The sequence below is a fragment of the Herpailurus yagouaroundi genome, unplaced genomic scaffold (assembly GCF_014898765.1).
Source record: "Herpailurus yagouaroundi ecotype Mexico unplaced genomic scaffold, PumYag 67700, whole genome shotgun sequence".
Lineage (NCBI taxonomy): Eukaryota > Metazoa > Chordata > Mammalia > Carnivora > Felidae > Herpailurus > Herpailurus yagouaroundi.
In genome coordinates, this window is record NW_024420499.1 from 3,389,575 (window position 1) to 3,533,753 (window position 144,179).

A 144,179-nucleotide genomic window follows, 5' to 3' on the forward strand; every position below is an offset into this window, starting at 1 on the left:
AAAAAAAAAAAAAACAGCTATAGGGATGCTGGGTGGCTCAGTCGGTAAGCATCCGACTTTGGCTCAGGTCATGATCTCACGGTTCAGGAGTTGGGAGTCCCGGGAGTTGGGAGTCCCGTGTGGGGCCCTGTGCTGACAGCTCGGAGCATGGAGCCTGCTTCAGATTCTGTGTCTCTCTCTGCCCCTCCCACGGTCACATATTTTTTTTCTCTCTCAGAAATAAATTATTAAAAAAAATTTTTTAAATAAAAATAATGATACAAGCAGTGCCTGGGTGGCTCTGTCGGTTAAGGAGTTAAGTCGGACTTCGTTTAGGTCATGATCTTGCTGTTCTTGAGTTCAAGCCCTGCGTCAGGCTCTGTGCTGACAGCTCAGAGCCTGGAGCCTGCTTTGGATTCTGTGTCTCCCTCTCTCCTCTGCTCCTACCTACCTCTAGCGCGCACACACTCTCCTTCTCTCTCAAAAATAAACACTAACAAAAAACTTTAAAAAGTAGCTATACAGTATCTGCCTTGTCCAAACATAAGGTTATCACTATTCCATAGTCGACTGTCTACCTCTTAGCCCTCATTTTGTCTTCATTCTTTAGGTAATTATACGTTTAATACTTCCCATCAGGTCTTATTGTTGATATCCTTAACTTGTTTTGGTAGTCTAAAAGTCAACTCCTCTGGCACACTGAAGTCCATCTAATACAACTTTCAGTGATGGTAGAAATATTCTGGATCTCTGCTGTCCAATACGCTAGCCACTGGCCACATGTGGCTTTGAGCACTTGGCATGTGGTTGGTGCAAGTGAGGAACTGAAGATTTATTTAATTGCAATTAACTAAAACTTAAATTTTTACATGTGGCCAGTAATTACCCTGGTTGACAGCATAGCTTTAGTAGATTGTTCAGGAAGGGCTCATGCAAATAATATCCTCTGAATTCTTACTCTCTTCTAAATTAAGTTTGGTTGCACATAAAACCTTTGGTTTATACGTTGCTTATTTTAAACGTTACTCCATTTTCTTCTAGCATAAAGCACTTCTGTGAAAGTTTGATGCTTATATTTTACTTCTTTTATATTCCATAGACTCTTTTATCTGGACAAAGGACTTTCTCTTTAAAGACCACTCATTTTACTAGAATACCTTGGTAGGCTGTTTTGAGTCATTATTCTCAAATATGCAGAGTGTTGCTTCAGTATATAGTTTTAAAGATTTTTAATTTCAGGAAAAGTTTTCTGAATTATAGTTTTCAGTATTTGTTCTTTTCCCTTACTTTGGTTTTCTTCTTCAGAGACTTCTATCACTGATCTCCTTTGCCTAATGTTTAACATGTCACTTTTGAATCTTTATCTTCCTTTTCTTCATTTTCAATTCCCCCTCCCCTTCTTCCATCTTTCTTTTAAAGTGTCGTCGGGGGGCGCCTGGGCGGCTCAGTTGGTTAAGCATCCAATTTTGGCTCAGGTCATGATCTCACAGCCCGTGATGAGCCCCACGTCGGGCTCTGTGCTGACAGCTGAGTCTGGAGCCTGCTTTGGATTCTGTCTCTCCCTCTCTGCCCCTCCCCTATTCATGCTCTGTCTCTCTCTCAAAAATAAATTAAAACATTGAAAAAAATTACAAAAAAATAAAGCATCATCTTTGTATATACCTGATCATGTCCTTTATAGTTCAGTCTTCAGTACTGAAATGACTTTCTGCCATTTCTAATGCTTTCCTATGTTGTCACCTAATTTGAGTTTTTTTTAATTCTGATTGGTTATTTTTTTAAGTTTTTATTCTAATTCCAGCTAGTTATACTCCAATGTTTTAGATTATCTGATCTTTAGCTCATTCTGAAATAGGTGTTTGTTTAGTTGCATTAGTGAGCACATTTCTTGACATGTTTTTACTGCCTATACACAGGTTATTTTTTTGTTCTTAAAACATCTTAGTATAGGATCTGACCTTACTGCTTTGTTACGTGAAATTATTTTTCACGAACTTTAGAATGAGGTGGATACAGGATCGTTCTGTTTTTTGGTAGTGTTCAAACCCAGGACTGCTTTCTAGGATTCCTTGGCTCTGTTCTCATCTTCAGTCTGGATAGGCTCTTTTCCCTGTCCTGATCAATTCTGATTTCACTCCCAGCAGTTTCTCCCCAGTGAGGAGTACTATCTTAAAAGGGAGCCCTGGCAGGTCAGTTTTGAGAGTTCTTAGGAGCCAGATTGCTCCAAGCCCTTCATTTCCTTTACCATGTACCCAAAGCACTCACCTAGTACTGGAGAGATCAAATCCCTTCCCAGTCTTAGGTGCTCCTTCCGAATTGGCTGCCCCACTTTCCAGTGAATTCTTTTTAGCTCTTTTGGGGTTCTCCTGTTCCCAGGTCCATCAGACAACATCCCTGATGCTTCCTTCCATCTTCTTGCTCCCACATAGAAACTGATAGCATGCAGTCCTGGGACTGGTGGTTTGTTCTACCTGCTTAAGTTTTGGGGTGTGTGGGGATACCTTGTCACCTAATTTTATTATAAATGTTGTCCACGGGTTTTGGTTTTGCTATTTCCATTTTTATTTGAAGCCTCAGATTAAATAGCTATCCTGTTTTTGCCACCACCTTCTCAGAATTCTGAGAGCATTAAATTGTATTAACTCATTAGAATTTCACAACCACTTCATAAATTGGTACTATCAGTACCCCCAAGCTACAAAAAGGCTCGATAACTTGTCCAAAATTACATAGCTAGTGAGTTGCAAAACCAAGAATCTAACCTAAATTTCTTAAATTCTACAGCCTATATTCTTTCATGAGAAAATGATTATATAAAAATATATTTCACAGCAAACTTTTCAGGAATTCTGTGAAGTATGAAACACCTCTACTTTCATTCCTGTATAATAAAACTGAAAGTTTAAGAAATTAGTAAAGTCCTCGAAGTTTCCAGCTACAAAATCGTATCAAAGCCAAGATAAATATTGAAATCCTGGCTCTCAAATTTCAAGGATTCCTCAACTACAGAACATACGTTATTAAGTAGGTTAAACTAATTTAATACGAGAAATTAAAGTAGCCCTATCTAATCACTATAATTGTCATTCTATGCGTGTTCACGAATAGGAAAAGAGGCTTCCCCAAGTCAGCAACCACTAACAACCTACCTGGCCTGCTTTGCATAGATGGAGACACGAGTAGAGGCGGTACAGCATTCTGTGAGGAGGCTGAAGCGGTACTACTAGCTTCATTAGCTGCTGCACAGCTAGGTAAGACTGGAGCTGGAACATTATTGGCACAGGAAGCTGCACCTGCTGCAGAATTTGCCATCACCTGTAAGTGTAGAAAAAAGTTTTAAAGTTTAGGGATTTCTCAAACACCAGGAGGCTCTTTTCTGATCCTCTATTTCAGGATACAGTGTATTTTGATAACGACAACACTGAGAAATTAATCTTTATGTAAACCCTATATAAATAAGATTATTTCTTTTAGGAGACCACAATTACCTTTAAGATACGTAAATTTTTAATTTATTATTTTTCTGAAAAGGTGATACATTAATAAGATTCAAAAATCAAGTATGAAATTATATACAATGGGATGTTTCCTTCCAACCCCTATCCTCCATCTGCCTAGTTCCCCTCTCCCCAAACAGGTGACCTCTGCATTTCCTACGTGTTATCCAGATACTGTTACATTTATTTTTACATGTGTGTCCATTTCCCCCATGCTAATGCACTGTTTTTAATTTTTTTTTTAATAGAAAAGGTACTTTGCTTTTTTGCGTGTAAGCTTCATGTGACTGCAATTGATTTGTCTGATTAGGCCACAACACTCAATACAGTGCTGTGCACAGAGATATACTCAACAAATAACAACAGACCCTTCTTGAACACACTGTTCTCAATGCAGTCTCCATTTTCTTACCACCCATCGCTGTGTGGCTGCTACCCGTTCTGGTCCTCAGAAACCGAATTCAAAGTCACCAGTGGTCTTCATTGCAACATATCCTAGTAGAATCTTGCTAGTCCTTATGTTGCCTGACCTTTTGGCAGCAACTGACACTTGACTGCTCCTTGAAACATTCTCTTACTAGGGCTTCCAGAATAATACACTCTCCTCTCCCCACCCCCTCCTTGGCTATTCCTTCTCTACCTATCTGCTAAAATTTGGTGATCTACAGGCTCTGTTCTGGATGCTCTTCTCAATCTCTTCCTTTTCCCAGGATGATCTTATTCACTCCTATGGTTTCAGCTACCTTTTTGATGCCAAGTCTGTATTCTTTACATTTAAAAGTTTCATCAAATGACCAAATTGACAGTGAATTCATATTAATTTGCTTATTATATAAGAGGTTCGGTATAAAGAGACTATGAGTAGTCAAACGTCAACACACAGAATGTGTCTAGAACACAGGAGATTATCAATTTGTTGAATGAATTTACTAAGCACTGTGCCAGGCACCACAAAGTACAATAATAGTTAAGATAAGGATATATATATAAACAACTTCTTTTAGGGGAGCCTGGGTGGCTCAGTGGGTTAAGCATCCAACCTCGGTTCAGGTCATGACCTCATGGTTCGTGGGTTCAAACCCCACACTGGGCTCTGTGCTGACAGCTCAGAGCCTGGAGCCTGCTTCGGATTCTGTCTCTCTCTCTCTGCCCCTCTCCCCTACTCACACTCACTCTCTCTCTCAAAAATAAACAAACATTTAAAAAGTTTTTTATTTTTTTTTTATTTTTTATTTTTTTTTTAATTTTTTTTTCAACGTTTATTTATTTTTGGGACAGAGAGAGACAGAGCATGAACGGGGGAGGGACAGAGAGAGAGGGAGACACAGAATCGGAAACAGGCTCCAGGCTCTGAGCCATCAGCCCAGAGCCCGACGCGGGGCTCGAACTCACGGACCGTGAGATCGTGACCTGGCTGAAGTCGGACGCTTAACCGACTGCGCCACCCAGACGCCCCTAAAAAAGTTTTTTAAATAAGATGAAGGGCAAGGAGAACAAAAAGGAAAAAAGTCATTTCCCCCCCAACTGATTGTTTGAGAACACTACGAAGATTACCTTCTGGGGATAGTTGTATGAGGTAACTGTGTCCTGAGGAGACATAGAACATGGTCTTCTGTCCTGAAGAGACTTTAATGAATACAGAAGTATAGTTAAATAAGGTGAATCAAGAAACCAAATAGCACATCGATAAAAGATCTGATTTCAGTATCTTCTTAAATTAGGTGAAAAGTGCTCTGTCCTGAAAGTATTCAGATTTGGAAGCAACTACTAAGAGAACATTCCAAAAGGTATCACTGTAGTGCCTGATTCAGGTGATTGTGCTATTTCCTATCTACAGAGATCCTGATCATATCCAATTCTAGTCCAATGTAGGTAACTAAAATGTAATAGAGGACTGTAATTTAAACATTTCTCAGTGGCCTTTGTTGCCTTAAAAGCTTCGAAATCGGTAGGACCAAGAACAGTGTTGCTAAAAGAAAGTATTCCAAATAAAGATGCAGCTTGGTACAAGGGTGGATATCTGGTTATTCAGCTGTATCCTATCTAAGCAGGATGGAGTGAGTATACTCCAAGTAACCACTCCCCTCTGGTTCAAGACCCTCTTTGTAAAAGTAAAAAAGATTTTAAAAGGCTCAGAGCTAAGCAGGACAAACAGTCATCACAACAAAAACAAAAAACCTAGCAGCAGAAATTGGTTTAATAATGAAAGTAACATAGAGAGAATCAAGGGAAGTAATCGCAGAAAACAAGAGGAACCACACTGTGACAAAGATGAGCCCAAGTTAACGTGGATCTAAGACTGCACATTTCTAAAGTTTGTGCTCAAGTACACCCAACGCACCTGCCAAAAAGCAAACTTTGGCTTTGGCTCAGAAAGCCCAGGGTGAATGTTAAACAATTCTACAGAAGGATTCAGTTGAGAGTTGGGCACAGAAATAAGAAGTTTCAATAAATGTTCACAGTTTTGTTACAGGCTCTAAAGCCTGGACATCTTTAAGTCCTGCGCTGAACATCTCCCCACAGCATGCTGTGATAAAAATTACTTAAAAACTTGCTACAGCGTTGGTGACTGGGGTGTGGGAGTGGAGCACATCCTGAAGGGACTGAAAGTTACCCGGGATGTATGATAATGGAAATTCAGAACAAAAAGGAACATGTGACAAATGATAAAGGGACAGAAAGAAATTAAGTATCTACTCTTATCAAACTGGATGGTGAGATTTTTGGTTGCTTTTTCACTGGAGTGAAATCACTAGGGTGGCTATTTAAAGAAATGGCATAAAAAGCCGACGAGGAGAATAATAATGGCAGAGTGGGGGGAAAAACTATTCCTCTAGAAGGGACAAGGAAAGGGAAAGAGAAATAAGGGGAAGAGAATCACATATCATAGTTTTCTTCATTCCTAAAATGTATCACCTGAACAATGAAAACAAAAATTCAGTATGTGAAATTAAGATTTGCCATAGTTAGAGAACAAAGTTCTCTATTCTAGAGAACAAGTTCTTAAAAATATCCCAGTTCTCCTTCGGGGTACATGGTCAGCTGTTCTTCCTGGCCCTGTCTAAAGTTAGGTGTGGCCATGTGATATATCTGGTCAATGAAATACGAGCAGAAGTATTAAAAGCCAGTGTTCAATTACCTTATTTAGTTCTCCAAAGTACCTGTGAAAGCCCATGTCCATTAGTCTGGGTCCCCTAAGTGACTATGACAAACAAAAGCCTGCTACCAACCTACACTAGACACAGGATTAGCAAGAACAACTGTCCTGTGTTAAACCACCAAGCCGTGTGGGCGTGGGGGGGGGGGAGTGTTACTGTAGCATAACTTAGCTGTACTGAAATGGTATTTTGGTAATTAGAAGTAGGGTGCTACTGTAACAAAAATGTCACTTGAAAAGGAGATTATGAGCTTGTAGCTCCTAGGGGAGGTTTGCAAAACAATGTTCGTTTTGTGTTTTGATTACTGTTGGCAGAGTTTAGCAACCTATTTTAAGACAGGTGTGTATAGAAAAAGTAGTTTGTAGGCAGGAATGAAACGGAATAGAGAATCCTTGAATACAGAGACTTACAGGGTTGAAGAGGTAACTGCTTCAACCCCAAACTGTAAAATATAGAATTGATTAAGTGCTTTGGACAACGAAGAGCAGTTAAAACTTGGCTTTGAAGCAGAACTCAAATCACTGTTAAAATCTGACTACATTAAGATATCTCAAAGCATGTGTCCAACTAAGGATGCAATATCCATTGAATCCTTGCTCTTGGACAAAATGGCTCACGGAAAAGCCTCTAAAAGTATGGTTCCTCCATCCCTGAGAAGCCCAGGTACTTGCAATCAAGTAGAGAGAGAGACAGAGAGGAATAAGAAAGCAAATTATAGCAAATCTAAGTAGTGTATCTATAGAACAAGAAATGTCAGTATGGCTACCGGCATATAAAACTAATAGGAATCAAACAGAGAAGCAGCATAATAAATTAATCACACAGCCAAAGACACTATGAGAACTAAAACCATCCAACTGAGATAAAACAAGCCTTGGGCTCCAATTTTCTTTGAATGAGAAGCAGGCTGAGAAAGCTCCTCAGCTGCCAAGAAGGACTATTCTCCAATGCCTACTTCAAATATGGCCAAGGAAAGAAGGGCCTTGGAGCAACCAAGAGCCCCAGAAAGCAATGAATCAGAGAGCCTCTCCAGGGAAGAGTCCCCATGTCTAGGTTGTCTGTCCAGGATGTCACCTACAGGCCATGAACTGTGTTTCTCCCATTTTCCCCTCTTTCTGAATGGGAATTTTTACTGCCATTCTTAGTCGGCTCCACCACTGTAAATTGGGTGCGTAGGGATGAAATAACTTTGTATCTTTGGTTTTAGGCCTCCAAATGAAGATGAGCCACATCTGGACCCAATTCAGAGAACACTACACATTTCCCAGAAACCTTGGGCTCTGAGTTTAATTACACTGAATAAGATTTCTAGATTGCCTCCCTTGAGGTGGAAGCAAGTAATCTGCCTGTGGGAGGGAGTTTGAGTTGAATGTTGTGGTCCTTAGTGCTGTTAAATATTTCAAACTTTTTGACTTTCAGGCACATAGAAATTAGACTCTTCAGTGGAGCATGCTCTGGCAGATGAAAAAGTAAGTGACATGTGTCATCTCCAGGTGGAGGCTGTTATGAGCCAGTGCATCATTCACTACCCTTTTAATGGAGCTTCTATCAGCCCAAGTCCCTGAGCAGAGCCCTCCTGTAGACCTCCAGTGGACGTGGAGCAGAACCAAGAAACAAACTTTTGTTATGTGAAGTTACTAAGACTTGTGGCCCACTCTTACTGAAAAATCATAATAAAATCCCCTAAAAAAATCATCACTGCCAGTGTCCGAATTTCCTATTATATCAACACATTAGGACGATCTCTAAATACATTAACACCAGGGTCTTAATTTCTTCATCTACAAAATGGGAGTGAAACCCTACCTCATAGGGTTGTTCTGATTTAAATATATTTCTATATATAGCTCTGAGAACAGTGCCCTAGTACATAGGAGACAGAAGTGCTTGCCATTATTATGAAATACCTACCAAGTTTGCTGTAGATTCAGTTGTGCTATAAACACGTGAAGTTTCATAGTCTGGTTCTAGAGAATATAGCCAAAGTAAAGTAAAACATGAGCATTATTTTACAATTTAAAATTGTATAAACAATGAAGAATGTCAGAGTATATCTAGATCTCACTGACCTGAAGGATAAATATAATCTTCATGATATCTCCCTATAAAAAAAGACAGAAGAAGTGTTTATGTAGGGCTTTTCAGCTCAGCAGAGCCAGATGGCCAGCACTTGCTTTTTCTCAAGTTTTATGGATATATATTCAAAACTAAAATGTCTATGTCCTTGAAACAGGTGATTTGATCTTTCATACCAGTTAACAGATATAGAAGCCAGGGACTGACAGTAAACAGGACAAATTCCTCCTCTGAAAATTTCCTTAGTTCTTAAGAGTTCAGGCAGAGGTGAAAAACCCAGAGCTGTATCCAATCTTTCCAGTCAAGCAGTAGAGTATGATGATTAAATTCACTGGCTCTGGAGTTAGGGCTGTCTAGATTTGAATCCTGACTAACTTATAGAACTTAACATCACTTTAAGTGGGTTATAGTGCATCAATTTCTGCACTATAAAACAGGGGTTAACAGTACCCAGCTCATAGGGGGTGAAAAGAACAGAACATGGTGCTTAATATATATAGTAAATGGTGTCTGTAAAGTACTAAGTATGACCCATAGTTTGCTTAAGTAGACATTAAAGGGGTGTATCATGCCTCATCTGTTTCTCAGGCTGTTTTAAGTAAATAATACTTTTAAAGTTGGTTTGTTCTCAGAGGATGGCTCAGTGAACTAAAGTATTTTGCTTTAAGACTACAATACCATTGAAATGCAGAGAAAATTAATCATCAATTGGACAGTTTTCCACCAAATAAAACCCCACAGGTCAAAACGGGATTTGATTCTTAAATATGTCACTTATCAAACACATACATGCAACCACTCCAGACAGCAAGATTTACAGTGGGAACAAAGATTTGATTACTCTGAATATGCCACTACAGGTGAGCAGTATATCTGAAGGTACCCACCAAGCTAAAGGGAAAAGACAAAAGGGTCATGCTGAGTAGAAGAGCAGAGAACATACACCCTTAAGCACATGCATGCACATGCATGGGGACAAAGTCTTCACAGATCATTCTTGTGCTAGATGTTTTGTCCTCATTAAATTCCCAGAAATACCTTTTTTCTTCTACATCAGTAGTAGAAAGAAGAACATACAAGAAAATAAAGAACTTGACTGCTAAGTCAAGTCACTGAGACTGCCTCACACTGCCTTAATCCACTCAATTCCTCCAGAATTGTTTGAGTAGAATTGTCGCTTACGGATCATTTTATGATAAAATGGTAAAAATAAGCACACCCCATAGTGAGAGACACCCTAACAACTGTTAAGAACATACATATAGGCTTTAGTGTCAGACAAACCCAAATTCAAAAGTGATCTCTGCCAATCTCAAAAGACTATATATTGCATGATTACACTTGTATGAAATGTCCAGAATAGGCAAATCCTTTGAGACAGAAAACAGATTCGTGGTTGCCTCGGGCTGGGGGGGGAAGGGAGGTTGGTACAGAAAATGGGGAGCGGCTAATTAGTACAGGATTTCTTTTTTGGGGTGACAAAATGTTCTAAAGTTGATTGTGGTGATGGTCATTCACCGCTGTGACTATACTAAAATCACTGAACTGCACACTTTTTAAACAGGTGAATTATATGCTATGTAGATTATATCTAAATAAAGCAGTTATAAAAAAGTTAAATCTCTGTCACTTACTAAAGGTACGACTTTGGCCAGGTCATTTACCCTCTGAACCTCAATTTCCTCATATAACAAACAAGGGTACCAAATTCCTTTGAGGGATACAGTTAAATAGATTAAATTATAAATACACTTAGTACAGTAGATGACCAAGAGAATACAATGAATAGTAAAGTTCTAAGTCAAGTAGACTTCTTCAGGCAAAGACTGTTTTATAGCAGTTTTGTACAATAGAAGCTAGTCACAGAAAAGCCTAAAATATACAAACAAATGGTCTTCACCGTAACAGAAGTGCCTTGCTCATAAGGAACAGATGTTTCCTATACCAAAATCCCACCAAATCAAAACTCACTAAAAGACCTATGCAGAGAGCTGAAAATAAGTTATAACGATGTGGTGGCCTATAGAAATAGAGGTCTGGCCTTCTGAGAAAGACCAAGACATCTTCAAAATCCTAGCAAAGCTCTGAGACAAGAACTGAGAACTCATTCAAAATGAGTTACTGGAAAAGTGTGAGACCCCAAAACCAAAACCTGTTAAGTCTACTTCACAGCCCTGATGACTAATGCCACAAGAATCCTCTTTTAAAGAGACATTTAACTGTAACTGACTCACCATTGTGACTCTGGCCACTGGCCCCTTCTGACTTCAAGGTCTGTTTGCCTGAGCTATGTCCTCGCCTTGCAACACAGTATCGCGAAGCAGCAGGAACCAGTGTGGAGGGCCCTCCATGACTCTGTACCAAAGACACACAGTTCATCAAAAAAAGCTGTATTTTAATGTACTTTGGAATCAAAATATGTGAGAAAATTATCAAGAAAACAGAAAATATTAGCCCATAAGGCAAGTGTATTTGTCCACCTCTACTCTTTTTCTCTAAAAATAGCTTTAAAAGTTCTCCTCTCCCATCTTTAAAAGCTCTAAGATAAAAGCTCAAGGTTTCCGTGTTTTATTTGCAGTTTGTTCAAAGAGCTAAAACATATCCACACTGCCTTTACTTAAAAAAAAATAAGAGAAAAAGTAAACAGCTTTTCGATTAAAGCTTTGACCTACTTACAGGTAAAGTTGGATAAGCAGTCTCATCCCCTTCCTCAACTTCGTAAAAGGTAATGGTTTCTTCTACGCCCCTGGGCATCTGTCCATTCTCTGGGGCAAAGCTATACTGGCACTCCTTGTTCATGCAATGCATCTGGCGGTGACTACGTCTAAAGGAACTTAAGCATTAAGTAGTTCAGAGAAAAGGGGAAAAAAGTTAAAATATGGTATGGTAACTTGTTCCAAATTTCTAAATAACTGTTCAAACATCTCAATGCTGACACTAAAAAAAATTTAATCCATGTATTTGTCACTCAGCAATGAAGCCCAACTTGCCCATTTTCTGATTTTCAACATTTAAAATTCACTTACCGAGATCTATAGGAGAAGTTATCATAGCCCTGGCAACACCTTTTACCTGGGCCAGGGTAAAAACCAACTTTAGGGGCTTCCATGTTATGCCTGTTGATAAAGCGAGATGAATCCCTAAGAATGAAGGGAAAGGAAAACAAAACTGTTTATCTAGTAATTGGCACTTAAATAGAATTATTTATCATATTATCGGCACTTAAGTAGAATTAACACATTTTTCTAAAAATATCCCAATAGAAAGAGCTGTTCTGCCCTCACTACTTGTATTAGGCCTATCCATTATTAGTGGATACAGTGCCATATCCACGACACTCATCTTGATAGCTCTAGCTTATCTCTTCAACCATTCCGTATTTGTTCAGTGAGAATAAAATAAATTCATTTGAAAAAAATTTGAGTACACATCAGTTCCATCCACTAAGCAAAGATTATAAAAGAAAGCTAAACTATTGAGATATTTCTAAATTCTACTTTAATTCTGTCTAGGAATTGTTCACAATACCTAAATAGAGATGTACACTACCTTGGAAGTCAATTAAGCCTTACCTGGGCATCCCATATCCCCGACCCTGTCTCTGAGGTGGATGTTGAGGATGGAAATGCTCATTAGACAGGACATTGGCAGCTGTCTGTGCATAGTGCACTGAAGGGTCGTGCCTATAATGCATGCTGTGCTGAAGCCTGGGCGGGAGGAAGGCGTCTCCCCTGCCGTAAGCCATAGTCACATAAACCTCTTTTCCTCTAACTTTTTTGAACATCTTCTTCCGTTGCTTCATGTCCATCTCTGACATAGCTTTCAGGCAAACAAAGTAGGAAATAAGCTTCATAACCAAGCCAAGAGATCCAATCCCCCCCCCCCCACCCAAATGCCTAGACTTTTTAAGGGAACAAACCAAATAAATACAGGAAGGTGATGACTGTATTTTTTAAGGATGTACTAGATCTTCCATTTGGAAGGGCAAAACCAGCAGGCAATTTCCCCTATCAATGGACATCTCCACATGATCTTTAGTTCAGGTGGCTTTGCTCATCAAAACACAGTCATTCAGTCACCTACATTACTTATTTTCCCAGAAATTATGGCTACTAATAGAATGTCTGCTTCTATGAGGTGTTTTCCTAGTTCTCTGAGAAATCCTTTCAAGTTTTAGAGTCTAAAATCTACTCCAGCTTGTTAGCACAAAGTCCCCTGAACAGTGGTTCTCTACCAGACAATTTTGCCCCTCCCCACCCTGAGACCCATGTGGCAATGTCTGGAGACATTTTTGGTTGTTGCAACTGTGGGAAAGATGCTACTGGCATCTAGCAGACAGTCAAAAGATGCTAAGCAACCTACAATGCATAGGACAGCTGTACACAGCAAAGTTTTCCATACCAAAATGTCAGTAATGCTGAACTCTACCTGAGAACAAGACTTCCGTTAGATCTTAAGAAGGGGTAAAGAATAAAAACCTTCAGTATACAAACCCATTTCTGGGACATAGCCTCCGGAAATTTTCTGGTAACCTCTTCCTTTCCGACTGGGCATACCACTCCAGGCAGGAACAGGTGTGACTTGGGTAACTGGTTTTAAGTTAGCCAGTGGAACAACATGCCTTAAAATTAAAGATACCACCATAAAGCCGCTGCAACACAGACTTAATTTTCACTGGATATACATACCCTCACCCATCCACTTCATTTCAAGCATTTTCTACTTAAACTTGTTGACACACTTGCTACCCTGGTGAGGTTTTCTTTTTAGGTTAGAAAACCTAAGAGTGATTTGTACAATTTCACAGCTATTTGTAGCATATATCACGTTCCAGAGGAAAGACTGTGACAGACTAGTCTACAAATATTTGTTGCCTTTCCTTGGAAGAGGATGATAGTTTCCCATCCCATTGACTTCAGGCTCAGCTATGTAATCCACTTTGGCCAATAAAACACAAGGAGATGCTTTAAGAACCACCACGTGGTCTGTCAAGTTCGCCTCTTTCCCCTATGATCATGGAAATGGGTCTAGATAGAGCCTTTGATGGCCTGGATCCCCTTTTCTGACACACTATGAAATGCTAAATGAACACAAGAAATGAACTTGTTTTAAGCTACTGAGTTTTTGGTTAGAAGGGCAGCTTAATCAAGTTAAATGGTTCTCAAAGTGGACCAATAGCATTAGTTATCACCTGGAAATTACTGAGAAGTTCAAATTCTTGGGCCCCATCAGATATACTGAAACCAGAAACCCTGGGAATGGAGTTCATCAATCTGTTTTAACAAGCTCTCTAGGTAATTCTGGGGCATGTTAAAGTCTGAGAATTACCAGACTAGCTTATCTTGGTACAGGCAGAAGCTTGTTTAGCAAACCAGCTTTCCAATTAGTATGAATGGTTTTATACCAGAATTCTGTTGTATTTAGTATTTCTGGTAAGTTGACTAGAGCCTAGGGATTTGGAAACTTTTATATACAAGTATACTGAGATTTCATATTTCAGCATATGCTTTTACAATCTGAGATAAGTCATCTTAAGCTGGTACCAGATGTAACTCTGGATCTCTTACTAGCATCCTGGCAATTCTCAATTTACTACTACAAAAAGGCATCAAGAGCCAAAGATTTTAGTAATACAACAAACTATTGTATTCTTACTTTTCTGCCAATTCTTCAATGAAGACTGTAACGGAATTATTCTCATTTCCAACTTCTTGAATATGAGCATTATAATATCTTCCACCTGATTCCAAGCGAACCTGAAAGAGAATAGGAGACAGTAAACATACATCTAATCTCAAGTCTTTTGCCAGATCTGGCTTCTGACAAACAAAAATACAACTCCTCCCCCAGAGTACAGTGTCTACTTATCAAAGCAGTTGCTAATAAACACTGCCAGCCAGTCTGGCTCAACAGATGTGGCACATGATAAAAAAGATCCTTACATCATCTCACAGAAGCTTGTAATTAAAATTTAATACAACCATTAAAAATTTTTTTCTAGCATTTTGTAAATGACCTTTGTTGAACTAAAACTGAAACCTTGGAAAAACTAATTTTTTAATGCTTATTTATTTAGAGAGAGTGAGTGAGCAGGAGCAGGGGGAGGGAAGAGAAGGAGAGAGTGAATCCCAACCAGGTTCTGTGCTGTCAGTGCAGAGGACGACGTGAACCTCCATCTCATGAACCATGAGATCATGACTTGAGCTGAAATCAAGACCTGAACACTTAACCAACTGAGCCACCCAGGCGCCCCCAAATTACTGAGTTTTTAAAGGATGAACTAACCTGACACTTGTCTCCCAAATAGTACTGTCTCCCAGCATACTCCATGTAATCAGTTTTTTGAAGTTCTATTAAAAGAAAATGAAGATTCAGGCTCAACTGAACTGGTTCCTTTCCCGTTTTACACCATTTAATTTTCTACTTTACATTTACCAGTGTTTTTGACAATGCTACTACTATAAGCTGAAACCTGGGGGCAGGACTGGTGGGGGAAGAGTCCTAAAGGGTCATTCCATTACTCTTGACAGGTTATTTCTGTGGTTAATTTAAGGAGACCTGCCAAAATAGTTTGGTGCTATAAAACACAGGTGGAAATTGGGAGGCTGTAATCTTAGTTATACCAATGGAAACAACTTGATATTAACACACCTCAATGAAAAACAAACACTACCTAGTTTCTTCAAAGCATCTTATTATTTTTAACAACTTATTGTGTCTTCACCTCATTCTAGATCGTTAGACTGCTAATTATACCTAGGTTCACCAAGGTTCAAGAAGTTGAATATGAAACATTAAAAGGCTACCTTGAAGGCAGAACTTTAAGGGCAAATTTGAATAACTTAGTTCTCTTATAGGGAGTCATAAACAATTACCTATTTCAACAGCTGGCAAACTTTCTCTGTAAAGAGTAAGTATTTCAAACTTTGTGGGCCATACAGACCCTGTCACAACCACTCAATTCTGTCATAAAACTACTTATAGACAATTGAATTTAACATAATTTTCATGTGTCAAAATACACTGTTCTTTTACAATTTTTTCTGCCATTTAAAAATATAAAGACCATTCTTAGCTCACAGACCACACAAGAACAGGTAGCAGGGAAGATTTGTTCTAAAGGCCAGTTTGTGGACACCTGACCTATTCATTTAGTGAGTAGTTTTAACACTTTAAGATAAGCTTATTTACAGTTACATATTTTGGGTACTCAAAGTTATCTAAAGGGTATCTCCACAGTCTTTGCAAAACTAAAAGTCCCAGATAAACATCGTATTCTAAAAGATCCTTCCCCACTTCTATGTTTCCTCTTCTCGATTTAAAATCATGTATTAAGTAAGCTAAAAAGTAGGAGGCTGTCCTTTTATAACAGTACGTTAAAAACATCTCATTAGAAATAATTTGCAAATTTTTTCCCCTGGAGGTCAGGATTCAAAAGCATGCTGTCAATATTTCATTACCTTTTCTGCTGTCCAACCAAACATCAAATTCTACATTACGATAGATTTCTGGATCCAGGGCTTTAAGCACCTTATACGGGAAGAGCATCTTTGATGGACTCTCTGGAGACTAAAACAAAAATAATCATGCTACAAAATCATCATCCTTAGCTTCAAAGTTCCTTCTATGAAGAAAGAAAGTTGTTTTTTTTTTTAACTATGTACATATGCCTCCCTTTCCTTCTTTATTAAAAAAAGAATTAAATGCCACAGTTAAGTTTTGTTGCGTATTTTAAAAATCAGGAGATTAAAGAAGCAATATGCAAATAATCTAAAAGGTTTTAGATGGCAGAAGGGAAATATTGAAAGCAGCCAACAATTTAGGATATATCTCACATAAATCAATGCAACACAAAGATTAAAGATTCAGTCAGGCTATTCAATAAATCTCATATTGATATACACAGAGAGGTGCAAGTGTTCTTGTACCCTAAAATCACCTGAAAATTCTATTTCATTTTGGTAAAAATCTGTTGCAACTTTCAAAGGAATTTCCTTTTTCTTCTGCTTTCCTAGAATTTCACCATATCCAATAGTTACTGTTCCCAAATTCCCAGAACTTGGGGCATAAATAAACATTATTTTAATAGTATTTGCCCTATTGAGCTAGCCTCAAACTAAAGGTCTGCTTGATTTTAGGACTATAAAGACGGTAAAAATTTCTGTTTCTTCAAGCAGGATTATTACCTATTTCCTTTGAACAGAATAGGGCAAGCATCACATACTTTAATGACAGAGAAAAACCTTAGCATCCATAAGATTCATCACAAAGTATCTATTACTGGATTTGTAATATTTAATTTGAAAACAACAGCTTCTGAAAATTCTAAAGTGTTCAGAGATTGCTTTGAAAACAATCTATACAATTCCATTAAGAATACTCAGACAACATTAAGCACCCATTTTACATTTTAAGATTAAAACTTCCACAAAGGAAAACACGAACTCCTCCCCCACCGCATATAACTAGAATGGACTGCTTGACCTTAACTTAAGGCCTTTTTTTTTTTTAAAACATTTTTTTTTCAACGTTTATTTATTTTTGGGACAGAGAGAGACAGATCATGAACGGGGGAGGGGCAGAGAGAGAGGGAGACACAGAATCGGAAACAGGCTCCAGGCTCCGAGCCATCAGCCCAGAGCCCGACGCGGGGCTCGAACTCACGGACAGCGAGATCGTGACCTGGCTGAAGTCGGACGCTTAACCGACTGCGCCACCCAGGCGCCCCAAGGCCTTTTAAGTTATGATGCTACAAGCCAAGATTATGAGAATTCTTTGCCTAGAAAATTTCAAACCTTTGCTTCTTCTGTTCCTTGATTGCACCCTTCTGGTGTATTTTCAACATTGCAGCAGGCACCCAACTCTTCACTCCTAATTGAAAAGATTTAGAACAAAGAGCTTTATATAAAGGCAGTAGCTGAGTTTTAAGTCTAATGACTATACCACCACCTAGTGGTAAACTAGCTCAAGGTCTAAAAATGAGGCAAATAGTTTTTCACCCCAACATTTACATTCATGCTTCCTTTTTATTAGGATGTACTACAATATACTTAAGCAGACTATCTCCTATATTTCATACCTCCATCTCTTAAGATGGTCCCTATGATCTTTGCCTCCTGGTGTTCACATCCATGTAGGATTCCCCTACCTCAAGTTTGCTTCTTAATAGATAAGATGTATATTATTATTTTGCATAAGAACGTAGTGCCTGTATTGCTGGTCCCTTGCTGACTATAAGGAAGCAAGCAGTCATGTTCACCAACCACATGTGACAAATAGGTGAGGGTTCCCTTAGGCTGACAGCCAGCAAAACAACAACAACAACAACAACAAAACACATTTCTCAGTCCTACAGCTTCAAGAACTAAATGCTGCCAAGAACCATGTGAGTGTCAAAGTGGATCCTTCATCGGTCAAAACTCCAGGTAAGAACTCAATCCTGGCCAACAACCTCATTGCAGTCTTGTGAGACCCGAAGCAGAAGACCCAGATAAGCTGTGCCCAGATTCCTAGTCCACATAAACTGTGAGATAAGTGTGTTAAATTGCAAAATCTGTAGTAATACTGTCATGAAGCAATAGGTAACTAGTACATCTTGCTTTTTCTTACTACTATAATTGCCCAAAGCCGGACATCCTTAGGACAAATCATCAGTGAAGAATGAAGCAACTTTTACCCTGATGCATGAGTGCCACTCCCTGCATTCACAAGTAAGTTTAAAAACCTCTCTTCTACAAAAAAAAAACTGCAATCAAGACAAAAAGACAAGGTTGACACCTGACTGGCACCAAGCCTATATGAATTTCCTTCACATAAGTAGGAATCAAGAAGAAATAGAAGACAACACCTACTTTATGATCTCTGACACACCAGCTGTTTCCTCAGAGGCCACAATCTGTATTTCCAGCAAGTACCAAAGGCAGACACTCAAAGGCTCTTAAAACTCCCCTTAGTCTGAGAAATTCTTTTCTACTAGCTGGATGTGTGCTACTTCAAGTAACCACTGTGAATCTCAGTTACCAACTAACAAAATGATAGTGCTGGTTTACAATCAGCTTTTTCTCATAATATGGTCCACAGCTTACCTACATCAGATTATTTGGAATATACTTGTTAAAAAAAAGAAGATTCCTGGCCCCACTCTCACCTCAAATTTTGTGAAACTAGGCCCAAGAATCTGCCTTCCTAACAAGCACCATTTGAGAACCATGGGGTTACATAGTTCTAAAGTCACTTCTAGCAATTAAAAAAAAAAAAAAAGATTCTGACTTGGATCAAACCTCCGAAGCCTGAACATCTCAAAATACAACATATCTTTTTGGTAAAATTTCTCTTCCCCCAATAGAAAATGGATCTCCACATACATATGTGTGGGTATGTCAAGCCCCTTCCACTTTCAAATGATGATGTTGATCTTGAGGTTGACACCCCCTTTCCCTTTATTACCTATTACAAGCTGAACTCTTGTAGTCAACATGGACATCCTCGCTGCCAGTCAGAGCATGGTTTCTGTTCTTTTTGGAACCACTTCGAAACAATTCAACTGCAGTCTTCAACTCTTCTTCATCCACAAAAAACACATCTTTATAGAGAATTTCATACAGTACAGCTAAAGGAAAAAAAGCCAAAAGTCCAACTGTCAAAGTAAGATCTCTTTATGACAATGTGAAAACAGCCATAAGCCAGTATACAATTTCAATAGGTGCCAACACAACAGCTTAGAAGAGTTACTCACGGTGAGTCCCTCAATTTAAAGATGGGAAAACAAAATCATCTGAAACACACCTAACCATTTGTAAAGCTTTCACATACCCTGGCAAACAGCTGCACTTGACTGAAATTGTTTTGAGTACACTGAATCATAATGGCCATTACTTGAATAGCAGAGTAGAATCTGAAGAAAAACACACAGAACAATTAAGTGAATGTTACATATCTTACAACCATGAACTACTTGAAATTAAATTGCTAACCAGAAATTGAGAATTAATTTGTCTTTTAAAATGTGATTTTTTTTTAGATCCTTGTCTCTGACTCATTTCACTTAACACACCAATTATATCTCAATAAAGCTGAGGAAAAGTGATTTTTGAAATCTGAATAAAGATAAATGCTAGCTATAACTTTCAAAAGAGATGTTCTCAAAAGTGACTTTTAAATGCCAAGATTAAAATCACTAATAAGGTTACACTGAATCTAAATCACATTCCCATTAATGTAGCCAACAAGTTGATTTGTGAATTTGCAAAAATATAGAACTTTTACAAATTGAGTAAATCTAGCAGAAATCCTAACAGAAGTCAAGAGACCCAGCTTAACTTTGAAAAAGGACTGCAGAAATTATGTAAAATATCCAAATACTCCAAACTCAGATCATGAGGGCAGGGGGAGACTTAATTTACTCAAAAGGTTATCCATTCTACCGAGTAGTAATATATGAATACATTATACAGGAACAATACTGCTAAAGAGACTTTCTTAATGAATTAAGGCACTGAGATAGCTACAAAAGGAGTTAATTTCTTAGCTGATCTTTAGTCTCTAGTTTTCCCAAACAATTCAAAGCCATGCTTACTAACCAAAATATTTTAGTAAAAATGCTTGCAGGCTCTGTATGATGAAAACTGTCTGAATTAACAGCTCTAAAACCTTTTTAAATTTTGGTTCAAAAATCTGTCTTGAGTAAGGGATGTATCTAACCATAAGTCTATTTTATTTCTTTTATTTGAGAGACAAAGAGTGTGAGCGGGGGGAGGGGGGGAACAGGAGGAGAGAGAGAATGAATCTTAAGCAGGCTCCAGGCTCAGCACGGAGCCTGACATGGGGCTTGATCCCACAACCCTGGGATCATGACCTGAGCCAAAATCAAGAGTTGGACACTCAAATGACTAGAGCCACCCGGGCACCCCAAGTCTATCTGATTCTGAAGCCACGTCTCGTATTAGCAACCTGAGGGACCAAAGAGGATTCTCTTGTGTTCTATGGGAGGATGTTGCCACTGAGCTTCTTTGGCAGAAAATTCCAAGTCCCCTGTTTGCTGCCTTCCTGCCTAATCTGGGCTAACTTCTTCCAATAATAAAGTTCTCTACTTCAGGTCTGTTATTCTTCCCTAGCCTTTTTTTGAAATCACAATTCCAACTCCACCAGTATAAACCATTTCAGAGTATTGAGGGCAAGTGTCAAGCTAAAGTAACTCACGGTAAAGTTATGAAGTTTCACACCATTCTGAGCACTCTGAGGGGTTATTTCCATTTAAGAGTTTATTAATCCAAAAGAAAGTGAACAGATTTTGAGCAGAGAAGCCCTGTGTAATTTGGACTAGAAGAACTTGGAACTCCAACTAACAAAGGTCAATAACTGGAGGCAGTTGTTAAGGAGTAAAGGAATCCGGCTAACCAGAACTAAATAAATAAGCAAGAAAAAACTCCAGAGGTAACAGTATAGTTTCTTTATTCGTGTGGCAAGAAGTTCCATTTTGATTGGAAGAGGTGTCCCTGGTGGTATTGGTATCCCAACATAAAATAATAGTTCTGATACATACTTGTGGGTAGGCAAGTATGATATAATGGCATTAAACTAGTAAAAAAAAAAAAAATGAGGTAGATCTAGATTACTGATGAGGATAGGTGAAAACAAGTAATAATATGTTTAGCATGAGCCCATCTACATTAAAAACATTATATAAATGGTGCCTGGGCGGCTCCGTGAAGCATCCGACTGGTTCAGATCATGATCCCCTGGTTCCTGAGTTCAAGCCCCATATTGGGCTCTGTGCAAAAAGCTCGGAACCTGGAGCCTACTTCGGATTCTGTGTCTCCCTCTCTCACTGCCCTTGCCCTGTTGGCACAGTCTCTGTCTCTCTCTCAAATAAGCAAACATTAAGAAGTTTTAAAAAATGTTGTCTGAAATATATTCCATGGTGTGACACAAGCCTTAAAAAGTCAATTACTAACTAATCAAATAATTGGGATAAAAGCTTTTTTCCTTAAAAACTTTTTGGGTGGCTCAGTTAAGCATCTAACTCTTGGTTTCAGCTCAGGTCATGATCTCAGCTTTGTGGGATCCAGTGCCCTGTGGGGCTCCACCCTGAGGGCAGACCTGGCATAAGATTCTCTCTCTGCCCCTTCATCCCCCCTCACTCTCTCAAATAGATGAACAAAAACAAAAATAACCCAGATTTTTTGGAAGAAACACTGTATACTGAAAAACAATCTGTTTAACGGCTAAGAGTTCTCAACCAACAAAACCGCTTCCTACTATTTTCCAAGCATCTTACTGGGCAGTAGTAGCATACTGGCCTGCTCTCAAGAAACTGAAGATTTAGGAGAGAAATAAGCATGAAAACAAATACAATGTGATTAGAATTACTTGGGTGATGCTAGAGGAAGGAACACAAAGGGAGGAAAGAACTCCAGGGGAGTTGGGAGTTTCAAAGGAGTTAACATCGGAGATACAAAGGAAAAGAAAAAAAGTGTAAGTCGGAGTATCTGGAATCAAAATATACTAAGGTTGTAAGACAGTGAAGATGAAAAGGGGACTAAATGCCTAGCTTCCAGGTTTGAACCTTATCTCCTAGCCAACAAGGAGCCAATTGAGGTTTGGTTTTTTGGGGTTTTTTTTTTTTTTAACCTATTACAGGACTGGTAAGGTAAGGTCTGTTCAGGAGGGTGGCTAACAACACTCAGGATGACTAAATGGAGAGGTAAAGGCTGGTGGCGGAGAAGCTTGGCATTTAGACTATGCTTCCCCCCCTCCCATTAATTAGGTAACAAAGAATGATTTCTTATTATCTTGTTAAGCCAGCAGCATCATTCAATTTCTTTTATTTTAGTAAACATTCACTCATCTTCTTACCTTGTCTTCATAGCCATTATCTGTGACACAAGTTGGAGGCTTTCCGGGACAGCGATAAAGAATGAAATCCCGACTACACGGGTAGAAAACAAAGGTGGTTGAAAAGAGATAATTTAATATATCCAAGAAGACAGTTTATAAGAACAAGTATCTGGGCTTTCACACTGCCCACCTTATTCATATAAAATAATCTGAATGTTTAAAGAGGCTAAATAATATTAATTCAAAGTAGATAGCCAACTTCTCTAAAGTCCTATGGATTTCTTAAACATATCTTAATTTGGGAAAAGGAGAAGTAAAGAAGATAGGTTCCCAACTGTATGTGTGTTTCTGAGTTTTGGGGGCTCCGCACTTATTTAAAGCATAGGCTGGCAAATTTTACTTGGTAAAAGACCAGATGATAAGCATTTCAGCTTTTGCAGGCCATATGGTTTGCTCAACTTTGACTTTGTAGCATGAAAGCAGTCAGACCCTGATAAACAAGCACAAATGACTGTGTTCCAATAAAACTTAATTTACAGACACTGAAATCTGAACTTCATAGAATTTTCACATGCCATGTAACAGTACTCTACTTTTCATTTAACCATTTACAAACTTTGAAGAAAGCATTCTTAGCTCAAGGGCTATACATAAAAAGCAAGAAAGCCAATTTAAAAGCTGGCCCTTGGGGCGCCTGGGTGGCACAGTCGGTTAAGCGTCCGACTTCAGCCAGGTCACGATCTCGCGGTCCGTGAGTTCGAGCCCCACGTCAGGCTCTGGGCTGATGGCTCAGAGCCTGGAGCCTGTTTCCGATTCTGTGTCTCCCTCTCTCTCTGCCCCTCCCCCGTTCATGCTCTGTCTCTCTCTGTCCCAAAAATAAATAAACGTTAAAAAAAAAAAAAAAGCTGGCCCTTGACTTAAAAGCAACAACTGATTAGTCACCTGCCCAATGCCTCTTCTATACAACTTCTTGATGGATTTAGTGAGAAATGAACAGACTGCAAAACACTAACTTGAATGAGTACCCATAACCAGAAGATTCAGACTATACCAAGGTATATGCCATCTCACCATCCTAAAAACTGTGAAGGAAATCTTATGTACAGATCAACTTCCTCAAATGAACAAGATTTCCACTAGCCTCTATCCTACATTAGAGAAGTATTTTTCAATAGTTCTGTGCAACCCCACAGCTTCCAGAAATGCCACTTTTGCTATTTTGGGGACCAAAGTGATAGAGCAGTGTTTCTCAAAATGTTCATTATCATGTGCCTAAAGAGCCTTTTTAATTTTCCTATGAAATTTTAATACAAGATATATACCATATATCTGCTTATGTACTGTAACCCTCTGAAGGACTACAAACCACTATAGTATCTAACATCTTTTTGTCTTCAAGAACCAATTTCTACCCTCTTGGAAGCTATATTGCCCCACTAAAGATGCATTGAAGAGGCACAAAGTTAAACAGACAAGAATTCTAAGATAGACATTCTGATTTTCTACAGGAATACCAGCATTCCTTAAAGTCCTTTATTTCATTCAAATGGACACAAACTCTAGAGGCTCTCCACCCAAAAGTTAACACAAATTAACTGTACTTAGACATCTTCATTCTACAGATCATTCCCAAATCCCAAAGAGCCTTTAATAGAAACTTTACACACAATGACACATATGCACTCAGTCTTTAAAAAAAGATTTAACTTACTTATAAATTAGAGAAAGAGCTCTTATTTCCAGCTGGCCAGCACTTTCCTAAACATAAATAGTACATAAACTTTTAAAAAACATTCTGTAGCTATCAGGTAAAAGTTTTGCAAGTTCAACAAGTTATTTTGGATGCTTAGAGACGTTTTAAATGAAGAATTTGTAGAACACACTATAACTTGTTTTAAGATATTGTGTTACTCATTTACATAAACTTATTCTGAAACTAATAGTCCTAAAGACCTTCTCAGTTAACTATGAAGTAACAAGGACAATTAATAGGAGAGATTTAAAAGGCACAATAAAAATGGAATTAGTGTTAAGATTATGAAGTTAGCAAGGTATTTAGTAAATGCTAAGTCCAAAACTATGGAATTAATCACATAAATTATTTTTAATTAAATATGTGTTTATGAAGCTTACTCCCACATAAAGGATAACTACAAATCAGGGGAAGTGTTGAATAAAAAATGTAACAAATGACCTCTTGTAACATTCATTGCCATCCCTCCTCCCCCATTAAAATGAAAGGACTTAGGCTTGTCCTGTTTGCAGTCTATGGATGATAAAATTGTTGACATAGAATTCTCAACATTCAACACAAAACAGGTCAATTGCCAGCTTCGAAACTTTTGCAAGAACTATTTGATTCAACACAGCTGGCTACTTAAGAAAATAGGTTGCGTCTAACTAAAGCTAAGGCGACACAGCTGAATGAATACTTCGGTTTACTATTCCAAATACTCTGAAAAGATTAAACCCCCGTATTTGATCTTACCTTGGGATCTCCCAACCGTTCCAGGTATTTCTCAAAAGATCCCTCCACATACTTCAAAAATAAAACAAACTTGACTTAACCAAATACATAGCATTACTAAAATCTGATTATATTCTGCAATATTACCCTCCAATGGGTGTTTGTTCAGCTCAACAATTATGGTATTCAAGGACTATTTTGCACAGCACCTCAAGAAGATTTGCACATACACAAAAGTTATGAGTGGAGAAAAGCTGGACTTTAAAACTGTCCTAGGAATTGGTCCTGGCTTATCCACATACCAGTGCATTTCATCAAATGTTAATGCTTTTGAGTTTCTTTTGAAATGCCAATTTAAGTAACTTGACAATTTTCATAAATCATGCAAACCCAATAATCACAAGGACTTTAAATTTTGACAGGAGACATGCATTTACAAAGTTAAACTGAGGAACTTAAAGGGAATTTCATTAGATTCAGAGAAGCCTAGGGCACAAGGGAACTTCTTGGGGTAATAGAAATGTTCCATATATTGACTGCAATGGCAGTTGCAGGACTATGTATTATTGCCCAAACTGAAATGCCAAACTTAAAATGGTAAATGTTATTTGTGTGTAAAATACACCTCAATAAAAGTAAGTCAACTCGGGGAATAGAATATATGTCTAGTTTCATGTATATGTTATCACTGGACTTGAAGACCAAGTTTCAATTTTGCTCAATCCCTTTTTAAACAGCTTGCGGTATAACTGACAGACAACAAACTGCACATATTTAAATGGCACAAATACATTTTGACACATGTATGCACCCACGAAACCATCATGACGATTCTGATAGTGAATATATCCATCACCCCCACAAGTTTCCTTGTGTCCCTCTGTAACTCACACCAACCTCCAACCACTGGTCTGCTTTCTATCACTACAGACTGGTTTGCATTTTCTTAAGTTTTATATAAAGAAAATCATATTCTGTATGCACTTTCTCCTGGCATGATTATTCTGAGATTTATCCATGTAAGTTTTAAAATTTTACACAAGTCTCTGTTACTCAAAACATGGTTACTATTACTGTATCAGGAACAAGAGCAAGCATCACTTGGGAGTTCTGTTAACAATGCAGAAATCTTGGGCCCCAGCTCAGACCTACTGAATCAGAATCTGCACTTTAACAAGATCCCCAGGTGATTTGTATGCACAAAAATACTTGAGATGCACTGTTTTACACCATGGTCTTGCATTTGAAGTAATTCATGAATAATCTTTTCCCCAGGTGTTGTAAAGACTGTAATTAACTTTAACCTAGGTAATAAGCTTTAAAGTCAAGAAGGCTTGACAGTTTTAAGATTCACTGAAACCTGTTGAGAAAATTAAGAGTAAACCTCGAACAGCAGGCTAATGCCCATAATATACAGTGAGAAGAAAACAAACAGTACTGTAAGGGCTGACAAAAATTTTTTAAAGCCTCACAAGAGGGCACACTTCAAACCAGACCTTGATAAAACCTCATTCCATTAATAAGAATTCAAATACTTCAAAGTATGCAAAATGTCTTCTAAAAGTTGTTTTAAAGCCAATTGTTAGTGGCAGAGTACCTATTACCAGTTTGTCACATGAAAAGGTGAATGTTTAGAACTAATTTGTTTCCTTACAATTAGGTTTTGTAAGACTATTCATATTGGCTCAAGAGCATTGTGCACAGAATTAAGAGAACAGAGGGGTTTTCCCATTTGTACATATTTGAAAGTATACATTAAAATATCAACATAGCCAAACTCTTTGTGAACTATGATTACTTGTTTGAGGAACAGTGTAATGGATGTAGTATACAGGACACTAGTCAAAATGTAACGTTTTAGGGTTTGGGAGGTTTGGGGAGGTCTATGGGAGCAGAAAGTAGTGGGAAGGATGCAGACGAACTGTCTTAATTCTCAATTAGAGTACAAAATAGTCTAATTCTGGAGGTCTAGAGGTATGCTAAAGGGAAGGCAGCTGAAAATTAAGTATGTGCTATTGAGAGGAAATTGCAGGACATAATTTTCATGATGTACACAGCTCAAAATTCATTTCCCATTTACTACACACTCTACCGACATCTCTACCTTGCTTATGTGTTCTACTTACAGACTCAAAAGTTTGTTGATTTTCTCTCATAAAGGAGACACAAGCCTTCCTGATTTCCAAATGATGGACCTGGCTGCAAAACAACTAAAAAGAGAAAGACCAGCTCACTCTCAAGTCATTTGAAATAGCTATCAAATTAAAATGATGAACTGGACACTTAAGTCCACCTTATTCAAAACATATGTAGGACATGGGAAAATTAGGTCCTGACCTTACTAAAATGTTTTTGCCACCCTTAATGAGATTGGGGAGAGAGGGTTTGGTCTTACCACCCCCACCCCTTTTCTACTCATGGGCACAGCCTATGAGGTTTCCTTGGGCATAAAATTTAGAGAAAGTAGGGCTGCTTATAAAGGATCAAGATTCATTTCAAAGTTTCTGTAATCCCATCCTTATTTCTCTTACATTCCAAACTGGCATTTAGAAAACAGAAAAGACAGCAAAGGCACAGCAATATATTTGGACTGATCAGCAAAGGCCTACACCAAGCTAGTGCCAGGTAGACCCGGAAGTTTTTACTAGGAAGAGAAAAGGGATTTTTTTTTTTTTGGTGGGCTGCAGGTCTTCTAGCTACAGTACCGTGCCATGTTTCAAACCCTGAAAACTCAGTATAGGGAAGATACATATTTTCCTTTTACCTGCTCCGAAATAGCCCGAAAGAGGCAAGAGGCATCCTTGGCAGTCAGCTTTCGAAACAGCCCTAAGCTGCCTAAATATTCATCCATTGATGTCTCATTCAGAGACTTCTGGCCGCAGTACTTTTTCCATCCTTTATGCATTTTGCCAGGGGTGGGGGTGAGGATGGGGAGAAAGGAACACAAATGCGGCAAGAAGGAAAAAGCAAGGTGCAGGTAGGAATGGGTAGCAGTGACAAGGGCTTGCTTATGCAGGTATCCGGAAAGCAGCCCAGAGTCTAGGGATGAGAAGGCAGTTGTCAGCGCTGTAGAATCCTGGCACTTCTCAGGAGCAGGAGAAGCAAAGGGCTGGCTCGCCCGGTACAAGTCGGGACCCTGTGAAAAGAAGAGGAAGAGCCGATGCTCCTAGGAATAGAGAACTGGACTTGAGAAGACATGGGAGAAGGCACCTGCGGAGCTACCTTGTTGGGGAAGGATGGGATTTACGCAACGAGCCCAAGGTTGAGAGAAGTATGCACAAGCAGCTGAGCTTTGGGACCAAAAGGAAGTCGAGTCTGCAGCTTAACTCAGGGCAACTGCGGCACGAGGCTGCAAAGGGACTGCAACAAGGCTCAGGTGTGTACGATGCAGCCTGGCCCACATTATATCGCTTTAAGGTCTCTCGCCCAAGTTCCCTGCTCCGCTCATAATTTCATGGAGATGAGAGAAAAATATTCTAAACCTAAATAACTAGTAAGCTTCTGTATTAAGAACACCTTTAAAGACTACATAGGCTGGTGTGGGCGGGGGGGGGGGGGGGCAAGGGTCTCCCTTGATCTATAGGGGCAGAAATCACAGTTCAAGCAAGTAAAATGCCAAAGCAGATTTCTGGATACTTCCGGTATGGGAGTTAAGTAATTTTCTCATTTGGTTCTCCTATATAATAATAACCCTCTGCTAGGATCACAGAAACTAAATCCATTAGCTATGCTAGGAAACACTGATACAATTCTTGACTAATGTCCTCAAATTATTGTAGAGCATTAACAAAAAGAGACGATGCAAAAATTGTTTCTTAAAAAATGAAAACAATGGAAGTTTAAATTAAACAGCATGAAAGGAATGTCTTACCAACATTTCAGTGTATTAGAGCACTTTTCTGGGAAAACTACTCTAGAGACTAAGAAAACCAATGTAAACAGGACCATATTTGTGAGGTTCAAAAACAGAACTGATCACTTGCATTACTTGATTCCACTGTCAAGTGTCTCCTTTTTATTAAATGCCAAAATCAAATTCCTTAATTAAGCTGCTTTGAAAATTGTTTTTCTTATATCTGTGGATCCAGTAGTAATCATGACCACCGTGCCTATAGGAAAAGCATCAATAATCAATCTTCTAATTTAAGAATGAAATAAAAGCATGGTTAAAAAACAAGTAAAATCCTGACTTCTTTTAGCATATCAATTGGAATTACCTTAATTTCTTTTTCAAAGAAACAATAACACTAGGGAAATTATGCCTTTTGAAAAACCATGAAACATGGTTTGGACAGAGGGATCACCATCTTTTTCTAAGGCCACAAATTCATTGAGAAAAATTAAGAGTTATAAATGAAAAAGTTAACTCATTTTGGGAAGTTTTTACCTGTAGAAAAGAATACAAATTCTTCACATTTATCGCTACTTACACTAAAAATAAATACATAAAACTTCAATTAGTACAAATCCACATACTTCATTTTGAGGAAGGAAATCAAAGGGAAAACTGGGAGAAGAAAAAGAGAACCAGAAAAGCAATAGAAGAGCAGGAAATAAAATAAAAATTAGAGACAAGGAAACAAAAAGAAACAGAGGAAGAAAATAGAAGGTGGATACAGAAATAGAAAAAAAGAGAGGAACATACAGAGAGGGCACACAGAAAAGACCCACACAAATATGGTTAACGGATTTTTGACAAAGGTACAAGAGCAGTTCAACAGAGAAAGACACTATTTTCAAATGGTGCTGCACAATCCCATCCATATATAAAATAGAAAAAAATGGTCTTTATACCTCATCTTTATACAATTAATCTTCTATAACTTAATTATAATTAAAATGGACCAAAGGCCTAAATGTAGAACAAAATTTCAAAACTTTCAGAAGCATAAGGGAAAATCTTCAAGACCTTGAGTTAGGCAATGAATTCTTAGATATAATAAAAATTAATTGGACTTTATCAATATTAAAAACTTGTGCTCTACAAAGGACACTGTTAGGAAAATGAAAATGGCAAGCCATAGACTGGAAGAAAGTTTTATCAGTATATATCACACGTCTGACTAAAAAGCTTTGTATCAAAAATATAAAAAAAATTCTCAAGTCAACAATAGGAAAACGATACAACTAAAAAATGCCCAAATGATTTGGGGTGCCTGAGTGGCTCAGTCGGTTAAGTGTCCAACTTGGGCTCAGGCCATGATCTTGATGTCTGTGGGTTCAAACCCCGTGTCAGGCCTTGTGCTGACAGCTCAGAGCCTGTAGCATGCTTTGGATTCTGTGTCTCCCTCTCTCTGTCCCTCCCTGTCCACGCTGTCTCTCAAAATATATGTTGAAAAAATTTTTTAAAAAAACGCCCAAGTAATTTGACTACACATTTTACCAAAGATATAGGAATGGCTACTAAGCTAAAAAGATGCTCAACATCATTCGTCATTAGGAAAACACAAATTAAAACCATTAAGAGGTATCAATTCACACCTACGAGAATGGCTATAATAAATACACAGACCAAGTATCAGCAAGGATGTGGAGAAACTGAAACCTAAGTGAAAGAAGCTAGATGCAAAAGGGGGTTGATTCGAAAAGAGATAGGATTATACTTATATGAAATATACCAAACAAGCACATCTACAGAAGGCAGATCAGGGCTGCCTGTGGTTGGGATATGAATAGGTATTGACTGCAAACAAGCACAAAGGATCTTTTTTGATGTGATAAAAAAATGTTCCAAATCTGTTTCTGCACATTCCTGTATATTCACTAAAAATTAGTGAATTGTACACTTAAAACTGATCATTTTAACAGCTTTTTAGTTTACATACCCTGTAATTCAAAGTATAATTTCAATAATTTTTAGTACATTGAGAGTTGTGCATCCATCAGCACCATTTTAGAACATTCTCATTACACACCCAAATGTAACCACATCCCGTACCAACCAACTGCTAACCCCCTATGCCCACAAACTCCAGGTAACCACCAATCCACTTTCTGTCTCTCTATATTTACCTATTCTAGACATTTTACGTAAATGGGATCATACAATATATGGTCCTGTGTAACTGGCTTCTTTCACTTAGGTTTTAAAGGTTCACCCATGGGCAGCTCTTTCTGCCCATGGATCCTGTCCCCATGCTTTAATAAAACCTTTTATGCACCAAAAAAAATAAATAAAAGGTTCACCCATGTTGTAGCATGTATCAGTATTTCAATCCTATAGTTAAACTATACTGTATTTTATTTATCCATTCATCCATTAGAACTAATGTGGGTTGTTCCCACTCTAGCTTTTTAAGACTAATGCTGTCAAACATTCATGTGCAAGTTTTTGGACATGTTTCTATCCTCTTGGGTAACACCTAGGAATGGAGTTGCTTGCTGGATCAATGTTTACCGTTTGAACAACTGTCAGGCTGTCCTCCACAGCAACTGCACCATTTTACGTTCTCATGGTGTATGAGGGCTCCCATTTTTCCACAACCTATCCATAATTACAGTCCATCTCTTTACTATAGCCATCCTAGTGGGTGTCAGTGGTACCTCATTGTGGTTCTATTTTCCATTTCCCGGATGGCTAACAATGCTGAAAATCTTTCATGTGCCTCTTGGCCATTTGTAGATCTTTAAATGAGATACCATCACAAACATCTTAAAATGACTAAAATTTTTTAAAAACTGACAATACCAAGTGTTGACAAGGATGCAGAGCAACTGGAACTCTCATATGTTGCTGGTGTGATATAAAATAGTACAACCACTCTAAAAACTGGTTTAGCAGTTTCTAGAAGGTTAAACAGAGTTGCTACATGACCCAACAATTCCACTTCTAGTTATCTACCCAAGAGAAATGAAAACTTCAGCTCACAAAAAACCTGTACATAACAATGTTTATAGCAGCTTTATTCATAATCATGATTCCCCCCAAACTGGAAACAATCCAAATATCCTTCAATTGGTAAATGGGCAAACTAGCACATCCATATAACAGAATACTTCTCAGTATTAAATGCATACTAAAAGAATGCATTGATGACATAATGGAAAAGACCAAACTACTGAAAGGGAAACCAGATCAGTTGCTGGCAATAGTTACGGCTATAGGAAAAGGCTGACTACAAAGGGATGGCAGAAAGGGATAAATGGTGATGATGTAAGTATTCTATACCTTTTTAAAATTTTTTAATGTTTACTCTTTTTTCAGAGAGAGAGAGAGAGAAAGAGAGAGAGAGAGAGCTAGAGCAGGGAAGGGGCAGAGAGAGAGGGGGACAGAGGATCTGAAATAGGCTCTGTGCTGACAGTAGACAGGCCGAGGCAGGGCTCAAACTCAACAAACCGTGGGTTCATGACCTGAGCCAACGTCAAGACACTTAACCAACTGAGCCACCCAAGCGCCCTAGTATTCTGGATCTTGAGTGTGGTAGTGGTTACACAATTGCACATTTGTCAAAATTTATACAACTATACAAGAAAAATGCTAATTTTGCTGTATTTCAACTGAAAAATAAAAAGCAGAAAAACAGAATTAAGTTGAGGAGCTCACAGAATGGACGAGAATGAAGACAAAAACCAAGAAAATTAGAGGGTCACTACAGGATGGCCAACATCTAACCAAAAGGAGCCCCCCCCCAAAAGATAAAAAGTATAAGGGGAAGAAATGATGGTGATGATGATAATGATGAAAGGAGAATTGTAGCACTGCAGGATAGGAGTACCTGTATTTAGAATGAAAGGGTCCATGAAATAGCTCGAACAATAAAAGCAAAAAAGATGATCAGCAATGCACAGGACATTTCTGAAGTCAGGGGATAAAGAGGAAAAACAGGTCACATACAAATGATCACACATAGGAGTAGCAATAAACTTCTCAATAGAATAACTATAAGCTAGAAAACAATGAGGTTCAGTATGTGAGGGAAAATTATTTCCAACCTTGAACTCTATACCAAGCTATCAATCAGATGGGAGAGTAGAAGCATTTTCAAACATGAAAGATTAAAACAATTTACCTCCTTTCTACAAAGTTATGGAGCATATTTGAAACCAAAATAAAGAAGTTAAACCACAAAATGGGGGATGGGGGCAGAGTCCTAGAAACAGAAGATTCATTGCAAGAGAGAAGCAAAATGATTTCTAAGATAAGGGTGAAAGGGAAATCCCAGGAGGACACACACATTCATCAGGACTAGAGAATAACCAGTTCACATAAAAGGACACAGAACTCCAGAACACACACACACACACGCACGCACACACACACACACACACACAAGAAAAAAAGAACTCCAGCAGACATTTCAGAAATAAATAATGAAAGTTATGGATAAAAGATATATAACCTCTGGAGAGTGTGGGAATATTTTTATGGAAAAAATGGAAAAATAAGCAAATGAAAATACTAAAACTGAGGTTAGTTTTATAGAAAAGGGAATGTAATCAATGAATGTGGACTACAGGACTCAGATGTGAATACTGTACTTAAGTAATCCTGTCAACACTGCAAAGAGATCTCACAAGAACTGAGAAAACTAAATTTTTTTTAATTTAAGTATCATCTACAGACTTCCTACTATGGAAGAAAAGAGGAAGATAAATCCTCCTCCTCCACGTTAGCAAGTCTATAGGTGATATTTAACAAATGAAAACAAGTTTGAACATATTCACTTATAAAACATAAAATCATGCAATATGGTCAACTACTGAAAGCAGAGTCAGAGATGGGGAGAAGTGGACCACAGAACTGCTGTTTATTATACACCTTGTGGAACTAGTTAATCTTTTATACTACTTACATTTATTATCTTAAATAAAAAACTTTTAAAGTATTTGGTAAATGAGCAAGAAACAATAGCATAATAAACTGGGAAAGTAAATGGGAAATAGAATTTTATAGCTACAAGGGACCCCTTATTTTGCAGAAGCAGCACGTTTCAAATAATTCTAAAACCTCCAGGTTTTCACATCCTGTCATTAACAATACTAGGACTAGAATTATGCACTGATTGTTACACAACTATAAAGAGGAATCGAATATCAAAAAAAGAAAAAATGAACAAAGGCTCTGAGGTGGTTAAGTACAGGTTACATTCCCCAAATCAGTACAACAGAAGTTTTTTAAAAAGACCTGTGGGACAATAGTAGACTCCATCTTGTATATAACAGCCACTTGATATTATTTAATACTGCCCTTTCAAAGTATCTACTGCACTTGAAATCTCAAGTGGCTTACTATTTGGGGGGGGGGGGGGCTTGCTATTTTAAGTAGGCTCCACACCCCATGCAGAGCCCAACTTGGGGCTTGAACTCCAGACCCTGAGGACCAAGACCTAGCTGTGATCCAGAGTCAGACGCTCCACCAACTGAGCTACCCAGGCAGCACCCTGGCTTAGTATTCTTCTACAGCAAACTACTCCAATCCTGTAAACCTCTAGAACAGTAGTTTTCAAGTCAAGGGCTCCATAAACTAGATTACCCCATGCCTAGAGTTCTGACTCAGCAGGTCTGGGGTGGGTCCCAAGAACGTGCATTTCTAACAAGTTCTCCGGTGAAGCCGATGCTGCTGATCCAGGACCACACTTTGGTGCTCTCAATGTTGTTTCACAAGTTATTAATAAGCGTTCCTAAAGAATTTCAAGGTGAATATTTCTGGAAACCCTGCACACTATAATCCAATCTTTGAGGTTCACAATGCCCATTAGCAGTATCAAAGGCTCTAAGGAATGTTAAAATCATCTGCTTAATTTTGACCTGGCCTTTTCCATAGGGAAAAGTACTTTGTAGAAGTACAAAGATTCTCCAAAAATCTTCCCAAAGATTTGGGAAAAGCCAGACCCAAAGTGAATGGCAGGGAACTTTACCATTCAAGTTGCCAACAGTTTTTAATGCACAATAACTACTGCTATTAAATTGTTACAGAGATTGAAAAATGTTGCTGTACAAATTTGTGATCTAAACCTAAGGTTGCTGTAATAACCACAGAAGATACTGAATGTTCAGGGGTGCTTGGGTAGCTCAATCAGTTAAACGCCTACTTCAGCTGAGGTCATGATCTCAAGGTTTGTGAGTCTGAGCCCCACCTCAGGCTCTGTGCTGACAGTTCAGAGCCTGAAGCCTACTTCAGATTCTGTGTCTTTCTCACTCTCTGCCCTCCCCCACTTGTGCTCTTTCTCTCAAGAATAAACAAACATTTTAAAAAAATTTAAAAAGATACTGAATGTTCAGTGCTTAGCACAAAGTACTTAAGTATTGAATGCTGTCAGCTGCAACCTGACAAAACAATTCACTAAGAAATTCTTTGGTCAAAACAAAACAAAACAAAACAAAACAAAACAAAACAGAAGAACCAGAACAGTTTCACCTAGATTCTACTGGAAATCAAGCCAAAGTTCAAATATAACTCCCCAGAGTTGCTTTCCCCAACACTGATGAAGTTTCTTTCAATTCTGAAAATAATGGAACAAAAAATAATTGCCTTAAAAACTATTAGGTACTATATACTCTGGTTACAGATTAAAATAAATTGAAGTAAATCAAAATAACTTGTAATAATTAACATTACTTGACTTGTCAAGAAACTGATGTACTTTAACTTTATAATTACTGCTTTTTATATTGTAATTTAACTTGAAAATGTGACTTATAAGTGCTAGAACTGTTTCTTCACTGATCAAATAAGGAAATTCTTTGTAGTAAAACATACAAATACTAGTAGTTTCAGTTCTAAGGTAACTCTCCTTTCCTGTTTCAACCAGTTAAATGAGGTACATGCCTGAAAAATTTTTAAAGCATACGTTATCTGTGACATACATGGTTCGCTTGTGAATGTATGTCATGTCATGATGCTTCAGAGTTTCTGTTTTAGTTACTGAGAGGCAACATGGTTCCATGAACGGAGTATTATGAACTTGGTTATGCCACTTTCTGAGTCAGTTTCCTCATCTATAAAATGAAGATGGGCTGCGTGATGTCTAAGCTCTTTTTCAGGTCTAAGAAACTGTTGGCTATAGGTGACTCAATGGTGGATAACAGATTTGCCCTCCCTTTAAATGGTCAACTTTGTGATCAACATTAACCATAAAAACAGCCTATACGGGGATTAACCTATTATCCTGGCAAATTATGTGGTTGGCCCACATAAAAATGAATAAATCTTACCTCACCAAATGAAATAAACTGACCTAGATTTTTAAAGGCAACAAAATTTATAACTATACGTGATGATGGCTTTAGCTAAACTTAATGTGGTAATCATTTTGCAATATATGCATGTATTCAATCATTATGTCGTACACCTTAAACCTCTACGATGTTCTGTCAATTATCTAAAACTGGAAAAAATAAAAATGACAATCACATGTATGTAACTTGGGAAAGAAGCTGCTGAGAGGCAGTAAGTATTAAAAAAAACACTTAGTACTAAATCATTTCACATTTTTAGTACCACGATAACACAGGGCCAATTAAGGGAAATAGCTCAACTCTACAGAACCTCTGAGGTTTTTCATTACTGAAAAATATTAATGGTAAGCATTTTTAACAGCACCCTGAAACTAGAACCTGTCACTTCTTTCCATAGTGGACATTTAAACAAAATTAGCAAAGCAGGATTTAGGAGGAAAGGGAACACAATGGTTCCAAAACAAAATGTGGCCACATGACCTTACTCAACCTCTTCTTCAAACGTTAAGAAAAGAGACCATAAAGAATTGATTTCCCAGAGCAGTGATCCTTGTTCAGGTATGAAAAACAGAAGAAACATTACCGAGAGCCACTTGCTTTTTCTGTCTCTTCCCCACTTGCATCTAAAGCACTCTAATAACGGATTAGAAAAAAAAGGAAAGTAATACTTTGCTTAAAAAATGTGTTATACTGGCACAGAAATACTAAGGGTTGTTTTTTGACTTTAAGTTCCTTACAGTGTCTTAACAGTCTACCAACATGAAGAAAGACCAGAACACACTTGTTTTGATGCACTTACTTAAATCTCTAAATAATCTTTTATTCTCTAACTAGAACTCCATCTAGAGACTGACTAGAATCCAAAGATGAAATTCAGTGAGGACTTTGCTTTCTGTATCACTTACGAGTATATACTGTGAATTTCAAGGAAATCTAAGTCCATTCCTACTTCTTAAAACAAAAACTCTAACCGAGAAAATGTATTATTTCAATGACATTTTTTATTTTCAAACATGCCACACAATTGGTTTTAGGTCTTATAAATCACCTATGAAGGAAGTTAGTTTTATGAATTCACAAATGGGAAAATTGAGATCCAGAAAATTACTTAGGCCCAGGACTTAAGAATGTTTTTCACTCCTAAATTTGGGGAGTGTATTATACACCCACTTCACACTGGAAATAGAGAAACAACCAATAGGTTCTGTAAGGAGAAATGAACAGTAAAATGATGCAGTATAGGGTCTCACACATCATTCCAACAGTGACTATCAGAGTTCAACAAACAAATGTTAAAAGCACACGTAACAGTAAATAAGGTACAATAATACTGTATTGCTTCACCAAATAGCCTAATCTAGCAGATCCTAAAATAATTACTACAAATGAAAAAATCCATTTAGTTCCTTTTACCAATTAGAAACAGTGCTACACAAGACATTATGGGTTATGTACAGAGTTAACAGAATATTAAAAGTAGTTTCGAAAGGTGTTTGGTAGGTGTTAAACTTGGTAAGTTTATAACTGATATGTCATAAAACTGGGAATTATTAAGCTTACTGTATTTAATCAGAGGGCTCCATTAAAAAGGAGTCTCGTAGTTATCACCAGAACACTAATGAACAACAAATAAAAATACAGAAGTTGGCCTCAGTCTGGGGATTCTTAACCTGGAACCTTCAAGGTACCTGTAAGAACTCCCTGAAATTCGTGGCAAGATGTGTATAAGTGTCAGTAGAAAAAAAAGCAATAGTTGTAAATGACCACGTCAATCAAAACAATTTTGGCTAGGATGTAGTAAAAATTCATAAACACAATAAAGAGCTAGGAGAGAAATACCAAAATAGGTGGTATTTAATGGTCTAAAAGACCCAGAAATATTTTTCAAGACTCAAGATCAAAGTCAATAAGCATATATTCTTCATTTCTATTTGAAGCAAGCTAGGTTTGCTCACCTGCTGTCTGGCCACCTACAAAAATTGTGAGAATTTAAAGAACTATTCAATATAAAGACTGTGCTACAATAATCATGTAAAGAGTTAACCATTTAACAAGGAATTAAATGTTTGGTAGTTGTCCTAAATCTCAAAGTAATCTTTTACTGGAACACACCATAGCTACTTCTTTTAATAAACCTCTTGATTTTTAACATCACCCTTTACCAAAAATACCCAATTGGTACCATTATTTGACAGATCCTTAAATACCATTAGAATATTACACAGATCAGCACTACTGTTTTAGATGCCATTCCTGTAAATATCTGATCCTACAAACTTCATACAATGTGATGACCACATCTTTCTTATGAACCAGACATCCTAGATAGACTGTACAAAATGAATGTGTGCAAGATTACAGTGTTTCCTAATCAAGACCATGAGAGAAAGTGCATTTATCATTCATGGAAAGCCTGTGCTTCAGGCAAGGATTTGAGAATAAGACACTTCCTCCTCAACTAGACTGTTGAAGAGTTCCTTCAGAGCAGGAGTCACATCTTGAGTGCAAAAAGTAGATTCTTATCATGCATTTATGTTAAAATACTAAATGAGCCAATAAATAAACGGGCTCGAGCTATTTAGGAAGTAAAGCTAAGTAAGAGAACCTGGTGATCAATCAGATATAAAGGGTTGGAGATAATAAGCCTGGAGTACTAAATGGTAACACCATCAATATGGGCAAGGATCTCAGAAGGATGAAAGGAATAGAATTTTAGTTTGGGACACATGAAGCTTACTGTGCTTAGAGAATTAACAGACCTACAGGCAACTGGAAGTACCATTCAGGAGCCCAAATCAGAGTTGGGGGGATATAAATAGGAACATCAATAGTAGCTCTGGGAGTGATGAAAATACCAAAAACATACAAAAAGAAAAGGACCAAAAATAGAACCTAAAACAAATATTTAGAGAAAACAAAAGAGCCAGTAACTTGCAATCACCTGGGAGAATTTCTCCACATCAGTATGCTTTTAAATAATGATGTAAAAACTAAAAAAGGTTATATACCTGTGGTTATCATACAACCAAAATTCCTTAGAACAATCCTGTGACTTCAAATATTCTACCCTCTCACCATAAATGATGGAAATACAATGGAAATCACCATTCTAATTAAAATTCCCAGTTCATCAGACACTTCAGTGGCATAAAACTTCCTTTCTGCGTTATCCTGAGCTCAGTTCCTCATTCCCAAAATGGGAGAATAACTATTTCAGAGAGTCATTGTAAAGATTAAGTGACCTTGTATCTGTAAACGGCTTAAAATAGTACCTGATACATACTTATCACGCAACAGGGGTTAACTATCATTATTTCTTTCCCCACGCCCCCACAAAAACATAGTATTAATTATACAGCAGAAAACAGATTACCACACAACTATCTGGACCACCCATTCCAAATGTTTCCGCCAAATCAGTTTCAAAAGGCCTGCCCATACATCTCATTTCTTAAGACTGTATGCAGATTTTGGGTCATCTCCAAAAATTTTATACTTTGAACAAATGAGATTAGTGCTTATACCATAAAGAAGGGCCACGAAAAATACCTACAAGTCATTCTTGACTTTCTTTAGTCTTGGAAAACTCTTCCTCAAACTATCAAAGTGGTGGTACACACTTTTATACTATGCTTTTTATCTACATGATTTACCTTTGAAAGCAAAGTAGTGTTCCAAAGTGTCTAAAATCACACACTTGACAGTATTTTCAGATAATGACTAGCTGACCCTGGAACAACATGGATTTGAACTGTGCAGGTCTACCTATACTCAGATTTCTCCAATACAGTACAGTATGGTAAATGTAGTTTCCTTAATTTTCTTTACATTTTATCTCTAGCTTACTTCACGTTAATAATATAGTACGTAATACACATAATATACAAAACATGGGTTAATCGATGATTTATGTTATCAGTAAGGCATCCAGTCAACAGTAGGCTATTAGTCAAGTCTTTTGGGACTCAAAATTATTTACATGTAAATTTCCAACTGCACAAAGGGTCTTGCACTAATGCCCACATTGTTCTAGAGTCAACTATACCTTTAAATGTTCCAGAATCTCAGATCAAGTTCATCAGTTGTGCCGTCTTACCCACCACCAAATCCTTCCAGCTGTCTTTCCTCCCAAATCATAATAAGCAGCCATCAATACTCCTTACTTCCCAGGGTCGTCCTATAACCTCACATCACTTTTCATCTAACAACAGCAACTTTCTACCATTACTTGTCTACTTCTGAACCTATCCATGATACGAGTTTCTCAAAATACTGAACTTTCTTTTGCTTCCCCATCCCTAGAAATCTAAATACCTCTAACGGAAAACTGTTACTCTAGAAATCTAAATACCATTAACAGAAAACTATTAAATATAAAACGACATTCCACTTTTCCACTGATTTCAAGAACCTGAAGCCTGCCAGGTAATGCAACGAAACGAATTTCAAAGCAAACATTCCAAATAGAATCTTGATTACCATTAATTTTTTCATAAGGACCAATAGTAGGTAAACGGGCAATTAATTTATCTGAAGCCTCTTCCCTCATCTATAAAGTTTGTAGTACGTATGCTTAATATTCTATTCCAACTCCAAGAACCTACAATTCTTTGTCTTAAAGTCTTCAATCTGGTATCAATCCTACCCATGGTAGTTTGCTACATTCCAAACTCAGAAATCCGTTTTCTAAGTCCAAGGTAAGATTATACCCCAAAGAGAAACGCAATTAAGTGTGAAATTCCTACTAAAATAAACTTCTAATAAATGAACAAAACTCTCCTTGGAAGGGATTAAAGTAACTAAACACTAGGCAAACAACTATAAAGAATCAAACAGCTTACAACATATATTCTTATGGCAGAGCGCAAGACCAGGAGTCAAAGAGCTGCTTCTAGCGGCAGCTCTGTCAAAGGCTGTTATTTTAGACAAGTTGTAACCTCTGGCCTTCCTCATCTGAGAAATGATGGGATTGGACTAGATGACTTCAAGAATTCCTGTCAAATCAAAATGACTTTGAGATACCTTTTGATTTTTAAGCCGAACAATGGATATTAAATTTCACAAAGGTATACAGTCAAGGGAGATCACTACACACAAATATCACCATAGGGTTAAGCCTCTGCTAAATGAAATAATGGAATCTGAGTTATATATTCTTGTGGGAAAGAAAACAGAGGCTTTGGAGTGCCATATTACTTTACAGTTGTCTGATGTTTGAGTAGACCCTTTGTTTAGAATTCTCTATGGTTCATGACATAAAATAGCCAGACTCAGTGATCAAAATACATTTTAAGCCATAATTTTTCTCAAATCAAAGAAGCACATTTATAAAAGAGCCCAGAAAAGTCAAATCCTCACCGTGTATTTGAAAAGGGCCTCTCCTGTGATATTAGTATAAGATCAATATATAATTATTATTCCTGTAATATCAGTATATCAATATATAACTATTATGGTGCTGTGAATTCTCAACTATGCAGATGTAGATTACTCACTTTTTAGATTATTCTCAGCAAAATTTTAATCCAAGTTGGCTTCCTCCTGCTACCCAGAGTATTTCTCAGCCACCACCTTCTACTATTAGTAAGAATTTATTTTAATATTAGCCTAAGTAAAACAATCAGGAAAATAAATCTACAAAAACATTAAGTGGAGCATCCCAAGTAAAATGTTTAGAACAGTCAATATATTGTAATAACATTATAGAAAGTATGTCTTTATACCGTATGCTGTTTTTATGAAGTAGATCTAAAACTTCTCCCAGAAAACTATGAACACTTACAGATAATCCAGTTTATTTTACAGGACTCAAGACTTACTCCCATCAGAATTTCATAATGTATCGATCTTGAGCTACATGAACCTAAAAGCCATGTATTTAGCCCATTATATACATCAGATCATATATTCGCTTGTAAAACTTATGTAAGTACACTGAGTTATAAATTGCTCTATGTTGTTACAATAAATGCTTCAATACCACTGTGAGAAGGGCCCTTAGAAAATAACAGCAAGTCTTAATGGCCTAAGTCCTTTGATTTACTCTTTTCAAACCAATAAAGCTTTGATACTGAACAAGGTTATTTTGTCATTTCCTATTTAGATTTTAGAAGGGACTACATCCACTCCACTGAAAGTAGTTTCTCCAAGTACCATAGATCAACTGACTTGATATTTAATCTTGATCACCTTTTTAAGATAATTATTAAACTGTATATTTCACAGAAGAGAATTCATTTTTGCTTTTCTTTTTTTTAAAGTTTTCTTCCTCAAATTATAAAGGTCAAGACGCTAACTCTCAAATGTCTTTACAAATTGGTTACTACTTCATTTTTTATTCTAGGACCACCAAACCAATAACTACATTTGAAGTTCTTGTCAAAGTTTTCAGATTTAACTCATTTTTTTCATGATTCTAAATCAACTGGGAATTTTAAGATAAAACCTGTAAATGCTCACTAAATACTTCACTAAAATAAAAAGATTAAGTAAAAATCTACTGAATTTACTAAATTGCGATGAGGATTTGGACCCAAATGCTAACATTCACACCATAAAATTTTCTATACATTCTATAGATGTAGAAGTTTATTAATTTATATTATTCTGCAAATTTGTATTTAATTTGATTTAACCACATTCCATAGGTTGAATTTGGGGGGTGTTTTTAAAGTGTTCAGAGTTTAGTGTTTATTTTTGTAATCCAACAACTTTATCCAAAAATGCAGAAAATTTTTCTGGCTGGCCAGGAGGAAAACATTTCAGTGTTGATAAGTCCATTGACTGTAACAGCCCAGGAAGCGTGCTAAAACAAAAGAAGAAAAATATTAGGTAACAAGGGAGAAAATGCCATAATTCATCTGCTGCCCACTTGATGACTGATTCTAACTTCCAAGAATACTGTGATGCTTGTCAAACTGTGTATGTGAATTTTAATGTAAAATTTTCCTATAGGTATCTAGTGGACCCTTGAACAACATGGAGTTAGAGGAAGAAACCCACCTCCTGCACCGTTCAAAATCCATGTACAACTTGAGACTCCCCCAAACCTTCACTACTAATAGCCTACTGTTGAGCAGAAGCCTTAGTGGTAACACAGTCAATTAACACATTTTGTACATATTACATTCTGTATTAACAATTACATAAACCAGAGCAAATCTTATTATGACAATCGTAAGGAAGAGAAAATGCATTTACAGTTCTGACTGCAAATAATCCACGTATTAAGTGGACCCATGTCGTTCAAAGCTGTGTTGTTCAAGGGTCACCTCTACATGCAAAGATAAAAGCAATACCAGGAACACTACACTACGCTACCTGTCAATACCAATTCAACAGATATGTTTCTCGTGTCAACTGAAATATTACAAAAATGTTATTTCATAAAAGATGTGGTCACATGGCTTTTGAATAATTCTCAGGACTGGCCAGATATAAACTGAAGCAAAATTAATTTATGAAAACAGAATAAACGGAAAAAAAAGTAACAGCTGCCAGACAAGAATAAGCTGGGGAGACTACTAAACCATGCATGAAGATTGCAAAATAAAATTTTTTTCCAGTAATTTACTATCATAAATCCATAATCAAGCACTGTACAATCACCATGCATGTTGGAAATAGATTCCAAACCATGACATAAAAGTACTACTTCAGAAATTTAATTAAAGCAGCCACTTAAATTAGAACAGACATACAACCACCCAGCCTAGATTCGGGGAACTAAATAATACACCTAAAATGAAAATACAACCAATTATTGATTTTTACAGTATTCATGTCTGTGACTTCCTGGAAATATAGAAAAAAGACTTATAAAACTGTAAGAAATTACCAAATTGGAGACCTGTACAGCTTTCTTTTCAGCTTAAGGAATACAGATAGGTTTCTGAAATCAATGCTTTCTCCTTTTAAGTGTACAGACATAAAAATCAGGGACGCCTCGGTGGCTCAATCGGTTTTAAGCCTCCGACTTCGGCTCAGGTCATGATCTCACTGTCCATCAGTTTGAGCCCCACATAAGGCTCTGTGCTGTCGGCCCAGAGCCTGGAGCCTGCTTGAGATTCTGTCTCCCTCTCTCTCTGCCCCTCCCCTACTCATGCTCTGTCTGTCTCTCTCAAAAATAAGATTTAAAAACTAAAAAAATATATAAATGTATGGACATAAAAATCAAAGCTGATTTGGGGCACCTAGGTGACTCAGTCGGTTAAGCATCCAACTTTGGCTCAGGTCATGATATTGCAGTTTGTGAGTTCGAGCACCGCATCAGGCTCTGTGCTGACAGCTCGGAGCCCGGAGCCTGGAGCCTGCTTTGGATTCTGTGTCTCCCTCTCTCTCTGCCCAACCCCCCTCCCGCTCTCAAAAATAAACAAACATTAAAATTTTTTTTAAAAAAATCAAAGCTGATTTAACATCTAGAATAAAAATACTTATCAAAAGTGTTTGGAAAAATTGACTTGCATAAACCAGTTAGGAAGAATTTATTCTCTAAAAAATGAGGTCAACCCCTAACAATCTCAACTACCCAAGGAAAGCCATGCCCATTATCTGAAACCTACATGATTTTTATTATCTAGCTTCTCCCAACTCTGAATACTTTTAATAATGACTTCTAGGTTACACAGCCACCCTGATGCTCCCTCTCCTCCATCATGTATGGATTAGGACACCAATAACTATTCCTAAAACAATGAAACGGTCTCCTTTCAATGAGAACAAGTATCATCTGTTTTGTTCACCAGTGTATGCCAAGTACCTAGAATAATGCCTGGAACATAGTAGGTGCTCAATAAATATTTAATGAACAAGAATTTACTGAGTGCGTAAAAGACAGATGCAGCGAAGTCAAAAGAAATGCTTACGTTCTAGCCAGTTTCTTCTAAAGTTTTTCACTTTAAACTTCAACTTATTATAACATAAAAAATACATTATTTTGTAATACTTCTATAAAGTCTTTACTTCTCAAAACATCAAAAAACTTCAAATTAGAATAGCTTTTAAAGTCAAATAATTGGGTATTACTGACCTGACCCTTTGGCAAGCTTCTAGTGTCTCAAGAAGAATTACTAGAAAACAAATCAGCAATTTTCTTCGTCCTTCTACTGTGATGTTGATCATTTCTTGTTGAATTTTAATATACTTCTAGAAAATAATACTCCTTACCATAGTAATTCCTCTGGCTTAAAATACCTCAATGGCTTCTCACTACACATAGAATAAAATCAGTACTCTTACGTGAGCTCTCCCCACCCAGTCTCATACTATCTTCTTCCTTGCTCACCATACTCCTGCTACACTTAATAACCTTCCCCACTATTCCTCAAACACAACAAAACGCCCTGCTTATTCCTAACTTAGGGCCTTTGGAATTGCTGCTGTTCTTTCTTCCTCTAGAGCTTCGTACTACCTCTTGTTATTCAGGTCTTGGCTCAAATGTCAGATACCCATCCATGCCTTCCCTGACTATCCTAATTAATCTTCACTCCAGTTATCATATCAGCTTGCCTAATTCTCTTCATAACACATTTCACCATGTGAAATTATCTTGATCACTTATTTATGAACTGTTTACTGTCTCCCGGTACTAGAACATAAGTACCATGAGAGCAGGGGCTTCATCTCCCGTTTACCACTGTATCCACAGCACTTAAAAGTAATGCCTGTGACATATTAGGTATAATTTTATTAACGGATGAACCAATTTCACTTAGGGATTCCAGTGGATTTACTAAAAGCAAAACCTTAATTATAAAATATGCAAACGCCTTCCTTGAATGATGAAAATCTAACGAACTCAAAAATTATATTCCCAGAGACTTGTGCACCCAGATGAACTTACATACATGCACACACACACATTCACATGCGATGGAACAGGCACAGATACGGAAAGAAATAGAACACAGAGATCACGCTCACAGTGGAAGACAAATAAGGGTTTTACAGGTGAGAGAAATCAAAGCATGCTTGGTAAGTGGGAAAAGGTAAGAGGTTGAAAAGACAGGTTAGGTAGGTGGGTAAGAGTAGTAGGGGAGGATTTAAGGCAAGAGGTCAAATTATCAGTCTCTGGTATACCTGCAAGTACAGTAGAAGAGATGCCCGTCTTTGTGTAGCTGCTTTGCCAATTCCAGCTGATGATTGTTCATCAACTTTTCGTTTATAACCACCACAAGGGGCTTTCTGTTTTCCAGAGTCTCCAAACAGCTTCCTGCACCTACAAAAATTAATCAAAATTTAGTTTTTTTTTTTAAAAAGGTAAGTAAGGTGCTCCACACCAAGTGTTAGTTAGAACTGAAGATGAAAACTTAGCTGGCAGAACTACAAACCACGCCGTTCAATCACACGCTCAAAATAACAAAAATACAATTATCAGTTGCTTTTGTAGTATGTTATAACCTGGACTTGAAAAATACATCTTTTATCACTGCCAACAATATCACGATCTACGATTCAGCGTTTTGCCACTTGCCCTCTATTAGTATGTCCTGGGCATGTCTCGAATCCAAGTAAGATTCAGGTTCAACACACTGTTCATGAAACTGTACCACACTTCTACTCACTTCTACTCAAACACAAGTGGAAAAAGCAAGTCTTCAACAGTGAAAGGCACCAAAAAGAAAAACTTTGACCACCCTTAGGACACTGCCTGTGAGATACCATCCCCGACACATCAAGAATAAATCTCCATGCATGTGCATATGTACAATATTTGGGTCAATTCCACTCTGATACCTAAAATAGTTTAGAGGTTTTCAATGGGAGCGAAGAGACTGTTAGCTAGACAAAACTTTTCTGGGTAACTACTTTAGGGTAGAAGATAGACTAGACTAACACCAGACTTACTTATGGACTAGACAAATTACAGTTAATCTCTGTGCCTCTACTTCTTCATCTGTAAAATGGGAATAGTACTTGGTTTGTATGTTTGGGAGAATTCTACAGCTTATATACATAAAGCACAGAGACCAGCACCAAGAGCGGTTTACTATTATCCTATACCACCCATGTGTTAGTAAGGCCTGTTTCTAAGAAGTCTTCTCTCTTCACATTAGGCCTCGTAAGAGCCAAAAAACTTCCTCACTTATCCTGCAATCGAAATTGCAATGCTCCCCAAAAGCCGTTCTTCTGAAGGTACCGGTAGTCTAACTAGATCAGGTTCTTTGAAGAGCAGGCCATGATTTACACAGTATGTGGGTTAAAGAAGATCGACTACATTCGTTTCACGCTCACACTTAAAATGTTAAAAAAAAAAAAATCTTTCAAAGCCAATTTCTCCAGGGCCAAGCCAACCAATAAGCTGGCTGAACATTCCTGCAGATCTAAGCCCAAATACTGATCTCAAGTTTGACCGCTCGCTCGTTACACAGGACGTTGGGGGTAAATCATTTGGCTCATGTTTAGGGTTTCTTACGGTAAAGTTGCGCTACGGGATTCGTTCCCTATCCTTCTATCACCCGGACGCAATAAATTCTTTCCGATAATGTCAATAGGTACATTCGAAGAAATAATCTACCCACCACGACTACAGTGAGGTACTGCAGTGATTTGGGTTTACCTCACAAAAAGTTAACTCTCTGTTCTCACTACCAAAACCCAAATCGCGGGATTCTAAGGCACTTTACCTGCGTGACTAATAACAAGATCTGCTTTCTCAAGATCTTCTTTCAATGAATCCTTGTACCTGTAAACATCCAGAGCAAAGGACTCAGTACGGAATGGTTCCGGTACCACCTTCCCTCTACCTATCTGGAGAACGAGTCGGTCGTAGCCAAGGCTCTTGATTATCTGAAAAAGGGGGGGAGGGAGGCGGGATTTTTAAAGAGGCTAATGTTAAGGAGAAAAAAAACAAAACAAAACACCACCACCCCCTGAAAGTCGGTGTTCAGACCGGGACGCGCGGACCGCAAAATATTCTACCCCGCGGCCGGTTTCGCTTTCCCAAAACGACGCTTCGCCCCTCACCGGACCCCGGGAAGGTTCCTCACAAGCCCTAGCGGGAAAATCTAAGCGACCCAGCTCACCAAGCCCTGAGAGGACCGGCCACGCCACGAGCAAAAGAGCAAGCAGAGACCCCGAGAAAGGCGTCCAGAACTAGCGGGGAGGCAAAGAAACGCCTGCGATCCGCCTCGCGGCCGAAGCTGCGCGAACCCCCAGGCCGGGGGAGCCGCCGCAACGCCGCCGGAGGACGCCGGCCGCGAGGAAGCCCGCGGAGAAGGCAAGACGCGGGCTCACCCGAGAGCGGCGGGGGCAGGGCGGGAACGGCGCGCCGAGCGGGTCCAGCCGGATAGAGGCGGACCGGACCGGACCCGGCAGCGCTCGCGAGGCGCGCGGTGCCGACCACGCGACCACGCGACCCGGCGTGGGCCAGAGAAGCAACGGCAGGCTAGCTAGTCCGAGCCCAAGGAACACCAACTCAGAGAGGCGGAGCAGCGGGAAGGAGGGGCGAAGCCGGAGGAAAGAGAGGCGGAGGCGGAGAGTCGGCAGGCTAAAGCCAGGGAAAGGAGGAGCCGGAGACAGACGGGGAGGAGCGGCCGAGAAGCCGGCGGGGAAGGAGAAAGAGGAGGTGGAGGACGCTGAGGAGAGGGGGAGCCGAAGGAGGGGCCAGGCGTGCGCGGGGCGGGGCCAGGCGTGCGCGGGGGCGGGGTCAGGCATGCGCGGGGCGGGGCCAGCAAAGGGGCGGTGGCACCTGAGGTCGAGCCGTAGGGGGGGGTTCCTTCCGAGCGCTGCGGTTCCGGCAAGGTTACCGAGCCTAGCGGTAAGCCTAGGGGCGGCGAGCTGCAAGCGAAACCGCGGCGCGCCGGCCCGCCCACCTCCCCCACTCACTTGCAGAGTGTCGTGCGCCGAGACACACGCAATGAGGTCGTCAAAGCTCGTGGTCCCAACAGTAACAAATACGCACTTCATCGCGCGGGTTCCCAGGCCCGAATCGCAAGGGCCGGATGTGACGTGGCGGAGGCCACGTGGGCTGCAGCGGCTGCGCTCGGTGGGGGAGGTGGAAGTCGGCCCTGGCCGCCAGAGGGCTGTGGGAACCGGGGGTGTGGTCCGGCGGGCGGGCGGGGGTGGGGCGAAGGGTAACGAACGCCTTATGCGCCAGAAACTTAAGGTGTGTGTGAACTCACCAGGTCCTCCCGATAGGAAGGTGGGTGGTTGAAAGATTTACTTTTTTTCAAAATGGTAGTTGAAAGGTAATGATGAAACCTCATACCCCGGCGCTGTGTTTGCGTCATTGCTTGGGTACTACAAATCTTTTACAAATAAAGGAGTTTGGGACTCTTTATTTGCTACCCTGTTTTGCCAGTAGACGTTTGAGCGATGGTTTATTTTATTTAAAGGCTGTTGAGAGCACGTGAAAAAAAAAAGTGCCTTTTCAAGATCATTCATCATTAGCATAGGCTCTTCAAACTGGTTCTCAGGAAGCCAGAGCCCTACAGGGTCTCTGGGAAGTGGCGAAGAAGTTGCCTTCATTAGCAAGCATTGTGTGTAAAATAGAGGCACTAGGGCCTGGAGCCTACATCTATAATTCATTGAACTCCTCCATTGAGCCCTTTAAAATGTAAAATTATGATAAATTTAAATTATGATGAAATGTAAAGTTATACAGGAGCATGAATAAATACCACAGATCCATTACACTGAAGTAGTCAAACACCCTAGAGCTGATTTCTCAAGACTCCTTACTCCTACCACCAGTATTAAAATCGTTGTCCGCTTTATTTCCTTGTAATGTTTTCTGTGTTTCCTACTCAAAATCTCACTTTAGTTCATATTTGTGTTTTCCCCTGCCTGGTCATATACAGAAGGGAAGCTGCAAAAAATTAAAGAGGAAGAGGATAAGACGTGAATTAGGCCTAGAACAAAAGCTGAAAAAAAAAAAAAGCTCTTCTGCCTGTTTCTGCCAGACAGTGTCTTTAAATCTTGTAGCTTGGGTAATTGTCATTTTGAGGAGTGATATGCTGCTACCCCTTTCTTGATAACAAATTTCACGAATTGATGATAACAGGGAAATTACACTCTCATAGTAGTAATGTGGAAAGATCATGGTTAAATAGTAAAACATAAGCAATAGTCAAATTTTCTGCCCAATAAGAAGAATAAGCTATGAATATTTATTGAAATATTTGGAGAGTATATTCCAAAGTATTCTGTAACGCAGAAAGACCTTTACCTCTTTCTGTGTCTGTGAAATCTTTCCCTATATCTAGAGGATACTAAATTAAAGGAGCACCGTTCTGGTTAGCATAGAGACAATAGCACACATATAAATTGAATATTTGTAAATTCCCAGAAAATGAGGAAATGGAATTTCTAGTATTTTAAATGTGCTGCACTTTAATAAATCATCTTCCTGTAGAAACGGATCCAAAAATGTTTTAAGAACCTGAGATTACATAATTAATGTAAGATTTGGGCAGTTAGTCTTCTCTGTTTTGTCAGTGTTAAATATTCTACAAAAATGCATTTTATTTTACTTGATTGTGTTTTTCCTAAACTCACACTTAAGCCTGGTCACAGACGTTAACATTACCTCTAAAAATGTTTCATTATGAAAAATGTAAATTTGTTTTCAACTACATTCAATCAGTATTCTGACAAACTTTATTTCAGCTGCAACTATGCTTTGTAGTATGCCAACTTGAAGATAATTTCTAAGATTTTTAAACAACTGAAGATCGTGGACTGACATTAAATTGAGTTAATGAATAGATAATCATTGCATCGCTAGGTGCTTTCTAAGTAAAATAGAATATTGAGACATTGGTTTAAACTAAGCATAATTCTAAGTTTATATAACTTGGCTTCTTATTTTGAAATGCTATAGGGAAGCCATATCTTGGAGTTGTATAATGAATGTGTTCATTTTTTTTTTTTTTTGCCACTTTAAGAAGTTATAAAAAGGATTTGTGTGACTGCGGAGAGTGTCGTCATGTGTATTCTTAAGCTCTGCTGGTCTTTAAAAATGTTTGTATATGCCAGATAATTGTTTCCCAATCTTCACTTTTCTCTTTACAATAGAAGTTAGCCACTTTGGTCCAAAGTTATAATTAATATGATAGTTGAAGCTCTTCAAAGAGTTAACAGTGACAAATAATTACAAGACAATCTGTGCTTTTTTTTTTTTTTCAAGGAAAAAGAATAGTTTTGCCTAACGCAGCTTTTTAGTTTTCAGACCCTTTTATACTATCAAAAATTACCAAGAACCTTGAAGAGCTTTTTTTTTATGTGGATTATACTGTGCGTTAAACTATTATTATCATATTAGAGATAAAAATTAGACACTTTAGGGGCGCCTGGGTGGCGCAGTCGGTTAAGCGTCCGACTTCAGCCAGGTCACGATCTCGCGGTCCGTGAGTTCGAGCCCCGCGTCAGGCTCTGGGCTGATGGCTCAGAGCCTGGAGCCTGTTTCCGATTCTGTGTCTCCCTCTCTCTCTGCCCCTCCCCCGTTCATGCTCTGTCTCTCTCTGTCCCAAAAATAAATAAACGTTGAAAAAAAAATTTAAAAAAAAAAAAAAATTAGACACTTTAAAAATATTTTTTCACTGGAAAGTAGCAATGATGAGCACATTGCATGTTAACATAAATGACCTATTTTTTATGAAAAATAGCTTTTTTCAGAACAAAAATTTTCATGGAAAGAATAGCATCATTTCACATTTTTGCAAATCTCTTTTACAATCTGGGCTAACAAAAGAAAGCTGGATCTTGGTATCTGCTTCTGCATTTCACATAGTGCATAGCCTCTGGAAAACTCCACTGTGTGCTCAAGAGAGGATGAGAGTCAAAAAGACAGATAACATCTTAGTATTACTATGAAAATCATTTTGACCTCACAGATCCTCCAAAAGAACATGAGAGAGTATAAAAAAAAGACAGAACTTGGAAAGTGAATTTTATTTGCTTTGGTTTATAATACCCGAATCTGAAATGAATCTGTGAAATATATTCAGATGTTTACAGTACCCTCTCAGTTTAGATGGTCTCACTTTCTTTATTTAGTAGCTAATTCTACCTACAATACAAAAGGTCATTCTTTATATGAGGTGTGCCTGGATAGCAGAGATTCTGTGTCTCACAAGAATAATTTTCTGTGATTTAAGTTGCCTGTATTATATACTTGATAATTTAAGGGGGAAAAACCCATAGAACATACGCTTTTCACTTACAGTAGTGTTACCTTCTGTGTTTCTTTTAAAATGGTTTCTTTTGCATAGAGTTCCCGCTGCTCCGATTATTCGCTGTTTCGCTTTCTGCGATTTCAGTTACTGCTAGGCAATCTGCAGTCCTGAAACAGATGACCCTCCTTCTGATTTCTGACTTATCATCAGGAAGTCAATAGTAGGGGCACCTTGGTGGCTCAGTCGGTTAAGTGTCCAACTTCAGGTCAGGTCATGATCTTACAGCTTGTGGGTTCTAGCCAATGTCGGGCTCTGCCCTGATAGCTCAGAGCTTGGAGCCTGCTTCAGATTCTGTGTCTCCCTGTCTCTCTCTGCCCCTCCCCTGCTCATGCTCTGTCTCTTTCTCTCTCAAAAATAAATAAGTATTAAAAAAAACATTTTTTAATTAAAAAACAAGCTCGGGGCACCTGGGTGGCTCAGTCGGTTGAGTGTCCAACTTCGGCTCAGGTCATGATCTCACCCTCTGTGGGTTCGAGCCCCGCATCGGGCTCTGTGCTGACAGCTTGGAGCCTGGAGCCTGCTTCAGATTCTGTGTCTCCCTCTCTCTCTGCCCCTCCCCCACTCATGCTCTGTCTCTCTCGGTCTCAGAAATGGATAAACCTTAAAAAAAATTTTTAAAAAAACAAGCTCAATAGTAAACCTAACACAATGCCTACATCAGTCACCTCACTTCATCTTATCACGTAGGTATTTTATCTTCTCAAGTCATCACAAGTGTGGGTAGAGTACAATAAGATATTTTGAAAGAGAGAAAGAGGGACCACATTCATATAACTTTTATTATAGTATATTGTTATAATTGTTGTATTTTATTATTAGTTGTGATTATTAATCTCTTGCTGTGCCTAATTTATAAATTAAACTTTATCATAGGTAAGTGTGTATAGATAGGAGAAAAGATATATATATATATATACACACACATATATGCAGGTTTGGTACTATGCAGTTTCAGGCATCCACTTGGGAGTCTTGGAATGTATTCCCTGGATAAGGGGGGACTACTGTACTTTGATTAAATAGGTAAATAAGTATTGTTTCTTAGTCACTCATGACCCTATCTAGTCAAGTGAACAGATGTCCTCTGACAACTCTTAATTTTGCCTTCCCAAAATCAGTTCCTGAATTTTGAACAAAAAATATTCAGGATATATTTTATACCTGAAACTAAAACTTCTGTGTGTAAAACCAGTGAGATTTATCAGAGGGCCTTTGGAATCACAAAGATTTGCTCTGTTGCCTTATAAAGAAAGATGCTGGAAATAATTAGGTTTGTTTAATGTGTTACGACTGTAAAATTCCATGGGAAGAGTTGTTAGGTCAGAAGGGATACAGCTGCCCCTAAATTAAGATTTTTTGGTAAAATATTATCAATATAAACATTTTAGAAATCATACGCATTATGGGACGTGCTGGGTGATTTGTCAGTGTCCTTTCTGTCTATAATACTGTTTTACCTTCAGGAGTAACCCTTATTAAAACTCCTACGAAAGGGGCGCCTGGGTGGCGCAGTCGGTTAAGCATCCGACTTCAGCCAGGTCATGATCTCGCGGTCCGTGAGTTCGAGCCCCGCGTCGGGCTCTGGGCTGATGGCTCAGAGCCTGGAGCCTGTTTCCGATTCTGTGTCTCCCTCTCTCTCTGCCCCTCCCCCGTTCATGCTCTGTCTCTCTCTGTCCCAAAAATAAATGTTGAAAAAAAAATTAAAAAAAAAAAAAAACTCTTACGAAATAATTATATACTGCACTCCAGTATAGAGTTTTGTTCCTCTCTATTAAGGATTGGCAATATGTAGAATTGGCAATAGTAATAAATTAACCACATCTATTAAATCTCCTAACGTTCTCTTTTACTCTAAAGCTTACCTAAAGGTTCTACTGTAAAATACAGGCCAGAATTTGCATCTTCAAGAAAAAACAATCTCAGAGCCTCATGGAAAGAGACCATACCAGGTCCTCAGATGATTGCCACTCCAAAGACTAGATTTTGGGGTTCAGGCTTCTGAGCTGACATCACTTAAATAACTTTCAGACCATACCAGTGGACTGCGGCCAGATTTGTAGGGCTCATTTTAATCCAATGGAAGGCACTGATAGCATAGCATCAGATGAAAGGGATGGATGTGCTAGACAATTGGTAGCCTTCCATTAGATACCTAGTAATCCTTTTTTCTTTTTTTTTTCTCTTTCAAAATCTTTCAGAATTTTTCACAACATGAGACCCGGGTATCTTGACGTGCATTTTAGAAACAAAAAATCGTACATCCTTTCCCAGATAAAACATGAAGCTATTGCTGAGACTCTAAAAGGAAATACTGAAAGTAAAGTGGCATTATCCCTACAATAAGTGTGGTTTCCTAATTACCTTAAATAACCAAGGATCTATTTGATGTTTTAAACAATTCAGAAAGAAATTGTAATGAATGCATGCCACATTAATTTCTTCAAATTCTTTTTATAAGTTTTGTTTGTGCACTTACTATTTTCTCTGCCTCTCCATCATTATGGATAACTCATCCGTCAAGATTGAGCAGAGGTACGATTTTCCCCAAGAAGCCTTTCTCTGACCCTTGTAAGGGATGTCCATTATGTAAAATACTACTCTTTGCCTGTCTTGGTCATACTTCTTTTTTTTTTTTTTTTTAAGATTTTTTTAAGTTTGCTTATTTTCGAGAGAGAGAGAGAGCGAGCTAGAGAGAGCGAGCTAGAGAGAGCGAAAGCGAGCAAGCCGGGGAGGGGCAGAGAAAGAGAGGAAGACAGAGAATCTGAAGCAGGTTTCAGGCTCTGAGCTGTCAGCACAGAGCCCAATGAGGGGCTCAAACTCACTAACCACGACATCATGACCTGAGCCTGAGCCGAAGTTGGAAGTTTAACCAACTGAGCCACCCAGGCACCCCTCAGTCATACTTGTTGATGTTTAAATTACTGTCCTTTTTTTTTCCTCTGGACTGTAAAATCCTAAAAGGTAGAGACCATGTCTACCTCATCGCTGAATTCCCAGGATTTAGTGCTATCCTTGGAACCTAGATGATAATAAATGTTTATTGAACTAAAAAGAGTTAAATTATTAGGTACTATGGTAGGCCCTGTGGGAAATAGAGATGATTAAAACATAGTTCCTTTTCTGTTCCAGTAATAGAGTACTTGTTTTGTTCCTTGGCTGATCATTGGATCTTGGAGTTTAAGAATTAAGAAATCTTGGTATCCATTCTTTTTATTTTATGGACAAGAAACAGAGGTTCACATAGATTGTAATTTTCCCCAATGTTGTAATAGCAGAGCTAAGGGCTAAACCCAACCTTCCAAATGCCTGGTGAGTGCTCTCCTATACTATGCCAAGTTATCCTTTAATTATGAGCAGACAGCAATAACTTCTGCATTATAATATAAAGCAATAATAGCAATATAACTTTTAAAGGAAGATAAATCAGAAATTCTTCTTCTTAATCTTTTCAAACACAGCACATCATAGAATCCACAAGCCCCCTCACTTGTGTTTAGATCTCTTTAATTTTTCATCATTCACGAATGCTTTGTGTATATCTTTTATTATGGTTATAGTAAATGTCTTATCAAAGCCAAGAAGTCGTGTGTTAGAAAACATTTGTTTTTAATCTCTGCTTTGTGGATCCATTGTATTCTTGAAAAGTTGCCAACACTTGACTCTCCATTTCTTCTTCCCCCTCCAAAATGTTATTGATGGCAGTTGTCTTACTTTTAGGGATACCGAAATGACTGTTTCTTGGCCTACACTGGTCAAATCTTGGATTAAAATAATACTATAATAGAGTCCATTTTTAGAGAACCGTAAGGAAAATGGTTTAATTTTAAAGGGTAGCAGAATATGCCACCTCAAGAAATGCACTTCGACATGAGGATTATTTCAAGTTGAAGGCAGATGAGATGACGGTGACAACAGAGAGAATGATATGGAATAACCACTGTTAAAAGAGTTATTTAAAATGGAGCTGGGAGGACACTGAGATGGAGCTTATGCACATCTTCTGTCTCAAATTCTTGGAATTTTTGCTGAATTCATCTAAAGCCAAGGCATCTGCTATATGTTAAAATGGACATAATGGGACTTTCTGCCTAACACTAGCCTTAGCAACCAATCACACACAGATTAGTGTAATTGTAGAGATACCAGCACCAATCACCTTTTCTTCAAAACAACTTATGTAAATCCCCCGTTTCCTCTTTAAAAACTCTAACCTCCTTTGTCTCTCTAGAGCATGCTTTCAATTTTAGGAGAATCTGTCTCCCGGATTGCAATGCCTAAAACCCCAAATGAACACACATATTTTATTTTGCAGTTTGCAGTGTTGTCTTTTGTTGATTGACAAAGCAGATACAAGAAAAACTCTCTGCCTTGCCCTTATTTGCTTGAAAGTAGTTATAAAGGTGTCCCTCTCCCCTCTGTACCAGGAAGGACAGAAATTAACCACCAGAGACAATTCTACACCCGTATAAGCCTGGAGTCTGCATTAGAGGAATCTACATAACAAACTACTAACTAGCCCTTAGGGTCCTTTAGTTCCCCCACATCTTCACCTTCCCACAATATGCCACCCAGAAAACTCAAGTCCTTTTCCTTTGTCTTGTTTCATCTATCAAACTTGTTCTTTTGTTAAGATGCTATATAAACTCAAGTTCTAACCACCCCTTTCAGTTACTCATCATTGAGTACTCCCATGTGCTGTGCATGGTGCACATATTAATAAACTTCTGTTACTTTCTCGTTAATCTGGTTTTTTTGCCAGTCTAATTCATGAGGCCCTAGGTAGAGAATCCAGAAGGGCAGAAGGACAAAAAAAGATTTTTTTTACCTCCTCTATGGTTTATTAACCGGTATTTTTATTTTAACGATGTTTAAAAAATTCAGACTACGGGGCGCCTGGGTGGCGCAGTCGGTTAAGCGTCCGACTTCAGCCAGGTCACGATCTCGCGGTCCGTGAGTTCGAGCCCCGCGTCGGGCTCTGGGCTGATGGCTCAGAGCCTGGAGCCTGTTTCCGATTCTGTGTCTCCCTCTCTCTCTGCCCCTCCCCTGTTCATGCTCTGTCTCTCTCTGTCCCAAAAATAAATAAACGTTGAAAAACAAAATTAAAAAAAAAAAATAAAAAATTCAGACTAGGTTGCCTAGTTTCTTCAAGATCCTAGTGAGTAAAAAAGATCCTAGTGAGTAAAAGAAATATCCAAGAGAGTAAAAGAAAGGACTTCATTTACCCAAGGGTGTGCAGGACAGCTGATAAAATCAAGATTCAGTAAAATAAGAAAGAGGCGCCTGGATGGTTCAGTCGGTGAAGCATCCAACTTTGGCTCAGGTCTTGATCTCTCAGTTCGTGAATTCAGCCCCGTGTCGATCTCTGTGCTGATGGCTCAGAGCCTGGAGCCTGCTTTGGATTCTGTATCTCCCTCTTTCTCTGCCCCTCCCCCACTCACGGTCTCTCTCTCTCTCTCTCTCTCTCTCTCTCTCTCTCTCTCTGTCTGTCTCTGTCTCTTTCTCTCTCTGAAAAACAAGTAAACATTAAAAAAAATTGTTTTAAAGTTTGAAAAAGATAAGAAAGAAAATAAGGAGCAGAAGCAACGAGTTCAAATAAATCAGATCAAAGTCTTAGACTTAGGTTTAAAAAAATCACTATGCAAGTACAAAATTGGGGCTTTAATGTACCATAATGAATGAGAGTTGGCTGCATCGCTACTTGAATTATCAGAGTCATGAGGAAAAAAACTAATTTTTATTGAACATTCCTAATGTGCCAAGCACTGTGGTAGACGTATTATATGTCTGATCTCTTTTCATTAGGCTTAAATTGTAAGATTTTTACAAATCTTATCTCTACATGAAATTACTACTTATAAAAATTACACTAGAAATCATATTAAAGCTACAATATTACTGGAATAATTCAAATGAACCTTTGTGATTTTCACTTCACATTCCTTCCCAGGCTACATAGACAAAGATCAAAACCCATGAAATGTTCACTTTAAGTAAAATCCAATTGATTCTGAAACAAGTCACCTAAATGAAGCATTTAATTCTATTATTGTGACTACAAGACTAAGTTACACATCTCATTACTGTGTATTTTTAGAAGAAGGAAAAGACATTTATATGATCCTGATTATATGGGTATATGCCTCCTGTATGGATCAGTGATGTTAATTAACCCCTTGTTGTATAAAATTTTCATAATGAGCTTAACTACAAATGATAAAATGTTTGATTAAAGGAGGCTGTACTGAGTGTAATTCCAGACATTGCTTAGAATCCATTGTGTAACAGAAGCTAGCGGTTAGATGAGCCAATGGCATTAAGACTCAAATGTTGTTCACAATTCAAGTTTTCAAAAGGTCTGAGTTGTATAATTTTGTTGTTTTTGTTAGTTTTAACGTTTATTTTTGAGAGAGAGAGAAACAGAGTGTGAGCAGGGGAGGGGCAGAGAGAGGGAGACACAGAATCCAAAGCAGGCTCCAGGCTCTACACTGTCAGCTCGTTGCCCGAGGAGGGGCTCAAACTCATGAATTGTGAGATCTTGAGCTGAGCTGAAGTTGGATGCTTAACCAACTGAGCCACCCAGGCGCCCCTATAATTTTCTTTTTATTTAATTCTCTTTATCTGGTTATTGCTAACATATAGCAAAACTATAGACTATAACATGCTATTGTTTATAAATGTCAGAGGCATGGATATATGACTTAATAAAAAAATTCATTAAAAATATTCATTGAGCACTTAACTATGTACAAGTCCCTCTGCTACTCATAGATGTACTAGGCAGGTTAGGGTTTAGTGAAAACGCACAAACATGTATACAAATTTATTTTTTTAATGTTTTATTTATTTTTGAGAGAGAGGGAGACAGAGCGTGAGCGGGGGAGGGAGAGAGCGAGGGAGACACAGAATCCGAAGCAGGTTCCAGGCTCTGAGCTGTCAGCACAGAGCCCGACACGGGGCTCGAACCCACGAACCGTGAGATCATGACCTGAGCCGAAGTCGGACACTTAATGGACTGAGCCACCCAGGCTCCCCTATACAAATGTTTTTACAAATTGTGGTACAGTGCAATAAAAAACAGAGCAATGTAAGAGAAAATGACAGGAATGGGGGGAAGCGTGGAGACACAGTGGTCAAGAGAAATTCAGTGGTCAAGAGAAAGCTTCTCTGCAGATGTGACATTTAAGCTGAGGCTTGAAAGGTAAGGAGGCAACCAGGAGATGATTGAGGGAATAACCTTCCAAGCAAAATGAATTGATTGTGGGCAGGTCATGAGGAAAGGTGCTTTGCTTGTTTGAACAGAGAAATGAAAAAGGACAGTGTATGTAGAGCATAATAAGCAAAGGAAACGGTGGCATGCAATGAGATCAGAGTTCCACAAGCCCTGCAGGTCACGCATGGCAAGGATTTTTGTGTCCCTGAAGAATTGAGTAAGTGGCAAATGTGCTGCTGTACCTAAGAGCATTTTTCCCTGTCTTAAAAATTGTGATTTTTAGATTAGAACATGTACATAATGCATCTCAGAAGAATTAACGCTAAGCACAGAAATACATTGTTCATAAGAAGAACTCATCTTTAAACTAAAATTGTAATTGTACTGAATTCCTTGTACATAGATTTTTTTTTTTAAACAGTACAGTAAGAAGACAAAGGTCCCCTATACTATCCCTCTCCATTCCTGATTCTTACTCTTGAAGGGCAATAACGTTAAACAATTTTAGCTGTTCCCTATGGTATTTACTACCATCTTTTATGTAACCTATGCCTATATGGCTGTTTCTTGACTCTTCAGCTTTTTAGATAATATGTATGAACTCTCTTATGAAAGGTGGCAATTTGACTCTTATGCACCCATAAACACACATTTCCCTTCCAAAATTTTTGGTGGAATCAATATTCAGTGATTATGTTACTTATGTGACTTTGTAAACATTATTAGAAGTTTAACCAAATATGGAGTATGTTAATACATTTTCTTCCCTATAAAAATTTGGTTTTGACAAATGTATTTAATTTTTATTCACTTAGGATTTTTTTATGTATCTATCACTTACTCATCCCCAAATAGGTTTTTCCAGGAAATCTCCACATCTCTTTTCTGTGTATTGACATACATCAGGTTATCTGTAAGTTTCATTTTTTTTTTAAATTAAAGATGTCTGTGATGGGGATTTCTGTCCTTCTGTTCCAATCTGAGCAGGTTTAGTCTTTCTGAATGGCTGTCTTCCTGGGTTATCCCTACACCCTCATCCTAAAAATTGCTTTTTCCTTTCTCTTGTGTCGGATCCCCTTTTATGGATGTTATGTTCCCCTCACTTTTGCTTTAACTCCCTCATTTTGGTAGACAAATGCCCTCTAGTAATTTCTTGAGAAAGATGGTACACCTTTTGAGATCTTGAATGTCTGAAAACACCTTGTTCTAATCTCTCATCTGATTGTGCATTCAACTGACACAGAGTTCTAGGTTGGTGTATTCGTGTCCTATCGCTGCTGTAGCAAATTGTCCCAAACTCAGTGGCTCAAAACAACACAAATTTATTCTCTTTGGATCAGAAATTTGAATTTGGTTTCAATGGGCTAAAGTCAAGGTGTCGGCAAGGCTGGTTCCTCCTAGAGGCTGTAGAGGAGAATCTTTTTCTTTGCCTCTTCCAGTTTCTACAGGCCACCTGCCTTGCTTGGCTCATAGCTCCTTCCTGTATCTTCAAAGTATTATCACTCCAACCTCTGCTTCAGTTTTCACATCTCTTTTTTTCTTACTTTGATTTTCCTGCCCCCTTATTATAAGCACCCTTTTGATTATATTGGGCCCACCCAGAATCCAGGAGAATCACCCCATCTCAAGATCCTTAACTTAATCACATGTGCAGAATTCCTTTTACCATATGAGGTAACTATTCACAGGTCCAAGGATTGGGATGACATCTTTGTGGGGAGTAATATTTATGATACCACATTTGCAAATTATTTTCTCTAAAAACTTATCTTCAGGATTCTAGGGATACAGATTAGAATTTTGTTCCTAATATTACTTGTGATCCTTTGTATATGACCTGTTTTTTTCCCCTCTGGAAACTTAAAATCTTCTCTTTATTCCATCTTCTGAAATTTCAGTGTAATGTCCATTACTGAGAATCATTTTCTCATTCACAGTTCTGGATACTTGGTAGACCATCTGGATACTAATATCTTGCGGTGCTAGGAATTTTTCTTATATTATTCCTTTAGTAATTTCCTCCCTTTTACTTTTTATGTCCTGTCCTTCTGGAACTTCTGTTAGTCTAATTTGACCCTCCTTTACTGAATCCTTGAATTGTGTCATCTTTTCTCTCTTTTCTACTTCTTTTTCTTTCTGTTCTACTCTCTAGGAGAACTCCTGAATTCTCAATTTTTATTCTTCTATTAAGATTTTTACTGTAACATTTTAATTTCTGAAAGTTCTTTCTCTTTCATTGCAAGTTCCATTTTACAGCCTACTATTCTTATGTCTCCAATGTAGTATCTTCTCATCTTTCTGAAGACATTATAGTTTTTTGCTTCTTTTTACTTTGACTTTTGTTACTTTTGTAGTTTTCATTTCTGTGCTTCATTTTAGAAACTTCCCTCAAATATCTAGAAATTTGACTAGCCATAAATATTTAAGACTGAGGCACAAAAAAGAAGTTCTGTCTCCATTGTTGGGACTTTTGGATTGTTTAGCTTCCCTGGGGAGTAAGTGAGCAGTTTTTTCAATGGGAGAACCCCAAATACCAGTGTCTATAGGTCTTTATTCTAGCGCTAGTCAGCTTCTCCAGAATTATCCAATCTCCTGCTCAGCTGACAGTATCTTAGAAACCAAGCAGCAGAAAGGTGACAAGGTCAGGAGGTGTTACTATTTAGTATATAGAGACTTAATCCTCATTTTCCTTAAAGTCTACACCGCAGCCCTCAGCTATGCCTATTGTTTCCATGACTAGAGCTTTTGTTTTTTTCCTAGAAAGAGGTCTCAATTACTCCAGAAAATAAAACTTGAATCATTCACTTGTTGGAATGGGTAAGTGGCTTTGGGGACCTAATTTTTCCCTAATATATACATTCTGTCAATCCTCATCTTTTTTTTTTTAAGGCTTATTTACTTATTTATTTATTTTGAGAGAGAGAGAGCACAGTGTGAGAGGAGCAGAGAGAGAGAGAGAGAGAGAGAGAGAGAGAATCCCAAGCAGGGTCCATGCCTTCAGCTCAGAGCCCAACACTGGGCTCAAACTCATGAACTGTGAGATCATGACTGAGCGGAGATCAGGAATCGGATGCTTAACTGACAGCCTCCTAGTCGCCCCAAATCCTCGTCTTTTTAAGCCCTTCCCTCATCCTGTACCTCAGAGATACCCAGTAACTTTAAGAACTGAACCCACCACCACCAGCCTTAGGTTTCAGCTTTCTCTAGTTACTTAAATCTCAACTGTCGCTTTCCAACTTCCCCAATTTTGTTGACTTCATCTGTCTGCTGGCCTCTCCTCTCCTGTTCTCTTTGTCCTTCTCCATTTATACTTTTAAAAAATTTCTTTACTGTCATTTTAGTGGAGCTTCATCATGCCACAGAAATAAATGCATGTTTAGCTGGAAGTCTTTTTTAAAAAATATTTTATTTTTAAGTAATCTCTATACCCACCATGGGCTCCAATTTCCAATCCAGAGATCAAGAGTCATGCTGCACCGACAGAGCCACCCAGGTGCCCCTAACTAGAAGTCTTTTAGCATACTCTATATTGACAAATAATGCATTCCAGAGATAATAACACTAAGGGTGTAAGAGGAGAGGCCCACTATGCAACAAAAAAGTAAATATCTGTTCCAGAGAAACATGAAATAAACAATTGTATGATATGTAAGCCATATATAGGACTATTTACCGCACTGTGAAAAAGTAAAAGGTCTGTTGCTATGGAAAACTGAATTGTATTAACTTTCAAATACTTAAAATTATACGTAATTTAAGATGCTGTGTAAACATAAGATATATGGGCTTGTCTAGTGTTTTTTGGATTCAGAATGAATTTTTATAAAAATTCGCCTTTAGGGGCACCTGGGTGGCTCAGTCGGTTGTGTCCAACTTTGGCTCAGGTCATGATCTTGCGGTTCATTTGAGTTCGAGCCCCACATCAGGATCTGTGCTGACAGCCCAGAGCCTGGAGCCTGCTTTAGATTCTGTGTCTCCCTCTATCTCTGCTCCTCTCCCACTCATGCTCTGTCTCTCTCTCTTTCTCTCTCCCTCTGTCTCTCAAAAATAAACATTAAAAAATTTTTTTAAGATTTTATTTAAAAATTTTTTATTTTTAAGTAATCTCTACAACCAATGTGGGGCTCAAACCTATAACCCCGAAATCAAGAGTCACATGCTCTACCAACTGCACCAAACAGGCACCCCATTGCTCCTATCTTTATAACAATGCTAATACCATACCCACAGTGTCCTTTCCTCCACTTCTTTTTCTTACACCTGTGGAATGAGTCTCAGAAAACTAATTTATGAAGGAGAAGCAATGATAGGATTTTAATCCAGATCCAGTGCCAAAGCCCATGTTCTTTTTCACCTGGTCTCCTTTACTCAACGAGTAATATATAGTTGTGAGCTGGCTGGCTAATGACCATGAGGCAGAGTTCAATTAACTAGCCTATGTGTAAAAATGGAATGACTAAGTATGTTTTTATAGCACACTGCTTTCATCAATTGTCATGACTTCTATAGAATAGATGTCGTATTTCAATATATGAGAGATGGCTTTTGGAGAGTTCCATTTGGGAAAAGGAAGAGAGAAGAGGAAAAACTAGAAAAGGTGGGTGGTGATATCTCAAGCAACAGTCATTTTGTATAGACTAGGTTTGAGATGGAACCATTTATAACTCTGGCATGTATCTGAGCCTGAATCCTCATGGTAAGGCCATTAGGTAAAGACATACATGACACCAGAAGTTACTTTAATGTTTAAAACAGAGCCCATGTAATGTCAGAGGTTTTACTTCTTAGGCAATATCATGTAACAAAATTTTGTTTAGCAAGAACTTGCTTAATAAAAAAAATCACATTTTATCACCTTTTGAATTCTCTCTCTCTCTTGGTTAGTCTGCTAAAGGCTGTAAATTTTGTTTATGCTTTCAAAAAACCCAACTCTTGGGGTGCCTGGGTAGCTCAGTCGGTTAAGCGTCCAACTCTTGATTTTGGCTCAGGTCATGATCTCACAGTTTGTGGGATCGAGCCCCTCACTGGGCTCCATGCTGGTAGTGTGGAGCCTGCTTGGGATTCTCTCTCTCCCTCTCTCTCTTCTCCTCCCCTACTTGTGTGCTCTCTCTCTCTCAAAATAAACCTTTAAAAAACCATTAGTTTCACTGACTTTTCTTTGTATTATCTTTCTTCAGTCACTGTTTCATTTATTCCTGCTCTAATCTTTATTATTTCCTTCCTTCTGCTAACTTTGAACTTAGTTGGTTCTTCCTTTCCTAATTCTTTGAGGTGTAAAGTTTGGTTGTTGATTCAGAATTTTCTTTGTTTTCTCAGGATTGCTTTTGCTGCATTCCATAAGTTTTGGCGTGTTTTGGTTTTGTTTCCATTTATCTCAAGACACTTTTCTGATTTCCCCTGGGATTTCTTCCTTGACCCATTGGTTGTTCAGGGAAGAATATGTTGTTTAATTACTACATATTTGTGAATTTTTGTCTCCTCCTGTCATCAATTTCTAGTATTATACCTTTGTAGTTGGAAAAGATACTTGATTGAAAGATGGTTTCAATCTTAAATGTGTTAAGGCTTGCTTTGTGACCCATCATATGATCAGTGCTGGAGAATGTTTTGTGTAAGTTTGAGAAGAATGTGTATTCTGGTGTTGTTGGATAGAGTGTTCTGTATAAGTGTGGTGGTCCCATTTGGTCTATAGTGTTATTCAAGTCCACTGTTTGCTTATTACCATTCTGCCTGGATGATCTGCCCAGTGTTGAAAGTGGCATATTGAGGCCCCCATTACTATTATTGTAATGCTATCTATTTCTGAACTGATCTCTTCATTACTGTATAGTGACCTTCTTGTCTCTTGTGACTGCCTTTAACTGATAGTGACCTTCTTGTCTCTTGTGACTGCCTTTAACTGAAAGTCTATTTTATCTGATAGAAATACAGTCACTCCTGCTCTCTTTTGGTTATCATTTGAATGGAATATCTTTCTCCACCCTACATCTAGTACTTCTTAAATCCAAAGCTTTAGTGTACTTGCTTTCCTGGCATTTTTTACTGATACATAAGGTACAAAAAACGTTTTCTGTTCGGTGCAAATCATAAAATGGACATCTAATGAATATTTTCTAAAAGTAGCAGCATTTGCCCACCTGGAATGGGATTGCTCTGCATATGCCTGCAAATGTTGTTAGCTTTTAGTTAGAGAATATCCACCAGATGGCAACCTCATCTGCATGTGAAACATGATGTGCAATCCTCTGCAACCCATTACAAGTCCCTGGAGCCAAATGTTCCCAGATTAATGGCTGATTTCTATAGTATTCCCAGTAAATGGATACTAAGTAGTCACTTGGCAGTGGGGGATGTGCAGAGTTGGGATTTATTTAGCATCAACTGTGAATTATTTTTAGTAGCACTCTTATTATTAATATTGAAATCAAAAATAATAGAATCTATTTCCATGTTGCCCTCTAAACATTTTTCTAATTTGAAGCCAAAGGGAACAGAATTTCTTCCTCCAGTGTATGAAGCAGCAGACAGGGTTATTTCTTTGTGAATCACAAGGTGTTCTAGTTGGATTCCTTGTCCTTAATGGCAATCTGGTAGCTAGCTGGTTTATTGCTTAAAATGCAAACCGTCTTCCTGTTTTCTAAACCTGATAGTATGCAGAGAGTACTGCTGGGGATATTTAACATGTCCCTTATTGTTTTCTGTTTATAAACAACCTGCCCTGAGGTACTAATTAGATGGAAGATATTGCATATACTTAACAAATCCTGTAGTGTTTTTCCATACCAATAGATCTGTGACCAAGGTGAAAGTCATTGATGGGTTGGTTATATGTGCTGCAAATCTTTGAAAATATGTGTGAAGGTAAATGTTCTAGAAAAAGAAAAAAATTATTTGTTGAGATTTGTAGTCCTAAATAGCTAGAATTCTAATTGCAAATGATATTTCACTAATAAATCCTTTCAAAAGTGGCATATTTCACCTACATTAAAGTACAGCTGTGTAAGACATCTGTTTGAATTAGGTATCTATACTTCCTAACAGATTGCCTTTTTCTTATGACTGTAACTGACTTTCTTTTGCATCTGTACATTTCTAAAATACATATTTGACAAATATGCTTTTTTTCTAAGTCTTCTAGGTACTAGTTATAATTTTATTGAGACATTTCACATGTCATCTAACTCACCCATTTCAAGTGTACAATTCAATAATTTTTAGTAAATTTAAGTTTCCTGTTTATTTTTCCCCCATGCATTTTTTTAAACGGAAGAGCTTTTTTATTTTTTTATTTTATTTATTTTTTATTTTTTTTAACATTTATTCATTTTTGAGATACAGAGAGAGAGAGAACATGAGCAGGCAGAGAGAGAGGGAGACACAGAATCCAAAGCAGGCTCCAGGCTCCAAGCTACCAGCACAGAGCCTGGCGCAGAGCTCAAACTCACAAACCATGAGATCATGACCTGAGCCAAAGTCGGACGCTCAACCGGCTGAGCCACCCAGGTGCCCCTTAAATGGAAGGGTTTTTTAAGGTTTATTTCTTTATTTTGAGAGAGACAGAGACAGGGTGAGTGGGGGAAGGACAGGGTGAAAGGGGGAGACAGAGAATCCCAAGCAGGCTCTGCACTGCCGGTGCTGAGCCCGACACAGGGCTCAAACCCAGGAATCTGTGAGATCATGGTCTGAGCCAAAACCAAGAGTTGGATGCTCAACCTATTGAGCCACCCAAGGGCCCTTCCCCATGAATTTTTAAAATGGTAAAGCTGTATCTAGAAACTATTCCTCATTGCATGACAAAGTATTCTGCATTTTGGCGGCTCATCTATCTTTGGTTTATGCCTGCTTCTAGATACTGTTTACTTAAATGAAGGTCAGAAAATCTGACTCTTGCGTGTCTGAAGTTTTGTTAGTGTCAGTGTTTCGGTGCCCCATCTTCTACATTGGGTAGGGACCTACTTACATCACATTACAGAGTTGGAATTTTGGCTTCATTGTCATATAATACTAACAAATCTAACCTTTGGTACTACCAAACCACAGGAGCTAGTGACTATTATTTTAATTTAACATATGTGCAATACTCACCTTACATTAACACGTTTTACAGCACATATAAGACTGTTATTGCTCTAAAGGATTTACAAAGTAATTGAAAAATTGACCTGGGGGAAAAAATAATTAATAAATAAATAAATAAATAAATAAATAAATAAGGGGCGCCTGGGTGGCTCAGATGGTTGAGCGTCAGACTTTGGCTCAGGTCCTGAACTCACAGTTCATGAGTTCAAGCCCCGCGTCGGGCTCCATGTTGACAGCTCAGAGCCTGGAGCCTGCTTCAGATTCTGTCTCCCTCTCTCTCTGCCCCTTCCTGCTCATAGTCTGTCTCTCTCTCAAAAATAAAAAATGAAAAAATAAAATGAAAAAAAATGAAAAATTGACCTACTAGAAAGGGGGTATAAAGAGCCCTCCAGAAAGATCATTAAGACTCCATTCATATTCTCCTGTATCCCTTTCTTTCCTGTTTTTTTTTTCTCATCACCCAGACATACAGCATTCTGTTCACTTATTTTGCCATCTAGATTTGCCCACATGGCTCCAAGTTCAAATCACATCAGCAAAGTGTACATAAAAACTGATGTCCCTCTTATATTAAATATTAGTTCCCTTCTTCATATGTGTGGGTCAAAGGCTATATTATAAAGTAGTAGAAAAATCCCCAGGTCAGTATTACTATTGTTTCTTGCATTGATGATCACCAAGAAATGATGTCTCCCTTAGTTGAAAGAGTTTCTTTGACCTTGATGGAGGAAATTCTCCCATATTTGAGTAAATAAATTCCTGAGTTTGAGGAATTTATGCCTATATACATAGCAACTAAAAAGCTTTAAAAATTATCAAAAACAACCATTTCAACACTCTGGAAATTGACCCAAGGATACAACTGAGAACTTTTAAACTTTGAGAACAGGGCAGGTCTATGTGGTAATTCTTGCCTGAGTGTGATGGTTAATTTTACATGTCAATTTGATTGAGCTAAAGGATGTCCACATACCTAGTATAACATTATTTCTGGGTGTGTCTGTGAGGGTGTTTCTGGAAGAGATTAGTATTTGAATCAACAGACTGAGTAAAGAAGATTGGGATCACCCTCACCAGTGTAGGTAGATATCAGCCAATCCATTGAGGGCCAGAAAGGCTAAAGAAGGGGAAATTTGCTCAGCATGAGTTGGAACTTTCGTCTTCTTCCCTCAGAAATTGGTGGTCCTTGGTTCTTGGTCCTTCAGACTCAAACTGGGATTTATACCATTGGCTCCCAGGACTTTGGGTTTGGACTAGAGCTATGCCATTGGTTTTCCTGGACCTCCATCTTGCAGACATCAGATCCTGGGACTTCTTAGCCTCCATAATTGTGTGAGCAATCCCTCATAATACATCACTTGCTATATATCTTTTTATATATTCTATTGGTTCTGTTTCTCTGGAGAATCCTAATACACTGGGCTTACTTCAACTTCCCAGTCACCACCACCACCACCCCCTACCCCAGCTTTGTTGGCACAGTAGCTCCACCAAGGTGAGGCAGGCTACAAAATAAAGCCCAGCAGCTTTGCTGCTGCTGCCACTACAAAGAACTCACTTGATTTAGAGCATTGTTGGTTAAAGTAGTGATCTCAGTGGCAAGCAGGTAAGAAGGCCTGCTAGCCTGAGATTGCAGGACTGTTTGGGGCAGGCAACAGACTAGCAGTGGACATAACAGGGAATTCCAGGAAGTGAGACAGCCATAGTGGGCTTGCTTAGACAGCCACATATCCTGTGCACATGCGCACACGTCCCTGGCCTTCTGTGCCTACGTGAATGTACGGAGGGAAAAGCAAGTGAGAGCAGCAGAAAGCAAAAGCTGGAGCAAAACGTGAAAGCGATTTGATGTTTGAATATGTTCCCCAGTCCACAAACAGACCCATCAGCAGAAAATGAATATGTAGTGGCTGGAGGTGTTAGAGCAAAATTTGAAACAACTTTTAGCTAAACACTATGCAGACACACCTGCAACCCCCAGGAGGCTAGTTTTTGAAAAGAAAAACAAAGGAAAAAAATCTGAGCAGAGACATCAGTATCCACACACTAGTAGGGGCAGAGGTCATAAACTTAGTCCAGGCAAGTAAGTAAATAAGCAACCAAACCACAAAAAGCAATAACAAGCTCCAGGAGGTAAAATCAGAATCCAGAGTTGTTACAATATATTATCTAATCTCTGATATTCATGAGAAAATTTGACAAAAAAAATAAAGAAATTGATTCAGCAATTTAAATTCTCCCCCCCCCCTTCCAAAAAAAAAAAAAAAGCCCAGGCCCATGCAGCTTTTGTGGTAAATTTGATTAAATAAAGAGAAAAAAAATCACACCAATCTTTTACAAACACTTTCAAAAGTAGGAGAGGAAGTGCCTCCCAACTTCTGTGAGGCCGGCATTTGATACCAAAGACATCAGAGCAAAGGAAACTATAGATTGCTATCCCTCATGAATACACATGCAAGAAATCTTAAAAAGTATAAGCACACTAAATTCAGCAACAGACTGAATCCTATATGAAAAGGATTATAAAACATGGCAAAGTGACATTTGTTCCAAAAATGCAAGTTGGCATAATATTAAAGAACAATTAAATACACCATGTTAATAGAATAAAGGACCAGAAACCACATAATCATCTCAATAGACAAAGTGTTTGACAAAATTTAACACCCTGTCATGATAAAACACTCAAGGAAGTAGGATTAGAAAGGAACTTTCCTAACCTGACAAAGAGCATCTATGAAAAACCTTTAGCTAATATCTTACGTAATCATGAAGAACTAAGTACTTTTCCTCTAAAGTCAGAAACAAGATGGGGCGCCTGGGTGGGTCAGTAGGTTAAGCATCCAATTCAGCTCAGGTCATGGTCTTATGGTTTGTGGGTTTGAGCCCCACGTCGGCTCTGTGCTGACAGTTCAGAGCCTGGAGCCTATTTCAGATTCTTTATCTCTGTCTCTCTCTGCCCATTCCCTGCTTGACTCGAGCTTTGTCTCTGTCTCTCTCAAAAATAAATAAACGTTAAAAAATTAAAAGAAAGAAACGAGTGTCCACTCTCATGGCTTGTATTCAGTGTTGTACTAGTGATTCTAGCCAGTGCAACAACAACAAAATGAAAGCTATTCAGATTAGAAAGGAAAGAGTAAAAACTGTCTTACTTTGCAGATGACGTGATCTTATATTTAAAAAATCCAAGGAATACACAGAAACACATACACAACTAGTAAAATTAATAAATGGACTTAGCAAGCTCGTAAGACACAATATCCATATCCAAAAATTGATTGTATTACTATACACTAGCAATGAACCATCAAAAAATGCAATGAAGGGGGTGCCTGGCTGGCTCAGTTGGAAGAGCATGTGACTCTTGATCTCAGGGTCATGAGTTCGAGCCCCATGTTGGATGTAGAGATTACTTAAAAATAAAATCTTAAAAAAATATGCAAGGAAGAAAACTCTTAGGAAAGCATTCCTGATAACACAAAAAATAATAAAACACTTAGGAACTAATTTAACAAAACAATTACAAAATTTGTACAGTGAAAACTACAAAGCATTTCTAAGATAAATTTTAAAAGGTCTAAATAAATGGGAGAGACATTCCGTGTTAATGGATTGGACATCTCAGTATTTTTTTTACTGAAGCATAATTAACACAGTGCTATATTAGCTTCAGGTGTAAATGATGTATAATGATTCAACAATTCTGTACATTACTCAGCACCCATCATGAAAAGTGTACTCTGAATCCTCTTTACCTATTTCGCCCATTACCCCCACCCACCTCTCTTGTGACAACCACCAGTATGTTCTCTATATTTAAGAGTCTGGTTTGTTGTTGGTCTCTTTTTTCTTTTGTTTCTTATGTTCCTCATAGGAGTGAAATCACATGGTATTTGTCTTTTCTCCGGATGACTTATTTCTCTTAGCATTACACCTTCTAGATCCATCAATGTTGTTGCAGTTGGCAAGAGTTCATACTTTTTTTATGGTGAGGAATATTCCATAGTATATACCACATCTTCTTTTTTTGTTTTTAATTTTTTTAATGTTCATTTATTTTTGAGAGACTGAGACAGAGCATGAGCAGGGGAGAGGCAGAGAGAGAGAGACAGAATCCGAAGCCAGCTCCAGGTTCCAAGCTTTCAGCACAGAGCCCGATGCGGGGCTTGAACCCACGAACCATGAGATTATGACCTGAGCCAAAGGCGGATGCTCAGCTGACAGAGCCACCCAGGTGCCCCTATAACACATCTTTATGCATTCACCTATCAGTGGACACAGGTTGCTTCCATGCCTTTGCTGTTGCAAATAATGCTGCAATAAACATATGGGTGCATGTATCTTTTCCAATTCATGTTTTTGTTTTTGAGTAATTACCCAGGTGTTTTCCTCTATAGTGTTTTCCACAGTAGCTACAGCAGTTTGTGTTCCTGCCCACACAGTGCATGAGGGTTCTTTTCCTCCACATATTTGCCAACACTTATTTCTTGTGTTTTTTTATTTTAGCCATTATGACAGGTGTGAGGTATCTCATTGTTTTGATTTGAATTTCCCTAATGAGGAGTGATGTGGAATATCTTTTCATGTGTCTGTTGACCATCTGTATAGCCTCTTTGGAAAAATGTCTATTCAGGACCTCTGCCCATTTTTATTTACTTACTTACTTATTTTAAGTTTATTTATTTTGAGAGAGAGGGAGAGTGTGTGCATGAGCAGGGGAGGGGCAGAGAGAGAGAGAGAGAGAGAGAGAGAGAGAAGCCCAAGGAGACTCCACATTGTCAGTGCAGAGCCTGACATGGGGCTTCATTTCAGGAACAGTGAGATCATGACCTGCGCCAAAATCAAGAGTGGGATGCTCAACTGACTGAGCCCCCCGGGTGCCCCTGCCCATTTTAAAATTGGATTATTTGGTTTTTTGGTGTTGAGTTGTATAAGTTCTTTATGTGTTTTGGATATTAACCTCTAATTAAATACATCACTTGCAAATATCTTCTCCCATTCAGTAGGTTGTGTTTTTGTTTTGTTGATGGTTTCCTTTTTTTGTGGAAAAGCTTTTTATTTTGATGTAGTCTCAATAGTTTTTAACTTTACTTTTGCTTCCCTTGCAGGAGGAGACATATCTAGAACAATGTACCTACAGCCAATGACATAGAGAATACTGCCTATATTTTTCTTCTAGGAATTTTAGGTTTCAGGTCTCACATTTAGGTCTTTAATACATTTTGAGTTTATTTTGTGTATGGTATAAGAAAGTAGTCCAGTTTCATTCTTTTGCATGGCCTGGTTTTCCCAATACCATCTGTTGAAGAGACTTTCTTTTTTCCCCGTCATACATTCTTACCTCCTTTATCATGGATTAATTGACCATATAATTGGGGGTTTATTTCTGGACTGTGTTTTGTTCCATTGATCTATGTGTCTATTTTTGTGCTGGTACCATAATGTTTTGATGTGTCCCGCTTTGTAGTGTATCTTGAAATCTGAGATTGTGATACCACCAGCTTTGTTCTTCTTTTTCAAGATTGCTTTGGCTGTTTGGGGTCTTTTGTGCTTCCACATACATTTTAGGATTGTTTGTTCTAGGTCTGTGAGAAATGCTATTGATATTTTGATAGGGATTGCATTAAATCTGTAGATTTATTTGGGTAATATGGACATTTTAACAATATTGGTTTTCCCAATCAATGAGCCTGGAATATCATTCCATTTGTTTGTGTCCTCTTCAATTAATTTCATGATTATGTTACAGTTTTCAGAGTACAGGTGTTTCACCACCTTAGTTGGGTTTATTCCTAGGTATTTTTTTTTTTTTTGGTGCAGTTGTAAATATAATTGTTTTCTTAATTTTTCTTTCTGCTATTTTATTATTAGTGTATAGAAATGCAACAGATTTCTGTATATTGATTTTGTATCCTGTGACTTTACTGAATTCATTTATCAGGTCTAGTATTTGTTTTAAGTCTTTAGGGTTTTCTATATATGGTATCATGTCATCTGAAAATAGTGAAAGTTTTATATCTTTTTACCAATTTGGATGCCTTTTTTTTTTTCCTTGTCTGATTGCTATGGCTAGGACTTCCAAGACTGTGTCGAATAAAATGGTTTGAGTGGACATCCCCATCTGTTCTAGACGTTAGGGCACGAGTTCTCACTTTTTAACCATCGAGTACAATATTAGCTGTGGGTTTTTGATATAAGGCCCTTGTTATATTGAGGTATGTTCCCTCTAAACCTAATTTTTTTAGTTTTTATCATGAGTGGATGATGGATTTTGTCAAATGCTTTTTCTGCATCTTTTGAGATAATCATATGTTTTTTATCCCTTTTCTTGTTTTTTTTAAATTTTTTTTTCAACGTTTATTTATTTTTGGGACAGAGAGAGACAGAGCATGAACGGGGGAGGGGCAGAGAGAGAGGGAGACACAGAATCGGAAACAGGCTCCAGGCTCTGAGCCATCAGCCCAGAGCCCGACGCGGGGCTCGAACTCACGGACTGCGAGATCGTGACCTGGCTGAAGTCGGACGCCCAACCGACTGCGCCACCCAGGCGCCCCTATCCCTTTTCTTGTTAATGTGATATAACACATTGATTGACTTGGGAATTGGAAGCCTTAATAATGTTAAGATTACAAACTTGCCCAAATTTACAAAATAACTCTAAAATTTGTATGGAAAGGCAAACGTTCCAGAATAGCCAAAATAAAATTTAAAAATAACAATAAAGTTGGAGGATTTATACAACCCTATTTCAAAACTTATAAAACTACAATAATATTTCACTCATATGGAATTTAAGAAACAAAGCAAATGAACATCGTGGGGAAAAAGAGAGGCAAACCAAGAAACAGACTCTTAACTATAGAGAACAAACTGAGGTTAATGGAGGGGGGGGTGGGGGGGATAGATTAAATAGGTGATAGGGATTAAAGAGTGCAGTTGTTGTGGGGCACCTGGGTGGCTCAGTTGGTAGAGCATGCGACTTCGGTTCAGGTCATGATCTCCCAGCTCGTGAGTTCGAGCCCCGCGTTGGGCTCTGTGCTGACAGCTCAGAGCCTGGAGCCTGCTTCTAATTCTGTGTCTCCCTCTCTCTCTGCCCCAACCCACTCACATTCTGTCTCTGTCTCTCTCAAAAATAAATAAATATTAAAAAATTAAAATAAAAGAGTGCAATTGTTGTGATGAGCGCTGGGCGTTGTATGTAAGTGATGAATCACTAAATTCTACACCTGGAACTAATATTCCACTATATGTTAACTAGCTGTAATTTAAATAAAAATTTGGAGGGGTGCCTGGATGGCTCAGTCAGTTAAGCATCCATCTGACTGTTGATTTCTGCTCAGGTCATGGTCCCGGGGTCATGGGATCGAGCCCTGCACATTGGTCTCCAAGCTGAACATGGAGCCTACCTAAGATTCAGTCTCTCTCTCTCTCCCGCCCTCATTCCCTCTCACACTCCCTCTGCCCCTCTGCTCCTCTCCCCTGCTCGCTCTCTCTCTAAAAAAACAAAATTGTAGAAAGAAAAAAACTATAGTAATCAAGACAGTGTAGTATTGGCATAAGGGTAGGCATGTACATCAATGGAATAGAACTAGGAGTCCAGAAATAAATCCATATGTTTATGATCAAATGATTTTTCACTAAAGCTGCAGGACAACTCAATGGGAGGAAGATAGTCATTGCAACAAATGGTTCTATGTTAATTGAATGTCCGTATTATACCAAAAAATAATTCAGACCCTTACAGTGTAAAAAAAAATAAATCTAAAGTATGGACTTAAATGTAAAAACTGAAATTATAAAAATTTTAGGAGACAATATTTGTAACCTTTGGTTAAACAAAACTTTCATAGTTACCACACCACAAGCACCAGCAACAATGACAAAAAAGTAAATAAGCAGACTTCATCAAAGTAAAAATATTTTGTGTTTCAGAGGATACCATCAAAAAAGTGAAAAGACCCACAGAATGGGAGAAAATATTTGCAAATCATTTAACTGTTATGAGACTTAATCTAGAATATATAAAGAACGCTTATAACTCAATAATAAAAGTTTCAAAATGGGCAAAATATCTTGAATAGACATTTCTCCAAAAAAGCCATATAAATCGCCAATGAGCACATGAAAAATTGCTCACCAGAGTTAATAATCGTAGAGATGCAAATTAAAAACATAGGTACCACTTCACACCTACTAGAAAGGCCGTATCCCCCAAAAGAGTAACAGTGTTGGTGAGGTTGTAGAAAAACGAGAATTTTCATACATTGCTTATGGGAAGGTAAAATGGTAGAGTCTCTTTGGAAAACAATTTGGCAGTTTCATAACAAGTTGCAATAAACTTACTATATATGATGCAGTGATTGCACTCTTAGGAATCTACCCAAGAGAAAATCAAAATATATGTCACATGAAGACTTGTATGCAAATATTCATAGAAACATTATAATATCCCCAAACTGGAAGCAATTCAACTGTGCATTGTTGGTGAATAAACAAAATGTGGTATATTCATACAATGGAACATTATTGAGCTATAAAAAGAGTGAAATAATGATGCATGCTACAACACAGATGAACCTCAAAAACATGCTAAGGGAAAGAATCCAGACACAACAGCCCTCATACTGCATGATTCCATTGATATAAAATGTCTAGAAAAGGCCATTTAAAAAATCAGAAAGCAGATTAGGGGTTGCCTGGGCATGGGGATGGGAGTGGAAATTGACTGCAGAAGGACCCAAGAGCATGTTTAGGCGTAATGGAAATATTAAAAAACTAGATTTTGTGATAGGTGCACAATTCTATAAAAGAACTAGAAATAATTGAGTCATACAATAGGTTGAAGGTATAGTACAGAAGGGATAACTCAGTAAATCAGAAAAAAAGTGTCCACCACATTCCAAAGAAGTAACTGAAATAAGATGCCCTCATGAATTCATTCATGCCTATGTAATTCATTCTTATTCTACTTGTGTCCATGGCATCTTGGATGAGCAGTTTGCCTTCATGAAATGCATCTATTTCTGGACTATAAAGAGTCCTGGATGAATGGAGTCATTCCGTCTAAAACTCATGTAAGCAATGTCAGCTCAGAAGCCTCTAACCAAGAGTTTATTCTTAGAGTAGCAATAGTTCAGAGTATCTGCTAAAGTCCTGTTCACAAGCCTCTGCAACAGTCCTCCATTTTGTAGACGCAGATTCCAGCCAGTACCTTATAGCAAAGACTTCAGGCATGCTTCAGGAAGCAAAAATCTGTTAGACAATGCAACTGAGGGATTATGATTAATTTAGTACAGTCACCAATAATATTACAATGGAGGAGAGTAAAATTATCTACTTGCACACAGTATGGAACGATTTCATAAGAGTGATCAGTGTTTTGCCTAAGTGTAAGAACATTTTTAACAGCAAAAGGCATTGGCTAGTCTTTAGTGCCTTTACAAAACTGTATGATTTCTGAAATATTTACGTGGATATCTGAAAAATAACCCTCGACTATCAATTTAGTCAAAATGGTAATAAAATGTTTTAAAACAACCATAGAGGAAGGTAACATGGTTATAAGAAAACTTAGTTCTTCTGCCTTTGTTCTTTGCATGTTGGGGCACATTTTTTTAAATCAAGGACACGATAAAGGTAATAATATGCAGATAAAACCATTACTGTGATATGTGAAATCTCTGCTTTCAGGCAGATTATACAGAAGGTAAATATAATTTCTCATTGCCCCTTGATAAGAGCATGGAGACAAATTTATCATCTTTTAAATGCTTTTACTTTGAAAAATGTGGGTTTTTTTTTAATCTTTATTCATTTTTGAGAGAGAGAGAGAGACAGAGACTGAGCGGGGTAGGAGCAGAGAGGGAGACACAGAATCCAAAACAGGTTCCAGGTTCTGAGCTGTCAGCACAGAGCCTGGTACAGGGCTCGTACTCACGGACCGTGAGATCATGACCTGAGCCGAAGTCGGACGCTCAACCGACTGAGCCACCCAGGCGCCCTTAAATGCTTTTACTTTGAAATAATTATAGATTCATAGGAGGTTGCAAAGAAATATACAGGGAAGTTCTGTGTGTTCTCCCCACCACCACCCAGCTTTTCCCAATGTTTACAACTTAACTACGGTACAATGCCAAAACCAAGAAATTGATGTTAGTACAATACATACAGCTTATTCAGATTTCAAAGTTATCATGCACTTGTGTGTGTGTGTGTATGTGTGTGTATGTGTGTGTGACTTTCAGTTTTATCTCATGTGTAGTCTTAAAACACCAGCACAATCAAGATACTCAAGTGTAACATTACCACAAGACACCTTCCTGTTACTCATTTATGTCATACCAGCCTCCTCCCCTTCCACATCTAATTACTGGCAAACACGAACCTCTTCTCCATCTTTATAATTATGCTGTTTCATAAATAGAATCATGCAGTATATAAGCTTTTAAATTGGCTTTCTTTCCCACTCAGTATAATGCCCTTGAGATCCATTCAGATTGTTACACGTATCAATAACTCATCCCCTTTTACTGCTCAGCAATATTCCATGGTATATATGTACCACAGTTTATTTAACCATTCACCCAATGAAGGGCGTTTGGGAAGTTTCCAGTTTTTAGCTATTACGAATAAAACTGCCACGAACATTCACGCACACATTACCGCATGAAAATATATCTTCATTTCTCTGGGATAAATGCTAATTGTGCTATCACTGGATCATATGTTCAAGTCCGTTTTTATATTTGAAAGGAACTGTCAAACTATTTTCCAGAGTGGCTGTACCATTTTACATTCCTACCAGCAATGTATGAGTGATCCACTTTCTGTACAACATCACCAGCATTTAGTGTTATCACTATTTTTTATTTTGGTCATTCTGTTAGGTGTACAGTGGTATCTCATTGTAGTTTTAATTCGAATTTCTCTAATGGCTAATGATGTTGAACATCCTTTCATGTGTTCATTTGCCATCTCTAATATTCTCTTAGGTGAAGTATCTGTGTATGTCATTTGTCTTTTTTCTAATTGAATTGTTTCTTTTTTGTAATGTTGAGTTTTGGGAGTTCTTTTTTTATTATTAGTTTTTAGAGACAGAGAATGCATGAGTGGGGAAGGTGAGAGAGAAATAATCTTAAGCAGGTTCCACACCCAGCGTGGAGCCTGATCCCATGACCCTGGGACCATGACCTCAGCCAAAATCAAGAGTAGATGCTCAACTGACTGAGCCACCCAGGCACCCCGTTTGGGGAGTTCTTTATATATTTTAAAATTTTTATTGTTTACTTGTTTTTGAGAGAGAAACATAGTGCAAGCAGGAGATGGACAGAGAGAGAGAGGGAGACACAGAATCTGAAGCAGGCTCCAGGCTCTGAGCTGTCAGCACAGAGCCTTACACGGGGCTCGAACTCACAAACTGTGAGATAAGGACCCGAGCAGTTCATGCCATGAACTGAAGTCAGATGCTTAACCAACTAAGCCATCCAGGTGCCCCAGGGAGTTCTTTATATATTTTAGATGCAAGGTCATACTCTAATGTTCTCTGGGGTGAAATATCTGTGCATATCATTTGTCCATTTTCTAATTGAATTGCTTCTTTTTTGTAATGTTGAGTTTTAGGAGGTCTTTTTATATTTTAGATTCAAGGTCTGTATATATGTCAGATGTGTAATTGCAAATATTGTCCCCCAGACTGGAATTTGTCTTTCCATGCTCTTAACAGAATCTTTCACAGAGCCAAAATTTTTCATTTTGAAGAGGTCCAGTTTATCATTTTTCATTTTATCCATGGTGCTATTTGGAGTCAAGTCTAAGAAGTGTGCCTGGTCCTATGTAGGTCCCAAAGATATTTTCCCATATTCTTTTAAGTTTTCTACTTTTACATTTTACATTTATTTTTTTATATATTTTTTTTAATGTTTATTTTTGACAGTGAGAGAGAGACAGAGCATGAGCGGGGAAGAGGCAGAGAGAGAGAGGGAGACCCAGAATTAGAAGCAGGCTCCAGGCTCTGAGCTGTCAGCACAGAGCCCGATGCGGGGCCCGAACTCACGGAGTGCGAGATCATGACCTGAGCCAAAGTCGGACGCTCAACCGACTGAGCCACCCAGGTGCCCCTACATTTTACATTTATGCCCATTATCCATTTTAAGTTAATTTTCATATAAAGTTTAGTACAAGGTGCATTTTTTTGCCAGTGGATATCCAGTTTCTCCATAATTTATTGAAAAGACTGTTATTCCCCCTTTGATTTGCTTTTGCTTTTTTGTCAAAAATTATAAGGCATTGGGGTGCCTGGGTGGCTCAGTCAGTTAAGCATCCGACATCAGCTCAGGTCATGATCTCACGGTCCATGGGTTTGAGTCCCACCTCCGGCTCTGTGCTGACAGCTCAGAGCCCAGAGCCTGTTTCAGATTCTGTGTCTCCCTGTCTCTCTGCCCTTCCCCTCACACTCTGTCTCCCTCTCTCAAAAAACAAACATTAAATTTTTTTTCAAAATGGGCAAAATATTATGAGTTATCTTTTCCATGGAATGCTAGATGTTGTCCAGCAGACCATTAGGGATTATCCAAATCAGTTAAGATTCATGCTTTTCACTCCCTTTGGGCTGCCTTACTATTCTGTATGTTGTGGAAAATTGATAATAATGCAAACTATTTTTATCCATAGAGATGCAAACAAATTGTTTTTCTGGTTGGGGATGCAGTTGGGTGAAAAACAGATGATTCCATACATTACATTAAAAATTTTTTTTAATGTTTATTTATTTTTGAGGGAAAGAGAGTGTGAGTGGGGAAGGGGCAGAGAGAGGGGGAGATAGAGAATCCAAAGCAGGCTCCAGGCTCTGAGCTGTCAGCACAGAGCGGGAGGCAGGGCTCGAACCGTGAGATCATGACCTGAGCCTAAGTTGGATGGTTAACCAACTGAGACACCCAGGTGCCCCTCCACACATTACATTTTACTTCCATGTGAGAGTAGATCAGTTTTGCATCATTTAGAAAATTCATTTGATTGTCTATATATGTGCCTGTTCTTTAGATTCTCCTTTGAGCAGTATTAACTTCTTCCTGTTCAATCATTAATGAGTGAATTCAATAAAACCTTTGACGGGTGTTTATATTTGTATAAATCAAGATTTTACCGTCTTGAAATTATCCTTTAACACTGGTGAATTTGCGGGGGGAGTCAAGAGTCAACACTAGGTTGGAACAAGTAAAAGGAATGAGACTTGGTTGAAAATCTACATGAGTGATATGCCAGAACTAAAGGATGAAGAAAAAGAACAAATTTGAGATCTGGTACCTAGAACCATGATAAATGAAGCAGGCTGTATTGGGGTTCTCTAGGCAAAAGGAAAGAAATAGAGTTATTCGGCTCACATGATTATGAGGCCTGGCAAGGCTGAAATTTGTAGGGCAGGCAAGAAGACTGAAAATTCAGGTAACAGTTGATGTTGTAGTCTTGAGTTTGAAACCTGCAGTGCAGGCCAGCAGGCAGGAAACTCATGCAGGGTTTCTTCCAATGTTGCAGTTCTTTAAAAAAAACTTTTTAATGTTTATTTATTTTTGAGAGACAGAGCACAAGCAAAGGAGGCGCAGAGAGACAGAATCTGAAGCAGGCTCCAGGCTCTGAGCTGTCAACACAGAGCCTGATGTGGGGCTTGAACTCGTGAACCATGAGATTGTGACTTCAGCTGAAACCAGACACTCAACCAACTGAGCCACCTAGGAGCCCCTAACGTTGCAGTCTTAAGGCAGAATGGCTTCTCTGGGAAACCTCAGTTTTGCTCTTAAGGTCTTCAGCTGATTAAATGAGGCCCACTCACATTGTACAGAGTAATCTGTTTTGCTCAGTCTACTGATCGTAAATGCTAATCGTATCTAAAAAATACCTTCACAGCAACATCTGGACTGACGTTTAACTAAATAGCTGGGTACTGTAGCCTAGTCGTATTGACACATAAAACGAACTATCCTATAGCCTACAACGTTTTCATATGCTTACAGTTGAGGCAAGAATCAGTCTGTGAATGTCTAGAGCAGTGCTTCTCAAGCTTAAAAAAATTTTTGTTTAATGTTTATTTATTTTGAGAGAAAATAATGTTTATTTATGTTATTTATTTTGAGAGAAAGACCTCAAGCATGGGAAGGGCTGAGAGAGAATCCCAAGCAGGCTCTGTGCTGCAGCATAGAGCCTGATGTGGGGCTCAATCCCACAACCCGTGAGATCATGACCCGAGCCAAAATCTAGAGACGCTTAACCGACTAAGCCACCCAGGTGCCCCTCAAGCTTTACTTTACAAAGGAATCACCTGTGGATCATGTTATACGCAGATTCTGATTCAGTATTTCTGGAGTAAGCCCTAACTAGCTCCCAGATGATGTTAATAATGCTGGACCTTGGACTACATTTTGAGCAACAAGGTTTTAAATCAACTCTGCTCAACAGAAATATTATCCAGCCTACAAATGTGAGGCACACATGTAATTTTGAAATTCCTAGTGGCTACATTAAAATGTCAAAAGAAATAGGTGAGGTTAATTTTAATAACTTATGTAACCCCAAATACCGAAAATATTATAACATGTAATTAATATAAAAATGGTTAATGAGATACTTTATATTCCTTTTTTCATACCAAGTGTTTGAAATCAGTGTGTACTTTATACTTAAAGCTCATCTCAATTTATCCTAGGACATTTCATGTATTCGACAGCCACATTTTAGCTGTTGGCTATCACAGCAGATAGCGTAGACTATCCCTTCCATGTAGGAGCCATGAAGGAGCATCTGGATGAATACTTGAGATACTTCCTTTCTTCATTTTCTCATTTCTACTTTCAGATAAGTCTTTGTTACAGGAGACTAGTGTTCAGGAATCCAAGTGAATTGAGCAGACATTAACAACATCCAAGCATGAGGCTGAACTACGCGGGTCAACAGTAGCCTTTGATTTTTTTTTCTCTAAGTAGAGAAATGTCTACACTGAGGAAAAGACGTAGTAAGAGATGTAAAACTTTTGCATTGGTCCCTGATGGTTGGCTGCACAGATGACATTTGCCCAACTCTCTCTCGGTTCTGCCAGCTGTGACTAGGGACAGTGCAAGGGTTCTGGACTATGATGTTAGCATCTGAGGAAAGCTGATCAAGAGAGCTGGCCAAAGGAGATGTCCAAAAGCAACCCCAATCCCATCCCAGTACCCCAATCCTCCTCTGCACACCAGTACTGATGCCTTTCACTATCATATCCCGTAGCTGAAAAAATGATCCCATCTCCTAGGAAAAGCAAATAGATTATAACATGCTTCATTGGGGGGTTGCATTAGGGCTGGCACGTGATGGTAAGGCACAAATTTTGCAAGAGAAGTTGGAGGGAAATACTCTTCCAGAAATAAGGAAAAATATTTTAGAAGCTATGTATAAGCCTACAGGTAAAAAGGAAGGTCTTCAGTTTGAATCTTTGCTCTAACACTTACAAACACTACAGTGACTTCCATCCCATTTATTTTTCAGTGAAATCCTTGCCTTATTCCTTCTAGTTTTTTGATCCACCGTTAGATAACCCTATCCCCAGAGCACATGCTCAGTTAGTTGCTTATTTTCTGTTTCTGGGTAGGAAACTTCCCTTATATTGTTACACTCCCTTCCCCACCACTCCTTAGTGCACAGGTGGTATACAAAGAAAGACAACTAGACTTGAATTCAGAAGAATTATGTTTACGCTATCTTTTTTTACTATGTCGCCCTCGATAATTATTTAACCTCTTTGAACCATTTTCTTCCTTTATATAATAGTGATAAGAAAGCCTTCCTCATAATTTTGTTAGCATTACATAAAATGTGAGAATGACTAGCAGTTAGTAGATCCTCAATAAAGTATACTGTCACCCTTTAAAAAATGCATGAGAAAGAGAAATTAGCAACTTTTGGAAGGCAAGTCCTTAAAAAAAATGGATCTTGGACCCTTCTGAGATTCAGTGCCTAAGGATTAAAGGTATGTTTCAATCATTTAGCTTTTCCTCAAATTTTTTACCTTCTGAAAAGATTGCTTATATGCATTCATAGTTAGAAATTCAGTGTATAACTATAAACAATAAAGTTTATTCCATGTATCTAAAAATAGTCATGAGAGTAAATGAAATGTTATTATTGTTGAATTGAAGTCTTATGATAGATGGCATTGGTATGAGATAGAATTGCAAAGCAACCTAAGGAACTTGTCTTTAGACTTGAACTTTGTCCAGGATCAAAATGCCAGTGATGTACATATGAGTACCAGCATCTCAGTTTATGTTCTCAAACTGAAGTTGGGTATGACCCGGGCCAAGGGGAGGATGTTGGGTCTTGTAACTCCAGGAAGACTCATAAACTAAAAGGAAAGAAACTAATAAAGGGCCAGGCACCTAAACTCTGGCCAAGATATGGACGGTTGAGCACAATTCTCCTGAATAGCAGTTGCTTTCTTTATGGATACAAATTTAATGCCTGGCATGCATACACTTACAATGATTATTTCTCTGCATAAGTGAAATAGGCACAATTCTCTGCTCAAATTCATTAATTTCACAATATTTTCCTCAAATGAAATTATGTTTTTAATGAAACAGTGTACTACTGGTGTAGATAATTTGCATATAATTATGTTCCTGTCCATTTTGTGAGGATTTATAGGAACTTTAGGTAGATGTTTATAAAACATATCTTCTATAGGCTTTCAGCAATGTTATATAAATATACTTAGACTCATTCAGCAATTTGTAAGGTCCTATTCATGGCAATGAATAAAGTTCAGTGTAAAAACATTGCAGCTGGAACGGACCCAAAGGAAAATTAATAATAGTCTTACATACCTCGAGAAGAATGGTACAATTCAGTGTTGACCTTGAGGAGGACCATTACTAAAAATGATATGTGTGTGTTTGGTATAGGAACCAGAGTCATTTAAATTTAAAGTCTCTGAATATTCTGAGCAACCACTAGAAATATCATAAGTAAGAAGTTTGGTCATGGATTTACTATCCTTTGGGTCACATTCAACATCCCTGGCCAGAACAGAATTGATTACAATGATATCCTCAGTTTAAAAAAAAAATCTCCATTTGGGAAGTAGGCACAAGAGGGAATGAAATGAAGGTCAGTTGAGATCCAAATCAATATTTTGAGGGGACTGTTAAGTTGGTGTTTTTCCTTCTTCAACCATTTACTATTGGGCTCTCAATCATGTAATCTGCAGTTTTGACAACCAATACAGTATTCTTTTCAGGACCACTGAGGAATGCTTTTAGACCAGAGGTTTCCAAAGTGGGTATGTACAAAATGATCTATGGGGCATGGGAAGGAAAACAAGACCTTTTATTTAGATACTTAGTTCATTCTGTTTATTTCATTTTTTACATATCTTTATTGGGATATAACTTACATACCATGAAATTCACCTGGTTAAAGTGTTAAAGGCAATGGCTTTTAGTACATTCAGATTTGCGCAACCATCACCAGAATCTTAATTTAGAACATCTTCAGTATTCCAAAAAGAAACCACATACCCATTAGCAGTCACCCCCATTCCGTCTTTACCCCATCTTCAGACGCACTAATCTATCTGTCGCTATAGATTTTCCTCACATAAATTGAATTGTATAATAGGTGGTCTTTTAAATATGGGCTCCTTCACTTAGCACACAGTTTTTAAGGTTCATCCATGTTGTAGCACGTATCAGCACTTCATTGCTTTTAAAGCCAAAAAATAGTCCACTGTATGGATATGCCGCATTTTATTTATCTATTCATCTGCTGATAAAAATGTGGATTGCTTCCACTTTTGACCTAATATGAATAATGCGTGCTATTCCTGTAGAAGTTCTTGTATGGACATACGGGTTTTTTTTTTTTTTTTTAACATTTATTTATTTTTGAGGCAGAGAGAGACAGGGCATGAATGGGGGAGGGTCAGAGAGAGAGGGAGACACAGAATCTGAAGCAGGCTCCAGGCTCCGAGCTGTCAGCACAGAGCCCGACGCAGGGCTCAAACCCACGGACCGCGAGCTCATGACCTGAGCCGAAGTCGGACGCTTAACCGACTGAACCACCCAGGCGCCCCTGGACATAAGTTTTCAATTCTCCTGGGTATATCCCTAACAGTGAAATTGTGGATCATATGATAACTTTATGCTTGACATTCTGAGAAACTGCCAGACTGTTTTCCATAGCAGCGGTGTCATTTTACATTTCTACCAGCAATGTACAAGGGTTCCACTTTCTCTACCTTCTCGCCAACACTTGTTATTTTTTTATTTATTTGATTATGGTCACCTGGTGAGTATGCAGTGGTATCCCATGGTGGTTTGGAGTTTCATTTCCTTTATGACTAACGATGTTTAGCAGCTTTTCATGTAGTTATTGGCTAATTTTTTTGTCTTCTTTAGAGGAATATCTATTCAGATCCTTTGCCCATTTTACAATTGAGTTATTTGTTTTCTATTGTTGAATTGTGAGACTTTGTTATACATTTTGATACCAGTCCCTTGTATTAATTTTTATCTTGTGTTACAATTTCTCATTTCTGAGTAGGTTTCATAATGGACATAGCAGTACAATAATACCTGTATATTAATTATAACTAAATTTGGGGAGTACTGTAAGTATTTTTACTGACTGGGACTTGTAATTAACAACCTATAGAAATGGTCCCTAAAAGGGGCACCCGGGTGGCTCAGTCGGTTGAGTGTCCAACTTTGGCTCAGGTCATGATCTCACAGTTTGTGAGTTCGAGCCCCGTGTTGGGCTCTGTGCTAACAGCTCAGAGCCTGGAGCCTGCTTCGGTTTCTGTGTCTCCCTCCCTCTCTCTCTGCGCCTCCCCCGCTCATGCTCTGTCTCTCTGTCTTAAAAATAAATAAAACATTAAAAAAAATTAAAAAAAAAGAAATGGTCCCTAAAAGTATAATCTTGGAGCATGTAATTAAAACTCTACAGAGCACTGCATTAGACCAAAATTATTATTTTTCTCTTCCACCTGTTTGCTGTTTGCAAGAAGGGGAAACTGAGTATGCTAAAGATAAACTTCAGCTGTTACGTATTTTAGTCACTGTGCTATTGAACTGTGCCTCATAAATACAAAGCGTTTTAGGTTATACTAGAAAATTAACACTTGTAGCCTAGGAAACCCTCAATATGAGAGATGAGGAACAGTAACTAATATGTAAATGCTCCCACATAGTGATTGCTTCAGTTAAATATCACCCATTTAGAATCATCATTTCGATTCTAAAGATTACAAGATGAAGAGCCATGTTAGGGGAGAGGGACAAGGTCGTACAGCTCACAAATGGTAAAGCTAGAATTTGATTTCAAGTCTGACTCTGAAGCCCATTGTTTTCTATGTGACACTACCTATCGGTCAAATTATAGGTGAGATTGCTGCAATGCATAAGACACTGGACTAGATGACTTCGCTTCCAATTCTGAGACATCATGAGGTCATTAAAAAAAATTTTTTTAACATTTATTTATTTTTGAGAGAGACAGAGTGCGAGCGGGGGAGGGGCAGAGAGAGAGGGGGAGACACAGAATCTGAAGCAGGCTCCAGGCTTCGAGCTGTCAGCACAGAGCCTGATGCGGGGCTCGAACTCACGAATCTTGAGATCATGGCCTGAGCTGAAGTTGGATGCTTAACCGACAGAGCCACCCAGGTGCCCCTTATGATGTCATTTTGATGTAAAAAAGCATTCAGGTCTATGTCAGTGGTGATTTGCATAGCTACTAAATGTCTAAATATCCTTTTTTCTCTAAATTTTAAAAAAGTTTATTTATTTATTTCAGGAGAGAGAGTGTAAGCAGGGGAGGGGCAGAGAGAAGGAGACAGAGAATCCCAAGCAGGCTCCATGCTGTCAGCATAGAGCCCAAGGTGGGGCTTGAACTCATGAACCATAAGATCATGTCCTGATCCAAAATCAAGAGCTGGACACTTAACTAACTGAGCCACCCAGGGGCCCCATGATCCTTTTTTTTTAAGTTGATTTGTTTTGAGAGAGAGAGAGAGAGCAGGGGAGGGGCAGAGAGAGAGGGAGAAGGAGAGAGAATCCGAAGCAGGCTCTGCACTGGAGAACCTGATGTGGGGCTTGAATTCACAAACTACAAGATCACGACCTAAACTGAAATCAAGAGTTGGACACGTAACCGACCAAGCCACACAGGCGCCCCTTATAACTAATAAACATCTAGGGGCAGGAAACATTTTTTCTTACTGTCTGTGAATAATACCCAGGACGGCAACATATACAAGTGGAATTAATATCTTTCTGGCAATATAACATGTCAAACACTGACTTAAAGAGATATATGATAATTACTGTTTTTGGAGTTTTTAATCATTTACATAGTAATCAATGAATTTCATTTATACTTACTGCATTCAGAATATGACTTTGTATTTACAGTAGACGTTGTATTTGTACTTATTCAAAGTAGATTCCATAAAATAAATGTGATGTACTTTCATTCTAATTGAACTCATAATCCATCTCTAAGTGAAAGAAATGAATGGATTACAGGATGAAGGTCAATTCATTTCAGCCAACTTAACTAATTTTTACAAATAACCACACAAATAATTAAGCTACTGTGATGAGTATGAATGAAGTGGCTTTATTAATGTCTGGTTAAATCATAATGTGAAAGCCTAGCCAATAGTCTAGGGGCTGTGATTACATCACCACCCAAATTCTATCATGAGCAATAAATCCATTTCTTACAGACATCAGACTAAAGGAGAGTGAGCCAGAGTGCATTGTATTTTATGAAATGGGGAACATTTAAGTTTGCCCAATAGCAGAAAGCATATTTAAAAACACTCCAAATTTAGTGAAGCAAAATCAAGACTACATAAAGCCAATTGAGTTATTTTGTACATGTAATGCTTTTACTTGTTCCCAATGTAGTTATCTTTCCTTTAACCTCTGCTAGTTTAATGTGTTGACTGGTACGTGACTCCTTTGGCAAAGGTATTGAGACATGCATAATAATTAGTGTTCTATAATATATAAGATTTCTTTTGGGAATTACTTCCTTACAGATGAAGAGGTTTTTTTTTTCCATTGAGGAATTTATACTATAATTAGAAAAATGATGATCTAACCCCAGTGGAAAGATCATACTTTAATTGGTATTCATTTGTGTTAGACAAGCCCATGGAGAAAACTAGGAGGGATTTTTATTTTTTTTTTACTGAAGTTAAATTGTTAATTGTGAAATCAACTAAATCATATGCTCACATAAATATCTGAAATGACTAGCCCTTTTAATTACTTTTTTAAAACACAGCTAGTCTTGGTGGGTGCACCTGGCTGGCTCAGTTGGTAGAGCATGTGACTCTTGATCTCAGGGTTGTGAGTTCGAGCCTCACGTTGGGTGTAGAGATTAACTTTAAAAAATTGGCAGATGAAAATTTAGGGGCGCCTGGGTGGCTCAGTCGGTTGGGCGTCTGACTTCGGCTCAGGTCATGTTCTCACGGTTCGTGGCTCGAGCCCTGTATCAGGCTCTGTGCTGACAGCTCAGAGCCTGGAGCCTGCTTCTGAGTCTGTGTCTCCCTCCCTCTGGCCCTCCCCCACTCAGGCTCTGTCTCACTTTCCCTCTCAAAAATAAATAAACATTAAAAAAATTTTTTTAAATTGGCAGATGAGGCTGGATTTAAAAAAAAAAGCTAGTCATCTGACATTAATTGAACGATCCCTTAAGACACAAAGGTTTATTAAAACCCTTCAGATGAAAATATAGGCTCAGGTAAAGCTGAAGAGGTAGTACAATATTTTAAGTATAATTAAATTAACTTTTTAAAAAAGAAAATCATACATTTTATAAACATCTCAAGCTGAAATACTATGTTTTCATCTTCTGATAGTTTCTTAGCAGAAAGATTTAGCCTAATGTCAGATGAGCCAGGGTCAGTCAGGGCCAGCTAATGGCAATAAGATTATATTTGAACTTCTCATATATAAGATAAAAATAATAGCATATGCTACCTAGCCATCTCTTAATCCCCCATGATAGAATAAAACTCATATTTCAAATGAATTCAGATGATATTTACTAAGTAGAGTACAATTTTCATGGTAACCTGAAATTTTTAGGACACTAAAGGTAACATCCAGTCTGCTTGTCTACATAAACCATCCAAATGTTCTGGAAAACTGAAAATTTCATAATCTAAACTATATCTTCTAGACTACATGTTACAGATGAAAGTGACAAAACCTCCTTTGTCACAACATGTTTACTACATAAACATGGTTTTCAAAAATTTTGCCACTCTCAATACTGGATAAACTTTTACTGACCAAATGTGTTAATTTCTAGTAAGAACAAGTGCTAACAAAATGCTATTATTTATCATAGGTTTCAAATAATCAAATGACTGGCAAATACTATTCATATCACAAAGATAAAGAAACTATGGTACATTATAGATAAGTAATTGTATCTTTCAAGATAATAAATTCAGCAGAAGAATTTATAAGGTTTTGCACTTATATAATTTTACATAGGACTTTATTCACCTCTCAGTTACCCTTTTTGGGGTTCTCCCTAAGTAATCCCAAACTCCAGGCTTCTGTGAGCTTCACATTCACCTTTTACTCTTTTTTTTTTTTTACAGCAATTTATTTATTTATTTTGAGAGAGAGAGAAAGAGAGGAGGGGCAGAGAGAAAGGGAGACAGGGGATCTCCACGCTGATAGCAGAGAGCCCGATGCGGGGCTCGAACTCACGAACCACGAGATCATGACCTGAGCTGAAATGTAGAGTTGGACACTTAACCAACTGAGCCATCAGACGCCCTCACATTTTAGTCTAGTTTCAATTCATCTCCATAAAGATTTATTGAATATCTACTGTTTGCCAGGTACTGTGCGATGTGCCAATACAAAGATGAACAGATGTTCTTAGTAAACTTAACTCTAGTAAAGATCATAATACCATAGTGTAATATTATGAGAGACGCAAATAAATATGTGAACACAAAAGAGGGAGAGAGCACTTCCACCATGGCAGAATCAGAGCAGCATTAGAAAAATTATCTGAAACTTAGAAATATTGCGAAGAGTGGGGCCAGGAATTTTCAATGTCATAAGAAAGTGAAGGCCACCCAAGGATTGTCTACGGGAATGATCAGAAAACTCCTTCTGTAAAGGTCAAGAAAGTAAATAGTTTTGGTTTTATGGGCCATATGGTCTCAAAAATACTCAACTCTGCTGTTGTAGCATAAAAGCAAGCATACATCACATGTAAACAAATGAGAGTGGCCAAATTTGACCCACAAGTAATTTGCCAATTCCTGGTCTGGGGGACCTAGTATAATAACTCATTCAACTTAGTGTCAACTATTTAAGGTTTCAAACTTAGTAAAGTTTCATGTTAACTTGTAGATTTTTGTCTATCCTAAATGCAAATAATTATTGTCTGTAGACAGATAATTCCAAAGTTGTATAGCCCTATTGGACATTACCCAGTTCCTATCTAATCCAGCAATCTTATCTTCCTATTAATATTGTTTTAAAATGGTCTTCAGGAGTGCCTGGGTGGCTCAGTCTGTTAGGTGTCTGACTCCTGGTTTCAGCTTAGGTCATGATCTCAGTTTGTGAGACTGAGCCCCATGATGGGCCCCGTGCTGAGCATGGAGCCTGCTTGGGATTCTCTCTCTCCCTCTGCCCCTTTCCCCTGCTTGTGCTGTCTCTCAAAATAAATTAATAAACTTTAAAAAATAAAATAAAATAAGATGGTCTTTGACCCAGTCATGACATCTTAATGGTCCCTTCATTAATTAATGAGTTAAATAAAATCTGACGTGTTCATTTTATATTTGCCCAAGTGTTATGATTTCATTTGTTTGAAAATTATACTTTGACAGTTTTAGAGGTGCATTAAGATGCCCAAACTGACCCACCTTATGGAGACAAGTAAACTGCATTGTGTTAGAAATGCCCCTTGAAGTCTGTTTAAGCCCAAGTACACTTTTCTGGCTGTCAGGGTGAATCCCAAGTAGCAACCGAACTTGAACTTTGTTTAGTCTCTTTCTATAGGTTTTATTTTCTTCTCTCTAGATATTCTTGTATCTTCATTTCTCATTTGCATATGATAAAAAAGTTATTCCCCCTTGGTGGTAGCAATGATTGGCAGCTTGTGGTTATTGTCTGACCATTTGGTGGTTTCCACTGGATGAATGGTGGAGAGCTATTCTCTGTTGGTTGAGAACCAGAGAATCTGGTTTGTTTAGTCTTTTTGTTTGTTGATTTCTGAATGCCAATCAATTAAGAACTGTCTGCCCACTGTGAACGAGAACAGCTCTTCCATATCCAGACTGAGCTTTTGTGTTCATGTGTTTACTCTTGATCTATTGCAGAAGTTGCAAAACTGAAGCAGTAAATTCTCCTTATATCTGTATTTCTGTAAATTGAGTAATCTTTTCTCTTTCATATGGTATGAAATACTTTCCTATGACAGGTAATAATAAATTCAGTTATAATGTCTCTTTAAGGTAGTCAACCATAACCTATTTATAGATAAAAAAGCACTTATATAAATCTAATATTTCTTTACAGGAAAGAAAAATTTTTAAATGAACTTCAAATACTTCAAATGTATATACATTTGTAAAATCCTTACAAAAATGGCTGAGAAACATTTTATTAAAAAAAATTTTTTTTGACATTTATTTAGAGAGCAAGGACACACAAGTATGAGTGGGGGGAGGGGCAAGGAGAGAGGGAGAGAGAGAATCCCAAGCAGGCTTTGTGCTGTCAGCACAGAGCCCAACAAGGGGTGTGATCTCATGAACCATGAGATCATGACCTGAGCCAAAATCAAGAGTTGGATATTTAACCAACTGAGCCTGGGTAAACATAATAAATCATGTTTACATAATTAAGAATTCTTGGGGGCGCCTGGGTGGCGCAGTCGGTTAAGCGTCCGACTTCAGCCAGGTCACGATCTTGCGGTCCGTGAGTTCGAGCCCCGCGTCACGCTCTGGGCTGATGGCTCGGAGCCTGGAGCCTGTTTCCGATTCTGTGTCTCCCTCTCTCTCTGCCCCTCCCCCGTTCATGCTCTGTCTCTCTCTGTCCCAAAAATAAATAAACGTTGAAAAAAAAAATTAAAAAAAAAAAAAGAATTCTTGGACAATTTTTATTGGTTTGATAATTTAGGTTTAAGAAAGAGAAGAAAACAACTCTACGTCTTTTTCTCAAATGTATATTAAGTATAATAAACCTTATGTTTTACTTTCATAAAATTTTTGTCTTTTATGAAAAGACTACTTAATATGAGTTTCTTAAGCTTCTTATCTTAGAATACCAATCAAACAAGCTAATATAACTCCTGCATAATTTTTAAGATTGTGAAAAATGTGAATGTGTCTGTCATCTACTAAATTTTATATTTATTCTGACAAACTTTTTCCATCAACTGTAATTATGTTTTGTAGCTTATTTTGAACCTAATTTTATTTTTGAACATTCAAATTCAATTATTATTGAACATAATTTTCAAGATCCTTATGTAAATTAAAGACTTTGATTACTATCAAATCAAACTAATTGATGAATAATCTTTGATTGCTAGATAATTCCTAAGTAAAATGGAACACTGAAAAAATTATTACTAAACATAATTTCAAACTAATATATGTTTGCTTATTTTTTTTTAAATTTTTTTTCAACGTTTTTATTTATTTTGGGGACAGAGAGAGACAGAGCATGAACGGGGGAGGGGCAGAGAGAGAGGGAGACACAGAATTGGAAACAGGCTCCAGACTCTGAGCCATCAGCCCAGAGCCCGACACGGGGCTCGAACTCACGGAGCGCGAGATCGTGACCTGGCTGAAGTCGGACGCTTAACCGACTGCGCCACCCAGGCGCCCCTGTTTGCTTATTTTTTAATGTGCTATAGGGTGGCTATGTCTTTGGTCATGTTAACAGATATGTTCATTTAAGGTATAAAAGAGATATTTAAGGTATAAAAGAGAGGCTATATAAACGTGTGCACTTATAAGCTTTGCTAGTCTACAACAGTTTTCTATTACATACCTACCAGTTTTTTTCTGTAAAATAGAAGTTGGTTATTTTCATTAAAGGTTACAATTAATATGAATATAATAGGAACAACAGTAATAAAGAAATCTGGGTATATAAAGTAATGCTTGCATTTTTACTTATCAAGGTATAAAGAGACTAGGTTTTTTTCTTTAAAGCATTTGATTATTCCAGAATGTAAAAAAAAAAAAAAAGGACAGAGAAAGACAAACCCTTAATGGCTGCACAAAGTTGTAGAAGATTTTCAGAAAGAGAATTTTCTTTTGCCTTAGTTTATAATACTGAATCTGAAAAGTAGCAGTGAAATGCATTGAAATTTTGCCAAGGTTTGGTTTAACTTTGATGGGTTTGTTCATAAGAAAAATAAAAGCTCCTGAAATTTTACTACCAATGTTGTATCAATGCAAAGCTAGATCTCAATTTTCTTTCTGTTAACATGAGACATTGCAAAGGGCTAGACATGTAGATCAACAGAACAGAATATGGAACCCAGAAATAGATTCTCACAAATATGCCTTATAATTTAAAACTTTTTTAAAATATTTATTTATTTTTGAGAGAGAGAGAGAGACAGAGACAGAGACAGAGACAGAGTGCAAGCAGGGGAGGAACAGAGAGAGAGGGAGACACAGAATCTGAAGCAGGCTCCAAGCTCTGAGCTGTCAGCACAGAGCCTGATGTGGGGCTCAAACCCATGGACCATGAGATCATGACCTGAGCTGATGTCGGATGCTTAACCGACTGAGCCACCCAGGCACCCCAATACCGTAAGATCATGACCTGAGCCAAAGTCGGACGCTTAACCGCTTAACCGACTGAGCCACCCAGGTGCCCCACCCCCTTTCTTTTTTTAGTGTTTCACAGCCTTTACAGAACAACCTGTTGATCAAGTGATACTAAGTTGATTAGACTTACTATGGTATGAGTAATCCAAAGTACTGTCCTCAAATGGAGAAATTAAGGAAGGGTGTTTATAAGGTGTTTTAGGGTTTTAGAGCCTGGAGTGGGTGATTTTCAGGTGATTTTGAAGGCAGGAATCCGCCACAGATTAGGCAGAGGTTATGACAAAATAGTTTGGGTGTGAGCACAGCAAGGATGAGGATCTTGAAGTGGATCTTGATGATGAAGCTATTTTAGTTGCCTGATCTTCTAAGTGCAAATATTTCCTGCAGTGAGACTCTAAGTTCTTATGCCTCATCCCAGTTTAAGGACAGGAAAGTATGCCTGGTGTCAGTGTTATTTAACAGAGTGACAGGGAAATATGCCTGCTCTTAGAATTGTTTAATACAGGGATAGAGAATTACACTGGTTTCAGTTCTCACTAGTATCTGATACTCAATGTGCCTTGCCCAGTTATTTGTATACACCCTTGCTTTGTTTGCCTGTTTCAGAGCAAAACTACATGCTCTGACTTTTAATACTTGAACGCGGTGCATTCCAAAATGGCTCTTTGCTGTGTGTAGGGACACACCCAGAACCCTATAGTTGGTATAAAGATCATTTTAAGCTGGAGACATGTGAGAGTCAAGAGATGCAGAAAAAAGCCTTCGGAAAACTTCCCTTACCGGTTTCCCTTAAAAACAGAAACTTCCGAGAAATGAAGACTGCCATAAATTCCCTCTTAGGGGAGGCTTCTACTGCCAGGAGGGAGACCAATAGTAAACCTTGCCATAAATCTCCTCTGGGGTAAGCTTCACGGCCATGAAGAAGACAGAAAGACCACTCACAGCTGCATAAACAAAATTATCACAAACTTTTTTATCTCGTATTTGTTCCTTTAGAAACTCACTTGCCTTTCCTAAAGAAACCTATTTTTTTCCCCGTAAAAGGCTTTTCTCCACTCCCTTTCCCCTACTAAGTTAGGGATGTAAGCCACAAATTCTAGCTACCCCATTGAGTTATCCATCACTAAGTCCCCCCCTCATATATGTACACTGCATGCATAAATACTGTTTTTCTGTTACTAATATGTCTTTTGTCAATTTAATTCACGTATCCCCTGGACAGAACCCAAGAGGGTGGAGAGGAAGTTTTCTTCCCCTACCCTTGCAAATTGCAACATGATGTTACTTGCTGTTGTGTGTAGCTGCCTTTTTCTTAAAATGAGAAGAATCATTTTTGAGTAAATATGTGCTCTGTGAATTCTTACTCTTACTAAGAAATGAAACAAGTTTTGGAGTGCCTGGGTGGCTCAGTCACTTAAGCATCTGACTTTGGCTCAGGTCATGCTCTCACGATTTGTGAGATTGGGCCCCTCGTCGGGCTCTGCGTTGACAGTGAGAAGCCTGCTTGGGATTCTCTCTCTGCCCCTCCCCCCTCCCTCCCTCTTAAAAATAAACAAACATAAAAATAAATAAGTAAATACATAATAAAACAAGTTTAAACTTTTTCTTTTACCCTTTCTCATATTTATAGTTATATCCATAGGTAAACCTGTCTAAAAAAATTTCAGGCAATTGATTTGCAATTGCTTCTCAGTTCTGTGGTGCTCTAGGAAGCAGATCCACCTTAGCTGTACCTTTAGGCTAAATAAAGCAGTAATATCTGAACATAACCTGAGGAATTCGCAGCAAATACAAATCCCTGTGGACCCCCCCTCCCATCTTCATATATTCTGATTCACTAAGTGGAAGTTTAAGGGTTTGTAACAAGTACCTCAGGTATGAAATTGAAGCATGCTACATTTTAGAAGGGTATCCTTAGGATTTTTCCTAAAAAGGAAAAATGCTTAGACCAACTATATCTAGATAAGACATTCAGAAAATAAATTATTATTTTTTTAATCTCACTTAGGGACTCCTGGGTGGCTTAGTGGGTTGAGTGTCCCATTCTTAATTCTGGCTCAGGTCATGATCCCAGGGACATGGCATCGAGCCCCCATCAGGCTCCACACCGAGCATGGAAGCTGCTTGAGATTCTCTCTCTCTCCCCCTGCCCTTCCCCCACTCATGCAGAGAACATGGAATCTGCTTGAGATTCTCTCTCTCCTTCTGCCCCTCCCCCACTCATGCAGACTCGATCGCTAAAAAAAAATCTCACTTAATGTTCTTTTGAAATACTGGGGAAACTTGCAATATGGTTGTTATATTGAGAATAAAAAAAAGTAAAAAATTAACACTCGTTACATTAACATTAACATCTTTTTGTCAACGAAAGTAGCTATGGCTAGTTCTGGTTTGGAATGCATGCCTATTTAGTTCTGTATTCAGGACATAAAAGCATCTTGCTTACGGACTTGCCGAGAGGGGAAACCAAATCCATCACTTCTTTTCGAGGAGCCGAGGAAACTGTATTTTTTGGAATGGCAATGAAAAACAATGTACATTTTTTGTTGTAATGTAAAGGCCAGTGTACATACATGTTAGTAAAGTTGTTCCCTCTGATGGAAATGGCCTTCCTGCTTGGTAATTCTTTGACCCTCCCCCAAAGTTGCCTCTGGTGACTGCCTCTTCCACTTCTATTATCCCTCTCTTTATTTCATCTTACTCTTCTCTTTGGTTTTCCAGAGCACTTTCTGTATGTCCACATTATAGGGTTTATTTTATTTTTTTTTAAAGAGAGAGAGAAAGTATGAGCAGGGGACGGGAGCAGAGGGAGAGAATTATAAGCAGGCTACATGCACAGCCTGGAGCCTGACTTGGGGCTCAGTCCCACGAGCCTGAGATCATGACCTGAGCTGAAATCAAGAATCAGACGCTCAACTGACTGAGCCACGCAGGCACCCCTACATTACAGGTTTTATATGGTAATTAATATACCAGTGTCTTCCCCACTAGACTGTAAACTTCTCCGATGCAAAAATCATGGTGTAATTACTTTTTGTGACCGCAGTCCCTAACTTACTATTCAATCAGGGAGACACAGCCGTGATTTGTTATCTATACACATAAGCATCTCTGTCTACAGGGCACCAAGCCAGCTTTGTGAATATAATCTGAGACCTCAGCACATAGTCTCCCCTAACAGTGATTATAAAGGTACATGCATTCTACCAATTTCTGTTAATGACTGGGTAAGTGATGGTTTTCAAAGCATTGCTAGACTTTTTGGAATATTGATGAAATCTAAGAGATAATTAAGTTCCCTTTTTTGGGGTTGTAAATACTAATGAAGAAAGAAAACAAAACAAAAAGCCTTATTATAACAACTACCTAGGATAAAGGGATGATTGAGTGAATCTTTTGTTTTCTTAGTCCTAATAAGGTGGAGTTCAATAATACGGCATGTCTGTCACCTTAAATTTTCTCAAGGCTGCTTTGATTCTGCTGGCTAATGTCAGTGTTCATAAATTAGGCAATGTTATTGTTGCTAGGGAACATAGTTATCATCTACTACTACAATCAATTTTGAAAACATAATCCAATATTAAATTTTATTTGTGAGTGCATGTTCCTACACATTTTAAGCTGAATAAAATCATAATAAATACTATGTAAACCATTATGATTGGAACTAGTATATGTCAAGGATGTGTGAGTCTGTATTACTCAAATGCCACTCCAATTTACTGCTGCATTATGCTGTGAGAGAGGTCAGCCAGGAAATGAGCCAGGGCCTTTTAAAAATCCCACTGTTCAGCCAATTCTATTAGTTCCAAGTGCTTTGCTCTTTTCCTCTGCAAGGATACATCATCTTCGCATAATAGCTCCAATTTTCAAAAAGCTGCATTTGATTTATTTCTTTTGGAAATTTAGCTTTCAGCCGAAAAAAAAAATAATAATAACATGCTTGTATTTTAAAAAGCCAAATTCTCCACACCAAACTGGTAGGTGGAATTATGGAATCAGAAAAGACTGATTACTGAAGCACATTTTAAATAATGAACTCTGAAGGAGAATTAACATTTTTTCCCCATTATCCTGATGTCAAGAAGTAAGGTACAGAATCATAGGGGACCAAATTCTCCGATTTCTTAAAAGCCTGCATTACAGGCTTTTATGCAGCCATTACTTTACCAACATGACTTTACATCAAGTATGCATGATTGAAAAATTAAAAACAGAAACAGGCAGTTTTTAAATATATCAAGCAAGGAAGTAGCAAAATACTTGCCACAACAGATGATCAACATCACAAAGGTTGGCTCATGACATGCACAGAAATCCTTTGCTAGGCTAATGATCATGGCTGAAACTGAATATTTAAAAAAATTCTTTGGAATTTGAAAGATAGGTAGTGTTAAAGGATACATTTTTAAAGGTAAAATCATGATGCTCATACAAATATGAAATGAATATGTGTCAAAGATTTTGTTAAACTCATTCACCAATGAAAGAGCCGAAAAGATGTTATTGGTTCAAGGCTAATTCAAAGAGCAGAAATAGCTTATGAAATCAATTGACGAATAGATTCAAACCTGGCTTTTTTAATGGGGGAGGGGCTGGGGGTGGGAATCCATTGTCTCTCTACTAACAGCATTCATTTGCATACGGAATAGGGGAAAATGTTTTGTAGTGCTTTCAGTAACCTACAGCTCAGAATTAGAAAATAATTGAAAGACAGTGAAAGTGGCAATAACCCTGACGGGTACACTGGACAAGAAACCCACTAATACTGTTTTGTCCCTTTCAATATTTTATACTATTCGTGGCAATAGAATTTGTATATGCAAGACATGGTTAATTTCATTAAGATGATGTTGCTTTTGAGTTGCTCAAAATGGAGATGATTCAGGGTGGAACTGACCTAATCAGGGAGAGGAAGCAACAGCTGCAAGGAAATGAAGGCTTCCACCACCATGCGATCTTGGGAGAGCCTAGAACCCCAGGTAAGACCTCAGCCTCGCCAATACCTTGATTTCAGCCTAGCAAGATGATGATAAGAGAAACCAGCTACTCTGTGCCCAGACTCCCCACTCACTGAAATAAACAGTAGTTTGTTAAGCTGTGAAGTTTAAAAAAAAAAAAAAGTGTTTTTTTAAGCTGTGGTATTTTGGTCCACAGCAAAAGTAAACTAATACACTTCCCTTTTCTTCTAAGAAGAATTGCGCCCTCCCCCAATACATAAATGGATATGTAGACAAAGAAGCATGCAAGCAAATAAATAAATAAATAAATAAATAAATAAATAAATAAAACAAAACAAGAAAAAAAAAACCTACAGGAATAACTTGAGATCTTGGTTAGAATTAACTGTTTTGAGTAACAGTTGACCCTCCTCTGATCAAATAAAAATAATCTCTGGAGAAAATTTACATGACAAGAAAAGAAATACGTGTTCATTTTAGAAAATTGGAAAACCGCAGAAAGGCCCAACATTACATTTTGGAAGCTGTGTTATCAGTTTTGTTTTTATGCATATTTTTTCACATACTGTGATCATCCTTGCACATCACTGATCACTAGTCCCTCAAATAGTGCCCGGTGCACAGTGGATCCTAAGATGATATTTATTGAGTACAGAAAAAGGATGAATAAACATGTTCTTTTGTTACTATTTAAGGATATTTTATAGTCCTAATTCTTGTGATTCTCTCCACATCAAACATGGTTAATAGAACTCCTAAAGAAGTAGTAAGCAATGAACTGTAGACTATTGTGTGCACATGTGGGCTGTAGAATATATCTGAGAGCAACTCACACAAACCTGGGGCTTCAGCTTCCTGCCCATTGTTCCCTCCCTTCCCTTCCTGGTGAACAGATTTTATCTGTTATATCTTTTTTTTTTAATTTTTTTTTTAACATTTATTTATTTTTGAGACAGAGAGAGACAGAGCATGAACGGGGGAGGATCAGAGAGAGGGAGACACAGAATCCGAAACAGGCTCCAGGCTCTGAGCGGTCAGCACAGAGCCCGACGCGGGGCTCAAACTCACGGGCTGTGAGATCATGACCTGAGCCGAAGTCGGCCGCTTAACCGACTGAGCCACCCAGGCGCCCCCTCTTATATCTTTTAAAAATAGATTTGAGGCGCCTGGGTGGCTCAGTAAGTTAAGCGTCTGACTCTTGATTTTGGCTCAGGTCATGATCTCACCCTTCAGGAGTTTGAGCCCCCCACCCCCACCGCATCCGCCTCTACTGACAGTGCAGAGGTTGGTTGGGATTCTCTCTCTCTCTCTCTCTCTCTCTCTCTCTGTCTCTCTGCCCCTTCCCCACTCATGCTTTCTATCTCTCTCTCTCTCAAAATAAATAAAACAAACAAAAAAAATTGTTAGGGGGCCACCTGTGTGGCTCAATGGGTTAAGCATCCGACTTCCGCTCGGGTCATGATCTCACGGTTTGTGGGTTTGAGCCCTGTGTTAGACTCTGTGCTGACAGTTCACAGCCTGGAGCCTGCTTCGGATTCTGTGTCTCCCTCAATCTCTGCCCGCCTCCCCGCTCGCGTTCTGTCTCTCTCTCTCTCTCTCAAAAATAAACATTAAAATTTTTTTTAATTTTTTAAATAGCTTTATGGAGATATAATCCATATATCATACGACTTAAAGTTTAAAGTTAGAATTCAGTGGCTTTTAATATATTCACAGAGTTGTGCAACCATCACTATAATCTGTGTTATGTTTTTTATTTTTTTGTTTCTTATTTTTAAAATATTATTTTAATTCCAATATAATTGATATAGTGTTATATTAATTTCAGGTGTACAATATAGTCATTCCACAATTCTATACATTACTCAGTGTTCATTGTGATAATTTTCCTCTTAATCCCCTTTGCGTATTTCACCCATCCCCACCCACCTTCCCTCTCATAACCTTCAGTTTGTTCTCGGTACTTAACAGTCTGTTTTTTGGTTTGTCTCTTTTTTCTTTGTTACATATTTTTGTTTTTACTTTAAAAAAGAATGTATTTTATTTACCACTGTTAATGTGATTAGCCTCCTGGTATCCTTGTGAACCCACCGTCTTGAGTGGAACCTGCAAATTTCTTTTTACTGAAGAATTTAACTTTTTTTATTGCCTTAGTGTATCAAATATAAGTTGAAAGTGTTTTCCTTAAAATTGTAGGTGCTTACAATAAAATATTATTAGGCACTGAAAAGGAATAAAATACTAATACATGCTACAACAGGGATGAACTTTGAAACAGCAAGATAAATGAAAGAAGCCAGCCACAAAAGACCAAGTCTGTCATTCCATTTATCCATTTATATGAAATGTTCAGATAGGCAAATCCTTAGACACAGAAAGTACATTAGTGTTTGTCAGAAAACTGGGGAGGGGTATGTGAGGAGTGACTGCTAATGGGTAATAGCGTTTCTTCTGGGGGTGATAAAAATGTTCTAAAATTAGATTATGGTTATGATTGTACAATTCTGTGACTATATTAAAAAACACCGAATTGTATAATTTAGACAGGTGAATTGTATGCTATATATATATATATATATATATATATATATATGTATGTATATTACATCTCAGTACAATTAGTAAAAATGTATATGGGTGGCTGGGGCGCCTGGGTGGCTCAATTGGTTAAGTATCTGGCTTCAGCCTAGGTCATGATCTCACAGTTCAGGCCCCACATTGGGCTCTGAGCTGTCAGTTTGGAGCCTGCTTGGGATTCTCTCTCTCTCTCTCTCTCTCTCTCTCTGTCTCTATCCCACTCTCTCTTTTTCTCTCAAAAAAAATAAACTAAAAAAAATGTATATGGGTGGGCAGGAGTTTCATTCTGTCTAATTGAATACAGTAAAAACTAATGATCCTACAGGACAAAATTTTAGAAAAGTTATGGCTATATGTAAACATTAACCAAATCACAAAAAGCCTTTATGTTTGTTTCTTGTATGTGTTTTTATGTTAAAAAAATTTACATGAGAAAAAATGTTGACTTGTGAATTCCATCGAACATTTAAGGAAGAAATAATATGTATTCTATAAAAGCTCTTCCCCTGAAATGGAAGAGTGGCTTCTTCCTACCTCATTCTGTGAAGCCAGCATCACTCTGATACCATAACCAGACAAAAACATTACAAACAATAAAATCACTGATCAGGGTGCCTGGGTGACTGAGTCAGTTAAACATCTGACTCTTGATTTCGGCTCAGTTCGTGATCTCATGGGTTGTGAGACTGAGCCCCCATCCAGCTCCATGCTGATGGTTAGGAGCCTGCTTGGGATTCACTCTCCCTCTCTCTGCTCTTACCCTCAGAATAAGTTAATAAACTTAAAAATAACTGATCAACATCTCTATGAACGTAGAGGCAAATATTTTTCACAAAACTTGAGCAAATTGAATCCAACAATATATAAAAAGGATAATACATTACAACAAGGTTGGGCTTATCCCGGGAATACAGAGTTGATTTAACATTCAAAAGTAATCAGTGCAACTCCTCATACTAACAAATTAATACATACACAAACATATTATGATCTCAGTAGATGCAGAAAAGTCATTTGACACAATTCAACTTCCATTTCTCATTAAAACTCTCAGCAAAACAGGAAAGAAAACTTTCTCATATGAATAGCAATTATGAAAATATATACATAGCACATATTTAATGAAAGAGTAAATGATTTCCTCCTAAGATCAAGAATAAGACAAGAGGGGCGCCTGGGTGGTTCAGTCGGTTGAGCGACTGACTTTGCCTCAGGTCATGATCTCACAGTTTGTGAGTTCGAGCCCCAGGTCGGGCTCTGTGTGGACAGCTCAGAGCCTGGAGCCTCCTTCTAATTCTGTGTCTCCCTCTCTCTCTGTCCCTCCCCCACTCATGCTTTGTCTGTCTCTCTCTGTCTCAGAAATAAATAAACATTAAAAAAATTTTTAAAAAGAATAAGACAAGAACGTTTACTCTCATCACTTATTTTCAACGTTATACTAGATGTTCTGGCCAGAGCAATCAGGCTAAGTAAATAAATAAATAAATAAAAGGCCTCCATATTGGAAAGGAAAAAATAAAACTGCCTTTATTAGTAGACAACATGAAAGTCTATGTAGAAAGTCTGATGGAATCCACAAAAAAGCTACTGGGAGTGATGCATAAGTTTATCAGGTTTCAGGTTACAGGATCATTATGCGAAGATCAATTGCATTTTTATATATCAGCAGTGAACAATCGAGAATTGAAACTTAAATTTTTTTTTTCAACGTTTATTTATTTTTGGAACAGAGAGAGACAGAGCATGAACGGGGGAGGGGCAGAGAGAGAGGGAGACACAGAATTGGAAACAGGCTCCAGGCTCTGAGCCATCAGCCCAGAGCCTGACGCGGGGCTCGAACTCACGGACCGCGAGATCGTGACCTGGCTGAAGTCGGACGCTTAACCGACTGCGCCACCCAGGCGCCCCGAGAATTGAAACTTAAAGAGCAATGACGTGATAGCACTTAGGGCTCAAAAACACTTATGAAGAGTTAGGGATGAATATTTAGGAAGGGATAAAGCTAACAAAAAGTGTGTAAGACTGAAGACTATAAAACACTGCTGAGACAAATTAAAGATATCCTTTAATTAAGAGACCTGTTAGCGGGGCAGCTGGGTGGCTCAGTCGGTTAAGCGTCCGACTTTGGCTCAGGTCATGATCTCACGGTCTGTGAGTTCAAGCCCCATGTCAGACTCTGTGCTGACAGCTCAGAGCCTGGAGCCTGCTTCGAATTCTGTGTCTTCCTCTGTGCCCCTCCCCTGCTCATGCTGTGTCTCTTTCTGTCTCAAAAATAAATAAAACATTTAAAAAAAAATTTTTTTAAGAGACCTGTTAGAATGGGTTCAAATATTCAATATTGTTCATAGGTCAGTTCTCCCCAAGTTGACCTATAGATTCAACACAATTTCAATTGAAACCTCAGTTTCTTTTCTGCAGAAATTGATTGACAGGTTGATTTGAAAATATATGTGGAGGGGGCACCTGGGTGGCTTAGTTGGTTAAGCCTCTGACTCTTTAAATTTGTTTTAATGTTTATTTATTTTTGAGAGGCAGAGAGAGACAGAGAACGAGCAGGGGAGGAACAGAGAGAGAGGGAGACACAGAACCCGAAACAGGATCCAGGCTCCAAGCCATCAGCACAGAGCCTGACACAGGGCTTGAACTCCCAAACCAGGAGATCATGACCTGAGCTGAAGTTGGATGCTCAACTGACTGAGCCACCCAGGCTCCCCAAGTGTCTGACTCTTGATTTTGGCTCAAGTCATGATCTCATGAGTCATGGGACTGAGCCCCAATTTGGGCTCTGCACTGACAGCATGGAGCCTGCTTGGGATTCTCTCTCTCCCTCTCTTTGTGCCCCTCCCCTGCTCTTTCTCTCTCTTTCTTAAAAATAAATAAACATTTAAAGTGTATATAGAAATACAGAGGACCAAAGCCAAAAACACTCTGAAAAAGAATAACAATAACAAAGTTGAGGGCTAACACTCTCTGATTTCAAATCTTATGGAACTACAGTACTGAGGACAATGTGGTATTAGCATCAAGATAGATGAACAGGTCACTGGCACAGAAAAGAGGGTCCAAAACCAAGCCCACCTATGTGGACAATTAATTTTTGACAAAGTACAAAGGCAGTTCAATAAAAAAAGGAATGAAACAAGCAGCTATCCATATGCAAAAAAAAAAAAAAAAAAAAAAAACAACCCAACCCTCAATCTAACCTCATTCCACATACAACATTTTACTCAAAGTGGATCATAAACCTAAATGCAAACCCTAAAACTATGAAGCTTTTAGAAGAAAACATAGGAAAAATTCTCTGTGACCTTTGGTTTGAGAGCAATCTCTTAGATACAACACCATAAGCACAACTCGTTAAAAAATGATCAGAGACGTCATGGAAAATAATAACTTTTGCTCTTCAAAAGATACTATTAGGAAACTACAAAGACAAGCTACCAACAGGGAGAAAATATTTGTAAAGCATATTTTTCATAACAGACTTGCATCCAGGATATATAAAGAACACTCAAAACTTAACAATAAACAAACGATCCAGGGGTGCCTGGGTGGCACAGTCGGTTAAGCGTCCGACTTCAGCCAGGTCACGATCTCGCCCTCCGTGAGTTCGAGCCCCGCGTCGGGCTCTGGGCTGGTGGCTCGGAGCCTGGAGCCTGTTTCCGATTCTGTGTCTCCCTCTCTCTCTGCCCCTCCCCTGTTCATGCTCTGTCTCTGTCTGTCCCAAAAATAAAGAAAAACGTTGAAAAAAAAAATTTAAACAAACGATCCAATAAAAATAAAAACCAAAGTTTTAAGCAGACATTTCACCAAAGAAGATACACAGATCACAGATAATCACATGAAAAGATGGTAAACAGCCTTAGTCATTAAGGGTATTGCAAATTGGAACCACCATAAACTACAACACTTCTGCACCTATCAAAATGACATATAGTGACAAGGACGTGAAGGAACTGGTATTCTCATAACCCTGCAGGTAGAAATGTAAAATGATACAACCATCAGTTTGGCAGGTTTGTAAAAAGTTAAATGCACAGCTACCGTATGATCCACCCATTCCCTCTCTAGATATGTACCCAAGAAAACCAAAAAGTTATGTCCATACAAAAATTTGTACATGAATGTTTATAGCAACTCTATGTGTAGGAGCCCAAAAGTGGAAACAAGCCAGATAGCCATCAATAGGTGAGTGGATAAACAAAGTGGTATATGCCCATACTATGGAATACTATTCATAAGTAAAAAGGAATGAACTGTTGATACAGTAACATGGTTGAATCTCAAAATACTTTTGCTGAAAGATGGAAGCCAGGCCCCAAAGAGCACATTCTCATGATTCCATTTATACACATCTTAAGAAAATACAAACTAATTTTATATTGACAGAAAGCAGACCAGTGGTTTCTTGAGGAAGGGGAGAGAAGAACTCCCAAGGGACAAGAGAACACATTGGGAGTTACAGGTACGTTCATCATCCTGATTGTGGGGATGGTTTCACATGTGTATACATCTGTCAACACTTAACAAGTTCTGTACTTTAAAGATGCACAATTTATGTGATATTCTTTTTCTTCAATAAAGATGTTCTGAAAAACCTCGCTGAGGGGCTCCTGGGTGGCTCCCCTGGTTAAGCGTCCAACTCTTGATTTCAGCTCAGGCCATGATCTCTGGTTTGTGGGTTCGAGCCCCATGTCAGGCTTTGTGCTGAGCATGTAGCCTGCTTGGGATTCTCTCTCTCCCTCTCTCTCTTCCCCTCCCTTGCTTGCATGCTCTCTCCGTCTCCCTCTCTCTCTGAAAACAAATAAACTTCTTTAAAAAAGACTTTTAAAAAATCTCATTGAGCAAACAGAAAACAAGTGTGATTATCTTCACCATCTTTATGAGCATCTGCAATAATAATAATCTTTATTTACTTACTTATTTACTTATTTATTGAGTAGGCTTCACGCCCAGCATGGAGCCCAACACAGGGCTTGAACTCAGGATCTTGAGATCAAGACCTGAGCCAAGATGAAGAGACAGCTAACCAAATGAGCCACCCATGTGCCCCAATGATAATCTTACTTTAAAATGATCTATTGATCACAAGCCAGTGTGATTTGCCTCCTTCCTTGGAATAGCTGAACATATAGAAGAATCAATAAGTTAGGGACTTGTAACATAGAACCATAGGTTTTTAAGAATTTTTAGCAGGAATATCTCATGTGTTTAATGGTGATATTAATGCAGTTAAATCAAGCAGAACATTCCTGATACTGAAAGCTTAAAATTAGGGTCTTTATCAGAATATGCATACATGATGTCATTGCAATCCTACCCCCCATTTATGAAGTTGCTACCCCCCATTTATGAAGTTGCTTTGACATGTACCAACCTATTTTCCCATTCAGTTATTTTAAGTAAGCCTGCTTGGTGTGGAAGGGTTATAGCTCTTTCTCTGAGGTGAAGGCAAGCTATGCCATGGATAGGTTTCCTACTAGCAAAGAAAATTGTGACAACAAACAGATAATTCAGGAAAATATGTTTTATCCAATAAGTGAATAGCAGATTAGTAGGGTTTAACATGGATGCTTATCTTCGACTTTTTTTGATTCTTTTTAAAAAAATTTTTGTTTATTTATTTTTGAGAGAGAGAGACAGAGTGAGAGCAGGGGAGGGGCAAAGAGAGAGGGAGACACAGAATCTGAAGCAGACTCCAGGCTCCGAGCTGTCAGCACAGAGCCCTATGCAGGGCTCGAACTCACAGACCATGAGATCATGACCTGAGTAGAAATCAGACGCTCAGCCAACTGAGCCACCCAGGTGCCCCTCTGATTCTTTTTCTTAAAGTTTATTTATTTATTTATTGAGAGAGAGAGAGAGAGAGAGTGAGTGAGTGAATGAGCAGGGAAAAGACAAGGAGTGGGAGAGAGTATCCTAAGTGGGGCTCAAGCTCATGAAAGTAGCCCTATGCAGAGCTCCAGCTTGTGAGATCATGACCTGAGCCGAAACCGAGTCAGATGCTGTTTAAGCTGTTTAACTGACTGAGTCACCCAGGCGCCCCTTCTTTCTGATTCTAACATTGTCAATATCAAGTTTAGCATTTTGGTCATGATTCTACTTCAGGCTGATTAGGTTACAGAGTTCATGATTGATTGTCCTATCAATTATTGTACCGTGCTGGAAGTGATTATATTGCAGAAGCAGCTGATCACACAGCCCTTGCAGTATTCAGTAGTTTCCAAAGTGGGGGGTCGATGGCTTTCTAATTTCTTAGGGAATATTTATGAGCATCTTGTTTCTGGGAACCCTGAAATATGGTACTTTAGGAAGGTGGGGATAAGTGATCTTGGATTTCAGTGTATGTTTTCCTATATATTTGAGGTTATAGAAATAAATCACTCATAGTTAAATCCAGAAAATATGACCTTAGAAGATAGTTGATATGATCACATACTTAGGAATTTTTCAATACACTTTAACCTGTTAATGTACTTTTTGTACCCAAATAATATACACTGAAATGTTTGTTGTTAAAGGTCAGAAAACTTGGGCCAAGGTAGAAGGAAATAATCCCTTGAATATTTTCCCAATTACACTTTGTATCCTTAAAACATAAGGCTTATGGGGGGAATCTTACTTTGTTCTGAGATAGAAACAGCATGGCTGTGCTGTTAACCATAGTCCTGATAAATCAAGCAAATTCCTATTTTTATCTGCATTCTAACTCAGGCAAAATCAAAGTTTTCTCTTTATCCAGATTTTTGAGAAAACTGTGGCTACACAGACCTGCCCAGATTTTTGTGGGCTGAAAAGTTAATATAGATTATCCTTTCTATAAATTTGATGTTGATTAAGTAAAGGAGAGAAAGAAAGCAAAAACCTTGACAGGAAGGTATAGATGAGGACAGATTGAGCAAAAGTTGATGGAGTCAGCTACAGAAAACTTCAAGCAGTGGGATCACACACTTCCTGCTGAAATCTTTACTTCTCATCCTTGGAGCTAGACTTCTACTTGGAGTTTAAACCAACCATCAACTGGGGCGCCTGGGTGGCTCAGTCGGTTGAACGTCCGACGTCGGCTCAGGACATGATCTCGTGGTTCATGACTTGGAGACCCGCGTCGGGCTCTGTGCTGACAGCTGGGAGCCTGGAGCCTGCTTCGGATTCTGTGGCTCCCTCTGTCTCCGCCCACCCCTGCTTGTGCTCTGTCTCTCTCTGTCTTCCAAAAATGGATAAATATTTTTTAAAAATCTTAAACCAACCATCAACCAAGGCTGTAGCATTAAGAAAAATGGTAGAAAATTTGAGAAGTTGGCCCATACTGGCCCCTTCTTGTGGCTTTTTGAAAAGCTCCACAAGAAAGTGATGAATTTAGGCAGCAGCAATGGAAGGAAAGATAAATGTACTAAGAGAGATGCTTTCAGACTTTCGGCCATACCGGTCCTGGATTTTCTCTAAAGGAGAAAAAAATAAACCCCCAATTTGTTTGAGCCACTGTTTTCCACATTCTGTAACTACCAGCCAAATGTAAATTCGTAACTGATTCACTGGACAGCAGGTAGTCTCTCTTTACTTAGTGAATCTTAGGACTGTGTGTTCACTATTCACTTAGTGAAGTAGGAGTCCAGGTCTGTCTGTTGAGAATTATATGATCTGAATCAATTCAATAAGAATGTTATTGAATGGCTATCACGTGCTTGGCAGTGATGTGCATTGAAAGAAATCTTTACTGACAATACCAAAGCCCTTACATTGTATTTCCTCTTTCCAGGACAGTTTTGAAGGTCTGCACTTGAGAATTCATCTCCTTTCCTGCTCTGCCCAGTGGGCCGAACCCTGGAGGAAATTTCATGGCTGCAGGCTGAAAAATTGAGAACCTGTAACCCGCATTTTTACACTTCAGAACGGAGCGCTTTACACCCACTAGGCAACACGTTATATTTAACTTGCATTATGTATAGTCCTACTCACCTGAAAATACACATGATTTTCATTGTGAATTCTTTTCCATTCCTAAGGGCAACCTGATGGCTGACCAGGTAGCTGCCCCCCTTCCAGAAACAAATTCACACATATGTGCACACATTTATGCTTTCCTTCATCTATGAGTCTATGTCTGTGACAGGATTTCTCTTGTTACACAATCGAAAGGCCTTTGTAGATAGTAAATAAAGAGGCTGCAGATGGCAATGAGTTTGTGGGAAAAACAGATGAATAACAGAGTAAGGAACAGGGCTGGTGGGTGATAGTATACTCCCCTCAAATGACAATTATCCGGTGTTCAATTCTCTGACACCAGAGCCATGCGAAAGGACAGGTCCCTAGAGGGCCTGGCTGCACTTACCAGGACTGACGGTGGCAGGCAGTTAACAGGGAAGGATCTTGAGACACACCCAGAAAGGTGAGATCCCAGGAAATCATTCTGAGCAGCCAGAAGCCGGAAAGAGGAGAGCAGGGATCCAGGAGACAAAGTGGGCCAGATGGTAAAGAAGCAGTAAGGCCAAGGCACCAAAGAAATGATAGGAACTAGGGCTAGTAGGGGGGCTGAAAAGCTCAAGGTAAGCATCAATGAAACAGGCTGCGATGGAGCTTGGTGTGTGTGTGTGTGTGTGTGTGTGTGTGCACGCTCAGGATAAGGGTAATTCAGAAATTCATCTCAAAGAAGTGGGAATGTAGTTTCAGACCCCTTATCTGAATGTTTGGGTTGCTCCTGCCAACAGCGTTGAACCAGCAGATTCCAACCAAATTGTATTTCACTGAGAATAAACATCATAGCAGAATGGACTACCTACACTTTTAACTCCATAACCTTATCATATAAGAATAAGTTTACTGGGGCGCCTGGGTGGCTCCGTCGGTTGGGCCTCCGACTTCAGCTCAGGTCATGATCTCGCGATTCGTGAGTTCGAGCCCCACGTCGGGCTCTGTGCTGGCAGCTCGGAGCCTGGAACCTGCTTCGGATTCTGTCTCCCTCTCTCTCTGCCCCTCCCCCACTCATGCTCTGTCTCTCTGTCAAAAATAAATGTTAAAAAATTAAAAAAAAAAAAAAGAAGAAGAAGTTTACAGATAGTACCCTACAGGGCCACCAGGTGCCAGGCACTCCTAAGGAAATTTAGCATGAATGATCTCAGTGCATTTTTAGGATAGCCTTATGAGATAGGTACTATCATTGTTCCCATTTTGAAAATGAGAAAGCAAAGGATCAGAAATGGTAAGTCATCTGCCCAAGATCATCCAGTGAGTAAGTGGCACAGCAGGACTGCAGGCCCAAATGTGTCACATTCCAGAAAGTATGGGCTCATAAGTGCATGTTCTCCTGCCAGCCTGATACCTCCTATGCTGTTTTCAGAGAGATAGGCCATATGCTCTTCCTCATTAATAGTTTGCTTAGCACGTAGATGAAGGTGCCACTTCATCCATTTAGCAGCGAAGAGGAAATACATGAATACAGAATGAAAAAGACTCAAGAAAGCAGGAAATAGCTGAGCTCAGGGGGTAGAAGTCCCCTCCATTCCACAGGATTCACCTGGCAATGCTGAGTAAATACCAGCTGCGGTGAATTGCATGCCACCAGGAAGCTGTGTTATAATAAACCAAGGATACATTTTTTTCCTTGAAAAATTGTATTTTTTGCTGATGCAGTCTTTGGAATGTCTGTCACTTTCAGGAGGCTCTCGGGGATATGGTAGATCAACACTTGACATTCTGTGCACAGCTCATGGTCTGATGCAGGATGTCTTGGCAAACTCAAGAAGCTTTACACTCCCCACAAAGTTCAAGTGGCTTTCCTTTCAGTGCTTTTGTGAACCTCTCAAGATTTTTTTTTAATGTTCATTTATTTTTGAGACAGACAGAGACAGAGCATGAGCGGAGGAGGGGAGAGAGAGAGAGAGAGAGGGAGACACAGAATCTGAAGCAGGCTCCAGGCTCTGAGCTGTCAGCCCAGAGCCCGACGCAGGGCTCGAACTCACGAGCTGTGAGATCATGACCTGAGCCGAAGTTGGACACCCAACCGACTGAGCCACCCAGCGCCCCAAACCTCTCAAGATTTTAAAAATAAAAATGGTTTATTGCAACACAAGCATGTAGTAATTATTCCATAAACAGTACCATTTCAGAATACTTACAGGTTAAGTCTTTCAAAATGAGGAATAAGGTGACTTCAACTGCCGTTTAAGGCAGGGCAATCCATAAAACACAAAAAACCCCAAGTAGCCAAGGTAATCTTGAAAAATAAAAACAGAGCTAGAGGTAGCACAGTTCTAGATTTCAAGATCTGCTACAAAACTGTAGTAACCAAAGCAGTACTGGCACAAAAAGACACATAGATATATATATATTTTTTAATTTTTAAAGTTTATTTATTTATTTTTGAGAGAGAGACAGAGAGAGTGAGCGAGGCAGGGGCAGAGAGAGAAAGAGGGAGACAGGGAATGTCAAGCAGGATCCGCACTGTCAGCACAGAGGTCGATGTGGGGCTCAAACTCACAAACCACGAGACCATGACCTGAGCTGAAACCAAGAGTCGGACATTTAACCGACTGAGCCACCCAGGTGCCCCCAAAATAGATACATAGATTAATGAAAAGGAATAGAGAGCACAGAAATAAAGCCATGCTTATACGGCCAATTACTCTATGACAAAGGAGGCAAGAATATACAATGGTGAACAGACAGTCTCTTCAAGAAGTGGTGCTGGGGAAATTGGACAGCTACATGCAAAAGAATGAAAGTGGACCGCTTTCTAACACCATACACAAAAATAAACTCAAAATGGATTAAAGACCTGTATGTGAGACTTGAAACCATAAAAATCCTAGAAAAGAACTCAGGCAGTAATTTCTTTGACATCTGTTGTAGCTACATTTTCCTAGATACATCTCCTCAGGCGAGGGAAACGAGCAAAAATGAACTACTGGACTACATAAAAATAAAAAGCTTTTACACAGTGAAGGAAACCATCAACAAAACAAAAAGGCAACCTACTGAATGGGTTCGTAAATGATATATCTGGTAGGGGGTTCATATCCAAAATACATAAAGAACTTATACAACTCAGCACACACACACAATCTGATTATATATATATATATGTATATATGTGTGTGTGTGTGTGTATACATATATGTATATGTATGTATATGTATATGTACATATATATATATATATACATATATATGTATATTACGCACTCAATGGCCACGCTCTCCACACAGTGCCCTCACCCAGGCAGTGTGGAATCATTCCAGAGCCTCTAGGGTTTGAGTGGGGAGTGTCAAATCTCCGAATGTTCAGGAGCTTGAAGGGAGAAGCCAGTGCTATCAAGGGTTTATACTGCTGCTTCTGGCAAAAGTTGCAGTTGTGAAGATGTGCGAGTCTTCTGAGGCCCAAAGTTCAAAGTGAACTGCTCCATAGTGGCAGCCTCCTGTGTGTTTCACCAGGCCTTGGTGTGCCAAGGGGTCCACCAATGGCCGGGTGGTACCCTAGACGGGGAGTCTCTGCTGCTTCTGGAACACCTCTCAGCACTCCCGCCGATCACTCAGGTCCAGCTTGGCCATGGCTGAGGGCTGCCTTGCTGTGGCCTGGCTCCCACCCCTTGCCTGGCCTGAGAGGCGTGGCATGGGGCCTTGGCAGCCAGGTGGGAGCAGGGCACCAAAGGCCCCTGGGCTGCTTCTCTCCAGGTGGCTTGGTGGCCACATTGCTCCTTGCCCACCACATGGTTCTATACAGATGTTTTTGATAGCACAGTACTGTAAATGTATTTTCTCTTGCTTATAATTTTCTTTTTTAAAATTGTTTAAATTTTTTATTTTTTATTTTTCAGAGAGAAAGACAGGTAGAGCGCGAGCAGGGTAGGGGCACAGAGAGAGGGAGACAGAGAATCTGAAGCACGCTCTGTGCTATCCGTGCAAAGCCGGATGTGGGGCTCGAACTCACAAACCCTGAAATTATGACCTGAGCCAAAGTTGAGTGGTCAACCAACTCAGCCACCCAGGTGCCCCCCCTTATAATTTTCTTAATAACATTTTCTTTTCTCTAACTTACTTTAACATGAGAATATAGTATATGATACATATAACGTACAAAATATATGTTCATCGACTATTGATGTTATCAGTGAGGCTACTAGTCAACAGTAGGCTATCAGTAGTTAAGCTTTGAGGAGCTAAAGGTTATATGCAGATTTCCTTTGTTTTAATTTAATTTAATTTTTTATTTTGAGAGAGAGAGAGAGAGCACAAGCAGAAGAGAGGAGCAGAGGGAGAGAAAGAGAATCTCAAGCAGGCTCCACACTCAGCGAGGAGCCTGACATGGGGCTCAGTCCCACAACTGTGAGATCATGACCTGAACGGAAATCAAGAGTTGGACACTCAATCGACTGAGCCACCCAGGCACCCCTATGTGCAGATTTTCAACTAGGGTGAGGAGTCAGCACCCCTAACCCTAACCCTGTTGTTCAAGGGTCAGCTGTAGTAGTGAAAATAATAGCAAATATTTATATAGAACAAATATTATTTGACTTGTGAAAATTAATAAGGGACACCTCATCAGGAATAGGATTGGGAAGCCAGCAGAACTCTCACACCCTATCACTCTCAATTGCAGATCCAATAGGAAGAGACATACCTTGCAAATCAATACTACTTTAGCTACTACCTTACTACCCCAGCAGAAGGAAAAAAGGTTTCCCCTTCCCTGGAAGAAAGGTTTCCCCTTCCCTGGAAACAGCTCAGCCAATAAGAGACAGTCACAATTCAGCCAATGAAAAGCCACTATCCTTCAAACTCCCAGTTTACTCCAATGGGCTATTCGTTTATAAAAGTCCTTCCCAATTCCCCCCTTTCCTCTGTAAGATAGGTTTCCTCTACTTGGTTCTCCGAGTTTGCCTATGGTTTTGCCATAGCTTACTTGTCCAGAATCACAATATTCTATTCCCTAATAAATTCATTTTTGCTGGTAAAATAACTGGAAGTATTATTTTCCTTTTTTTTAACAAATGCAACTGATTTTTTTATTTTTATTATTTTTTTAATGTTTATTTATTTTTTGAGAGAGAGAGGCAGAGCATGAGTGGAGGAGGAGCAGAGAGAGAGGGAGACACAGAATCGGAAGCAGGCTCCAGGCTCTGAGCTCTCAGCACATAGCCCGACACGGGGCTCGAACCCTCGAACCATGAGATCATGACCTGAGCCGAAGTTGACGCTTAATGGACTGAGCCACCCAGGCATCCCCGGAAGTATTATTTTCAAAGTTTGACATGTTTAACCGTCACAACCATTAGTATCCCCATTTTACAGATGAAGAAAATGAGTGACAGAGAGGTTTAGACTATTAACCAGAATCATATGGCTAATAACCTTTAAAGCTGGGAATATGAAGTCAGGCAGTCTGGTCCCAAAGTACATGCTCTCTAAAAAAAATATTGAAGTATAATCGACATACAATATTAGATTGGTTTCAGGTGTACAACATAACCATTCAATATTTGTATAATTGCAAAGTGATTACAGTAAGTCTAGGTATCTGTCACCATACAAAGTTGACTTTTGGGATCTCCAGAGTATATGCTCTTTTTTAAAAAAAATTTCTTATTTATGTTTTTTATTTATGTTTGAGACAGAGAGAGACAGAGCACAAGCAGGGGAGGGGCAGAGAGACAGAGAGACTCAGAATCTGAAGCAGGCTCCAGGCTCTGAGTTGTCGGCACAGAGCCCGATGCGGGGCTCAAACTCACCGCGAGATCGTGACCTCAGCTGAAGTTGGATGCTTAACCAGCCGAACCATCCAGGCACCCTGGAGTATATGCTCTTAACCACACTTCTAAGGTAACAATTCAGTCAGAAGAAATCCATGATTAACAAAGGCAAGAAGAGCACGTGGTAAAATAATGGTCTAAAGTCTAGAAAAGAATCAAACTGATAAAATGTAGTTCAGATGTAGTTTAGCACAAAGAAAGAGAGCAAGATTACAGAATCCTGAGGCAGAAAAAGAAACCCTAGACAAAGAACAGACTGGAATCAGGGCCCTGAAGAAGGAACTCAATATGCATTGTGTCTTAAAATGAACAAGATTGAACTTTGTATCTATTCTATTGATCTGTAATTGTCTGATTGTTCTATACCCATAGTTTATTAATTGGCATTGCCTATTGAGTTATAGAACTTTGCCATTAACTGTAGATATTATTTTTTAGCGATGTAAAAAATGTTGAAAGAGGAAGATACCCTTATAGTCTTGGCCACTTCAATGATTAATTCAATATTAATAGCTCAGCATTTCCACCTGGAAAAAGCATTAAATCCCTCTAGGACTTAATTTCTTTCTTTATAAAATGAAGGGTTATCATAGATTAATGATTTATATAACTTTCAGCTTAAAAACCTTGCCTGTTTTTCAATTTGCTAAGCACATAAGAGCAAGCAAATCAATGTGCATATTGAAAAAACTCGTAAAGTGTTTTACAGAAAATATAAATGCAAATGATGAAAACAGGAAAGAGTGGGAAGGTCACACACTTATCTGTACTATGCATTTGGCAATTGATCATGCGCCACTTTGTGACATTACCTCTACTATTATTTGATTTCATGTGTTAAGTAGCTTTATTATACTCATTTAATTAATTGAACAAATAATTGGCACCTACTAATGCCAGGAACTGGTTCTAGACACTGGGTATACTGGTTAAAAATTGAGCCCTTTTGGTTTTGCAGAAGAGATTAAGATCACTTTTAGGATACAGACTGTCACAGGTATTTTATATTTGTTTCAATGATGCTTGGGAGTTGGTATATCCTTGATCATTTTGATTCAGTTTTAGCTTACGGCTCACTGGGCTAAGCGTCCAACTTCGGCTCAGGTCGTGATCTCAGTTTGTGAGTTTGAGCCCCGTGTCGGGCTCTGTGCTGACAGCTCGGAGCCTGGAGCCTGCTTTGGATTCTGTGCCTCCTGCTCTCTCTGCCCTCCCTGCCCTGTGCACGCACTCTGTCTCTCTCAAAAATAAACATTAAAAAAAATCTTTTTAAAGATATGGTGAAATTTTAGAGACACACTACTCTTGATCATAATAAGATCATCAGATTGTCAAAACTTTCCTGGCCACCGAATATGTACAAAGTGATGTAGGCAATATAAAGAAGCATAAACTAGCTTCATCCTTGACACACTTATCAGAATTTAAACAGAAGTTACAGAAGATCTAATGAAAAGTGTCTGGGGCGCCTGAGTGACTCAGTCAGTAAAACGTCTAACTTTGGCTCAGGTCACGATCTCCCAATTCACAAGTTCAAGCCCCACATCAGGCTCTGTGCTGATAGCACGGAGCCTGGAGCCTGCTTCGGATTCTGTGCCTCCCTCTCTCTCTACCTTTCCCTCACTCATGGTCTCTCTCTCTCTCTCTCTCTCTCTCAAAAATAAATAAACTTTAAAAAAAATTAATGAAAAGTGTCTAAATAATAAAGAAACACATTAATTTCATCTTACATAACAGGAAATCTGGAAGGTAGGGCAGTTTCAGGAGTGGTTGCTTGACTCAATAATGTTATTAGAACTTAGGTTCATTGGGTTTTTCCAATCTGCTATCCTTAGTAAGTTGGTTACTCCCCATGTAGTCACAAGATGCATGCAATAGCCTCAGATATCACCTATTCACCAAAAAATGTCTACAGTTTGGAGGAGAGTAAAAGAATGCTCTGTTCCTTATGTTCTTTTATAACCATAAACATAAAATATATAACTTCTCTATATCTCATGGCCCAGAACTTGCTCGCTAACCTATGCCCACCTCTGGCAAGGGAAATGACATTACTCTGAGTGGCTTATACCACTGAATTTTAACCTTTTAAAACCAGAACCCACAGTAAGAACCCAATTTACATGTTATTACATAACATGTGTACGTACATACACACATGCACTCACACACATAAAGCTTCATAAAATACCTCTTAACCTTGATGCACATAATATGCTTTTATGTTATTTATGATATTCTATTTCTTTAATTTAAAAATGCCGACCCTGTTTCCAATTCTGTGTCTCCCTCTCTCTCTGCCCCTTCCCCGTTCATGTTCTGTCTCTCTCTGTCCCAAAAATAAATAAACGTTGAAAAAAAAAATGCCGACAATAACCCTTCCAAAAAATTGAAGAAGAGGGAAGAGTTACAAACTCATTGTTTTGAGGCCAGCATTAGCCTCATGCCAAAGCCAGACAGAGATACTAAAAGAAAACTACAGATCTATATCCCTGATGAATATTGATGCAAAAATCCTCAACAAAGTACTGGCTAAACAAATTCAAAAGCAGATTCAAAGGATCAGAGTTCACGACCAAGTGGGATCTATCCCTGTGATACAAGGATGATTCAACATATGAAAATTCACCAATGTAATACACTATATTAACAGAACAAAAGATAAAAATCACATGTTAATCTCAAAGTGTGCAGAGAAAGCATTTGACAAAAGTCGACAACTTTTCAAGATAAAAGCTCAACAAACCAGGCTGAGAATAGAAGGAAACTACTTTATCATAATAAAGGACATAAGAAAAGCTTACAGGTAAGATCCCACTCAATAGTATAAAAAAAGACTGAAAGATCTTCCTCTTTTAAGATCAGGAACAAGAGAAGGATGCCCATTCTTGCCACTTCTATTAAACACAATATTGGAAATCCTAGATAGAGCAATTAGGCAAGACAAAGAAATAAAAGGCAACCAAACTGGAAAGGAAGAAGTTAAAATTCTTCTTGTTCACAGACCATATGATCTTATATGTAGGAAATCTGAAGACTACACACACACACACACACACACACACACACACACACACATACTGTTAGAACTATAGACAAATTAAGTAAAGCTGCAAGACACAAAATCAGCACACAAAAATCAGTTACATATCTATATACTAATCAGTTACAGATCTGTATACTAACATTGAACAAGCTGAATAGGAAATTAAGAAAACAATCCTATCTACAATAACGTCAAAAGGAACAAAATACTTAGGAGTAAACTTACCTATGGAGTCAAAAGCCTTCTACACTGAAAACTACAAAACATTGCTGAAAGAAATTTAAAGAAGACACAAAGAAATGGAAAAACATCCTATGTTCGTGGATTGGAAGACTTTATATTGTTAAAACATAAATACTACCTAAAGTCATTTACAGATTCAATGCTGACCTTATCAATCCCAGTGGCATTTTTGGCATAAATAGAAAAAAATCATCCTAAAATTCGTAATGTATGTAATCTTAAAGGACCCTGAATAGCCCAAATAATCTTGAGAAAGAAAAACAAAGCTGGAGGCCTCACACTTTCTGATTTCAAAAGCATATTATAAGGCCTTGGTAATCAAAACAATATGGTACTGGCATAAAGACAGACATGTTGACTGATGGAACAGAATAGAGTGTGCAGAAATAAGCCTTCACATATATGGTCAAGTGAACTTTTACAAGGACACCAAAAATACATAATGGGAAAATAGTGTCTTCAACAAGTGGTCCTGGGAAAACTAGATATCCACACGCAAATGAATGAAGTCAGATCCTTATCTTATATATCATATACAAAAATTAACTCAAAATGGAATAAAGACCTAAATGTAAGACCTGAAACTATAAAACTCCCGTAAGAAAACACAATGGAAAACCTTTTTGACAGTGAATTTGGCAATCATTTCTTGGATATGACATCAGAAACAGGGACAACAAAAGCAAAAATATCCAAAAGGCCCTACATCGAACTTACAAACTTCTGTGCAACAAAGGAAACAATCAACAAAGTGAAAAGGCAGCATATGAAAGGGAGAAAATATTTGCAAACTATGTTTCTCATAATGGGTTAACATCTAGAATATATGAAGAATTCCTATAATTCAACAACAACAACAAAGCAAACAAACTGATTTCAAAAATGGGCAAAGGTTTGAACTGAGGATATATACAAGGAAGATATATACATAGCCAACAAGGATATGGGAAGATGCACAACTTCACTAATCATCAGGGAAATACAAATCAAAAACACAATGAAAGGGGCGCCTGGGTGGCTCAGTCAGTTAAGCCTCTGACTTCAGCTTGGGTCATGATGTCGTGGTTCGTGAGTTCGAGCCCCACATCAGGCTCTATGCTGACATCTCAGAGCCTGGAGCCTTCTTCGGATTCTGTGTCTCCCTCTCTCTCTGCCCCTCCATGGCTCACACTCTGTTTCTCTCTGTCTCTTAAAAATAAATAAACGTTAAAGAAAACCCACAATGAGATACCCCCTCATACCCATTGGGATGACCACTATCAAAAATAAATAAAACAGAAAACAACAAGCCTTGATAAGGCTGTAGAGAAATTAGAACCCTTTTGCACTGTCAATGGGAATGTAAAATGGTGCAGCCACGGTGGAAAATAGAGTGCAGTGTCCTCAAAAATTTTTTTAAAAAATAGAATTTCCGTATGAGCCAGGAATATCACGTCTGGGTATACGTCTAAAAGAATTGAAAACAGGATCTCAAAGAGGTATTTTTACACCAATGACTATTGCATTATTCACAACAGCCAAGAAAGAGCAGAAGCCTAACTGACCATCAAAGGATGAATGGAAAAAGAACATGTGGTATATACATACAATGAAATATTATTCAGCCTTAAAAAAGAAGGCAATCCTGTCATGCTACAACATGGATGAACCATGAAGACATTACGCTAAGTGAAAGAAACCAGTTACAAAAAGACAAATACTGCATGATTCCACTGATACAGGGTATCTAAAGTGGTCGAGTTCCTGGAAACAGAAGGTAGAATGGTGGGTGCCAGGGGGTGGGTGAAGGGGGAAATGGAGAGTTGTTGTTTAGTAGGTATAGAGTTTCAGTTTTGCCAGATGAAAAAGGCCTGGAGATCTGTTGCATACAGTAAATACTATCATACCATTTTCCTGAAAATCGTTAAAATGGTTAATTTTATATTATGTGGGTTTTTTTTTTTACCACAATAAGAAGCATATTGACTGTGACTTTTATGTTGATTTGATGACTCACTAATGGGTCACAGCCTGGATGTGAAAATTCCTAGCTTGGATTAATCAAGATTGACCATGTGTGATGTGACCTACTACAAGTGTGTCGTATATGACATGATCAAAATCAGGGCTCTATTAGCAAGCAAAAGGTAGGGGGAAATGGAGTGTTATTTGGCAATCAGTATGTGGTCTTCTGTGACTGGCACAATGTTTTCAAGGTCCATCCAAGGTACAACCCTCTAAACATCTAAAAACATTGAATTATACAATTTTTTAAAAAGTTTATTCATTTATTTTGAAGAGAGCAAGGGGGGGCAGGTAGAGAGAGAATCCCAAGCCCCGTGTGGGGCTCAGTCTCATGCACCGTGAGATCATGACCTGAGCTGAGACCAAGAGTCCAACGCTTAACAGACTGAGCCACCCAGTTGCCCCTGAATTATACAATTTAAATGGCTACAATGTATGGTATGTGGATTATAGTCCAATTGAGCTGCTAAAAAAAAAAGGGAGCATCATGGCAAACAGAGTTTATATCCAATGAAATAAGGACAATAATTCAGCATATGGAAAATGTATAAATGCATATGCAAACAACTTTAAAATACTCATATATGTGCCTATGTAAGCAATTTTGAAATGAGGAAATCAATGTCAGAATTGTAGAGAGATAGGAAGAACTATTTCCTGATGATACTGTAAATTCATTATATAATGGCAATATGTAACAAGAAGTATCATACTTAGTTTTGAACTAGTAAAAAGAAGAGTCAGGAAGAAAAGCTGATGAGCTAGCAAAACATCAGTGTCTGCACAGGAGATACTTTATTTAGAAATTTCCTTAGCTCTATATTTTCAGTTGAATCTCAGAAAGTAGCCCTTCCTAGCTCAACTATTTTTCTACCTGATTCAGAAAAGTCTGGATTCTCTTCCTATGAATACTATGGTTCTACTACTAAACCATGTTTGTTTTCATTTCTTATTTAAGTCTTTTTTTATTTAAGTAATCTCTAAACCCAACGTGGGGCTCAAGTTCACGACTCCGAGATCAAGAGTCACACGCTCCTTTGAGCCAGCCAGGTGCCCCTTCTAAGCCATGTTTGAACTCGATTATTTTAGTTAGCCATTTGCTAATTTTGTCATCCTTCTTTGTCTTCCACATTAGATTATGAATTTCCTGAGTCTAAAGACTGTAATTTCGAGGAGTAACATTGTATTAAGAAATTAACCTCTGTGGAGGGGTGCCTGGGTGGCTCAGTAAGTTAAGCATCAGACTCTTTAAAAAATTTTTTTTGTTTACATTTATTTATTTTTGAGAGACAGAATGAGAGCATGAGCAGAGGAGGGGCAGAGAGGAGACACAGAATCCGAAGCAGGCTCCAGGCTCTGAGCAAGCGTTCAGCACAGAGCCTGATGTGGGGCTCAAACCCACAAACTGTGAGATGATGACCTGAGCCGAAGTCAGACACTTAACCGACTGAGCCACCCAGGTGCCCCGAAGCACCAGACTCTTGATTTTGGCTCAGGTCACAATCTCATGGTTTGTGAAATCAAGCCCTGCCTTTGATTCCGAGCTGATAGCACAGGGTCTGCTTGAGATTCTCTCTCTCCCTGTCTCTCTGTCCCTACCCTGTCTACTCTTTCTCCCTCTCCAAATAAGTAAATGTTAAAAAAAAAAAAAGAAAAGAAATTAACCACTCCATCTTGATGCCTATCTTCTCCTTCATCTCTTACTGTCACTTAATCAGCTGTGTGACCTTAACTTCTCTGAATAGTACCTGTATAGTGGGAATCATAATGTAGTCCAAGGTGTTGTTGTAAGAACTAAACAGGATGAAGTTATATGAAGCCCAGAGCTTGGTACATGGTAGATTTTCAATTAACATTAGTTTTTTTCGCCTCTCAGTAGCCTTCTGTTGTGTCACAGTTCAGGCAAAATGGTCTATATGCCCTAATTCTCCACCTTACATGAGCCCAAAGACACTGCTAACGCTTAAACTTATGGGGATCTTACCGGGCTTCTAGTTTTTACTTCCCATTTGGTCCTCACAATTTCTTTCATTTTATTCACTTTTATCCCTTCCCTGATCTATGTTGACTATATCATTTCCCATAATATGAGTACATAGTGGATATCATGACAGTTTTACACTAGCCAACACTGAAATTTACATAAAACATTCACAAAAATTTCTTGACTACTATGAAAAAGGGGGTTCGTGTATTAGATACACAATGGAAATGAACTATTGATCAGAAAGTACTATTGTAATTGAGAAAACAGTAGCTATGACTTTAAATTTAATTGTTAAGATAGGGTTACCCATCTTGGGCCCTCTTCTTAACAGCTAGTCCAGACATTAATCTGTTACATAAGCAAAGGTTCGGGAAGCCAAAGCAGAGCTCAAGGAAGCTTCTGAGTATCTTCTGTACAGATTAAATTAACTGATATAGCTTCATAATATTTAGATTAAATGCAATAAGTAATTTTACAAGTATGTGCTGAGGGAAGCGGGGAGAGGAACTAGTATTGAAAGACTGAAAAAGAGGTGTTTTTGGATTGTTCAGACCTTGGAGTTATGTCAATGCCCTCCAGACGAAGGCTACTGGACTTATACCTGTAATCATGTAAGTTGGGTTTATTGCTTGTTACAGGGAGGGAGAATGCACACCATGGGGATCCGTGGCACATCTTATTAAGAGAGTTTAGAAAGGACTTTGGGGGCACCCGGGTGGCTTAGTCAGTTAAGCGTTGGACTTCGGCTCTGGTCATGATCTTACAGTTTGTGAGTTCGAGCCCCGCATCGGGCTCTGTGCTGACAGCTCAGAGCCTGGAGCCTGCTTCGGATTCTGGGTCTCCTCTCTCTGCCCCTCCTCCGCTTGTGCTTTCTCTCTCAAAAATAAATAAACATTAAAAAAAAATTTTTTTTAAAGAAAAGACAGTATACAGGATTTGGGTCCACATTAGGTGAGTTGGGGAAGTGTTGAAGGATGGGAGTAACCTCATGATTAATAATTTTAATAAATCTTACTTAGAAGAAGGGAAGACTAGGCCGAGGGTAAAGCTGTAATTGGCACAGAAGCATCAGTCACCGATATCAGCTAGGATACGGGAATGTTTAGTCATTTGTGTGGCTTGGACAGTTCTCTTATTTTGTCTAGGTTCAAACATGATTACACAGCGTTTTTTTGTTTGTTTGTTTGTTTGTTTGTTTTTGTTGTTGTTTTTGTTTTGCCTTGATAGATTGTAGTCACAGAGTGGCTTTTCTTGATGTTCATGCTCGATAAGATTATTCATGTTCAACAGGAGAACACCAAGATCTAATTGTGCCTGATAGCCAGGCACCTGGGTGTCAGGGCTTGCTTCTCTCTTTCTCAGTTAGATGCATTATCAGGTCTTACCCCATTTCCTCTGTTTTCTGGATGAGTTCTTGCTGCAAAATCAGAGGTTTTCTAAGATTATTGTTATAAAAGGGGAGGGAAGAGAAACTAACATTTAGTGAGCACTTATATATTAGGCACTGTTGTATATATAAGGACACATCTCGTTTCAACATAGTAGCAACAATTGGGCAGATCAGGACCTGCGTTTTAAAGAGGAAGAAACCAGCTCAGACAAGATAGGTAACTTGCTCAAAGTTACACAGCTCGTAAATGGAATCTGATTTTGAATCCAGACCCGTCTCCATAGCTTTATGTGCTTTCTGCGCTACCATTGCTTTGAAGGAGTTTTAGGATACAACCTGTTCTTTATGTCTGTGCTGTTTATTTAAGAAATATATTGGGGCGGCTGGCTGGCTCAGTAGAGTAGTTGGAGTGTGCTAATCTTGATCTTGGAGTTGTGAGTTCAAGCCCTACATTAGGTGTAGAGGTTACTTAAAAAGTTTAAAAACGTCTCAGGGGCAACCGGGTGGTTCAGTCGGTTGAGTGCTGGACTTTATTTAGCTCAGGTCATGACCTCACGGTCCGTGGGTTTGAGCCCCGTGTCGGGCTCTGTGCTGACAGCTGAGAGCCTGGAGCCTGCTTCCGATTCTGTGTCTCCCTCTCTCTCTGCCCCTCCTCCTTTCATGCTCTGTCTCTCTCTCAAAAATAAATAAACATTTAAAAAGTTTAAAAACATATTTAAAAAAGAAAAATATTATATTCCGAATTGAAAGATGAAGAAGTAGTAATTCCTTGAATTCACAGTTTTATTGACTATTTTTAGATTAGATTATGTCAGATGGCAGGATATATATATATATATATATATATATATATACTTTTATATTTATTTTAAGAGAGAGAGAGAGAGAACAGGGGAGAGGCAGAAGGTGAGAATCCCAAGCAGGCTCTGTGCTGTCAGTACGGAGCCTGACACAAGGCTCAAACCCATGAACAATGGGATCATGGCCGAGCCGAAATCAAGAGTCAGGATGCTTAACCGACAGAGCCACTCAGGCGCACCAGAAGCACCTGATATTATTATAGTCCTGTTCCACCAGACACTGCAAATACCCAGGGTAGGGGGTACAGGGACAAAGCACAAAGAACTAAAGTATCGAAAGCTGCATGTATGGATTTTCCATCATAGGAGTAATTTAGGAGCTGGCCATCGAAGGAAAAGTGGTTTCTAGAAGTAAGCTTCTAGGTTCCAGTTTACAGCTTCTGTCACTTGGTCCAGAACTGCAGACTCAGCCTTGCCCCAGTCTCTGGGAGCCACCTGGCTGTCAGGAAGGGGAACTAGAAAGAACCCTGTACTCACAGCTCAGTCACTCAGCATCAAGTCTGTCTTTCTACCAGTCCCTTTCGTAATAGTTTAGTCTAACAAATGGGCTCTTACTTTGCTCCTTATGAATATGTTTCTACTTTCTTTTCCAGTTCCAGTAACCAAATCCTCCTTGAGAGGAGTCCTCACAAGTAATCCTCTTTTTCCATGACACTGGGTGAAGAAAGGAAATTTCAACAGGCATATTCCTCTTTTCTTATGGAGCTAAATTGCTTCAAGGATTGACATCTAAGTGACTGACCACTCCCTTTATGGACTTCTATTAATGTTCAAACCTGGGAATTGGAATCCGATGGACTTGGTTTGAATCCCTGCTCTTCTACTAAAGTACTTTGGGCGGGGCACCTGGTTGGCTCAGTCGGTTAAGTGGCCGACTTCGGCTCAGGTCATGATCTCGCGGTCCAAGTGAGTTCAAGTCCCGCGTCAGGCTCTGTGCTGACCGCTCAGAGCCTGGAGCCTGTTTCAGATTCTGTGTCTCCCTCTCTCTGACCCTCCCCCATTCATGATCAGTCTCTCTCTGTCTCAAAAATAAATAAACGTTAAAAAAAAATAAAAAAAAAAATAAAGTACCTGGGCAAAATGCTCAACCTCAGTTTCCTTCTCCTGAAAACACAAATCCTACTGTCTGACTCACAGGGCTATTAAAAGAGAGTGAGGTGCTGTATGATAAGTTCAAGCAAAGTGCCTGAAACATAAATGTTCAGCAATTGGTACCCCCTTTTTTTTCAATTCAGGTAAACTTGACATAAAATTAACCATTTTATTTTATTTTTTTTTTTAATTTTTTTTTCAACATTTATTTATTTTTGGGACAGAGAGAGACAGAGCATGAACGGGGGAGGGGCAGAGAGAGAGGGAGACACAGAATCGGAAACAGGCTCCAGGCTCCGAGCCATCAGCCCAGAGCCCGACGCGGGGCTCGAACTCACGGACCGCAAGATCGTGACCTGGCTGAAGTCGGACGCTTAACCGACTGCGCCACCCAGGCGCCCCAAAAATTAACCATTTTAAAGTGTACAATGCAGTGACGTTTTTAGTACATTCACAATGTTTTGCAACAATCTCCTTTTTTGCAGTTCCAAAACATTTTCATGGTGGCCAAAGGAGATCCGGAGGGGTAACTCCTGTAGAGCTCAAAAATGCTTTGAACCCTTGGCCATAAGGCACATTCATCACAATGAGAACATTAAGATCACAATCTGAGGTTAAGTACAACACTCCATTCATTGTTTTCTGATCTCTGGTCTGATCACCAGAGCTTGGGAAATTCAGCAAAATAGAGGTATAATTCCTAGTCTACTTGCTTTATGGTCACTTTCAGAATTTTTCATCTCACATAAGGTCAACCCGCAGGGTTTTTTATAGCTCGGTTGCCCTTTTTACCCACCATCATACCATGAAGTTTTGCTAAAGCACATTACTCAGCTGGGTTCTATGCCAACTTCTTATAACACAATTTATCATTGACCCAGACTAGGTGTTTGCTAATTCACTCAGAATTAATTGTGCACTTTAATCATTTTCTTTGAATCAGTTCCCATGTCTGTAGCTTTTGTAAGTACTAGCTGCATACTAATTAAAAATTTCCCATCAGTTGTATATGAGGTATGACTATAAATTTTCTTTTTAATTTTCCTTCTATGACTCATAAACTGGCTTAGAAACAATTTCAAACAGGAGTAGAAGGTTTGCAAGTGATATGGCAATCCATGGAATAAGTGGTCTTTTTTTTTTTTTTTTTTTTTTTTTCCTGAGGAGAATAGGCAGATAGGTACATTCCTATTTGTAAAAATGGTCTCGGTATACTGCTCCCAATGAATATTCTCCGTTTCCACATTGCTATTAGACTCCTCATTTTTTTAAAGTTTATTTATTCATTGAGAGAGAGAGAGAGAGAGAGAGATGTCAGGGGGGAGGTAGATAAAGAAGGAGACAGGGAATCTCAAACAGGTTCTGTGCTGTCAGTGCAAAGCCAACATGGAGCTCGAACTCATAAACTGTGACCATGACCTGAGCCAAAACCACGAGTTGGATGCTTAACCAACTGAGCCACTCAGGCACCTTACCTTTGCGACTTTTAGAGTATAATAGGATATAAACTTTTTTACATTCAGATAAAAAAAAACAGTTTTTAATGAAGCAGTCATGTGTTGCAACAGGGAAATTATTCTTTACAAGTGGATAGTGAGAAGAATAGTTTAGTAGTATTCATACCCTGTGTCAATTACTTGAATGAGGGAACAAAAGACTAGAAGTGTGTTGGAAACCTGGGTTCTAGTCCTCAGGCTTAAACTAAATAATATTTTTGAGTAAGTCACACCCTGATACAGGGACCACAGTTTTCTTAATTTGTCACATCATGATATCTTCCCTATCTACCTCATCAGGATGCTGTAAAGACGAACTCGACGTATTCTTTTTTTTTCTTAATTTTTTTAATGTTCATTTTTGAGAGAGAGACAGAGATAGAGACAGAGGATGAGTAGGGGAGGGTCAGAGAGAGAGAGGGAGACACAATCTGAAGCAGGCTTCAGGCTCTCGACTGTCAGCACAGAGCCCCACGTGGGGCTCGAACTCACCAACTGCCAGATCATGACCTGAGCTGAAGTCCGGCACTCAACCGACTGAGCCACCCAGGTACCCCAAACTCGCCATGTTCTAAGATGAACTGATTACATCTACCATCTCTTCTCCCAACTCTCCTTCCCAAATCTTGTCTTTTACGCTCCTAATTGTCTCACAGGTCTTTCTTCTTTATTCCATTCTCATTATACTAGGTCAAATTCAATTCATCTCCGTTTTCTGAACAGCTGTAATAAACTGGCCAGCCTGCCCTCATTCTTGCCCTCCTCCAAACCATCCTGTATTTTATAAGAGTTATGTACTGAAAATACAATCTGTGCCATTCTCTGGCTTAACATTTGAACGGCTCCCCATTGCAAAGTGATAAAGTTTATTTTTTAAGTCTGGTGTACAAGGCACCATTCAAATCTTCAGCAACCCTACTGTGGCAGATGGGTATGGTCTACCATGCCAGATTGCTGAATCCATCTGATTTTAGCTCAGCATTGGAGAAGCTCAATGTGTCATTGCCAATTTCCTGCACTACGTGTGAGTCATAGCATCTCTCTGCTATTGCTTTCTTGGAAGCTGCAGAAGGCTTCTAAACCATACAGGTGCAACCTGAAAGTATGTGGAGTTAATGTCCCAGGGATAGGGGACAACTCTCAAGCAAAGGAGGACAAAAGTCAATGGATAAATGTCCTAGCTTCTTTGTTCTGTGGTGAGACCATCTGAAGCCTGTTCTATACAGCTGCTCAGGGAATTCCTAGCAAGATTGGGCTCCTGTGGCCCACAGCAGTTGCACTCTTTCTTTGGAGGTGATTCTTGGGACCATTTCCTAAATAAACTGCCTACCCCAAGCCCTTGCTTCAACGTCTGTTTTATGGGTAACCCAAATTAAGAGACTTTGTTTTTGTCTACTTGATTTCTTGATCATTAAGATACATATGCTAAAGTCTCCTAGCATGATAGTGATTTCTCCTTACGTTTCTATTAGATTTTCCTTATTTATTTTAAAGCTCTCTTACTAGATGCCTAAGGGCTCACGACTATGTTATCTTCTTGGTGGATAAAACCGTGATGTTGCCCTCTTTGTCCCGTTAAGTTTATTCACCTTGAATTCTATTTTATATGACATTAATATTGATACACCTGCTCTATTTTCTTAGCATGTGTCTAGTATAACTTTTTTGATTTTTAATTTTTATTTTATTTCCGTGTTCTCTTGTAAACAAAAAATAAGCGTATGGATGGATGAAAATCTCCAATCCGATGGTGAAAATCAAAAGTATGCCATCACATTCTATCAGTAAGGCTGCAGGGAAAGAGTCACTATCATATACTGCTGGTGGGACTGCAAAATAGTACAATCCTTTCAGAGGGATGTTTGGAAATCTCTGACAAAACTACATATGCATTTGTCTTCCAACAAAACAATCCTGTCTCCAGGAGTTTATCCTGAAAACAGACCTACAACAATATAAAATACATACAAACGGGGCGCCTGGGTGGCTCAGTTGGTTGAGCGTCCGACTTCGGCTTGGGTCATGGTCTCGCAGTTTGTGGGTTCGAGCCCCACGTGGGGATCTGTGCTAATAGCTCGGAGCCTGCAGCCTGCTTCGGATTCTGTGTCTCCCTCTCTCTCTGCCCCTCCCCTGCTTGTGCTCTGTCTCTCTCTGTCTCTGAAAAATGAATAAATGTAAAAACAAAATTTAAAAAATAAATAAATAAATAAAATACATTTACACAAGGTTATTCATTATAACATTGTGATTTCAAATTACTGGAAACAACCTAAATCCTCATGCAAGAGAGTGCTTGAGTAAAGTACATCACACAGTGGAATACTATGCAGATGCCAAAAAGAGTAAGAAAGACCTTTATGATTTCTAGAAGATAATGTTAAGTGAAAAAAGCAAAGTGTAAAACAGTATGCTACCATTCACACAAGCACAAAAGGTGGAATAAGAAAATCTACATGTTTCAAGGGCGGGGTGGCTCAGTCGGTTGAGCGTCCGACTTCGGCTCAGGTCATGATCTCACAGCTCGTGAGTTCAAACCTCGCGTCAGGCTCTGTGCTGACAGCTCAGAGCCTGGAGCCTGCTTTGGATTCTGTGCCTCCCTCTCTCTCTTCCCCAACCCACTTGCATTTTGTCTCTCTCAAAGATAAAACATTAAAAAAAATTTTTTTTTAAATCTACATGTTTCAGCTTATTTGTGTAAAAAGAAACATGAAAAGGAAGTAGAAACTAATGAAATTGGTAGGGGATATGGAAAAAGTGTAGAAGAAATATAAAAGAGTGATACTTCTCTGAATATACACTTTTGTCTGATTCTGACGTTAGGAACCATGTTAATGTTTCACATACTTAAAAATAAATAAAATCAACAAGGATGGGGCAAGGCAAGAAAAACAGAATAGAAACAGGAACAGATGACCCCAACTTTATTTCAAATGGATGACGTAACCACTTCAAAGTGTTTGTGTGTTCGTATGGGAAAGGGGGCACCTTAAGACTTAACATAAGTAGCTGAAATTATAGTATTTTGATGGTATACTTTATAAAGACAACAGGAAAAAAATTGGACACCCAATGATGTATGATTTTGAGCCAGCAACCTCTAAACTTCATTTCCTACCTGTGTCTGTAACCTCCTGCAACATTTTGACAAGGCTTGCCCCATACCCCCACCCCCCACATCCCATAAGACCATACATCGTCTGACTTCTTAAAATCTTGCATTGTACAAGAGCCTCTTTTAAATCTTGTGCTGGTGGGACTTGCTTTCTATAAAATGCCTGTGCAGTGCTATTCATTCTCTCTCAGTTCTGGATTTTCTCCCAAAGAGCCATCCACCCCACTTTTTGCCTTGGGGCTTCCTTACCTTTTTTAATAATACATTTGTTTTAGTCACACCAAAAGTCTTCCATCAGTAGTTTCAACATTTGAACCTAACCTTTGGAGGGAGCTTTCCCACGACACAGTGAGGTTACTATAACAAGGATAAAGGTAGAATTGGAAACAAATATTGTATTCTTGTTGGTACGTTTGATTTTCACAGGGGTATGGGTTAGCAATTCTGCAACTCCTTTATATGTATCCTGGGATTGAGCAAGTAAGTTAATATATTGTCAATAATGAGAACAATCCACTTATTGTTTCCAATAAGTGACACAATCCAAATGTCCATAAACGAATGAATGGACAACTGTGGTATATCTAGTAAGATGGAATATTATATAGCTGCAAAAAAGAATAAAGTACTGACATATTCTATGACACTGATGAACCTTGAAAACACTATCCTAAGTGAAAGAAGCCAGACACAAAAGACCATGTGTGTGACCCCGTTAATATGAAATGTCCTCAATAGGCAAATCCATAGAGACAAAAAGCAGATTAGTAGTTGCTTAGAGTTGGGAGGGAGGTTTTGAAGAGAAAGGGGAGTAGCTACTAATGAGTATTCATTAGATGGAATTAGATGGTTGCATGATCCTGTGGATGCACTAAAAAAACACTGAATTATACACCTGAAAAGGTGAACTTTATGGTATATGAATTATGTCTCAAGAAAGTTGTTTAAAAAATTATGCCACTTTATTTCAGCTCGTACTTCCATTATAACAATTTACTTATCATTTTTGCTTTAAAAACCAGGTGCACCAATAAACTAACCAGATAATAATGTAAAATGTATCTTCTTTTTTTAAAAAAAGAAGTACCGTAGTTCTTTCATAGCTTTTTAAACCTGTTTCCATATGAAAATGATTCCGGTTTTGGTTGAAATGATTTTCCTTTGGTTATAGTTGTTAATCAAGTGAGCCATCAAAATGGCCAAGTTTACCATTCCTCCATCCTTCTTTCCGGGGAATTTCTATCACACTGCACTGCGATAATCCATATTCTTATCCCTCTGGTACTAGGCGGTGAACTTCCTTTAGGGGATGAATCAAGTCTTATTATTTTCGTACCATTAGGGTCTAAGTTAGTGCCTGAAGCATCATAGCAATTCATGAAACATCTGTTGAATGATCCAATGAATAAGTGATGAATTATAAGCTCTATCTCAAACAGTCCGTGAAAAATGTGCAAATTTATCAGCTCTCTTTTCTTTTTCAGGACTAGCAATCACTGATACTTCCTGATTCAAAAAAGCTCTGTCAGGCATCCAAAAGTCAGAGAAACATAAAGGTGGGCAATTTTTGCAGAAAATAGTCAATTGGAATATACACGAAGCTGCCTAAATTCCTTAAAATTACAAATAGAAAGGGGCGCCTGGGTGGCTCAGTTGGTTGAACATCTGACTTCGGCTCAGGTCATAATCTCACGGTTCAAGAGTTCTAGCCCCATGTCGGGCTCTGTGCTGACGGCTCAGAGCCTGGAGCCTGCTTCGGATTCTGTGTCTCCCTCTCCCCGGGCCCCTTCCCCACTAGTACTCTGTCTCTCTCTTTCTCTCTCTCTCTCAAAAATAAATAAATAAATATTAACAAAAATAAAAAAATAAAATTACAAATAGAAAATATTACCCCGTAAACATCTGAAAGTAGAAGTTTCCTTTCTCTCCTCATTTTTCAAAATGCACACAACACATATAGTGCAAAGTGTTAAACTGTTAAAGTTACTAAATGAACAACTAGGATGCTGAGAGAGAGAGAGATCATAGCACATATATGATAAGAAAGGCTGCATCCTGTTGGGATTATAATTTGAATCCATGGTGATTTAGTTTTGGGTTAGGATACCTGTTTATTTTTTTATTTTTTTTTTTTAATTTTTTTTCAACGTTTATTTATTTTTGGGACAGAGAGAGAGACAGAGCATGAACGGGGGAGGGGCAGAGAGAGAGGGAGACACAGAATCAGAAACAGGCTCCAGGCTCTGAGCCATCAGCCCAGAGCCCGATGCGGGGCTCGAACTCACGGACCGCGAGATCGTGACCTGGCTGAAGTCGGACGCTTAACCGACTGCGCCACCCAGGCGCCCCTGTTTTTTTTTTTTTTTTTTAATATGATCAGAGATAAGCCATGATCTGTGCCCTAAATGGGTTTACAATCCAGTCACTTGGAGAGAATCCCTTCTTTCAGAATTTATTGAGAATCTACTAGATGTTAGGCTCTGTTCGAGGATCTGGGGATATAGCAGCACACAGAAACAGCCAAAAGTCTCTGCCTCACAGATCTTTCATACCTAGCTGCTTTTCATGGTTTGCTTCCTCCACCTAACGTGCACTGAAATTTTTTTTCTCCATCTCTGGCCAGCCTGCTTCCAAGTAGGGCCCTGAATATTAATCCCTTTGACGATCAGGAACTGGTAATAGCCCATGAGAAAAGAAGACCCCTTTTTCTCTTCATGATGTCAATAAAGAATTGGATAATTTGTCAATGAAATAGTAAGGAGTAGGGGTGTCTGGGTGGCTTAGTTGGTTAAGCATCTGACTCAATCTTGGCTCAGATCATGATCTCACCATCAGGAGATCAAGCCCCTCATTGGGCTCTGCGCTGGGCATGGAGCCTGCTTAAGATTCTCTCTCCCGATTTTTGCCCTTCCCCTGCTTGTGCATGCACACGTGTACACACGCATGTGCATGGGTGCACACATTGGCTCTCTCAAAAAAAGTTCTAAGGTATAAGCATTTGTTTAAGCAACCTTTTTGTTCTCCGTTATCCACTCCCTTCTAAGAAATACGGCCCATCTCTCATCCACATAGTGATGGTGAACTCTCACCATTGCTGTGCTCTGATGGACTGACAACTCCGAATTTTTATAAAGGTTGGTGACATAGAGCTTCCAGCACTCTCTCTTCTGATTGTTCTGTGGCTGCTCTCCTAACTCCGGGTAAGTGAGGATAAATGAAGATGATGAGGGAGTACCATCTCCTCTAGTTTTTCCAGTCTGACATGCTAAACTAGAGTTAAAATTCTAGAAGATGCAGAAAATGTACTACTGCGGGCACTGCAAGTTGGTTAGCAGGTCAGGTGAAATACACACACACACACACACACACACACTCACATACACACAACTCTATTTTATGCTCAAATGGGGACTGTGATGCTGTTGTCACTCATTATACAGAACTGAGGGGTTTTCTTGTATCCAATATTTTGTTATGAAAATGTTCCCAGATCCAAGAGAGGTAGATGAATTTTACAGTGAACACCCATATTCCCACCACCTATATTCTATAATTAACATTTTATTTTACTTGCTTTATTGCATATTCCCCCACCTATCCGTCTGTCTCTATATCCATCCATCAATCTGGAACGGAGGATTTAGAGTACTTTTCACAGGCTTATGCAAGGGATAAGATGTACAAATAGACCTCCTGATTGCTAGACCCTTGCCCTATGCTCTGCCTTGAAGTTAATCTCTTTCCTTTGTCAAATTGAATTTAGTTTTCAAATACTGATAGCTCTGTAAAGACTAATCTTTTCTATTAAGCTCTTGTCTAATTAAAGGGGATTAACCTGGCTAGAAGCTTCTGATGATTTATTTATTTAAGCATTCTTGTAATTGCTCAGTATGTGTTCAGAAACTCAGATAAAACATGAATTTCATTCATCTTGAGAAGATATGCTCACAATAATTCTATTAAATGTCATCTCTAATCCCCAGACTCTCTTGATTTAATCCAGGAAGGTTCTATTGCTGCCAGCAGCTCTTTGTGGACTGTCCATGTTAAATTAATTATAAGATTTAAAACAGGATTATCTCGACTCGTATTTGACTTGATCTTTGTCCTTTTCACCCTTTCAATTCTCTTTTGTACAGTCAGTTCTTACTGACCTCAGTGATACCACTGAGTGTGAAAGGTACAACAGAGAGGATTAAACACGGAAAACCCTCAAAGATTATCAACCACACTTCCTAAAACATACTTATGATTTTTAACACATTGAACTTAAAATTTAAGTGTAAAAGTAGTCATGGAAATTGGATGGGCTTAGAACATCTCTCACTCCCTTAAATAGTGTGTTTTTAAATTTTATTTATTTATTTATTTATTTACTCTGAGAGAGGGGGCGGAGGGAGGGGCGGAGAGAGAGAGAGAGGGAGAGAGAGAATCCCAAGCAGGCTCCGCACTGTCAGCACGAGGAGCCCAAGGTGGTGCTTGAACCCACAAACCCGAGAGATCATGACCTGAGCTGAAATCAAGAGTTGGACGCTTGGGGCGCCTGGGTGGTTCAGTCGGTTGAGCGTCCGACTTCAGCTCAGGTCATGATCTCACACTCATGGGTTTGAGCTCCGTGTCAGGCTCTGTGCTGACAGCTCAGACCCTGGAGCCTGCTTCTGATTCTGTGTCTCCGTCTCTCTCTGCCCCTCCCCCGCTCATGCTCTGTCTTTGTCTCAAAAATAAAGATAAACATTTAAAAACAAAATAAAAGAGTTGGACACTTAACCAACTGAGCCATCCAGGTGCCCCAATTAGTGTCAGGTTTTTTTTAAGGTTTATTTATTTTTGAGAGACAGCACTAGGGGGACAGAGGATCCAAAGGGGGCTCTGCACTGACAGCAAAGAGCCTGATGCAAGGCTCAAACTCACGAACCATGAGATCATGACCTGAGCCAAAGTTGAACGGTCAACCGACTGAGCCACCCAGGTGACCTTAGTGTGTTTTGTTTTTTCGTTTTTTGTTTTTTTTTTTTTAAAGCAAACAAATGAGCAAACAGATTGAGCCAAAGACTTTCCCCAGGAGAATTTAGGCCTCTAATTGTGGGGTATTTTGTTTGGTTCACTGTTGTAATAGAACTGTAATATCTCCATAGCAAAACTAACTATTCAACTGCATAAGAAAAATAATAAAATGCCATTCCAGGGGCGCCTGGTTGGCTCAATCAGTTAAGTGTCCAACTTTGGCTCAGGTCATGATCTCATGGTTCTTGGGTTCGAGCCCCGTGTCAGGCTCTGTGCTGACAGCTGAGAGCCTGGAGCCTGCTTGGGATTCTGTGTCTCCCTGTCTCTCTGTCCCTCCCCCACTCATGCTCTGTCTCTGTCTGTCTCTCTCTTAAAAATAAATCAACATTAATTTAAAAAAAATGCCATTTCAAAGTGTCTCAGATTTGCCAAAGTGCTCCTTGAGAAACTGCATCTTGTTCACTATTGTATACCCATCGCCTATTGTTGGAGAAGTGAATAAAGTACGACAAAGATGGCCGGTGGGGCTAAAACAAACTCTGGTCTGTAGCTTAGAGGCCCCCTCTTCCAGGTTCTTCTTCCTTGATTTGCTGCACGGCCGAAAACCCCCACAGATATGGAAGCTGACGACTATAACTTACCCTCCCCACTTGCATTCGAGGCTCAGATCTTTGGAGACATGGTCTCCTCTGAGCCCGCCAGTGTTAATAAATCTCCAATCCACCAAGATCTCCGAGTGCCGCTTGGTTTTTCCGCCAGCGTTCCAGCCTGGTTCTGCAACACCATCATGTGGGGGGAATATAGTAGGTGCTCACTAAATAGTTTGAGTCTTTTTAAATAAGCAGAAAGGTGTGACCCCCCTCAGATTTAAGTTTTTGCATGTGGACCATATTTAGTCACAATGATTCAATCAATGGCTCTAAATAAAAGGGTCTAGAAACTATGGACCATGGGTTAAAAATTTGGCCCACTACCGGTTTCTGTAAATAAAGTTCTGTTACAACATAGGCTTGCTCATTTGTCTGTGGCTGCTTTCATGCTACAATAGCAGAGTTGAGTCGTTCTGAAAGAGACTATGTGGCCCACAAAGTCTATAATATTTATTTACTCTCTGTCCTTCACAGAAAGAGTTTTTCCAATTTGCCGTAGGGAGTGTGTTTAGACAAAACTAAAAGGGAACATTCAGGGAATGCAAATCAATACCATAGTGGAGATGCCATGCTACAACATCTAGGGTGGCTGTGATTTCTTTAAAAACTGAAAATATGGGCACCTGGGTGGCTCCGTTGGTTGAACGTCTGACTTCAGCTCAGGTCATGATCCCCCGGTCTGTGAGTTCAAGCCCCTCATTGGGCTCTGCTAACAGCTCAGAGCCTGGAACCTGCTTCAGAGTCTGTGTCTCACTCTCTCTGTCTGCCCCTCCCCTCCCAGTGCGCTCTCTCTCTCTCTCTCTCTCTCTCTCTCATCTCAAAAATAAATAAACATTAAAAAAAAACCCACAAAACTGAAAAGAAACAATGTTGGCTGGAATGTGGAGAGATCAGAACCCGAGTTATGTTGCTGGTAGGAATGCATAAAGGTACAAGTGCTGTGCAAAACAGTTTTGTGGTTCCTTGATAAACAAAACACAGGATTGCCATATAACCTAGCAATTCCATTTAGAGGTATATACCCAAAGGAATTGAAAGCAGGGACCTCAGATATTGGCATGCGGCATTGTTTATAATAGGCAAAAGGTGGAAACAACCTATGATGTTGCAATTTATAAGAAGAAACAGATTTGGTCTCCCTCCCGGTTTCTAGAGGCACAGAGCTCCTAAAATCCTTAGAATTTCCTAAGTGATGAGAATAACAAGGGTATCTTTTGTGATGTTAATGATGTGACTTTTGGACCACAGCCTAACGTTAGGGTCTGGTTGCTAGGAGACTCAAACGCAAGAACTTTCAGTCCCAACCCTCCCTGACCTGTGGGAGGCGCAGAGGGACTGGAGGTTGAATCAATTGTTATTGGCCATTGATGTAATCAGTCGTGCTTACGAACTGACAGGATTTAGAGAGCTTCATTCATTCAGAGGCTGCTGAATTCAGGGAGGTGGTGGTCGGTCGAGTGCAACGCCAGGAGAGGGCATGGACGCTCCATGCCCCTTTTCCCCTGCCCTACACATCCCTTCTATCTGGCTGTTCACCTGTATTCTTTATCACACCCTCTAAAAAACGGGCAAACACGAGTGTTTCTCTGAGTTCTGTGAGCTGCCGTAGCAAATTATTCAAACCCATGGAGGGAGTTCTGAGAACCTGTCATCTGTAGCCAAATCTGGACAGAAGTTGTGGTTAACCTGGGAGCCTACTACTTGTGGCTGGCATCTGAAGTAGGGGTGGGAGCAGTCTTGTGAGACGGAGCCCTTAACCTTTGGGGTCTGATGCTATCTCCAAGTAGATAGTGTCAGCATTGAGTTTAATTGTAGGACACCCAACTGGCTTAGGAAACCCAGCTGGCGTGGGTGAAAAAACCCACACACGATGGGTGACCGGAAGTGTCCAAAGGGAAGTATTCTGTGTCAGTAGTAAAGGAGACACACGGGAGAGAAACAACAGGAGATGGAAGATGGAGGTTTTTCCTTTACATATAACCCAAGTGCCCATCAACAAAGGAATGAGTAAACAAAATATGGAATATCAGTCATCCATAAAGGAAAAAAAAAAAAAAACGTTCTGACTCATGCTACGATTGATAAATCATGAACACATTATGCCAAGTGAGAGAAGTCAGACACAAAAAGGCAAAAGTGGTTCCACTTATATGAAATATTTGGATTAGGCAAATTCCTAGAAACTGAAAGTAGATTAGAAATTCTGGTGGCTGTGGTGAAGGGAGATTGAGGAGTTATTGATGAATGGTTATAGAGTTTCTTCTGGGGCTAATTAAAAAAAAAAAAAAAGGCACCGGGGCACCTGGGTGGCTCAGTCGGTTGGGTGTCCGACTTTAGCTCAGGTCACGATGTCACAGCTTGTGAGTTCGAGCCCCGTGTGGGGCTCTGTACTGACAGCCAGGAGCCTGGAGCCTGCTTCGGATTCTGTGTCTCCCTCTGTCTCTCTCCCCTCCTCCGCTCATGCTCTGTCTCTCTGTCTCAAAAATAAATAAAATAAAAAAAATTTAAAAAATAGGCACCAAAAACATACTCTTAACTACAGAGAAGAAACTGATGGTTACCAGAGGGGAGGTGGGTGGTGAATGGGTTAAATAGGTGATGGGGATCAAGGAGAGCATTTGTGATGAGGACCGAGTGTTGGATGGAAGTGTTGTACACGTGAAAACTAGTAATACCCTGTACGTTAACTAAATGGAATTTCAATAAAACTTAAAAAAATAATTTTTGGAAACGGTGATGATGACTGCACAACACGTGAATGTAATACCACTGAATTGTGCAATTAAAATGGTTAAAGTGGCAAATTTTATCTCATTTAAAAAAAACGTTTATTTCTTTTTAAGAGAGAGAGACAGAGAGACAGAGAGACAGAGCGTGTGCAGTGGAGGGGCAGAGAGAGAGAGGGACACACAGAATCAGAAACAGGCTCCACGTTCTGAGCTGTTTGCACAGAGACCAATGCGAGGCTCGAACCCATGGACTGCGAGATCATGACATGAGCCGAAGTCAGACGCTCAACCAGCTGAGAGACCCAGGCACCCCACCACAATTTTTATGTACCAATAAATATTGAACATAGCAATAAATATTGAATTGTACACACCAAATGGTTGAATTGCGTGGTATTTGAATTGTATCTCAATAAGGCTGTTAAAAAAAAAACAATCTAAATTGTGAGGGAATAATGAGTGTTTGGGCTCCTAAAAAAGTCAGATAAGTCTCAGAGCACTCAAATCGCATGTTTTATTAAATCAATTTAACATTACAGTTAGAAGTTAGGGCAGGGGCACCTGGGTGGCTCAGTCAGTTAAGCGTCCGACTCTTGGTTTCAGCTCAGGTCACAGTCTCACGGTTTGTGAGTTCGAGCCCCGCATGGGGCCCTGTGCTGGCAGCGTGGAGCCTGCTTAGGGTTCTCTCTCTCTCCCTCTCTCTCTCTGCCCCTCCTGTGCTCGCACTCTCTCTCTCAAAATAAATAAATCAACTTACAAAAAACAAAGGGGGATAGAAATAGAATATGTTAACACACTTAGGACAAGCTGCCAGTGAACTGAACCACGCCTGGGTTATGCAATGTTTATGTGTTCAGCCTTCCTCACTGATGGTGTAATTGGGCAGACCAGCGATGACGTTTGAGCACAGAGGCTTTGTGAATGAAAGAAGCCCCAAGCCAATCAGACACACATTCTCTACTGGACAGTTGTAGGGGCAGGTGAGCCTGTCCACAGTTGGAACTTGCCATAGCCCAACGAGCAGCTGGAGATTTTTATTTTTTGGTTCCTGGCCAGAGGATACACAGGCCCAGAAGAGATGTCACTCATGAATGGCTGATTCAGGTCCTCATGAATACTGAGTGCCTCATATATTTAGTGTGCTGTGAATATTTGGTGCCTCGGGGGCTTGATGTATATTTACTGCATCATGAATATTAGGTGCCTCCTGCACCTCATGAATATTTAGTGCCTACTTAGTTTCCCTATCCCTTCTGATTTATGTTCTGTACACATATACCCTACCTTATGTCTAAAATGTCTCACGAGCTACTTACCTCCTTGTCTGAGCTTAACTTATGTATGAATTTCCTCGCTCCCGTTTGTTTTCTTGTTTTCTATGGCAGAATTAAATATTCCTGGTCAATACAACATATTCATATTACAATTAGTTTGCAATATCCCCATTTTACAAATAAGAAAACTGCACAGAGGCATTAAGTTGTGGGACTCACCAGTGTCACAGGTGGAGGTAGGGTTCCAATTCTGGTAGCATGATTCCAGAGCTCATACTTTTGTTTTCATTTTGTTTTAATCTTTATTAAGTTTTTAAAAATTTTAATTCCAGTATAGTTAACATACAGTGTTATATTAGTTGCAAGTGTATGGTATCGTGATTCAGCAGTTCTATACATTACTCAGGGCTCATCATAAGTGTACTCTTCTTTTTTTTTAATGTTTACTTATTTTTGGGAGAGAGAGAGAGAGCAAGCAGGGGAGAGGCAGAGAGAGAGGGAGACACAGAATCCGAAGCAGGATCCAGGCTCTGAGCCATCAGCACAGAGCCCGATGTGGGGCTTGAACTCATGAACCATGAGATCATGACCTGAGCTGAAGTCAGACACTTAACCGACTGAGCCACCCAGGCACCCCATGATAAGCGTACTCTTAATCCTCTTTACCTATTTCACTCATTCCCCCACATCTCTCCCCTCTGGTAACCATCAGATTTGTTCTCTATAGTTAAGGGTCTGTTTCTTGCTTTGCCTCTCTCGCGTGCATGCTTTTTTTTTTTTCTTTTGCGGAGCTCATGCTTTTAACTATTATGTTCTACCTCTAAGGATCAGTGTGAGTTAAGGGACTACAGGAGTATACGGTGCACATCATAAAAGCTGCTGTGAGTACCATGGAAGCTCACTGGAGAGAGGTTTATGGGAAGACTTTATGGAAGAATCATCTCAGATGGCCTAGGAAGAAGCAAACGATAATTACAAGCAGGAATCAGAGCCCAAGTGTTAGGTTATTTGTGATTTAAAATACTGCCACATAGGGGCGCCTGGGTGGTGCAGTCGGTTAAGCGTCCGACTTCAGCCAGGTCACGATCTCGTGGTCTGTGGGTTCGAGCCCCACGTCAGGCTCTGGGCTGATGGCTCAGAGCCTGGAGCCTGTTTCCGATTCTGTGTCTCCCTCTCTCTCTGCCCCTCCCCCGTTCATGCTCTGTCTCTCTCTGTCCCAAAAATAAATAAAAACGTTGAAAAAAAATTTAAAATACTGCCACATACTTTAACAGTGTGATCGTGTTTGCGTGTCTGTATTAGTTCAAGTTACAAACCAGATGTAACTAGTATTCTAGTTAGGAGCTCACATTCCAGAGAGCCACCTCATTTTTTTAAAAATACTTATTGTGAGAGAGAGAGAGAGAGAGAGAGAGAGAGAAAGAAAGAGAGCACGAGCACGGGGCGGGGAAGGCAGAGAGAGAGAATCCCAAGCAGGCTCCATGTTGCCAGCACAGAGCCCGATGTGGAGCTCAATCCCATGAACCTCGAGATTGTGACCTGAGCTGAAATCAAGAGTCGGGATGCTCAATTGACTGAGCCACCCAGGCATCCCAAATCAAATCATTTTAATGAGGAGTCATCTATTAAAGTGCTTCCTTTATTTATAGCTACACTGTCCCTAGCAATACCAAGTGCTTTACTCATTAGCAATTTTATTTTTTTTTAATTTTTTTTAACATTTTATTTATTTTTGAGACAGGGAGAGACGGAGCATGAACAGGGGAGGGTCAGAGAGAGGGAGACACAGAATCTAAAACAGGCTCCAGGCTCTGAGCTGTCAGCACAGAGCCCGACGCGGGGCTCGAACTCACGGACCGTGAGATCATGACCTGAGCCGAAGTCCGCTGCTTAACCGACTGAGCCACCCAGGCTCCCCACTCATTAGCAATTTTAAATGTTGGAAGCTGGTTTTTATTGGTGAATCGTGTGGCTTGTTAGCATAATGAACATTAGAAATGAGTTCTCACCATTGAAATTAAAGATAGCTAAAATATGTGGATTGGCTAAAATATTTTGAGTACACACCTTTTTCTTATAGGAGTAGGATAAAAAAAGATCCAGTGAGGCCTGGGGTTTTACCATTAGGAAAACCAGAACTGAAATCTAAATGGGATTGAGAATTTCTCATTGCCAGATGCAGACTACAGGCGAACAGAATTCTGCCTCTGGAACATAATTACATCTTGTATTTTTGTAGATTTTGTGGATTGAGTAAAGGTTTATGTGCACATAGATTCCAGAATCACTTGCAGTCACCTCACAGGGTCCCAGGGATCCATAGTCTACAGCTTGGAAGGGCAGTTTCACGTCATTAGAACGTTATTTTATTTTATTAAAAAATTTGTTTAATGTTTATTCATTTTTGAGAGAGAGACAGAGACAGAACACGAGCAGGGGAGGGGAGGGGAGGGGAGGGGCAGAGAGAGAGGGAGACACAACATCTGAAACAGCCTCCAGGCTCTGAGCTGTCAGCGCAGAACCTGACGCGGGGCTCCAACCCGTGAACCGTGAGATCATGACCTGAGCCGAAGTCTGATGCTTAACCGACTGAGCCACCCAGATGCCCCTATTTATTTTTAAGTAATCTCTACACCTAACATGGGGCTCGAACGCACAACCCCAAGATGGAGAGTTTCACACGCTCTACTGACTGAGCCAGCAAGGTGCCCCTGGAGCTTCATTTTAGAAAGATTAATTCATCTGACTTTGGAATGTGGGATGAATTGAATGGGGGAGAGAACTCTCCAGATAAAAAGTAGTAGGAGCATGTTAACTGTGAGAACCAAGCAGAGAGGTTGGCTTGGAGAAACATGGCGGAGAAAGCATAAGCATGACTCAACAACTAAACACAGGGAGTGAAGGCAGGAGGGGCGATATTTCTAAACAACGTGGATTTAGAGCTTACTATGTGTCAGGCATATTCTAGGTAGTTTGTGCATATTATTAACTCATTTATTCCTCACAGAAACCCTGCAAGTTAGGTAGTTTGGAGATGAAGAAACTGAGACTATAAATCTAAGGTCAGACGAAGGTCAGAGAATTGGGATTTAAACTCAGGCAGCCTGGCTACAAAATCCTAACTGTTCAACTATACTGCTTTAAAGAATTAAATATAACCCCAAGGGTTTGAGCCCCTGTGATCAGGAGAATGGTGAGGTCATTAATTGAAATAGAGAAATCAGGGGCACCTGGCTGGCCCAGTCAGAAAAGCACATGACTCTTCATCTCAGGGTTGTGAGTTCGAGCCTCGGGTAGGGTGTAGAGATTACTAAATAAATAAATAAATAAACAACAACAACAACAAAGAAATTTAGAAATCAGCAGAAGTATTTGAGGGAAGGAGAAAAACCATATATATGCATAGGTATTGGTCAGACATTCTACTTTTTTTTCTTTCTTTCGTTTTTATTTTTCCAGTTGAATATATAATCGATGTATAGCACTATGTAAGTTTAAGGTGTGCAT

At 39.0% G+C, this 144,179-nt stretch overlaps 1 protein-coding gene, 1 long non-coding RNA gene and 1 other non-coding gene across 3 annotated transcripts; 2 read left to right on the forward strand and 1 right to left on the reverse strand.

Annotated features, from left to right (window-relative positions):
* Nucleotides 1–3,027: 3,027 nt before the first annotated feature.
* ALG13 (ALG13 UDP-N-acetylglucosaminyltransferase subunit) lies at nt 3,028–49,148 on the reverse strand. Its single transcript, XM_040468436.1, is given in 26 exon segments — nt 3,028–3,294; nt 5,031–5,102; nt 8,546–8,601; nt 8,704–8,736; nt 10,945–11,065; nt 11,387–11,543; nt 11,737–11,850; nt 12,283–12,529; nt 13,204–13,331; nt 14,366–14,466; nt 14,996–15,060; nt 16,171–16,279; nt 17,506–17,581; nt 19,157–19,319; nt 19,523–19,604; nt 22,565–22,637; nt 24,258–24,304; nt 25,035–25,085; nt 27,140–27,223; nt 27,778–27,954; nt 27,957–27,995; nt 27,997–28,113; nt 28,116–28,149; nt 46,269–46,407; nt 47,816–47,978; nt 49,017–49,148. Coding segments are annotated over 26 exon segments (2,781 nt in total). The 5' UTR covers nt 49,098–49,148; the 3' UTR covers nt 3,028–3,042.
* On the forward strand, nt 48,896–110,032 carry LOC121025743 (uncharacterized). The gene is made up of 2 exons (XR_005788138.1): nt 48,896–48,948; nt 109,804–110,032. It is a non-coding gene; the product is annotated as an uncharacterized LOC121025743 (long non-coding RNA).
* TRNAK-CUU (transfer RNA lysine (anticodon CUU)) lies at nt 88,985–89,057 on the forward strand. Its single transcript has one exon. It is a non-coding gene; the product is annotated as a tRNA-Lys (tRNA).
* Nucleotides 110,033–144,179: the final 34,147 nt, after the last annotated feature.